A 144179-nucleotide genomic window follows, 5' to 3' on the forward strand; every position below is an offset into this window, starting at 1 on the left:
TATTATTGCAGATACAACCCTTATACAAGTGTACCATAGTAAAAGTAAGATAAAGTAAATCATATTAATAAATATGGCAGGATAAACTGTGGGAAAAGCATGGCAAACTTTTATAAAAGGAATCCTGTTCACAAAGTGATCTACTATGCTTTCCAATTTAAGTTTAGTTTACAAAAGTAGATTAGTCACATGCATCTCTCTAGTATCATATCTACAGAAGTTTAAACAAGCTATAAGAAGTTAAATGGTTCTTGCTGTGTTTCCGATCTTCACATATAACCTGAAATAGCATCTTTCTTCTTTCTTCTTCCACAGGATAAAAATCAGTGGGTGCATCTACATATCTTTCTCACTCGAGAGTTCCCTAAAACCAAGTTATTGTATAAATCTTGTGTACAGGCTATTTATTTATTCATTCCCTCAGCGATGGTAATGCTACTGTAATAACTGAAATAACATTATAGAAACCAACTCTAACCCTAACCTAAAGGTATCTTTCTGTATATCATGGCAGTAAGAAATAAAACAGAACTGCATATCACTTACTTTTTTTATTAATACATTTATATTATAATTATTACTTTGGTTACAACATTATAGTAGGTGTCACTGGCGTAAGTGTAGACTATACATTCTTTTTTATATTTTATTTGACCTTTTTTTACTTTTAATCTCGACTGGTCTGGGCTACGGGTCTAACACAGACTCACATGTTTATAAAAGCCATGATTCAAAGAGGTTACAATCTCACTACTTATTTTAGAACACAGCTAGCCTGAATGGTTTTCTCCTGCACAGAAAGTATTTGAACGACTGGTTACATCTTTTGAGGAGAGCAGGTACAGTGCTGTGAAAAAGTATTTGCCCCATGTCTGATTTTCTGCATTTTTGCACATTGAATTTGGTCAGATCTTTTTGTGGGTTGTAGTAGTATATAAATGGAGTCTGAGAGACAAAATGACACCAAAGTTTGGTGCTTTTATTTGTTTGGTGTGCAAGGTAATCAAAAAAAGTTATTGCCCCACTAGTTAACTCAACCCAATTAAAGTTGTTGATACTTATCAGTCTGGAAAGGATTACAGATCCATTTATAAGACTCTGGAGCTCCACCAAACCACAGTCAGAGCCATATTGTCCAAATGGAGAAAGTTTGGGACAGTAACGAATCTTCCCAGGAGTGGCCGTCCTGCCAAAATCTATGCAACAGCAATGGGTAAAATCATCCAGGAAGTCACAAAGAACCCTAGAACAACATCCAGGGATCTGCAGGTCTCTCTTGCCTCAGCTAAGGTCTGTGTTCATGACTCCACCATCAGAAAGACACTGGGCAAAAATGGCAGAGTAGCAAGGTGAAAACCTTTGCTCACTAAGAAGAACATTAATGCTCGTCTCAAGTTTGCCAAAAAGCACCTGGATGATCCTCAAGAGTTCTGGAACAATGTTCTATGGACAGATGAGTCAAAAGTGGAACTTTTTGGCCAACATGGGCCCCGCTATGTCTGGCGAAAACCAAACACTGCATTCCACAGTAAGAACATACCAACAGTCAAGCATGGTGGTGATAGTGTCATGATTTGGGGATGCTTTGCTGCATCAGGACCTGGACGACTTGCCATCATTGAAGGAACCATGAATTCTGCTCTGTATCAGAGAATTCTACAGGAAAACGTCAGGCCATCCGTCCGTGAGCTGAAGCTGAAGCGCAGCTGGGTCATGCAGCAAGACAATGATCCGAAACACACAAGCAAGTCTACATCAGAATGGTTGAATAACAAGAAAATTAAAGTTTTGGAATGGCCTAATCAAAGTCCAGACCTAAAACCCACTGAGATGTCGTGGCAGGACCTGAAACGCACAATGTATGCTCGAAAACCCACAAATGTCACTGAGTTGAAGCAGTTCTGCATGAAGGAGTGGGCCAAAATTCCTCCATGGTGCTGTGAGAGACTGATCACTAAATACAGGAAGCGTTTGGTTGCAGTTAGCTGCTAAAGGGGGTGTAACCAGTTATTGAGTCTAAGGGGGTGATTACTTTTTAACATGGGGGCACTGGGTGTTGCATAACTTTCTTTAATAGATAAATGAAACAATTATCAAAACATTTTGATATTTGTTCACTCAGGGTCCCTTTTGTCTAATATTAGATATAAAAACATGCAAAAATGCAGAAAATCAGACAGGGGGAAAATACTTTTTCACGGTACTGTACGTTTTCATTCTTGCATTCCTTAGTTTTCCGGTGCAGGCCACTCTTGCAGCTCATTTTGAAATCAAGTCAGTCTTATTACCAATCTAACTTCAACCTTGGAAATGTTCTATCTTTTTTAAAATTGAATAAGTATGAAAAATCGAATATGTATGAAATTATTGCTAAGGTCACCCTACAGATGGAGGCTCTCTCTGAAATGGAAAAAACACAAGAACACCAAGACACAACACCTTTTCAGTGATGTTAGTTGTTCATCATTTAAAAAGAATAGCATAATAACCCGAAGCTTCAACTATGACACTGGCTCGAAGTTCTTTCTATTTTCTTTCTTGAAGCAAACTGATAGGGTGTAATAGAGAGAAAAGTCTTTCTGCTATACAAAAAGGTATTTATCGGAGTGATTTATTTAAACCAACATTTCATGCTTGCTTCAAGTGGATTTACTTGTATATCTTGTTGATATACAAATGTTTCTAAATTAAATTAATTTCCGTTATTGTTTACCTGTTTCACCACTTCTTGGTGCTTTTTCTCAAAATTTAATTATCTCCATTTCAAAGCCCAAACCACTCTGTTACCCCTCCTCGTCTGGGATCAGCCTTCTGTCTCTGTTGTTCATCTTGCATGAACTGGTCCTGCATTTCCTCCACGGAGCCTGGCTCAAGAGCTGTGTCTTTCTGCGGAAATATTTCCGGGAACTGGAACGTCTGTTGTTGAACCTAAAAAACATATATACCATTAGGGCTCGAAATCAATGTTGGCATTAGCCGACAGCTAGAAGAAAATTACCGTTGGTATAGACTGCCCTCTAGGGGGGTAACAATCCACTAACACCACGCACGATTCAGTACAGATCGTGATATGCAGGTATCTCACATTACACATGATGGTTCCGATGGGTTACTTATATGATGCGTAATAGGATCAATGATCATATAAATGTTGGCTGTTTTGCTAAAAGACACAAATAAAATCTGTGATAGGGAGAGTATTTATTCATACCAACTATAAAACACTTCATTAAACAACTATTTTGCAAACTACAACAAGCTATGTCATACTTTTGGGCTTAACCCTCAATACAAATGATACATACTTCTATTGCAATACAATATATGATGGAAGCAAAGTATACACAATTAATTGTTATACCCTTACTCCCCACTTATTTTTGTAAGTCTAATGTGCAACAGTAATCAACAGGCAATAAAATGTCCATGCATACACGCTAAATTGTGTAAAGTCAACATCAACAAGACAATAGCACAGAGTGGCATGATTGTCAAGATAATGCTGTTTAGCCAATTCAAAAACTACTGGGGGGACGGGTACTGGGGGGACAGGACTTAAGACCGTTTTTAGTTGAGTCTCCATAACTGCTACTACGTATTGACCAATGGTAGACCACAGTTATGAAAATGAATCATCTAGTGTACTTCTGGCCTTTCAAATTATTGACAGCCTTATTTAGCAGTAAAGTTGTAGTGTTACAGAAACCAGATGACTCCATTCTAAGATCCAGTTTTGATCACATTTCACAACTGCAGGTGATCTGAAACTTAGGTCGAACCAACTTGTTCAGTCTAGTTTGACATCGTTCTTGAAACTGGATGGTCTCAGGTTAGGGTACTGATTATATTATGCACATATTTACAGATCAACTCTTGACTGCATATGTCATCATTTTCCAGTAGGATTCTGGGAAGGAGAATTAACCTGCTCTTACTCATGGCAGCAAGCAAGGACCCAAGAAAAAAGTGCAGTTAATTAGGGAAGCAGAATTCAGGTAGGATCAATATGATTTTAATGAATCTCCTCTAACTGTCACTTCTAGGAGATTCTTCAATGCACATGTTTCCCATGTACCCTGTTTACTTTACTCACTGTGCAACAATGGCCCTCAGCGAGGCACAGCTGTCTTTTTGGAACTATGTGTATCTAGTTGTTTCATAACCACGTTTCTTTGGTTAACAGTTGCAAACTATTTAATGTGCTTAGGCATTTAAACTACACCTTTAGGATGCTGGAATTTGTATGTGGTATCTACTGCTTTTTCCATTTTTCCATATTAAAAGTAATTGTACACACTGAAGAGTTCTCTGGTACCAAGGTAAGACTGAGGTAACTCGAGTCAATCTCTACTGCGGTTATCTACGTTGCAGCATGAAGTGTAAATGCAAAGCTTTCTTTCTGCAGCAGTGTGCGCCAAAGAGATTTTAGGAATTTACTTGGTTGTATATCGTTATTGATTAAGAAGATGACTTCTGCTTAAGATGTTTTTAATATCCCCTCCCTCTCTTATGGACTGTGTTAACAAGCATCCTGTATTTTTTACAATATTTTTGGATTGACAACAAGGCTATCCTATGTGTAGGACAGACTGTATCATTTAAAACTGTTATAACATGTATTTACAAAACATTCCTACTTGTACTACATTATGTTTAACAAACATTTAACTTGTTATTTAGTTGTCTGTGGTAAAATTTGAAGACATAAATAACACTAAATAAAAAATGAATTCTGACATTTTTCTTGGTTACCCCCTTCCTTCATTAAACAAAACAATACCGTTGTCACAGGAAATAAAAGTTAGCTGGGAAATAAGTTAGCGTTTGTCTTTTTTCAGCCTTTCTACGCATGCGCGAATCTTAGAACTTAAAGGCAAAGTTCTCTGTTGAGATTCATCCAAAGTGACAGGACGCCATTTGTATTTTTTTGAGAAATGAAAACAGGTATTGCATTGCAGACAGTATTTTCTGTTTAAAAAGGTGACATTTAACAATGTATATTTACAATTAATTTGTGTTATAAACACATTTTATCTTCAGGAAATTGCTCGCTGTATTTTAGTTTTTTTTAATATAAAAACATTATAAAAACATTATTTTGTCAGTATAATTGATGTCTATGCATAGCTAAAATCTCTACTTGCCAAATGTGTATTTCCTTTCAAAAATGTCATTTGTGAACAATTCATATACTGTCCAGCAAATAAGTGTTTAAGTAGGCTCACTTTAACAAAGCTATTTTATTTTCATGGTAAATTGCTCGGTGACTGAATCTTTTCCATAAATTGAATGGGAAAGTGGGTACAACACTTTTCTTCATGTACAGAATAATGTTTTTGACATTGTAAACAAGTCTACGTGGGGTATCTCTGAACCTGTTAATATAGAAAACGTACATGTTTTTAGTGGAAGATGGTGTTTTTAAGGTGTATATATAATTTGAGAAAACACAAAACGATTGGCTTCCTATATATATATATATATATATATATATATATATATATATATATATATATGTCCTAAAATGCAGTTACATTATTTATATGAACATCTGTAATCCTAGTTGACATGGTGGGTGTACTCGCACAGCACCAAATACTGTAATAATTCTGTATTCACCCCCTTTGGACATTTTCACAGTTTCTTGTGTTACAGCCTGGAATCTTGATGCATTTAAATGGGATTTTTTTTTCTCCCTTTGATTTTACACAACCTACTCAACACTTTAAAGAGGCAAGATAATTCAAGTCTTGCCACAGATTCTCAATCGGATTCAAGTCCAGGCTTTTTCTGGGCCACTCTAGGGCATTCACTTTCTTGTTTTTAAGACACTCCAGTGTCGTGGGGTGAATAAACAAATCAATTAAAAATAAAAACCTGAAAAGTCTTCAAAAGATAAGTATTCACCCCCTTTGCTATGACACTGCCAAATAAGCTCCGGTGCAACCAATTGCCTTCAGAATTCACACAAGTAGTTAAATTGAGTCCATCTGTGTGCAATAAAAGTGGTTCACATGACTTTAGATTAAATACACCTGTCTGGTCAGAGTTTGCCACAACTTTGTAAATTGGGAATTAAACTTAATACCTATTATTAAATAATAGAAATTATGTCGTACTAGAAACTATTATTACATTTTAAACACAAACATAATTGCACATAAAAATAAATCGGACGACAAATGATAAATTATTTCTGCTTATGTCATAACCCATATACAAAATAACACGTGTATTGTATTTATTTTTCTTTTGCTAATACTTGCAAATATATTGCAAGTACATGTATGAGGAAAACCTATAATATAAAGTAGCCAGCGATTAAATGTAATCTTCGTAAACTACATAGCGTAAAGTTAACCTATTATTAAATAATAATATGAAAAACATGTTATTAATATTACAACAACGTGTTTTTGATTTTTACAACATATACAGTAGCTTTTAATCCGGACAACATTTTTAAGAGTAAAACAATTAATTAGACACATTGGAAAGATCGCAATAACAGTCTTGTTAATTATAGTTCAGACAGAAAAACTGGATGGATCAAAAAAGCAAACGCTAACTTACTTCCAAGCTAACTTATTTCCTGTGACACCGGCATGTAATTGTCTGAAATACAGCATTTTATTAAACTGTTAATTTTCCAATTTATGCTAAGCATTGAAATCAAAAATTTAACTCTTGACCCATATTAATGCTACTCGTTGGTGGGGGGAAAGAATCACTACGGTCTGTGAAGTTTATCTTAGCTGTGTGCTGTACATTTGTACATTCAAGCAGAGACATTTTGCTTGGAGAGTTACCTATACATCTATTTGTTGTTACACATCCTAATTAATCTTTTTTTCCCGATGAATGTGTACGTAGTCATCCATATTGTAAATTACTACCATGCCTTTCCACTGTGTTAACTGCAGTATAACATGTCACAAAAATGTGCACATTTCTCACATGCCAACCACTTTTATAACACAAACAACAAAGCTAACACCATCACTGTATGTATAATAATACTGATGATGGACCAGACAGGCCCATTGTTTGGATCACACTTCCTTAAGGCATACCAGACCTCTACTGGACCAGGTTCACAACCCTCTATATAACTAATGAAAGTGCTGAAGTTCTGAAAATAGCTCTGGTAACCCATCACATTGCGAACCATGCTTTTCTACCCTCCTGCCTTAATGAATAAGCTAACCAGTACTCTTGTATAATAGAACAGTACTATTAAATATTTAAAAAGCGGTATTCTGACCAAATCCATTTTATAAACACCCCCTGGTCCTGATTAGTGCATTTACTTCTGAAGGAAGGGGTCAAAAGATACTGGTCACAGTCTTAACTGGTGTAAGTCAGACAGCTAATCAGATGGCACTCGTCAGAATAATGGATTGCTTTAAAGTAACATTTCAGCAAAAGTAGCTCAAGCAATTGAAAACCGCCTTTTGTAATGCAAGTTATTGTATCTGTTTTTATTTGTATTATGTACTGGTTGCCTACATATATTCATTCACTACAGGGTATAACAGAAAACTCACAACCCAAAAAATGTAAACCACACATAAAAATGTCAAGCACTCCAGTTTTATTACACAGTACCTTGTTGCTTTTAAAAATCTGATTCATAAATATTAATGGAAAACTCTGACATTCATGTTCGAGATACATTAATAAGTAAAAACAAAAAAAGAAGTTACTTTAATGAAGTAATTTAATGAAGTTCATGCATGGGCACTTCGGCTTGCTAATGGGGAAAGCACTATCCAGGATGCTCACTCTACTCTTTAAAGGGCTATTCATATAGCAGTGCACTGATCTGGGTGCTATTTTAATATTCACAAAGCTTTACGATTACTGAGCTTATTCACCAGCTTCCTGAAGCACAGCTAAAGGGTAAGTTTGAATTTTTTCAAAGGTTGAAGATACTATCCATTAGTCCCCAACACAGAGGCAGGGGCAACTTAATGCTTGGTTAACAGCATAAAGCCGGTAATGCATTTGAAGAGTTCTCCTCACAGATTTAGCAAACAACCCAGCTGTTAAATGCATGCAAAGAACAAACTAGAAATGGGAGTTTTTGTGAACAAAAACTGAGCCCCACAGGGGGCATCATCAATAGGGAATGCCAAGTGGTTTGTAAACCTAAAGTAAAATGTGTGAAAAAGAGATTGAAACAAAGTGGCAGTGAAATGGTAAACTGACTGGATAGCACATGTTATTGGAACTTTACTGAGTGGACCATTGACACGACTTGCAAATTGACTGACTGACCAACAAATTAGAGAAGTGAAATTAAGAAATCTTCTTGTCTGTATCTCATAGTCTAGAATGATATGCCATGTGATCCACTAGATCTATAGAAGCTATGAGCCACTGTTACAATCATAGGAAAGCAAAAGGATCTCCACTCTCCGTGCCTGTGCAATTGAATCCTCCATCAATGATGTGGCTGCATTGACCCATGTCCACCAATACACTGGGATGTTCCTGGAACAGAACGTTTGCAGAAAAACACTAGAAAAGAACAGCTTCCAAGCAGGTCATAATGGATCTAGTGGGCAGATATGTGCCACCTATTATGACAAGCAGCTGAGATGCCACAGTGGCCCAAATCATAGAAATCACTGTATAATGCTATCAATGCAGAAGGACTAGGTCATTTCCTTTATTTTACTTCAGAAAATTGATTTCTGTAGTGGCCTGTCAGTCTTGGCAGTCCCAATTAAAAACCATTCATCATTAAACAATCATAGAAGCTCACAGCTTACTAAAACTGTATAAAGCTGTCACAGTAAAGGATACGTTTAACCAAATGGGAGCCACAACCATGCCATCCTATACAACTGGTTCAGCTAGATAAAGGGCTGCCTTATAAAGGGGTGGGGGCAACACAAAGTATACCAGTAAGATACATTATACTGATTTTAAAAAGTTTGGCACAGACAGATGTTTTCATATATCCCCAGATACTGTACTGTAAGAAATAATACCCTTCTTTTTTGTGAACTAATACCTTTCTTTTTTGTGTACAGAATGTGTTCGAGAAGAATCTACTGTGACACCTGACAATTAAGCACACAGCACTTTTTTTTTGCATAACTGCTTTACCAGAACAGGAGGATTCAAATCCAAATCACAGATAATGAGAAGCACAGTGTTTTCCCCAGATACACAAGTCTTCCAAGAATCCTCGAGGCATGCCGTACAAGCTGCACCTCTTTTTGTTCTCTCTTCTCTACTGGAAGAAGCTCCTAAATCAATAAGAGAGCCTCAGAGTTCTGACGATGTTGGTTTAATTCCAGTTTTGGGAAAACAAAATCCACACTTCAAACAAAAACTCATCCAAGTGTATCAAGAATCTGAACAATAAGAGAAAAGAGTCCTTAGAAAAATATATTTCCAGGGCAAGAAGCACGGATGAAATGTTAACCTGCATTAAAGTAACAACTCAGATGAGAATAATTTAAAGTAGTAATACCACACTAAAGACAGGAATTCTACCTACAATGAACAACCACAATGAAATGCTTACTATGGAATTTTGCCTACAAGCAGCACCATCTTTAAACAACTTCAATCTTCAGTATGTTGTTCAGCATTAGAGAAAAAAAAAAAGATGTCCTTGTTTCAAATAAAAAATTGAAGTGGGCCTATATAGAATTTGATACAGATTTAAAAAATAAGACTGTAGCAATTGAAAAGTAAATTTATGCAAGTATACTGCACGGTAGTTCCATTAAAGGGTGAAGCAATCTCCACAGTAAATATTTTATTCACCAGTTGTGATATGGTATTGATTTAATGAAGTATTAATTATGTTTTTAGAATTAATAATGTACTAGGTACACTGTTGCTTCTATACTGTTGGTAAATGACATATTATCCAAACTCCTGTCATATTTTGTGTTTTATTAAAACAGCAACATCCAACTGCAACAATTTCATTCCAACTGGTTATCAAAGTTTAAACAAATTCATTTTTAAGATGCTGATATACTGAACCTGTGATTGTTTATGTCAATAATTTACTTTCATAGACCTGCACCTAGAAACAAACACTAACCAAATAAACTAGACAGGTTTAGTTTATGCCTTGTGTTCGTTGTTTCTGTACAAGTCATTTATATTTAACTGGTCTTCAACAGGAACCAATTTAACGGACAGTGTGTATGGTATTACTACTTAAACAGAACATTATATATTCACATTTTAAAGTTGTTAATAAATGTATTCAGTTGTTATTTAGTTAGACCACAAGCCAAAGGTCAAAGTCAAAGGACCCTTTCAATTTGCCTGAAAAGATTCCACATAACTAAATCATGAGCTACCAAAGAGGTGACAGGAGCAGAATTACAAAAACAATGGATTACTGTTATCGATGATTATTATTATTATTATTATTATTATTATTATTATTATTAAGCACTGAAAAAGCATACAGTGGTATTACTGGCCCAACTTAAATTATTCCTATGCAGAGCTCTAGTCATGCCTGTAGACTGATACAACTGGCAAAATTCACTATAAATAATTTGTAACAAGGAGACACAAACCATAGTTCTATACTGACAGTGGCTTTCCATCAAGGACTTGAGTTTTACAACATATTCCCAACGCCTTCTCCCTCAGTACTGTGGAGTTAACCCATTCAATGGCACCCTTCCTCCTGTGGTGTGAAGAAAGGACTTCTCTGCTCAAATCTGACAAATACAGCTTAAATATCTTCAGTGTCAATTATGTCATGTACCTAAAGGATACCCACTCCAAAATTTGAAAGTAATTACATTAGTGGCACTAACAAAGACAGCACATCTATTAATTTAAGATCTGGTCATACTGCACATGAGTCATTCCATATCAAAACATCCATGCCACCCACCGACCTGCTTGTATTTAGGATTAATTAGTGAAGAATCCAATCCCTGAGAGTCACTTTACTCAATATACATGAAAATGTAAAACCTAAATCAAAACCACACAACAAGAACCTACCAACTTCAACTAATGTATCTATAAGGTGGAGATAAAGATACCTCCACCTGTTTAAATGTAAAGGGCAGCTACAATGTATCATGCAGTGTTAATAAAACCCTACAATTATGAAACCACCCCACGGTCTCTGTGATGCAAAGCTTTGAAAAGCGTTTGTAAAATAATAAACAAAATCGTTCATTTATCTTGCACGATACCCACAACAGAACTTGAACTTGGAAATCATAAAAAAGAAAGAAGAATGAAGCAAATATTGTGTTTCAAAAGCTTTAGAACTTTGTTATCTAGAAACTTACAATGCTGTCAATTAGGCAGCCATATTTGGTCACAGGGGAAGTGTAAAGCACTCCTCTTACTATTACAAACATATTATACAGATCTGTTTGGTTTATAATTTGCACTCGCATTGTGCTGCATACAGGAACCTTTGTTGGGTGCAGGTGAGCTCCTATTACATGCAACTCAACAAGCTGGCACGGAGTAACCCAATTACCATGCTCAAGTATGCGGTGTCGTGACAGTAAAATTGGACTTCATCCGAGGTAATAAAATCTGCCTTTGCTTTCTAAATTAATTCAGTGATAGACGAAATGGTAGTTGTATCAGTTCAGTGATGATAGACAAAAGAAGGAGATGCGATACCTTTCATTGGACTAACTAAATCAGCTTTCAAGACCTCCAAGTTCTCTTCTTCAGACGAAAGTAGGAAAGAGAGATTGAAGTTTACATTCATTTGGTTTAAATGTAAAGGGCAGCTACAATTTATCATGCAGTATAAATAAAACCATACAATTATGAAATCGTCCCAGTCTCTGTGCTATGAAGCTTTGAAAGGATTTGTAAAATTACTGAAATGAAATGGGTACTGCCACGACACCACGTGCTTGAGTATGGTAATTGAGTTACTCCATGCCAGCTTGTTGAGTTGCATGTAATAGGAGCTCACCTGCTCCCAACAAAGGTTCCTGTATGCAGCACAATGTGAGTGCAAATTATAAACCAAACAAATCTGTATAGTAGGGTTATAATTGCACCCCGGGGAATTACGCAATTAGGTGTCAGTGTAATTTTACACATAAAACATATCACCACGCATAGGCGCGTAACATTAAATTATATTTTTGCTGTGAGAAGGATAGAGAAAAATACTGGATCACACTGAGGATCAAAGGAACATTGATCGACTTTGCCAGAAAATTCCACAACAAAGGTCCCACGTTGCAAAAATATCAGCAGAAGACAAAGTGAAAGATGTTCTTTGCTTTGCACACACTAAATGTGGCACCCGATGTGATCTAGAGAGCTCTACCACCAGGGAAAATTGACATAGACTTGGTCATCGACAGCTGACCGTCTTTCCAATTTGAAAACATCATATATGGTACTACACTTGGACATTTGTGCCTGTAAGCCATGATTTCAGATAGTGTTGCACTTGCTTGGTTATTTCACCCTGAGGTTAAAATTGTCCCCACTCTTTCAATGGCTTCTTTCCTGTCAACAACCAATTAGCTGCTTTCCTACTGACTGACATGCTTTCAACCAGTAACATGCTATGACCTAGAAGACACAGAGAAGAAATGACCCAGGAAGTGCAACCATAACATATTTCCTATGAGAAAGGTGCACATTAGAACTTCCTTTAAACTAAAGTAGCAACAGGTATCATGTTTTAAAAAGAAAATACTATTTTTTTTCAAAACTGCATATTTGAGACATAATGAGAAGATTTATGGGAGTTATTTCGTTAGGCCAAACCTAACAGATATACAGAATCACTGCTCCCAAAACCTTATTTTTTCACTATTTTCAAATGATTAAAGTGAAGAATGAGTGTATTCCAAAAACTGTTCATCTGTGTGGACTCCAATCATTGCTATGACAGCACCGTCACAACCTCACTGACACTGCATTGTATGTCTCTTTCAGGTAGCTGGTTCAACAAGGCCAGTAATAGAAGGCTACTAACTTTTTCAGTCATATCAAATAACAATAAATTAAGTAAATATGCAGAAGTGTATTTAAACAAGGTTTGGTTCATTTTCTCATATACTAAGGAGGATGTACAATGAAGGGTTTTTATGTGTGTGTGTGTGCTATATCCAATACCTTTAGATTATACAAGTCCATGGGATAAATCACTGCTATGGGACAAATGCAGCTAAGAAAAATAACACTACTTAATTTTCAAATTAGGCTCTTTTGAACCTCTTGGAATTAACATTATATTCTGAAGTCATTATGTCATCAAGCATTGAGAGAAGATGGTCGAGAAATTCACGAGCTATCAATTCAACGACACCTTAACAAGATGAATGTCCATGGGCGAAATCCTAGATGTAAACTTTTGTTAAAAACAATACACAAAAGAAAGCGATTGGCATTTTCCATTGAATACTTGCCTGACGATTTCTTCAACCAAATTTTATGGTCAGATGAATCCAAAATAGAACTTTTTTCACCAAGAAAGCAACAATAGTTTTGGAGGTAAAATTTAAAGAAAAGTTAATCAGACCCAGTGTTAAACATGGTGGAGGTTGGTGAGGGTATGGGTTTGTTTTTCTTCCTCAGGCACTGGCAACATTGTAGAAGGATCAATGAATGCTGCAAAATATAGAGATAGTTTGTACTCTTATTTGTTACCCAGTGCTAGAAAGCTTATTAGACGGAAGTTTGTATTCCAGCAGGATAATGACACTAAGCATTCAGCAAAGTCTACAAAGGAATTTCTGAAAAAAGGAAGACAGTTATGGATTGGCCATCTCAGTCCCCAGACTTAAATCACATCAAGATGTAGTGGATTGACTTGAAGGCTGCTGTTGCAAAAAGAAAACCAAACTCAACTGCAGAAGTCAAAACTGTATGTGCTGAAGAATGGGCAAAAATACCTCCAGAAAGATGCCAGAAACTGGTTTCAAAACAGAAAAAAAGAATAAGATATAAAGCAAGGAAAGGGTGGGGTATACACACAGTGGCTCTGAAAGTATTCACCCACCCTTGGACTTTTCCACATTTTATTGTGTTACAACATGGAATCAAAATGGATTTAATTAGGAGTTTTTGCCACTGATCAACACAAAAAAGTCCATAACGTGAAAGTGAAAAATAAAATCTACAAATTGTTCTAAATTAATTACAAATATAAAACAGAAAATAATTGATTGCATAAGTATTCACCCCCTTTGCTATGACACACCTAAATAAGCTCTGGTGCAACCAATTGTCTTTAGAAGTCACATAATTAGCTGAATGGAGTCCACCTGTGTGCAATTAAGGTGTTTCACATGATTTCAGGTTAAATACACCTGTCTCTAGGAGGTCCTACAGTTGGTTAGTACATTTCCTAACAAAAACTAAAACATGAAGACGAAGGAACATTCAAAGCAAATCCGTAATAAGGTTCTTCAAAAACACCAATCAAAGGTAGGATATAAGAACATTCCCAAGGCACTGAATATCCCCCGGAGCACAGTAAAGTCCATTATTAAGAAATGGCACAACTGTGAATCTGTCTAGAACAGGCAGTCCTCAAAAACTGAGTATCCGGGCGAAAAGGCCACTACTCAGGGAGGCCACCAAGAGGCCTATGGAAACTCTAAAAGAGTTACAGTCTTCCACGGCTGAGCTGGGAGTCTGTGCATATTGCAACAATAGCCCGGGTGTTTCACAAAACTGGACTTTGAGTGGCAAAAAGAAAGCCACTGTTGAAAAAAACCCACATCAAATCTCAGCTAGAGTTTGCCAGAAGGCATGTGGGAGACTCCGAGACCAAGTGGAAGAAGATTCTATGGTCTGATGAGACCAAAACAGAGCTTTTTGGCCTCAAGCGCTATGTTTGGTGCAAGCATAACACCGCTCATCATGCTGAGAACACCATCCCTACCATGAAGCATGGTGGTGGCAGAATCATGCTATGAGGATGCTTCTCTGTGTCAGGGCCTGGAAGATAGATCATGAAGATAGAGGCCAAAATGGATGCAGCAAAGTACAGAGAAATCCTGGAGGATCTAGCAAGACAATGACCCTAAACATACAGCCAAAGCCACACTGGAGTGGCTTAAAAACAAAAAGGTCAAAGCCCGGACCTCAATCCAATTGAGAATATGTGGAAAGAGTTGAACATTGCTGTTCACCAAAGGTCCCCATCCAACTTAACGGAGCTTGAGCAATTTTGCAAAGAAGAATGGGCAAAAATTGCAGTGTCCAGATGTGCAAAGCTGGTAAAGACTTATCCAAATAGACTCATGGCTGTAATTGCTGCCAAAGGTGTCTCTACCAAATATTGACTCAAAGGGGTGAATCCTTATGCAATCAATATTTTCTGTTTTGTATTTGTAATTAATTTAGAACAATTTGTAGACTGTATTTTTCACTTTGACATTATGGACTTTTTTGTGTTGATCAGTGGCAAAAACGCCTAATTAAATCCATTCTGATTTTCTGTTGTAACATAATAAAATGTGGAAAAGGGGGGTGAATACTTTTGAGAGCCACTGAGATATATATAAAGTAGCAGAGAGAGGGGCAGATTACTCCCTGCCTAAAACCGGTGGAAAAACACGTTTTGTTTAATTTCTTGGTGCTGTTTAATTGTTCATTGTTTTATTACTAATAATCCCCTGCACCTGGTGATTATTGTAAATTAAAGCCAGGTGCGGGGTATTTAAAGAAAGCAGCCAGTCTTGTTCAGGGCTGCTGCTGTGTGGAATGCCCGGTTGATGGTGCTTTTATTAAAAAAAACAAAACAGGTACTGTGTGAATGCTTTTTTGTGTTTTATTTTTTTAACAGGTAAACACCTTAGCTGTCCTGTTTTATAGTGTAGGCTTCTGTTGTTTAGTTAGTGCTCAAAAGAGCTAGGTGTTTTGTTTATTTTGTTATTGTGTTATTAAAAATAGCGTGCAAGAGCTTTAACTGCAACTCTTGTGTCCTGGGTCTACGTCTTAAAAGGGGCAACGAACCATGTGAGTTGCAGAATCTTTCACATTAATATATATATATATATATATATATATATATATGGACTATATATATATTATATAATCTATATATTATATATATATATATGGATAAAATTCACTGGATGTGATCAAAAAATGATAAACTCTGTTTTATAACATTGTGCTGATTAACAAGTGACATTACGAAGATGCTGCAAAATGATCTGTTCTTGGATAGATGTTGCGACTCTTGGAATCCCAGTTCACAGCCTGTCATGGCCTGTCATTGGCGGGGAGCCACGGTATGCTGCCCTAGTCCAGCCTCCAACATACCAATTGCATGAAGGCGCTGCTCTCTTTGCGGCCTTGAAGTTCTTTCCAACTGTGTAGATTTCATGGATCAGGTCTTCAGTACAAATGACACCATTTCAGTTGATCTTTCAGTAAGCACATTTGTAGATCAGCTTGCGCACAGACAGACTGGGATAATAGTCTTACAGTACAATAACTGAGCATTGACGACCAAAAATGAACTTTGATAATAAGTCATTTCTGTAATTTAAGAGTCAGTCAGTTAACCCTGACTAGAAGACAGGAGGCACTTCTTAACACAAAGAGTGGTGAGGGTATGAAATTGGAGTTTGGGGATGGCATTACCAAGTCATGTTGTTAATAACCTGTTCTTTAACCCTTTAGGCTGTGATCCTGTAAACACAATCATACTGAAGTGTATGATCTGGGCCCATGACTGGATAAACACGATACAAAATGTGCTTAATTGTATTGACATACTGGGCCACCGTACTTTGCCGTACAGACTGGAAATGCATATCACTGTATAGGGGAGCGACTGAATTTCACTCCCAGTATTACCCCCTCCCCTGTGTGACATCATTGAGAGAAAACACTGTAAAATTGATGTATCTGATTTATAATTATATTCAAGCATGTATTCTTTCTCATGTGTTCTCTATGGTTTTTCACCATTTATAAATATCAAGAAAAGAGTGGATATAATCATATGATGTTTCTTGAATACAACTTAAACTGATCATAATAGAATGAAGAACATATTTTATATATAAATATTTTTGAGAGAAAAAGGAGTAGTGTCCATTATTGCTTATAAAAGATCCTGAGAATCAATTATGGCATTGCAATTTTATTACATTTGCTTATAATAGTTTACGTTTGATGTATATGTTTACTGCTTATGTACAGAAATCGATATGCACACAATAATATAAATGTTTCCAGATTAAATTATTTAATTTCAGGACGGCAAGACAATTAGATGAATCACTCTTGGCAGAAATACTGGTGTATGATTGTAGTGAATCAGATTTTTTTAACAGTGATTCAGTTTATGTAATGTGTGTGTGTGTGTGTGTTTTGTGTGTGTGTGTGTATATATATATATTATATATATATATATATATATATATATATATATATATATATATTTTTTTTTTTTTTTTTTTTTTTTTCAACTAAATAGTGTTAAAAAAAAAAAAAAAAAAAAAAAGAAATTATGGCAAACGACTGCATGTTTGCGACGTACTTTATATACTGTTCCCCAAAGTGTTCTGAAAAGTTAATTCTTATAGGAAGACTCATACAGTAAAAAACAATGCGGTCCCGGGCGAGCACCCCATTGAAAAACTTTTGGTATATATTAAACATGTATTTTTGTAAGGATTGGGGGGGCCTTTAACCCCATTCTCTGTGATAAATATGTATACTCTCTGAGAACAAATAATCACCCTACAAGTAAGAAACATACAGCACTGCCTGTCTTCAGTAATGCTTGTTGGGGATGGTCCAGCTGTCACAACCAAATGCCTGCAACATGTGAGGACTTGCATTACAGGGCACTCCAACTGAAGCTCTATTAGGGGAGGTAAGACAAGAAGAAAAAAATAAAAGGTAAGCTCCTAGCTCTTTAAAAATCATGTAACCCAAACAGATACTGCGACAGACACTATACAGATAGTACAAAAGACAGCCCAGATAGCACTCAATATGCTCTATCTACCCCCACTCATATAATCGCCTGGCACTGTAACCTTTAGGCTAACAGCATGTATGAACTAAACTAGTTCTTAACATCTCCTGGTCTGGTTTTCCTCCTCCTCAGTCACCAAAGGACTTGACATCAGAGCAAGCAATGCCACAGAAGCTTGCTGTCATGCATTATGAGTTTAAGGACCTTGTCGTATGCAAAGCTACTGTGGAAAAACATAATATATGTTATTTAAAAGACACAGGCCCAGAGGCTAGTGTCCAACAACAAAACCGTTCATAGAATAATGCTGCCCCCTGGTGGTATCTACTATGGAACCTTATATTTTATTTTCAAAGTTACATAAAGAATTGTGGTAATTAGCTAAACAGCCACTGACGGGGGAAACAAATAGAGTAACAAGGGTATAATTTAGGCTTCTGTTTTTCAGAGTTCATGTTTCACTGTCTAGCTTTTTGTAGATGTCCCCCATAAATTACAGTTTATCTGGGCTTTTAGTTTTTGTTGAAAACCAAATTGATCTTTTCAGGAGCTGATGTATTTAGACATCAGAACAACCAAAATCAAAGCACAGCACCTGTACTGCAACAAAAGACAGTAAACAGCACCATGAGCCCGTAAGTAGTAATACTTCAGTTATTCCTTATTCCTTCAGTTATTTTTGAAATTTTTTTGATTAGAAACCCTAATTAAAATGAACACCCCTCATTAATGTCGTTTTAAAAAGAAATATCTCCACAGCTAGACAGTGAATTTATATAACTCTGTGAAAGTGGTGAAGAGGTTTTATAGAACCCTGTACTTGGTAACAGCGGCAGTACTACAAGCCCACAGAAGCACTGGATCTCCAATCTGAGGAGTCCAAGGTTTTTTCACCATTATGCCCCCAAGTTTTTTTTTCATTTTTTTTTATTGCTTTTTAAACCCAGGGTACAGAAAACTTGTCCCCATGTTCAACTGACACATTTCCTAAGGAACATAGCTGTCCACTCACTAATTCTATGTGATAAACACTAGTAAATATACTTTTGGTTCTCCAATATATTACAATGTGAAACGAGCTGTCCTAGACAGTAAACTACACGACTTTGTACTTTATTTCCTCTAAGAAGTCTAGGATGTAATTGAATACTGCCTGCTTTCCCAGACCTCTGTCCCGGGAGAGCAGTAAGAGTTTGTGAGAGAGACAGAAAATAAATAAATAACAGAGGGGTGTTGAGAGTAGTTGACAACAAAGCAGGGAGTTCTATCACAGGACACATACGCCGATTGCCCTGTATCTAATTCTCATAAGATACATTTATAAGCATGCAAATCTCTACATGGTTTCTTCAGTGTGTTCCTCATAATAATCTTCCCTGAATTCTGCTCCCCTGGTTAACTATCTTGGTACGTCCCTCAGTTTGTGTGAGCGTATAGACAAATGCTAATGAGTCCTTGCTGGCTGCAATGAGAAGGTTCCGTTTGCTCCTTTTCCCCAGAATGTCCCATGCAAAGTGACGTAGTGCAGACGAGAGTTCAGCTCTAAATATGTGAATAATGCAATCAGTCCCTGTGACAGAGATCGAATGACGCTTGATTGTAAATGTCCCTCCCGACCTATGAGAGCGCAAAGCGAGAACAGAGGTCTTTGGACGGGCTGGCCTGACAGTTCTTTCCCCTGGTCGGGAAGTCGGTCAGTCTGGAAAGAAGCGAGACTCCGTTGCAAGAACGCATTGACCCAGACGAGAAACAATATAGCAGTCGCAGTTTGTAAAGGCAGCTGCAATCATTTACCAAGGGGTTATGCGTGACAGCATATATGGGGGACAAAGAATCGTAATCTGTTCCTTCGCAATGGTTTGTAGTGAGTAAGAACAAGAAGGACAGTGAAAGTGTATTGTTACAGAATATGTTTGATTGCATTTGTTAGTAATTGTCTGTGTTTGTAAACCACTAGACGGCTAACACGTATCCAGAGCTGTCACCCTGGGCCAGCACAAAGCCGGATCAACACTTCACCAGTCACTATAAATAATTGTTATCACCCACCACAAGCACTACTGCACACAGCCGGACTGGTGACCGTGGCAAGTATTATTGTGGGGCGGATAATGTGTGTTTATTATTTGGGCTGCAGTCCCTGTCTTTTTGTTCTCCGTGCTTTACACATTGATGTTTATAGCTGGAGCCTATTGTTTGGTCGCCAGACAGGGAATTACAAAAACAAAACGTCCCTTTTCCAAAACCAGATTACAATTGTCTGTCTGTGATTATTCCTCCACTGCATTACCTCTGCACCTGTCCACAATAAACCACTTTGTCACAGTTCCCCAAACCAGGTGCAGACACCTGTCAAATTTGAGAGAGGGGTGTTAAATTGGATGAAATCAGATCTTGGTTTTAAGCCCCAACTGTACTATGGCCCACTGAAAGCAGTGGAAGCCCACGCAGTGAAAACCAAAAAGAAAAAAACAGGGGTTGTCATTGGCTGAATTAATGAGAAAGGGACTAAATTAGATAGAACAAGACAGTCTGGTCACAGTTAAAGAGCACACACACTCACACACACACACACACAGGTTTAAGGAAATAAAGTAAAATCACATTGTTTGCTTTTCTAGGCAGCCTGTGGAGCAGGTGGGTCAGCAGTGTTGAAAGGTACCATTGAACGAAATGAGAAAATCTTGTCTAGTGCAGGGCAGTTAGGCAGAAAACTCAGAGCCAGGTATAGACAGGCAAAAATTATGAAATGCAAGGAATTAATTAAAATGACATTTGAAGCTACTTACTCAAACATCATGACGGTGAATATCTGCAGTCCACTTTGTATGGCTTAATTTATACTCACCAGTTGTACGTATGCTACTTTGTAATCAGGACGCTTCACCCTCTGGTTTAGGTGATTTCTTTTCTTGTTTGTACCTACAAAAGATCAGAAAGTGGACATATAACACACATCTCTTTCATTCATTAGTGAAAATGCTCCATTCGTGGGTATGTGTCAGAGTTAAGGGGGCTTGCTTATGGAAGAAACACTGTTCCAGAATATGGGTCAACCGAGATGGAACTTTATCATGACTAATTAAAAAATCCATTCAGCCAAATAATGCTTCTCCGGTTCCCTGAGCTGATGCTGTCAAACTGGGTCCCAATAATTTAGAATCAACAACACAGCCTGGTACCCATCCCATGCTCTCACCACCAAGTAAAGCAGTGTCTCCTACCCTCTGTCCTGTATGTCACCACTTCATTTTCTCTGGTCCAGTTTCCTGTGCTTAATTTAATAATATTTTTTCTTTGTATTTTCTCTTTCAAAACTTCAAAATCAAGCCCTCCCCTAATTCTTCTTTGTTGTACACTCAAACAATCGGTTCCCAAACTGGGCATAAATGACATTGCTTGATTACTATTGCTTTTCCTTTGTGTCCTCACCGAATCACTGAACTTCTAGTGTGATTGAGCTTTGCTGAAAATAAATCAAAACAGATGGCTTTTGATTTGTTGCATACTGGATGGAAAGCAAACATCCAACTCTGTCCCCTGCTGTGTATGTGTTGTAGGGATTTGTGCATAATCATTTTAATAAATGTAGTAGCTTTCAGTCATTTACTAGCTCAATTTACAACTGTATTATCCAGATCTCCAAATGTACCATTATTACTACTGTTAATTTTGATAAAATGTTTGTCAATGTTATCACCAAAGCCCTAACTCATTTGTTTCAAAATGTCCCTTTCTGTTTTGCCGGGACAAGAATCGAACATAGGAAAAAGAAAACTTCTTGTTATTCCACTCAGACTGCGGGGAACAAAGACACGTGTAGTTGACTGCAGTATAAAGAACTCCACAAGTGTTGATCTTCTCTTCCATCATGACCTATGTTTCCAGTCAATCACTGGTGAGGTAAAGGGCTAACCACACAACTGTAATTTTCTTCTCAGTATTATAGAATCATCTCAACCAGCTGTCCTTTTTGTATTCTTATGTTCCCTCAACTATTAGCTTGTGCTTAAGAATGTAGCTGTCAACACTGAGATCAAGTAAAATTTCCCAGATATTAGTAACATCCTCCAAAATACCCAGTGTTGACGAAGAAAGGGTTTTGTTATTGTATATACTTTCCATACCAATCTTTACTGTCTCCTACAGCGTAACCATTTGCCACTCATGAAACATTTGTTCAAAATCAATACAGAAGGGTGCTTCAAGTGCCAAATCACACTGGATTGTAGCTCTCAATCACTCAAATTCAAGATATGAGGTTATACTGTTTTGGTCAAAAATGCAACCTTACCTATTTTATTTTATATTACAGATGAATAGCTTTTATTCTAATTGAGCTAGAGAGTTCACTACAGGCTCGTTTCAGATTCCAAACACTACTGGAGTCCACTCCCTGTTGAGTTTTTGTGTTACACTGTTTTCAGAAAAGACTTTGAATGTTGGCCTCAGATGGGGTCCCCATTACCTGTAAAACACGAAGCGAACTCAAGGCTTTGGGGAAGCGAATAGTAAGATAAAAAGTAAGCATTGCACTATCCGTTTTAACTGCAGAAAGGTAACTTACTGAGTCAGTTTCTCAAAATGCTCTGTCCCCTCTTGCCAGTACTTTGCTTTGTTTGTTTTTGAGGTCTTCCTGAGGGATTGTATTGGTATTTTTTGTAACAATACTACTGGACATTCTTAGCACGGTGCTGCAAATCTAGCAGAGGGATTCGCTCACTTTTAAATGCTTTTAAATTTCAAATGATAAAAAAAAAAAAACTTCGTTTGGGTCACTGCAAATTGTTTCTTCAAGGTTTCATTCAGCTGTATCAATCGTGTCGCACACAAGTATCAAGTCATTTTTTGATGTGGATAGGCATATCCAGCAGGTGATAATAATACAACCATACATTTATACAACAATAATTTATACTTACAGTACTGGATTCTAGTTCTGACTGCTCCTACTGGAACACTGTATATCTTCTCAAGGTAGTTCTTTATGTCACACTTGGTCATCCTACAGAAAACACAATGAAATAAAACTGTTGGCAAATTCCCTTGTCAAAGGGAATAGTGCATGTAAATGGCAGTTGTCCCTCATGGTACAGTAGCTAATCATTGTAGTACTTTAACTTTCCAAAAGTACACAAAATAGCCAATAAAAGAATTACAGGCATACTCTAATCTTAAAATACAGTTTCAGGCATGTTGTGTTACATTAGATCAAAACATCTCGCCAGTGTGGCAACGCAATTAAAAGACAATAGAATGGTAGATTACACTGCCATTGTCAAAACAAGGGAAGTTATCCTACGACTACTGTAATAATGCTCACGTTACACCCCACCTAGAATCCTATATCCATGCTCAGTTGCCTCACTACAGAAAATACAGTATTGCACTTGAGAAGGTTTACAGAAGGGTGTACAGACTGATATTAGGTCCGAATTGCATGATCTAGGAGGTTAAAAGAATGAAACAATCCTAGAAAAAACAGGAGAGGTAACTGAGTTCAAATTTAGCACAGCAAGTAGGTCACTAATCGCAGCTGCATCAGTTTAGAACATAAGCATTTAAAAAAAGACTGCCATAAATGCATGGGATGACCAAACAGGTGGCACAGTTCAACCTAAAACATTGGGAACAACAAAAAAACAGATCCGATTATCCAACACTAATGAAACAGACTGAAGTGCATTAATTTGTTCCCAAAATTGCCACTGTCTTCTGTATCCTGCACAAACTCTTGTCAACAACAAAATTTGGTGTTCAGGAATCAGTGGCTACCTGTGAGACAGAAGGGGAAAGTTACATTCTCACGAAAAAAAAAAAAGTGGCATTGCCTTTCACAACAAGACCAAAACAAGGACAACCCATGTTAGAGTGGGTGTTTATGCAAATTACAACCAGCAACTCTCAAAAACATGCCCAATTCCGCTTGTTATAAACATACTTGGCATCTGTGAAGGTTACCTCAGCCGCCAGTTTCAATTGGACAGCAGCAATCTGAGGAGGCTCGTGCTGTCAGAGATTCTTTCCTTTCTTTAAAATTGTGTTAGACTTACCATTGTGTTACATGTTAATGATGCAAACAAATAAAACACAATAAATATGTTAATTTGCAGTTTTAGTAGGTCAGTTCTGAGAGGGCATCAACAACTTGTTGGATGTTTGTTGCGCTGTACTGGGCGATCGAGCTGGCTCATGACATCCAGTTCACCAACTATATTTATTAACATGGACGGCAGACACGCGTTGTCTTTGGACATAGCTGGGATAAAAAAAAAACAAACAAAAAATAAATAAAAACCTCCCTCCTGGGTCGATGATTTAGTGTACTGTAGCTCCGCCCCCTTTCTAGATGGCCGACTTCCATCTAACCTTCCCTTTACACAGCGCCCTCACAGGTCGGGAGGGAGATTTATCACCAAGAACCATTCTGTCTCTGTCACAAGCTGTCACACAGTAACCATAAACTTACAGACATTTTAACCCTTTGCAGACCTACGTCGGACCAGGTCTGACATTACAACTTTCCCTTTCCGGTCTGATATCATCAAAAAGACGTAAAAGCACAGGTTTCTAATTGTTTTTTCTCTGGAAAAAGCAGAGAAACCCTTTCAATTGCCGAGTGAAACCGATAGGAGATAACTGCTTCTGCATCCAGCGCTCAAAGAATACCACAGACATTTGCAGAGCTTTTTGAGATATTACAGTAATAAAATAATGACTTTGATCGCATTATTGAGGAGTTTGATGATGAAATAGAGTGATCAGGAGAAGATTTATCAGTATGCACGTCTATAAAGAGGTATGTGAAAAATACAGCGAACAAGCGGTGGGGCTTGACTGGAGATACAGTACTGAGTGTCCTTTTGCAATTCAATGCATTTTAAACCAACCACTGACCATTGTGTGACCCTAAGCAAGTCACTTAACCTCCTTGTGATCCGTCTTTCGGGTGAGACGTTGTGGAAGGGACTCTGCAGCTGATGCACAGTTCACACACTCTAGTCTCTTATCTTGTAAAGCGCTTTGAGATGGTGATCCACTATGAAAGGTGCTATATAAAAATAAAGATTATTATTATTATTATTATTATTATTATTATTATTATTATTATTATTAAAAAGGACATTAAAACCTGCGAGAGGCACATGTAAACTATGCAAATATATCTGTAAAGATAAAATTGAAATTGCAAATAGAGAAACTAGATATTCAGTCATAAGAAACTTGTCATGCAAAACTAGCAACCTTGTTTATGGTATAATGCCAAAATTTAACCAAATAAAATATGTAGGAGAGACAGATACAACATTACATAAAATACAGAATCAGCTATGAAACACATGAAATAAAATCAATGAACAGTGCAACAATTTACAAATTGTAGGTCATCATGTTATGTTTTTTGTAGTTTACGAATAAGTAAAATTAGATAATGTACAAGAATAAAGGAACACAGACGGATAAATACACTCAATACCATGATGCCTGAAGGTTTAAATAGAAAGGAATAGTAGATTGTTACATCATTAACTGTGCAGTAAATGACATCACAAACAAATTAATGGATTATAATAGAAGTGTGTAGCTGTCATGTCATCAAACGCCTAGAAGTACCTCCACTGTTCTTTTTCAAACACACTTTCAAGACACACCTGCTCTCTCTTGCTTTCCATGCTCTTTAAGCCTGATGTCTGCTATTAGCTGCTGTCTATATCATGTATTATGCATTTCTCTGTATTTAAAGTAATATGTATTTTCTTGTTACTGCATCTTGTAAAGCATTTTGTGATGGTGGTCCATGAAAGGCACTATATAAAATAACGATTGATTGATTGACAAAGGTATGTTAAACATACCAAAATGTTGGGAAGTTGATATGAAACAGAGGGTTCCTTAACAAAGTGTAGGACCCAATATATTGTTATAAAATAATGTTCACTATAACTTGCGTTTCTTTCAAAACTGGACACATAAAATGAATGGGGGGGGGGGGGGGGGGGGGGAAATCTCAGTTTTTAATTAAAGTAGATTTGAACCAATTGTTGATAGATTAATTTAGTAAAAGGTTCTGAGGTGTTCTCACAATCCATTAGAGCACAGGGAGATCACATACATTTTTTTTTTTTAATTTCTTAGTATTATTGTTTTAAATAGAGTTACTGTTGAAAACATGGATCCCCACCCCCTAAGCAAAACCTTAATAGATTTCATTTTTAATTCTGAGCCTGTAAAGGAAACTAAGAAAACCTTTGGGGGAAGTTCAATCAAGAGAATGTTTTCATCTGGCTGAATTCACCAACTGTTTCAAACTCTTAAGCTGGTATCCTTAGAGACTTGAAAACAAATGTAACCTTGAGTTAGCTTAGTTTGCCTCCAAGCCATCTGCGTCTGTGATGTAATTGCCATGGAGCACTGCAGAAAGCGTTAGCCTCTGTGTTTTTGTTTAAACGAAGGATTCCTTGAAAGCAGAGTTGTGGGCTGCCGGATATGTGGGTGTAGAGCTAAAGAGGCATGCTTTGCCAAATCACTGGAGAGTAGACCTTGATTAGAGACCTGGAAATCTTTAAAGAGACAGTAAGCTAAAACAGTTTTACAGTACAATATTATCCCTAGATGCCTGTTTACTCTATTCGTCCACTGGCTAACCATCTGTGTATCATACCATATTAAACAGAAATCCTTTTTGACAATCCAGTATGTTTGCAGTACCCAAAGACAGATGTACTTGTAGGGAAAAAAAAACAAACTTGTTTTTGGTTTCAATGTGTTTTTACAAGAGCTTTTACCAGCTGTAAACAGCGCAGCAGACTCTGTAAACACTGTGGAAATGTGTACGACTACCGCCATCAAACAGATGTTTTTACAAACGTTATGTTTCCATTCAGAAATGTAACCTTTAAAGATTTTTATTTATTTAGTTTTTTGCTGTATGTGCCTCCATTTCAAACCGTATCAAGTCCTGCTGACATTCTAACACAAAACAAAGATTTATCACAGAAGCATATCTATTTACATATTCAGGACAACTATTCAGTGTTAAACTGGTTGATTTGTTGTAGGGACACACATGACCTCCCTTGTAACTAGATGCACACCAAGTCACTCTGCAAGACAAAGGCATGGTCATTCTACTATTTACAGCAGACAGACATTGCACATGCCACCTGTAAGAAACACAAGGCACAACCCGTAACAGCAGTACAAACCAACTGGCAAAATTAGCACCTCTACAAGAGGTCCAGATGTCAAATAGGTATATATTTTCTATATTTGTATGCTGGAAGAAAAAAAAAATGCTATATCAAGAAAAAGCTGCAACAATTAAAAAAAGAATAGAAATTGAATATTCATATAAGAAACCGGCGACAAGAGCAATTTAAGAAATCCTTTCGAACTAAAAAACAAAAAGCATTGTGACCTGTATATACAACATTTATTCATTAGATCTCAGGCCTGGGAGCTACTAATGAACCATTGACTGGCACCCCTGGGGAATAGCGCTGCTGCGTGAATTGTTTGTAAGCATGAAGAATGTGAAGTATATATGAAGAATACATCTGAAGGTTTCTGAAATATGACATGGCCACAGAACGGTGAATTATTGACAATTTTAATAATCAACGGTATCTGAGAAAACACAGCTGTTTATCGAGTTTAAATGTAATAGTCCATCATCACTAGGTTAAAGTACATGTTCCCAAAGAATGGTTTCAAACTTCACTGTAAGAATCAAATTCAGCTGTGAATTCACTTGGAAAGCAAAATTTCAAAAGGGGTTTTTGTTCATCATCTGGCAGCCACATTAAGTATGAGTTCCAGTTTTGGCCACTGTCATGTTTTGCATAACATATAATGTAATAAATATAAAATCTGACATGAAACTGACTTCTGAGATATGACAATGTTACAACACCAAGAATTACAGCAATCATACCTAATTTGAAAAATATTTCAAAACACTGATAATTGGTCTAAACATTGGCAAATCCAAATACTTGGGATGCACCGAATCCAAGTTGTTGGGATTTGGCTGAATAGCAAAACCATTTCAAAAGATTTGGCAGCTAGTAACAAGGGACGCGCACAATCTATAGTTTTGAGCTTTTTAGTTAACGGTAGTTTTCTTACCGAATGGAACCTCTGGGCGTGCAGTCGCATTCCTGGTACCTCTAGTTAAAAATCTCATAAAATGCTTTCTTTTTAAATTCTCAACACAACTGTACCAAGTCTGTAAGTTCTTGCATGTGCGCTAATGAGAGATAGTCCACTGCCACGTTTGTAGCCTACTTTACGATTTCGGCTTGAGTGCCTTTTAAGTAAGATGACACTGGCTGAAACTCCATTGTCGTTTTTTATACACAAATAAGCTTAATTGATTTGAAAAACGTCAAGAATGATACAAGCACCTATTGGTTTGATTAAATGAGTAGTACACAACAAAACACAGGCTTTTAATTATTTTTTTATTATTATTATTTGTCCTGCAGTTGCCTTTAATTTGTTTTTCTGCACGTACGACTACTTTTGTTTATGATGCAGAATACGTGAATGTTAACATCTAACACTAGTACAAATTAAGCACTGCCGAATTGAAATATATTCTTGAATAAGATTTCCGTCTGAAACTTACAGTTTACCCCTAGCCCCCTCCCCCACAACAGAACCGTCAAAATCCAGAATCGTTTACTTTACCTTTACAGCACATTGACAAAGCACAAAAGTCTACAATAGTTTGCCGTTACTATATATTACAGGTTTACTGCAATATATAGCTTTACAGCAGCAGCTGCGTGACGTGTTTTGTGAGTGCGCCACCAGTAGCAGGGAGTTGAGAGTTGTGACGGAGTTCATCAAACATGTTCTTATTATTAAATACAACAGCTACATTCAGTACCGAATTTGTTTGAATCCTAAGTATTCGGCCAAATCCAAACCCTGCTCAAAAAGTGGGTATTCGAGCCAAATCCGAAACCTGTATTCAGTGCATCCCTACCAAATCCCCACTATTTTAATATTGAAATATTACTCGATTTGAATTAGAGATACAAATTAAGTCGATCCTGCAATGTGATCCCTGCTTAGCATAGTTACAGATCAAGTCCACCCAACAATTGTGCCCTTGTACCCGAATGGCAATGGCTACTTAAGACAACAATGCACCCAGGAATCCATTTACTAGGAATCCATTCAAAGCAATGTTACTTAAACATGCAATCGCACAACATCATCATTCAGGAAATCGTTATGCAGTCAGTAATACACAAAAACATTACCATAGAACCAAGGTGTTAGGCAATGCTTCATAACCTCAACTTTTCAAGTTAATTTAGACTAAGTTGATGTGGTGTTACAACATAGCAAGACAAACATCACACCAACCCCGCAATTTCTTATTCAGAGACTTTGCAAGCTTTGATTCTGACAATGCGACAGATTTGTAGCTTTCAATTCTGTTTTTTTTTTTTTTTTTTTTATATACAATTCTACACAAAGGATGGCTTTGATTTTCATACAGAGCGTCCTTACTGGTTTGGCCATGTTTGAAGGCTTAGCCAAGAGATGGGGTGTTCTACCCCCTCATGTCCTTTGAAGTTCTCACTTAATATCAAGAAGATGAAAAACTTAAAAGTATGCAGCTAAATATGTTCTACTTTATCCTAAATTGTACTCACGTTCCACAAAAGAAATTGCCTTTCTTTTTTAACTAAATATGGCAGGGTAAGTTTTTGGTTGGTGATTTTAAATAATTGTTCTTATCTAGATGGATTTATATACTGCACTTTGTTGGGGATTTGAGAGTTAAGATCTAATATTTTATGCTTGTAATATATATATATATTAATTGAGATAATGCAAAACTATTCCTAAATACAGTAGTAATTTTCTTTGTCACTGTTTATAACATTTTGTATCCTGTTATTCATGTGAATCTAATAAAACAAATTGCTGCTATAATCTTTCAACTTTTTCCCTACCATTTGACAAAAACTGAAATACTGAATTTGTCTTCAATAATGACTGTGTCGTCTGCTTTATAAAAAATGTATGACTGAGAACTAAGAAACATGTATATTTTGTTAAAACAGTCATGAAATAGCTACTTAAAACATAATGAGACTTCTGAACACATTTTGATATCCTGCGTCCTGTAATGTATAGACATCTGTTATATTTCCACTGCCAGGGAATTGTACCCCCAGCATGGACAAAAAAAGCTTTCAGTATCAAATATAAACTACATCCAGTGTAAAACTCAACCTTACAAATTGTTCATGTTTGACATCGCTAAACATCCAATCATGTTAGCCTGATTAAAAAAAGAATTATAAAGATGTTTTTACAAAACACTTAAACACCAACTTCATACAAGTCTGAAATATCACAGCTTTTCTTGTTATTAAAATCACTTTGCACATCATATGTTTAAAAGCACCTCTGTGGCCTAAAAAGGGTTCCCAAAGATGTCTTCTGTCTAAGTTCGGCAGGTACACTAGAGTGTAACCAACAACCTGTCGCCCCCGTCCCCATCCCCCGAAACAAGATGGCAACATTACTAACTGTGATAAAATATATCCACACCACAGTGTTATGTAGGATCTCGAAAGGGTTAAAGCAATCCAGTGGTAAGCCTGGGCATCAATCTGTTTGTTGTTACAATGCACAAACTAACTCAATAAAAAAAATTAAAAAAACATTGTTACTTTTATTTTACAAAACAAGCACACTTAAAATAAGCTGGAACTCTAAATTTAATATATTAAACATGCAAATCTTTTTTTGTTAATGTTCTACATTTCAGACCTTATATTGAATTAAATGGTAGACGAGTGAATATTTCACATAAAAAAAAAAGTAAAAGAAAAAGTGATTTGGTATAATTTAATTATAATGCCATTAATAAGTTAATCATGATTATTGCAGCAGTTTTTAAGTATTATGTAAATATATGCAATGCTTATGGGGGCTGCCAGGTCTTGTTCTCAAAAGAAGTCGGCACGGACATTGCACACAAACCAATGGAATACCTTGTGTGTATGTAGGCGTGTGTGTGCATGTGTGTAATATTACCAAGCATCGTGGTCACTTTGAAGCCAGCATGTTGATTCAGTAATTTCATTTCGAAATCCATGAGCTGCGGCTCTATTCGCATGTGATTTACCATTTACAACCGACCACAACAAGAAGAAGGGGGGTACCAGGGAAATGAAAAGTATGTAACGGTATGTCTCTTATTACATTATTTTATTATTTCTACATTGTGTCTAATTGTATAATACACTGGTAAGAGTGCTGCAATATGCATAAAAAAGTGTACTGATGGTATGTTTGTCCCTTTGGCTGCATAAATGCAATTCAATTTTTCTGTTTTAAACTTTGAAAACCAATTGGACATCATAAACAGCCGAAAGAGTTTGATTAACCTGAGCATTATTTCCCCTTAGGTGCTGTTCATGTGAACAGTTATGTGAGCGTCCTTTCACTGGTTAGGATGAAGGCTACTATGACCGCCTTCAAGTCCAGTGTTGCTAACAACGAACACTAACGTGACAAACAAACAACCAATCACAGAACACACACACAAACAGAACATGCAGTCCAGTGGTCACGCCCCCCTGCTCGCGCTGCAGTTATGAATGAGCCCTCAGCTGTCAGTCTCACGTGGAGCAAAACAACACAGATGCTCACAGTTAAAATATCTTGTCTTTAACCCAGGATTTGCATATCACAGGAAAGTAGAAATGAGTAAACTCTGTATCCCTTATATGAGAAGTGGGTAAACGCTATATTGCCCAAATTAAAAGTGGGTAAACGCAGTTTACCTGCGTTTTCCCAAAACTACACCACAGCATCCATGTAATTGTAACAAAATTAGAGTTATCAGTATCATGAAAAATCACGATTACAGACATCAACAGTACAATGAATGTAAGTAAGACATACTATAGGAATATACTCCTCTGTATAGTCCAGATTCTGAAAAAAAAACTTATTGTTCATGGGACAAAATGCAAGAAAAATCTATTTCACTGTCTCACAAATAAACACACACACAAATACACTTAAAATTTTGTGTTTATTAAACAATCAATTAGTTAGTTAATAATTAATTCTTGCTTCATGAAATCAAATAAAGGAAACTTAATTCAAAATATATGCCCAAACTGAGCACATCTAATTTGTATGCATTATACATGGCAAGTTAAAATCCACGCACCAGGCCAATAGAGATACCTTTTAATAGGAGATGCAGCATTTCAGTATCTCAGGTTTCAGTTTTGATTACCTTAAATACCATGATTTTAAAGCACAACATTACCGGAGAGCATACTACATTGCTTTACATAACCAAGAACACTTACCGACTCGAAAGAAAAAGTATCTTTTTTTTACAGATGTTGATGAGTGACAGATCTACCTGATGGGGAACTTCTTCACATTACGCAATCGTCAAACAATTTGGTGTAAAATGAAAACCAGACACAGTATTTATCAAATTATTTTTCATTTATATTTACCCAAGAGTTGTGGCTACCAATGACATGTTTACAGTTTTCAGATAGGAGATCACTAAATTACACTTATGGTGACATTTTTAAAGAAAAATGAATTTCACAGTACAGTACCTGTCAAAAGTCTGAGTACAAAACTAGTTTTTTTTTTCATAATTGACAATGTTTTATGTCTTATACGTTTCTGTAAATATTTGAAAATGAAAACACGTTACAATATACAAAACAAAACATAAGGAGTATCAAAGCAATGTTCAAGAAAATTGAAAATTGTCTCTAAATCTTGGATTTGCCTTAATAACAGCCTCACAAACACGAGGCATTCGGTTAACAAATTTCAGCAGGAAATCACCAGACATGTCTTCCCAGAGCAGCAATTCCCAGAGATGTAGGGCACTTGTGAGTAGCTTTGCTTTGACTCTTATGTCCAGTTCATCCCATACAAGTTCTATGAGATTGAGGTCTGGAGACTGGGCAGGCCAGGTCATTAGATTGAGTTGTCCTTCACTTTCCTTCTTCGACAGATAGTTCTTGCACAACTTTGAGGTGTGTTTCGGGTCATTATCTTGCTGAAGAATGAAAGAGTGCCCAACTAGCCGTAATCCTGATGGAATGGCATGGTTACCAACAGGAGTGCTGGTAATTTTGTTGCTCATGGTGTGTCTGTGTAGATTTATTCTTGTCCAAAGATGTTGTTTGGTTTCTCCTATGCAAGTACCATCGGAGCATTTGCTACATTTAATCATGCAGATTACGTTTTTGGATCTGCAGGTGAATGATCCTTTTATCTCCAGTTTCCCTTGTGCTGTGAGGATAGTATTCTGCGTAGAGATATGGGGACAGGTTTTGCATCTGTTGGTATTGCAGGGTTTAGTTCCATTGTGTGCATTTTTTAGGTCAGTTGTTAGTTTGCTCCGGATGATAAACTTGGACAGGTTTGGTGGTTGTCTGTAGGATAGGAGAGGTGTTTCCAAGAAAATGTTGGCGAGGGTGAAATCTTCAGCTAAAATTGGGTGTAATTCTCGGATGATTTTGCGGAGGGGTTGTAGGGATGGATTGCACGTAACAGCTAAGGGTACTCTATTAGACGCAGGTTTTACTTTGTATTCCAACAATTTTTCCCTTGGTATTCGGATGGCACGTTCCATTTCTCTGTCAATCTGTTTTGGAGAATATCCTTGTTGAACGAAAGCATCACGAAGACTGCAAAGATGTTTGTTTCAGTCAGTAGTTTTGAGCAGTTTCAACGGTAACGAATAGCTTGACTGTAAATGACAGATTCATGTGTATGATGTGGATGAAAACTAGAGATGTGTAGGTATTTTTGGCTGTCGTGGGTTTTCTGTAGATGGATGAAGTAATATTGAAGTGTCTAAGAATTGTATCATTTCTTTCGAATAATTCATTGTCAGTTCAATACAGCCACCATTTAATCTATCTACTCATAGTACATTTTAAAACTTTTTTTTTTATTTTACATTCAGTGAAGACATTATTCTCTTACTAATCTTCAGATTTACAGCTGTTTAGAAAGGTATACTGTTGGATATTTGTCCTGCTATTGGTTTCTAAACTACATTTCCCAGAAGAACTGTGGTGTTGCTTGTTTAATACATTTTGGTTTCCTAAATGGTCATTAGATAAAGATAAATCATCATAAAGCTTTAATAAAAATAATTAAGTCAATCTATAGCTTTACAAACCTGCCGTCAACCACCCAATTAAGTAGTTTTTGTAGTATGTTTGTTACTATGTGAGACTGAGGGTTTGCAAATTAAAAAGAGGTTTGTATTTCTGTACTTTGTACATATTATTGCTTTGAGATTCAGAGGTTTGTTTTTTGTTTTTTTTGTTTTTTCATTTGTATGTGCAAGACTGCTGCAGTTTGCTGGACCTTGTGTGACTCCATAGAAATCTACTGGAGTTTTTCTTGCAACAGAAGAAGAAAAAATAAGACAAAAGAAGAAAAAAGTACTTGTCCGATGGGCAAAGTATAATGGTAAAACTTCTTGTCCTGGGCGTCGGGCGATATGAATTGCACACCCCTGTACTCTTAATAATGTAAAGAATATGGTTCCGAAGTTGTACCACAATTGGATAAGCATATGTATATAGGCCTAAATGAAACTGGAGTGTGGTATGCATGTAAGAACAGCTAGGGATAAAGCTCACTCATTAGTGAGCCCCAGTAGTTGGTTTCCATCCATTTTAACTTGGCTGGTTTCTTCATCAGCACAAATGCTCTGACAGCTTTCTTTTAGCCTTGCTGTCATACTGGGAGCATAAAGGTGTCTTTCTAGGGAAATGGTCAATGCTTTTACATTAGTCATCAAATATCATTCTCAATTAACGTTATACAATTTCACTGGACTAATAAGGGAAAGCACTACAAGAGCCCCTCAGATTTAGAAAAGCTCATTCCAGGAACTTTCATGCCCTCTAGAGGTTTACAATAAAAAATACAAACCTTTTAAAAAAGTTTACAATTAAAAAAATAAACAAATAAATTATTGTAGTTGTGGCAAATATCCAAATATCAAAACACACATCACCTTGAAATGAATTTTGTTTGCAAAAACGGCCATATTCATATTCTTTATAAAAAGATATTGTGCAGAAAAAGCATAAATGACAGCTGAAAGCACACGTTACAATACATAAGAGTTTCGCTTCTTTCTTTAATAGGTTTTTACAAGGTATCTGGGTTATTTTCCACTGCAAAATGGTACAAAATATACCTAATTCAAAACTGAACAATATTCAAATATTCGTTTACAGTTTGAAAGAATATTTAATGTGAAAAACCCTTGTTCGTACCAATTATGATGATGATGTTATTGTTGTTTGAAGTCGATCGTATCTCACAATGTGGCACTGCATAATACTGTGTGGTATCCATTCAGCAACTACAACCTCTTCCCTTCCCTCTCAAACCAGTGAAGTGAAAAATCCACAAAACATTGTACACTATGAGAAGCACTATTGGCTTATTCAGCTTGACCTTCATTATTACTTTTTATTACACATATGCACAATACAGTATGAAATAATAATAAAAAAAACAAAACAACTTCAGACTACTCACAAGCCCCTAAATGAATTGTCAGAGTTGCTTATTACTGATTAGGTAACTTCACTGGGCATATTTTTAGCTGAAAAAGTCGTGCTAAGGACATTTTGGAGTAAATAGCTTTAAGAATCGAGTCCATACGGTTTAACTGACCAGATGCCTAGAATGTAAACCAATAGCCCCCTCCAACATCTACTGTCAACTTCTCACAGCAGTGTGAAGGTGTTCCAGAATCCCCTGCAGTGTTCACAGGAAACATTTACTTTATTTGTGCTGGACTCTGTTGTCAGTGACACCACAGCCACACTCTCTAGTATCTTGACAGTGTCCTATGAAGATATGCTCACTGAGCTCTGCAGTTATTACTTGCCTGTTGGTCCTGTGTTATGCTAGAGGCAAGACTGCTACCTTTAAACGTGTAAACATTAGAAAATCCACAAACTGTAACCTAGTGTTAAGCAGCAGTCAAGTCTGTATCATTTTATCCCTGCTGTATTTCTGAATTTTGCAATAGCATACTGACTCAGTGGCATTCCAGTTCATTCTTAAAGACTGGCTTTAATTTTTTACATACTTGCCTGCCAGTACTGCAAATGCACTCTAGTCTGTTTGAAATGAACATATTTTATAACTCTTTCAAGATCGCAGGATATCCTTTCATGTGATTAAACAGCGTTATTTCCTAAATAATATTCGAGTTTACTTTGTAAGAGTCTTTTGTAAGTTACCTGTAGTTTATTGCAGGTAGTTTATATGTTTACAAAAAAATTATGTAAATGCGGCTGCCTTAACTAGAGCTATAAAAATGTGTTTGCTAATTGCTACACAGTGGCAAAGTGTGTACAGTATTAAGCACTCACTCCATGGGTATCCGAAACTGCACGGTGTCAGGCGGCTGTTCTTTGCCCGGTTTCACCAGGGTCATGAAGAAGTTGGTTCGGAAAATCCTCAACTGGGGGTTCCCGAGCTGATAGAGCGGGTATCTAGAGAGGTACAGACAAGCACATTTCAAATCAATCACCATGTCAGGGTTCACACTACATCATGGGCAGCCTGAAGTGTAGGGGAGTTATAATAAAAGTGGTCTACTGGTTTTATTAATAGAGCAAGTCCCCAAATGCTGGGCAACACAGAAATCCTATTATTGGGGCAGAATAATCTGCATTTTCATAGAGACAAGGCCTTTTTACTACAGTATGGCACACTCCTAATCCAACAGTTGAAACAAATGTCACTAACAAACTGTATATCCCCAATAAGCCTCTAAATACAAAATTAAAGCTGTCAACTACAGTGTAACATGCATACCTACATTAAATGGAACAACAGCCCCCACCTCACAGTCTCAAATTCTTTTGATATCGCATATTGAAATACCTGGAAGTGTTTTATGAAGAATCCCAAAATGTTAGCTCTAAGCTCAACTATTATTTTTAAAGTTATGGGGTGCTGAAGAGTTGCCATGCCTGGCCTGCCATCCACTTTTGGGGCTCACACCTCAGTAACCATTCACACTATAATACAGACAATGCATCTAGTCTTTGTTGTGGTTATATAACCTGGACAAATTACAAAGAAGGCAGTAACTACAGTGATTCAGGGGTTCTCACAAGTACAATATGGCATACTTTGTGCCATCATTGCACTTTTTTCTAAATTGCACTGATATTTGTGGTCACCAATACAGTAGGTGATATGTTGGCACATTGTTAAACTACAAGAGCAGTCACGTGTGTGTAGCAAGCATCAGGATGATAGTGTATACAGACAGCTTCCAGATACACTCAGATGCTAACACTCTTACAAACCTGTGCTAAAGAATGTCTTTGACATGTTTTATTTCAATTGGATTAGCAGTTAGCCTTGAATGTAAAATTGTGACACTACAAACAGACTCCTTATAGACTCAAAATATTTGACACTGTTAAACTTCTAAATTACGTACTGTACTTAACAAGTCAACGATAAGCTGTTCTCATAACAATGTGTGGCATGCCCCCTGGATGCCATACGGTGTATGAACCTTGGGCAATGAGACTAGAGACGTGTAAACTGCTCTGGATACGGGACCACCTGTGATTGTGCATTCGGAGAAACTGCAGAGGTCTGCGCTTCAGGAAGACCGCTGTACTCCAATAACGGAAAATCAATTGCCAATTGATCATCCGACCTCAAAAGCAGTCTGCTAGAACACCATTACATCATTGTCAACAGAAAGTGAAAAGAAAAACAACCAACGATTCAGCTGCTTTCCAACGTGTCATTTAAATAAAAAAAAAAAGTAGCTTAATATTATTAAGAGTACACAGTTATACTATATATTCAGAGAACTTATACTCTAATGTTATCATATATTTACTACTGGAACTACTATCACACGTTGCCTAAATCTAAACCCTTACCAGTATTTTAGAATAACAATCATTTCTTTGGGTCGGTCCTTTCTGTACTGAGAATTCAGTGAAATGGGTACACCCTCAGGAGTTTACAATAGGAAATTCGCATGGTAACTTTGCAGTTTTATCATTGTTATAGCACTTCAAAGCTTGCCTTACCTTTACCATGCTTTATAACAGTTTTCTATGATTTATTGTTATTAATAAAAACAACATACATGCATGTCCTTTTTCTTTATATATTGCAACACTGTACCATTATCTGTTTACACAGCATCTGCAAATAGACATGGATCTACAGTACGGTACGCATCACGAAGAACTAACAAAATAATATAACAGTGCATTTGACTTTCACACACTGAGGAGCTCTGCGTCTCTCCAGATCAAATTTGAAACGTAGATTCACTTACACTACTCTTCTTGCCATAATGTGTTTTGTTAACGCCTGACGATGAATGAATAAATTGACATTCAGAACATGCTCATAACATTCACGTGGGTGAAACACAAGTTTCCTGCTCCAGGCAGAAGATCATGTGAAGGACAGGAAGAGAAATGGCAAGAGAAGCACATGTAGTCACTCTACTTGCGTTTATAAACTACAGTGCCCTCTGGTGTAAGTTAAACATACTGACAGAGCATTGACATGACCATATTATTCCAATCAGACGCCATGCTTGCGATGTGTAGCCATGAATACAGTTATTAATTGCAATAATATACTGTAGTAAATCAGTTTTTTTCCCTTTTTGTAAATTGTACGCACTGACATTAAAATGGAGGAGGGAGTTAGTCCCAGTTATTTTCCCTTTATTTATTTATTTTTTTATGAGACTGGACGTTTTTGTAACTAGTACTGTTTTAGTACCATATACCAAGTTTTAAAATTAAAGTAAATGTGTGCTATAACATGTGTTTCTTTCAAAACTGAACATTTGAGACGTATGTAGCTAATCTTGTAAGATTTATGGAGCTATTTCATGGTTTTTCAACCCACTCCTTAATGTACAGTTGTTAGGATAGCTGATAGAGGCTTATACAGCACAGTAATACTAAGGATGAGGTATCAAATGATTGACTTCCATTGTGGAGATAATATTAATAAACATTTTCACAGCACAATACACAGATAGTGTCTTTCTTTTTAATTAGCTCCAAGGTCGTCCATCTATATCAGATTTTTAGATTCTGATTTTAGGAACAAGGCCCCTTTTGATGTCTTTTTGTCCTTGTGTGAGCACTCTGTTATATTGTGAACTTCAACAATAGAGTGCTGGTGTTCATGTGCGCTGCCAGGTGTAAACATTAAAAAAAAAAAAAAATGGAGACAATTTGAGTGACAATGTATAAATACTTTTAATGTATACATGCAATACATTTATTAATACAAAATAAGCCTTAAAAATAACTGATCAAATATAACCAATTCAAGAAGCTGAAAATACTAGCTTTGTACCCTATGCATGTATTGCTCCGGTACTGTACTATTTAGTTAAACCTTAAATGCAGGATTCTTCCCAGGTCTTTTCATCCAGATGTGTGGCCCGGCTAAAGCCTAGGGCACACATGAGCGCCGTGGAAAAAACAACATTTTGCAACACATATTGCTCACCATTTATTTCTATGAGACTGAGCTCACATTTATGAAAAAATATCACAGCAAAAAAGTATCGCAGCGGCAGAATTTTAAAATAGCAAAATAATGCTAGGGAGTGATATTATGTGGCTGAGACATTTTCCCGCAGCGGCAGCTCTAGTTCTAATCAATCAGATGGGTGGTTTGGGAATGCATGATACGTCATATCTGGATGTAAACTGCAGAATATCCACATGATTTGTGTAATTAATATTTTAAACTACTTCATCAACACAAGTAACGAGAAGACATGTTAATCCCAAATTACATTCCAAACATTTTGGCCTGTTTTTATTTGGTGCCTTTAGGGGTAATACAGTTCTTGATATTTAATTCTATAAGAACAGAAAGTTAAGGGGGGAAAATGAAGCTTTCAGAAATGTAAAAGATAAATTTTTTTAAAGCATAATGAAGGGCTGCCCTACTAAACATATTTCATTGCCATTTATTTAAAATGGAACTAAGAAGTCTCAAACACAGTGAAGCAATACGTGTACATTTTGTACATTTTAAATAAGCTCACTATTCATGAATGACAAGGTAGTGTTGAGATGATGGAAAACATATTGTTGCACAGTACAATTCCTACCATTTTCTTTCCTGATCTGTAAACAACAATACGTTCTTTAATAAATTAACTGCATATGTTGGACTTATACTGCTAAACAGCATAGAATTTCGTTTAAAATTCTTCGTCTGTTGTCTCATCATCACTCAAACTCCAGTCCATAATTTGTGGCCAGTTTGGCTGTATTGGTAGGGGCACGATTTACTTTGGAAACCGCCGCCACATATGCTGTTGTGTGTCCACCAGTTTTGCTGTATCACTCCTCAACGCTCCCCGCTAGTGATGCCTGCGCTGCTCATGTGTGTGCCGCTATGGTATTTTTTTTGTCAATGTGAGTTCCGCCTAAACGGTCATAAATGGTGAGCGGTATGGCAACGACGGTGCAGGCTATAGGCCTACTGAGTGAAATTATCAAACGGGATGCTGACAATGGTAAAACAAAATTGGGCATTATATCAGAACTCTCAGATACACATATATGGCGGATATTTAGCATTCTTGTTTTAGTTTGTTTCTCTCGTTTCTCACATTGAACACAAGTATGACTGTGAGGATTATATCAGAATGTGTTTTTTTCTTGTATTTTCATTTTCTAAATTCTTTTGCTATTGATCGGAACCTCATTGTTTCCAAGTTCACGTCATTGTTTGGCTGAATATGCATGTATATTTTTTTTAATGTATTATTCTCTGTTGTTTTGTGCTTGTTGTAGTGAGAGTGACAATGGCAGCAGTTTGTTTTTAAATGAAGCTACCGACCAGGGAGATCCACTTATGACCGTAGAACATGGGTAGGCAATTCTGATCCTGGATGGCTGGTGTCCCTCCTAGTTTTTGTTCCAACTGTGCTCTAAATTACTTAATTGCACCAGTGCTTATTATAAGCATAATTGGTCTGTTGGAACAAACATTTGTTCGTTTGGTGAAAAAAGCTGTATTTTGGATTCATCTGATTATAAAATTTGGTTGAAGAAATCATCAGGCATCTTCAAGTATTCAATGGAAAAGCAATGGCTTTCTTTTGTGTATTGATTTCAACAAAGGTTTGCATCTTTGTTTCTGCCCATGGACATTCATCTTGTTAAGGTGTTGTTGAATTGTTCGCTCGTGAATTTCTTAACCATCTTTTCTCAGATATAACAAATCTTTTGCAGTAATCAGAGGATTTTGCCAGGCTGCTGGAATAATTCTTCTTCTAGATTTTGCAGAAATCTTTCTTGGTCTTCCACACATGGAGCTAGTTGCAGTAGTTCTTGTTCCCATATGTTTGCCAATAATAGCCCCGTGGCAGGTTGGCTGTGTGGTGTGACGTCACAGACCCGGAAGATACACAGACAACAGACAGCACTGGAGTAATGAATGAATGCACTGGTGTGCAGATTTATTGTAAAATAAAAGGCTTAAACAAAACACTTATACAAAACAAAAAGCACGATGGCCCAAAACAGACAAACACAACAAATACACACAGAACACGCCAACAAGTATTGTGCTGGAGTATAACCAGCACGTGTAGCAATTGTTATGTTTTAAGTTTTTTGTTTCTATTTCATTCACATCTCGTTCTGACCCCGAATACACTCTACTTTCAGACAAAGTTGTGGGTTTTTATATTATGGCAGGGGGATTAACTGGCTAGAATTACCTAGTTTATCCCTCGCCCACAATTGGCATGGGGGTTCTTGTATACATGGTCAACACCCAGTTTGTCAATAATCATCTGCTGTTGACCACACATTCCCACGATTTTATCTGGATGGGGCATTTGAAGCCCATCCAGGTTGTCAACCAATAACAATAAAACAGTGTTTCGTTTTTTTTTTTTTTTTTTTTTAATAAACACAAAAGAGTACATTTTAATAATAATAATACAACACATACAAAATAACATGAAATACACACAGGGGCAGGTGATTCCAATTGTCACAAGCCCACACAGTGCTTTTCAGTAAACTGAGTCTTTCTGCTATTTTTCTTGTAGTTTCTCCTTTTTCATTCAGTTGTATCATTTTCATTTTGAGATCATTGCTGTACTCTTTAGTTTTAACTTTTTCTGTTGCTTTTTTGAAAGACAAATTTCCGATTTATTTTTCAGCACTTGATGATTATGTATTTATTTATTCTATAATTATCATCAGGTGTTGGTCACGCATGATCATTATCAATAATTAGTAACAAATGGGTTTTATACTAAAAATGTTGATTGCTCAAGTTCTTTTGTCAAAGTATGAAATTCGTTTTTGCATGTTATTTTTCATTTTAGGCATGTTATGTAGTAATTTGTTGTTTTATTATAAAGCTAAATCTCTGCTTTAATTGATGTCTTTCAATAGAACAATTAGAAATTATAGAAAACACTTTCTTTGTGGATTTTATATATATATATATATATATATATATATATATATATATATATATATATATATATATATATATATATATATTACTGCCTAATACTTTTGTCTCCGACTGTATATATCTGGCCATCCTCATTGGTGGAATAGCTATGGTACACCATTAACATGAATGGTGTATACTCTTCGCTGACACCAAAATGCTATACACCCCTGGCTTGTGATTCTCCTTATGCAACAATGGGATATTGTTTTCCCATATGTGATTACATTCATGAGAATTTCCAATTACATATATATACAGTGCCTATAGAAAGTCTACACTCCCTTGAACTTTGTTCACATTTTGTTGTGTCAGTAACTCAGAGTTTCATGCATTTAAATTTGTTTTTTTTTTCCCACATATCTACACACCATGCTCCACACTGTTCAGGGGAAAAAAATTATAAAATTATAAAAATACAAAACTGATAGATCATAATTGGATAAGCCTCCACCTGAGTTAATACTTGGTGGAAGCACCTTTGGCAGCAATTACAGCTGTGAGTCTGTTGGGATAGGCCTTTGTACACCTAGATTTGGCAATATTTGACCATTCTTCTTTACAAAACTGTTCAAGCTCAGTCAAGTTCCTTGGGGAGCATTGATGGACAGCAATCTTCAAGTCATGCCACAAATTTTCGATTGGATTTAGGTCGGGGCTCTGAGTAAGCCACTCAAGGACATTTACCTTTTTGTTCCTTAGCCTCTCCAGTGTAGCTTTGGCTGTGTGCTTTGGGTCATTGTCATGCTGAAAGGTGAACTTCCATCCCAGTTTCAGCTTTCTTGCAGATGGCAGCAGGCTTTCCTCAAGGACTTCTCTGTACTTTGCTCCATTAATTTTCCCTTCTATCCTGGGAAGTGCCCCAGTCCCCCCTGATGAGAAGCATCCCCATAACATGAGGCTGCCACCACCATGCTTCACAGTAGGGATGGCGTTCTTTGGGTGATGCGCTGTGTTGGGTTTGCGCCAAACACTTTGCATTTAGGCCAAAAGGTGCCATTTTAGTTTTGTCAAACCACAAAACTTTTTGCCACATGGCTACAGAATCTCCCGAGTGTATACTTCAAACTGGATTGAAGGTGGGCTTTCTTGAGTAATGGCTTCCTTTTTGCCACCCTACCATACAGGCCAGATTTGTGGAGTGCTTGGGATGTTGTTGTCACATGCACACTTTGACCAGTCTTGGCCATAAAAGCCTGTAGCTCTTGCAAAGTTGCCATTGGCCCCTTGGTAGCCTCTCTGATCAGTCTCCTTCTTGATTGATCATCCAGTTTGGAGGGACTGCCTGATCTAGGCAGGGTCTTGGTTGGCACATACACCTTCCACTTCTTAATAATCGTCTTGACTGTGCTCCAAGGGATATTCAAGGCCTTTGACATTTTTTCATATCCATCCCCTGATCTGTGACTTTCAACAACTTTGTTTCCCAGAGTTCTTTTGAAAGCGCCTTGGTGCTCATGGTTGAGTCTTTGCTTTGAAATGCACTACCCAGCAGAGGGAACCTACAGGAACTGCTGAATTTATCCTGAAATCATGTGAATCACTACAATTTAACACAGGTGGAGGCCACTTAAATTGGTGTGTAATTTTAAAGGCGATTGGTTTACACCTGAGCTAATTTAGGATTGCTATTACAAGGAGGGTGGACACTTATCCAAACAAGCTATTTCAGTTTTAATTTTTTTAATTAATTTTCTACAATTTTCTAGAATATTTTTTCACTTGGAAGTTGTGGTGTAGGATGTGCAGATAAATGAAAAAAAAAACAAAAAACTTTTCATTCCAGGCTATAAGGCAACAAAAGGTAAAATTTTTGAAAGGGGGTGTAGACTTTCTATAGGCACTGTGTATGTGTGTGTATATATATATATATATATATATATATATATATATATATATATATATAGTCAGTGCTTGGAAATTCTGGCCTGTGATTGGTTAAAATCATAGGAACAAACAAAAACAGTTTTAACTACTACCCTCACAGTCTTACACCACCTGGCAATAGTCTCCATCTGTTATGTGTTTGGTTCACATCAATGTCAGTCCTGCCCCTTTTCAAAGGAACACCCTCCACTTAAAGTTTATACTGCAAAAACATGTTCTGTTATGTATGCATGTTATTTAGTTATTTACTTAAGCTGTATCAACTATATTTAAACAAAATACTGTAAAGACATAAATATTTGTTACCAAAATATTCAGAGAATCACACCGATAAAACCTATTTTGCTCCAGAAATACTGGTGACCTGTTGCACTGGTAGTAGTAAATTACTTCATGATATGTAGAGCACTAACATATTCGTGCCAAAAATATTAACTTTTTTTTTTTTCCCCCATATACAAAAAACGTATATAAAAGACTTGCAAATATTTCTGTCTTTACAGTACATATAATGATATTTACTATCCAACCTTGCCTCTTTTTATTATTTTGACTGCAGCTTCAGGCAATATATCCCCATCATTAACAATAGTCTTCCTGAGGGGGATTTAATTTTCCTCTATGGCTGAGGCTGCAGGACATATTTAATATATGAGTTGGTCAAGGAAGTAAGTGAGGCAAGGTTGGATAGTAAATACAACATTATATATTTTGTTTAAATATAGCTGATACAGCAGACATCAATAAATAGTAGAAATAAATGACAGAAAATGTTTTTGAAGTTCATACTGCTTACTATAGTTAAAGGTTTTTTTGGTGTCCAGGTCGCTGTGTGGCTTGCTGACTGCTGCATAATCCAGTTTATATCCCAGCCATCACATCTGTTGACATTGTCGAGTCAGAACAGTGATGTTTTAATCACCATTTTAATGTCTGGAGCATCTTTCTTTTGTAATTCATGTTTTGTTAAATCACAGAATTGATGTCAGCCATTTTCTCTTGTTGTGAGTGAAGGGGAGAAGGGCATTCCTTTGAAAGGGGCAGGGGTCACAGTGATGTGAACCAATCACATAACAGACAGAGACTATTACCCGGTGGTGTAAGGATGTCGGGCCCGATATGAGGTTTTAGCCAGGATTTCCAACCATACAAATTATATATATATATATATATATATATATATATATATATATATATATATATATATATATATATATATATATATATATATATATACATACACACACACACACACACACACACACACACACACATATACTGGTTTGCAGAGGCATTCACTCCCCTGCAATGTTTTCACATTTTGGTGGCACCTGAGCGTACTCCACAACGCTTTTAAATTAGACTTTATGTAGAATCTGGACAAACTACTCCACATTAATAAAGTTAAGAAACGCATATAGAATATAAATACAGGAAGAGTTACTGAGAAAAACAGATTAATCTCAGTTGCATAAGTATTCAACCAGTTTGCAACTGCAGCCCTAAATCAGCTTAGGTGCAAATGATTTGTTTGAAAGGTCACAAAATTCATGAAATGGTTTCAGCCTGTATGTACTCAAAGTGGTTTAACTTGTAGAAAATTTCCCTCAGGTATATAAAGACTTTTCACTGACATAGTGATCCAACAAAGCAACCATGAAGACAAAGGAGCTTTCGAAACAAGTCAGGGATAAAGTGGTAGAGAGGCACAGAGCAGGAGAACGGTACAAGAAAATTTCAAAAGGCACAGATTATCCCTCTCAGCACAGTGAAGTCCATCATTAAGAAGTGGAAGATGCATTATACCACCCAGACACTACCCAGATCAGGTCGCCCTTCTAAACTGAGCAGCCGGGAAAGCAGGAAACTGGTTCGGGATGTCACTCTGAAACCAACAATGACCTTGAGAGATCTGCAAAGTTCTGTGCCTGAGATGGGAATCAGTGTTCACACAATCAACAATAAGCCAGTCCTTACACTAAACTGGCCTGTATGGACGGGTGGCAAGAAAGACGCCAAAAGCACGTATGGAGTTTGCGTAAAAGTATGTAGATAATACTGCAGACAGATGAGACAAAAATTAAACTTCGGTATAAATTCCAAGTGTTCCAACACTGCACATCACCCCGTCAACACCACCCCAACTATGAAGCATGGTGGTGGCAGCATCATGTTATGAGGATGCTTTTTTTTCAGCAGGGACTGGCAAACTTGTCAGGAAAGAGGGGAGAAAGGATGGTGCAAAGTACAGGCGAATCCTTGAGGAAAGCCTGTTTGAGTCAGCCAAGACTCAAAAACTGGGGAGGAAATTCACATTTCAGCAGGACACTGACCCAAAGCACAAAGCCAAAGCCACACTGGTGTGGTTGAACAAGAAAAGAATTAATGTTCCTGAGTGGCCCAGCCAAAGTCCCATCTTGAATCCAATCAAATGTATGGCGAGACTTGAAGATTGCAGCCCATCCCCAACAAACATCAGAACTGGAGCAATTTTCCCATGAAGAATGGGCAAAAATGTCACCATGCTACTGCGTAAAGCTAGTAGAGACCTATCCAAAAAGACTCATAGCAGTAATTCCTGCAAAAGGTGCTTCTACCAAGTACTGCAGAGCACTAATATATTATATATATAAACCTGAAAATAAAATCAAAAACTACTTGAATCCAAATAGCATCATGTGCACATAAAAACAGACATGAAATTTAAACCCAATCCAGTGCCTTATATTTCAATATAGCTTATTTATTTATTTATTTATTTTTTTAAGCTAGCCTATCCAACCCCACAGTGCAACAGCAATACACAGAAGCAAATGCATGTCAGAAGAAAACCAGCACATTCGGTACAGTGGTTTGCACATTGTTAACCGACAAAGTTCAGAGCATCAGTAAGAACCCTTAATTCCTCTTTTAAAACTTCCAAGCCAGTTTTGATCTTCTGAGGATTGTCCAAGACTTCCATGCTGTTAGTGTAAGGGTCAAATCGCACTGAAAAAGGTTTCTTGATATTGGCAGCGTAGGCTCTACAAGAGAAATATATATTTAATATGCAGATCACGTACTTGAAGCCATTTTCGAAAGACACTAACTGGCGGACAGTGTAACAGAACAACCTGCGGTATTTACAAGAAATATATTACATTCCCTTTGCTGTGTCCTGTGTTGTTTGTATCACAGCATTATATTTGTAAACTTATTGCTGACTTAGTCACCAGGATCTGAAACAGATTTACAAAGTAATCTAAACAAGACAACTATGCAAGTTAAAATGACTGAGATTCATACCAAGTTGCTCTTTAATAAAACAGTGTTTTTAATTAAGTCAGTTCATACCGGAGCTTTTCCTTGGCATCAGTGAAGCTCTCCGACACAAAGTACACTGACTGGTAGTTCAGGTCCTGGTACGGTTGAACAGCAGCAGCATCAGGATGGAACTCCCTCAGCTCCGGCTCACCTGACAGACAATGCTGGGAAGCAACATCACAATAAGATCACAGGAAGAATGGTATTCCAACCACAACAGCAGTATAAATTAGGTGTTCAAGTACATATACAGTACAATGTGCTTTTACAAACATACATGACTAAAATTCAAACTTATTCTTCTCAGTCCCTCTTGAGTCATAACATGGTGCTGCCACTCTCCCCCACTGTCTTTCATGTCAACTGAACAGCTGGGAGAGACCCCCTTTCCCACTGCCTAGTCAATTCTCTTCTCAGCTGCCATACCTAGGCAGGATGCTACCAAGATACTGACGGGGGGGGGGGGGGGGGGGGGGGGGGTAGCATACTGGCCTCTGCCTGGTCTCCTCTGCTGCCCCTAATCATTAGGGGTTAGAATGATGGAAAACACAAAGCCCAATGCAGCATCACCAGCCAAGATCAGTAGCTCCCCCTGCACCATGAGCCAGTGATTTTATCATGGGAGCCACCGGGGCTGTCAGATTGTCACATTAAACAACATGAGAAACAAAACAGTGATTGGAAATGTCTTATGCACAATTAAACTAAGAACCTTGATGTTTCCACGCCAGTGTTAACACATTTAACATAAAATACTTGCAAGTTCCACTGTACGCAATAACTTTCATTAAAATAAGTTATTAGAAAATAGGTCACTTACTATAAGCTCTCCATATGATGACAGCAATCCGGCCCCATAGGCTTTAATAGCGCCACCCTGTTTACAGAGTCCAAACTCCACCGTAAACCAGTAAAGCTGAAATCACAAAGAGAGGCAAAATACAATCACTACAGTTACATTTCACTGGTCAAAATAAACAGTGCACCTTTACAGCACTGGACTTTAATCTTATTCAAGAGAAGATTTTTATTTTGGAATTGAGATAAATAAGGCATATAATTTATGTTTATAGTAACATTAAACCCCTCTGTAAGGGAATTTTTTTCATTTGTGGATATTGCTAATGGGAAAATGCCACTTTGGAGTGGATACAGTTTAAAAAAAAAAAAAAAAAAAAAAAAAAGTACAAATCACCCTTGTCACAGTATTTTATTTTATGGTGCTGTTCGACCAACATGAAGATATAGGAAGGAGGTAGCATGGAGTGTTTCTGGAGCGGGGCGCTCCTTCAGTGGAGGTATCTGGAGCGGGCCCTCCTTCAGTGGAGGTAGTGCGGAGTGTTTCTGGAGCGGGGCCCTCCTTCAGTGGAGGTAGCGCGGAGGGTTTCTGGAGCTGGGCGGTAGCGCTTGGTAGCTTTCTGGAGTGGAGGTAGCAATTGGCCGCCTGTAGGCCAGCTTATGTTTTGGTGATGTTTTCATTGCTTTGTACCTTTTAGTACAGTCTCGTTTGTGTTTGTGTGCCTGGGTCTATATCATTGTTGACAGTCTTGTGGCTCCCTACTTGCCTCAGTCCACCCTAGTTGCACCTTGATACTACATCAGAAAAAGAACTGCAACAAATGAATCAATCCGCACGCCTGAGTGACGTGTTCAAGCGCAACAACTGTGTCTCTGGTCTGTCATCAGATAACAAACACCCCCCTATAACAGGGTTATACAATCAAATAGGCAACCTCTTGTGGTAGCATTTGATAATCCCTTGTTGAAAACACACATCTGGTAAAGTTGATTGGGTTTTACTATTGACAGGAAAATATTAGGCTGGGAATACATTTGAATTACAGCACTGCTATCCTTTAGCAGAATTAAATAATTACTAAAAAAAACAGAAACTAAAGAGAATTGTCTTCATCACAGTTAGTTGTGTTTTGTCATCTGGTACTTCTTTAAAAGGTACGATAAGAATAGCAGCACCTGAGTTATAATGTAAAACCAATTGGCTACAGGACAGCAGTTGGCCCAATCTGTTTAATCTGTACAATACTTACTGTTGATAATTTTTCAATTTCTTCATCAGTTGCTCCCATGGAAGCCAGACCAATGTTCTTAAAATAGAAAAACAAATGTTATTAATCGACATTGCTATTTTATAGAACCAGATTTGTGTTTTTTGTTGGTAACTTTTAATAGGATCAATTGAATATGTGCAGTTAAAGACTATTGGACTATCCAGTTAAATATATTATTATTATACCATAATTCAAGGTAACGGAAAGGACAAGCATTAAGTAAACTTTAACCACCTTCTAACAAAACAAAGTAAAAGCACCCCTGCTTTAGTATTTAATGTGTTCTGCCTTTGCTTTTATTATGGTTTTAAGATGTTTATGACAATTCTTAACCAGTACTGTGTGTTACATCTTGTTGGTGAAATCTGGACCCATTCTGTTTTACATATTCCTTCAGATCAGACAGATTGGATACATAATGCTTGGCTACATCTTTTTTTCAGATCAGTCCAAAGCATTTCTATTGGATTGGGATATGTTGATTGTGAAGGCCATTCCAGAACTTTAACCTTTGTTTTCTTCAACTACAGAGTTGACTTAGCCATGTGCTTTACATCGTTGTGTTGGAAGATAAACTGTCGGCCAATTAGCCTATGAGGGAATGGTATCATTGTACTTTGTAGAATGTTTTGATACCTGCCTGTATTCACTTGATCTTCAAATCACATGAATGTCTCCAGTCAAACTGCTAAAAACACCCTCATAACATGATCAAAACACCTCCAAGTTTAACTGGAAGAACAAGGTTTACTTCATTGAAGGCTTTCCCTTTTTTCTCCAAACATACTATGGTTCATTTTGGGGGAAGTGTTATATTTTAGACTCCCTGGATCAGAGAATTTTGTTGAAGAATGCGTTAGATTCCTGTTCATATTTCTTGGCAAATTTTAGATGGTTTGTTTTATGAACTTTCTTTAAAGGTGGTTTGCAGCGAGGTCTACATGCATACAACTCCTTTGTGTCTTGGTGCCTTTGTACAGTTTTTATGCTCCGTTACACCTGACGCTTCTAGTCTTTGGCTGTTAATCTTGGATTTTTTTTTAGCTACTCGGATGACTCTCCTACCTGCTGTACTTGTAATTTTATTTGGATGTCCACTTTTCTTTGGATGGGATGTCCAAGCATTTTAGTAGAATTTGTTCTGTGGTACTTCTTTATTATTGCTCAGATTGTGGATTTTGGTGTTCCTTATTTCTTTGGTTATTACATGTTTAATGAAAAGTAGCATTGTAGAGTATAAAAGGAGAAGAACAAATAAAACAGCATTACCTGAGAGAACTGTGCAAAGGTTTTGTCAGCCAGGATGGGGACGTGGCCTAGAAGCTCATGAATGCAGTCTCTAAAGAACAAACAGAAATACCAGGTAAGTTAAAGTTGTCTTACCAGGGTGGAGGGAAGCATAAATATGTCTGCTGTGTTACATATGGAATAAGAAGCGGAAGTTCCCGATTACTGAGGTGATATTTACACGTTGCAAACGCAAGTTGAAGGACCAGTGCCACGGTGGGTATCAAATGTACTAATAAAGTGGTGATGTTCTGTGTTTGAACTGAACCATGGCATATGCGTCGAATTCATCTGTAATGCAAGACTCAGTCTGGGCTGCAATAGAACTGCATGACTATGATTACACCTTTGCAGTTTAACTGCATGGTTGAGGGTATATTTACATGGTTTGGGTTGGATTTGTGCTTTTGCTGAGTAATTAATGAATGGCTATCTATGCTCTGATTGGACCAACCTTGAGAGTTTTATAACGATCTTCGTTGACATTGCTTCGGTATAACAAAGCAATGGTACTGCTATTATTGTATGAACTATTGGTACAATGGTACTGCAGTGATGGCATTTTCATATTATGATACCAATTCTATTGTAATAGTAGGAACCAATGCAAGCTGGTAACCCATTGCAGTAGCTTCATATCATAGCAGTATCACTATGTATTCAAAAGCCATTGTGTTTTTGTTGGTAGTGAACATAAGAAATGTTTGGGAATGAGAAGAGGCCGCTCAGCCCAAGAAGCACACCATGCATCGCTACCAAGAGGACCTAATTTAATATGACAGAACCACATTGTTTTCTGAACATTCCCTGTGCAATGCTGTGGCCTGCTCATGGTTCTGCTACAGTTTCTTCAGTTTAATAAACTAGTATTTTAATTGAAGACTTGCCGTAATTCTAGGGACGAGATTCAGCCTGCTATGTTATTCCAATTGGCTCACCAATCCTATAAAGACCAAGCTTACAAAATGCTGAAAGTCTTTTTCCCCTGACTCCTTGGCAACTGCATCTCCCTTGTAGGGGGTCAGTGGTCCTCCATCTTCTGGTCCTGGCTGGCCAATGTTGAAGGTCACAGCTCAATTGAAGGCAGCTCCTGCCACACCAGAAGATTCTGGGCCATGCAGTCATGCCATACCGCAGTCATGCCATACCACATTTTAAACATCAACTATCAGTGTGTAACTAGACAGAGGCTGGGTGTGAGCCAGCAGCCCTGCACACTGCAAGCGAGCATCTTAACCACTATACAAAAAAAAAAAAAAAGAGTCAGGCTCATCTGCATTCATGGTTATAGACATTTTAGCCTCATCTCATCTCACTGACAGGGAACAGAAACTCTAACGGGAGTGCATCATACACTGCCAGTTACAAATGCTGTGCTTTGATCTGTGAATAGTGTTCTAAACACAATAATAGTATTCCTACAAAATAGGAATTAGAAAAGTACTTTGGCTTAAGTGTCTTACAGTGTAACAGCTTGGAGGAGAGTGAATGTCTGTACTCACGGCTCAGGGGAGTGTATGAGCGATTGGAGGAGAGTTAATGTCTGTACTTACGGCTCAGGGGAGTGCATGGGTGAGGAGGCGTGGCGCACGTACTGTGTGCACTGGAACACACGGAATGCCAGACTCGCCAGGAAATCTCGGGCCGACAGGAGGCCGGCAACGGGGCGCAACTGGAACCCAGTTCTTTCTGCAGGACACAAGTATTCAATCAAGACAATCCTAGCGATTTAATGAGCAGCTGATAAAACATTTAATGTGTAGTGCTTATAAAACATTCAACAACCATTCTTATTGGTCAGCTGTATTGAATGTAAGCTTTTTCGCGACCACAATAAAGCAGGAAACAAAGGGCCATATTCTCAACCCTCTTTCTGTGAAGGGCTTTGAGAATAGTCTCATATTTTCAAAGTGTTTACTCCAGTCTTTAACTTCTAATTTTTTAAAGATGAAAAAGCAAAAAGTAATATACAAAATTAGAAACAAACAACTTGAGAGTGCTCGAGACCGCCAATTGCATTACTTACATCATTGACGTAGTTTTGTAAAGTCAATAGGTGTTGTTCTCCTGTCAGAAAATAAGTTAAAGACTGGAGAAAACTTAGGAAATATGGCCTATGGATTTTCCAGTGCCATGGTAAAATGTCATCATTTGCTACTCATGAATTCAATTTGCAGTTCATAGTACCCCCCCATTTATTTTCATAAATCTTTGCTAGCTAGATGAGTCTTTATTAAATTGATTAGATACTGTAGTACTGTACATCCTGCTCAGACTAGTGGAGTAGTGAAATATTAGTGTCATAAGTCTGGCACGAATCACATTACATTCCCATTAAGCTTCTGAAAGATATGGCAGGGAATCTGTAAGGCAATGTAAGAACACTCACTGTGCAATTCCTATCCTTCATTTTCCAAGCGGGGAACTATCTTGATACTTTTCCTAGGACCATTACCAGAATTGGACCAAAAGTATACACATACTGGTAGTATCAAACAAATATCATCTTCAAACCTGCAACCAACTTTTCTTGTAAGCAGCATGTGAATACATCTTAGCAGTCATGGATTAATTCTAGCTTGACAAATATTTGATACTCAAAGAAATACCCGCTAACATGTCAGGAAGAAAAATGTTTATTGGTATCTGTAGCATGTGCACTTCCTAGGTCATTTCACCTAAGCAGAATCATCAGGGTCCCTTGATCTACCCCTCCTACTATGCACTGGAATTGCCTGACCTACACACCACTTTACTGGATCTACTAATATCACTCTAGATACAACATATTGTAATCCTGACTTGTTGCATCCTACTTAATATTGTATTTCAGTAGTATTATTTGCACTTGCTGTAAACTATATTGTATTTAAATATGAATCTTGCATTGTAACCTTATACTGCCCTGTAACACCTATAAGTCATCTTGGATTTGTTGAAGCCCACTGTATTGCCAGATATCATGTTTTAAATTGAATTATTTTGTTAGAAGACACGGACAAAGATTACACAATGGTTTCACCTTCGAAATAAACATAACCAGAAAACCTGATTAACTGGCACAATTCACCTTTGAGAAACCGTGACACGTCTTCCAACTGGGGAATGTTGTTCTCACTGTAGCCACAGTGTCTTTCCAAAAGCCTGAAGGCCTCTAAATGTTCACTGCAGGCGTGCGTGGGGTAGAGGCCCTTCAGAGTTGAGTATACTTTGTGCCTATAGAAATACACAGGAAGGTGTTGAAAAAAAAAACATGGTGTAAATACATATCTTAATCCTGGGTTGCATGTCACACCAGATATACACTAAAACCTCACTGTAAGGCTACCTTTAGTATAAAGAGCTCCTCACAATTACTGACAGCAAGGAAAAGCCAACTTCAGTGCTAAAAAAAACAAAGTCAAACATTTTCAAAACAGTTTTCCATTCTAAAAATAAATGCTGTTTATTTTGAAATAGGTACATTATTCTGTAAATAGTAAAACAGTGTGGTGTATTTGATATACTTAGACATCCCTTATAAATATTTATTACATTTGCATGGTAATTTTGCAGTATTACCATACTTTTCCCAAGGTTAAACTATGTTTAAGTACACAGTAATGTTTTTAAATACCAGCTCTCTGCTCTAACATGCTTACATATGATTTCACTATGCTTCATGACACTTCTCTATGCTTTTACTGTGGTATACTTTTATAGGAGATAGTTTTAAAAATTTGCCAGAACGTGATAACTAAAAACTAAGAATCCATCAAAGTGAATCTAAACCACACCAAGTTGTCTTTCATTCATATAGAAACACACTGACCATGTGCCGATTTCTTCTTCTGTGTATTCTACTTGTGGTATGGGGTCACCGCTGTAAGAAAAACAAAAGTAAAACCCTTATATTGCAATGAAAGTAGCTTGTGCTGTTGCCCACAAAAGTGATCAATATCTTTAAAAAATTTGGCCCTCCAGATCAATGTGGCAGCCTAGTATCTTAGCTGTTGAGTTTTTCAAATATGAAAAATAAAAACGCAAAAACTGAGCAGAATTTCACTTCTTTGGCACTACAGTTTCAGGGTTATAAAATATCTTGCAGCGTTTACTATACATTACTTTGTCTTAGTGTGGTAGAGTAGGTGTTCCCACCCCTAATTGAGGCTTTAGGACCCTGGGCGTTGGGAGACATCTCCACATTGGTGAGGGTGGCTGCAAAAGACAGCCATCTTGGAAATGTAATTGGGGTAACTGTTGAGTTAGCTAAGGGGTAATTAGCCAATTGAAACACCCGTGCACACTTAGTCACTTCATTCAAGGAAGGGAAACCCTGTATATGCGGGTTGCTGTTTGAGTGCTGTGTTGAGGTTAAGGACTGGGTGCGTACAGACTTGAAAGCAAAGGTATTTACACTGAACAAAAATAGAAATGCAACATGTAAAGTGTTGTTCCCATGTTTCACGAGCTGAAATGATCCCAGAAATTTTCCATATGCACAAAAAGCTTATTTCTCTCAAATTCTGTGCACAAATTTGTTTACATCCCTGTTTGTGAGCATTTCGCCAAGATAATCCATCCACCTGACAGGTGTGGCATATCAAGAAGCTGATTAAACAGCATGATCATTACACAGGTGCAACTTGTGCTGGGGACAATAAAAGGCCACTCTAAAATGTGCAGTTTTGTCACACAACACAATGTCACAGACGTCTCAAGTTTTGAGGGAGCGTGCAATTGGCACGCTGACTGCAGGAATGTCCACCAAAGCTGTTGCTAGAGAATTGAATGTTCATTTCTCTACCATAAGCCACCTCCAACGTAGTTTTAGAAAATTTGGCAGTACATCCAACCGGCGTCACAACTGCTTACCACGTGTAACCACGCCAGCCAAGAACCACATCCGGCTTCTTCACCTGCAGGATCGTCTGAGACCAGCCACCCAGACATCTGATGAAACTGTGGGCTTGCACAACTGAAGAATTTCTGCACAAACTGTCAGAAACCGTCTCAGGGAAGCTCATCTGCGTGCTCGTCATTCTCACCAGGGTCTTGACCTGACTGCATTTTGGCGTCATAACCGACATCAGTGGGCAAATGCTCACCTTCTATGGCCACTGGCATGCTGGAGAAGTGTGCTCTTCACGGATGAATCCCGGTTTCAACTGTACTGGGCAGATGGCAGACAGCATGTATGGCGTCGTGTGGGCGAGCGGTTTGCTGAAGTCAATGTTGTGAACAGAGTGCCCCACGATGGCAGAGGGGTTATGGTATGGGCAGGCATAAGCTACGGACAACGAACACAACTGCATTTTAATCGAAGGCAATTTGAAGGCACAGAGATACAGTGATGAGATCCTGAGGCCCATTGTCATGCCATTCATCCGCCACCATCACCTCCCGTTTCAGCATGATAATGCACGGCCCCATGTCGCAAGGATCTGTACACAATTCCTGGAAGCCGAAAATCCCAGTTCTTCCATGGCCTGCATACTCACCAGACAGGTCACCCATTCAGCATGTTTGGGATGCTCTGGATCGACATGTACGACAGAGTGTTCCAGTTTCCGCCAATATCCAGCAATATCCAGAGTGGGACAACATTCCACAGGCCAAAATAAACAGCCTGATCAACTTTATGCGAAGGCGATGTGTCGCATTGCATGAGGCAAATGGTGGTCATACCAGATCCATGCCCCTATCTTTTAAGGTATTTGTGACCAACAGATGCATATCTGTATTCCCAGTCATGTGAAATACATAGATTAGGGCCTAATGAATTTAGTTCAACTGACTGATTTCCTTATATGAACTGTAACTCAGTAAAATCTTTAAAATTGTTGCATGTTGTGTTTATTTTTGTACAGTGTAATAGTTATGCTTGTTGAATTTTGTTACCGGAAAACCACTTAGCTGTCTGGTATAGTTAGAACTGAAGAAAAGTTTAGTTTAGCACTCCTGGAAGGAGGTAGGCTTTTTGTTTAGTTTGTTTTATAAAAAGTGCACTTGTGCTTAAAACATACTTGGGGACTAGGACTTGTTTATTGGTGCACCCACATAAAAACAGTGGTAAAGTCCCGGACCAAACCTGATATGAAGGGGCTTTGCCACGCCATTATCTTGTGTTGTATATATTGCAGACATTTGTTTTTCATAATTAAGATTTGTTGTTTTCTCATACACCTGGCTTGGGGAAATATCCACTGAGAAATAAAACTTAACAAAAAAAACATGTTTCACTTCGCCAGGAGGATCTGTGGGGACAGCATTGCTGTGGCAGGAGAGAGCAGTAATAACGAGACAAATCCTCTTCCACATGGGGTGCTGCTGAGCAAATATTAAGAACCGCTTTTGGTTGTATTTGCCACTTAATTTATGTCCCATGACTTGAGAATAAACAAAAAAAATGCTGTCCAATATATTTGCATAGAGTAATATGTTTTATGTTCAGTATATTTGACAGCATTTTTTTTGCATGTTATTAAACAGCATATGTTTAATATTTTATATATTTCTATACAGTAGTACATTTAATCTTGTTCATATATTTGTATATAGCAATGCGCTTCGCTGAAGTTTTGTAACCCTTCAGTGGTTGTGTTTGTTTGCTCACACTGTGCAAAATGAAGTTTGCAAAGCAAGGCTGGCTGGCAATTACTTAAACAATGGAGAGAAAAACTTAAATTAGAAATGGGATTTTTACTGGCAAAAAGAAAGTATGAATCCAACTAGTAAACAGCTCAGGTCACTTTGTTTTTTAAAAGATTCTACAAAAATCTTTTAGCAACAGCGTTTCAATTGAACCCTCATCCATAGTTGCCAAAAGCAACCCTGACCAATACAAACATAAGATTCATGCAAAGAGGCAGCTAGACATGCAACACTGGTAATGTATGTTTGAAACAAGAACTCAGTTGTGACTCCAGGATAAGGAAGGATTCCATGCATGCCTTGAACATTAATAAAAGGGTTTTGCATGGATGATGCATGAGATGAATAAATCACCCAATGAGTTTAAGAACTAAGAAAAAATGACTCCAAGGATCATGGAAGTTTTGCACAAAATTGTGTGTGAAATCCATCCTTATCCTTACATAATTCTTGCTTTAAACTTGCACTTTAGAAACCAAGACCCTATGGTGTCTGCTAGGAAAGAAAAGCAGGCGTCAGGCCACTTACTGTTTGTAGTTGAACGCTATATCACCTATAGCTTTTCTACGCTGTCTGTAAACGGGATCAGAGAATCCCTGTATAAATTAATGGAAAAACATAATTATAAACATTGAAAACATATTCATGACCAACAGGTTGTTCACAACTTACCATATGTGTTATTATCTGTTATAGCTATCTGAGTTTTAAAAATTTCAACAATGTGTACGTTTCTTCTGCATCTTGGTACAAAATTATTACGCAGCTTCATCCTTTCATCTACAGCAGCCCCTAAGCTATATAAGTCTCTGATCGCTCTCAAATTTATCAGGCAATTGTCGCACTAAGCAGACAAGGGGTCAAATGCATCTACTCATCAAATCGTGTTCTGCTTGATATCCTGAATTCCATCTTGTACAGGCTAGCTTAGAGACTGTCTTTAGTAAAATTTAATACATCGTGGTATAATAACCCAAAAAATATTAACATTACACAAATTCAGAGGGTACTCGGTTAGGCACTCACAATCATTGAAAAAAAGACATCCTCAGCTATTCACTTACTGGGTGGTCTTGGTCAAGATCTGGGTCAAACTTCATTACCAGGTGGTGACATCTATCTAGCTCTGCAATTTTTTTGGGAAACCAGTGAACTGGAAGAAATAATTTATAGGTTATGAATGCAGCAATTTATATTAGGGGACCCAAGTATAAAGCAGTTATTGAAAGTGATGAAAAAATTAGCAGCTCATCTAATGCCCTTTGTGTACCAAGGTATGTAAACAAGTCAAAAGTTTCAGGAAGTGCCTTTAACTGTGTACTGCATATAGGTCAAAATATATTTGTCTGTAAAAATAAATAAATCCTATGGAGGATCCCATATTCTTTAATTATTTACATTATGGGAGCATTGAGATCTGCAATTCATCATTCATCATTTGAGTCTCCCATGGGCCACAGTAGCAATATGTGGATGCACACACACACACACACACATATATAATAGTTATATATATTATATTTATATTATATAATATATATATATAGATATATATATATATTAGTTCAACGAACGAATTGTGTCCTTTTTTCAGCACTCTGGGGAACATTATAAAGTACTTCAGAAACCATAAAAACTTTGTTTTTCTTAAAGCACAATAAACAGTGAAAGCATTGTAAACTATAGACAGAAATCACAGTAAAGTATGGTAAATAGTTGGAAAAAAAGTTTTCAAAGTTTGTACAGGAAACACATATTTGAATACGTGTACCTAAAGTGATTGTTCTTGTAATCGTATATACCCTGCACCTCCATTCGCTGCATAGGTCTCACATGTGCAGTTTTGAAATAACAGGTATCTTCTCTTTAAACCTGGATATATGGTACTATACAAGGTAAAAGAAGTTTCATGTCTGTCTCAGAAAGTCTATTACTGCTTCACTTCCTATGTCGTTTCACCACAGTAGGGTCTTCTGGGTCAAAGCAGGATATTGGCTGAAATGATGTCAGTCAATAGGGGAACAGCTAGTTGGAAAGAAGGAGTTGCATGGGCCCAGCTTACTCTCCCTGTGAAATGACCAAGGATGTGTAAGAATAGCCTAACAGCAAGGCCTGCAAACAGAGACTTCTTTACCCAGCGTAGTTTTGAAATACAATTCATGTTTACTATAACATGTGTTTCTTTCAAAACTGCACATTTGAGACCAATTAAGACCATGGCAGTACACAACAGGCAAGACATATGAAATGTACGAAGGGTACAAAACAGGAAGGGTAAAGCATGTTATTTTGTAAATAGGTGCAGGTAGCTGTAAATAGTACAATGTTCACTAACATTTACAGCATGACACAGAGGAATGTGTAATGCTGTCAGATCTTACATTTCTCCTCTTTGGTTGTGCGCACGTCGTCAGAGATTCGCTTGACTGAGCTGATGAGAGTGTTGACATCAGACACGTGAACTTCACACCGGACAAAATACTCAAGATCTTCCAAGCTGTCTTTGGTTTTTCTGCTGGGTCTAGTCTCAAGATGATGGATTTTTGCTTCGAAAGTCTAACAGAAGAAAATATGTATTAAATCCATCCATAGATCTACATAGCCAAAAAGTGTAGAGTACAAATAACTGCAATTTGAATACTGTGTTCAATTTGGGTCACCACATTACCAAAACACACAGTCCTTAGAGAGAGATCAATGAAGAGCAATCAGGCTGAATCAATGAGCGATGAAGAAAGTGAATAGAATATACGTATTTATCGCAGATTTATTTGTCACTTGTGTTACAAATCTCACAGAGAAACAGAAATGTAATGATTTTTTTTTTATTTCTTTCCATTGTTTATTTTAGTAATGAAATTCATAAATTGATTAAATTATGTATATTTTCTTAATTTGTTTTTATGGCTGGTTAAATTGATTAAATTATGTATATTTTGACCACCAACCAATACTTTTGGGAAATGCCTGCCACAGGTCAGGTTTTACTGAGCATTTTATGGCTGAGCTTGATTTTGACGTCCTTTTTATTTGGCACTTCCTCTTTTGAGACAGTTTATTAGTGTAAACTGAAAGGGACTGCAATCGTTTGCCAAGGGGTCATTTGTAATCTTTTCCTTTGCATTCCTGGAAGGACTTTTACCTCTTTCAATTATGAAGATGAGTGACTGTTTGTTGTACTTGTTGTTAGTAATTGTCTTGTTTTAAAGGTGTCAACATCATCCAATCAGTACAAGACACTTAGTGGTCTGTCGACATGTATAAGACGACGCCTCGAGTAAAGACCCGGTCGTGCAATCGGAAGTACTTGAACAGTGTTTTATCGGACATCTAGGGGTAGTGTTTCGTGATTCTGTGTTTGGACGCTGACCACTACACGAACTAGCATAACACCACCACCCTATGAATAACAAAACCCTGAGATTTGTACAAATAAACCTAGGGCGCGTAATTTTGTAACACATAAGTGAAGCCTCGTAAAAGAACAACCAGTGGTCTGGGCGCCATGTTATTTTTGGGAAACGTTTGCCTGGACGGTTACAGACCGTTAAACTCCTACATTGCAACAAATACTTTTACTTTTATGCAGTGCCACAAGGTCAGGTCTAAATTAGCCTATAGGAGTTATCTGCGCTATTCAGTCTGGAATCCAAGAAGTCGAGTCAGCAAACTAAAACCTGTATTATATTGCGGATTGTGCTTTGATCTGATCAGCTTGTGATGGCTACAACATTTAGGGAATCCAAGAATCTATTTAAGCAAACAATCTTATTTTCAACAATTATTTTCAGAACTAAAACAGGCATGTATTGTTAGTGGAATTTGGTATTCGTGCAAAAAAATTTTGCATTTTTTTTTTTCATGAGCGAAAACACACACAATAAAAGGTTAGCAAATATTTATGGCTTCACAGTATGTGAATGGTTTACCAAACATTTCGTCAACAAAAACTGGCTTAAGATTTCTTCTTTTAGTTTTGTCTGGAATTCAAGTACTGTCTGGAACTAGCTAATCTTTCATCACTATGTCGTGGTGTTAGTTGAGCGATTGAGATTGCTATAATAACATTGAAGGAATCACATTACAAAATTTATTGATTATTCAATAAATAGATCTGAATACATTTCTGTATTTTGAACAGCTCTTTAGTTTAGTGTAGAGTTATTTTCATAATTCTATGCTCATAATAGATTTTATATATATATATATATATATATATATATATATATATATATATATATATATATATATACACACACACACACACACACACACACACACACACACACATATACATACATAATCAGTGCCGGGAAAAAGTTTGTGAACCCCAATAATTATGGAAATTCCATAGCTTTACCATGATAGCCTTGTTAAATCAAAATATTTTCTTAAATATCCAATAGGGTTTATTTTAACAAATTTCATGTCTTTTGAAACAATGTATGAATTAGACAAACAATTAGTAATTAAGATTCATGATATGTGAAAACAGTTGTTGATGCTCATCAGTCTAGAAAGGGTTACAAAACCATTTCTAAGGATTTGAGGCTCCAACAATCCACTGTCAGACAGTCTAGAAATTGAGAAAGTTCAAAATCAGTCACTCTACCCAGGAGCAGTCGTCCTACCAAAATCTCTCCAAGAACAAACCAAAAAATCATCAAGGAAGTCACAAAGAACCCCAGAGTAACACCCAAGGATCTGCAGGCCACTCTCGCCTTGGCTAATGTGAGTGTTCATGACAATTATCAGAAAAAGACCGAAGAATGGTGTTCATGGAAGGATAGCCAGGAGGAAACCACTGCTCTTTAAAAAGAACATTGCTGCCCGTGTGAAGTTTGCCAAAGAGCATAGATGATCCACAAGACTTCTGGAACAATGTCTTCTGGACAGACGAGTCAAAGGTAGAACTTTTTGGCCTCAATGAGAAACGTTATGTTTGGTCAAAAACCGTTCTAACAGAAGAACCTCATCCCAACCGTCAAGCATGGTGATGGGAGTGTGATGGTTTGGGGCTGCTTTGCTGCCTCAGGACCTGGACGGCTTGCCGTCATTGACACAAGCATGAATTCTGCATTGTATCAGAAGATTCTAGAGGAGAATGTCAGTTAGCTGAAGCTGAACCAAAAATGGGTCATGCAGCAAGACAATGATCCTAAACATACAAGCAGATCTACAAAAGAGTGGCTGCAGAAGAAGTTTCGCATTTTAGAATGGTCTAGTCAAAGTCTGGACCTAAACCCCATCGAAATATTGTGGCAGGACCTGAAGCAAGCTGTCCATACAAGGAATCCCTCAAATGTCACAGAGTTGAAGCAGTTCTGTAAGGAGGAATGGGCCACAATTCCTCAAAACCGATGCGAGAGACTGACCAACAGTTACAGGAAACGCTTAGTTGAAGTCATTGCTGCTCAAAGGGTTGCCACCAGTTACTGAATCTAAAGGTTCACGTACTTTTTCACACATGGATAGTAAATGTTGAATCATTTGTGGATAAATAAATGTTCAAAAAGTATCAATTTTGTGTCATTTGTTTAATCAGGTTATCTTTATCTACTATTAGGACTTAGATTAAGATCTAATAACATTTTAGGTTTGAAATATGTGAAAATCCTAAGGGGTTCACAAACTTTTTCGGCACTGCATATATATATATATATATATATATATATATATATATATATATATTTTTGGTGTGAAATGCTTGTGCCATAATATTTTTCGTATATTTGCCAACACTGTCACAGTCCCTTTCAGAACTTTGGTAGTTCTGTCAAAAATATTTACCGATCTACATTTAATTCCCTATATCACTTGTTCTAATACATTTCTCTTTCTTTTTAAGAACTGTTATTTGCCAACACTGTCGCAGTTAATCTCAGAATTTTTGTAGCTGGTAGATACATTTACAACTACATTTAATTCCCACTACTTGTTTAAATACATTTCTATCTTATTTTTAAAATAATTTTTATTTGTGAAATAACTTATTTGCCAATACTGCCACCACTCATTTCAGACTTTTTGTAGCTGGTAAATACATTTACAACTACCTTTAATTCCCACAACTAGTTTCTAATACTACTATCTTTTTTAAAATGTATTTGAAATAGTTGTTATATATTTGCCAACACTATTATTATATTAGAAGTTGTCACAAAATACACACATTAAATCACAATCCAGTGCGATATAGCTATGCTACTATTTCCTCATTTTTTAAGTGCTTATTCTAAGCTCCCTGTACAAATTAGTGACCATCGGGACTGATGCTAAACGAAACCCAGAGACTGTTGCATTTTACAAACGCAATGACGTATAGTGTGGATATACTGGATCAAATAGCACAGCTGTATTCTGACGAAGGTGGTACTAGTAGGTGGCCTATGGCTGTTTTTTATAATGTTTTTGGACCTGCCATCAACGCTTTGGTTTTGTACAAGGACTGCACCAGCAACACAATCACTTCATTTTGCAGCTAGCCCTAGGAGGTACGGCCGAACCATTTTGATGAGACACGAAAATCAGCTGGCAAATGCCCCTCACCCTTCAGCCAGTGCTGCGCCTACTGGCACACTGAATAAAAGACAATGCCAGGTTGCTAAATGCAATAAAAACAGAACCTTTGATGTCTGCGCCCGTTGTGAAAAGGCAGTCTGTGGCAAATGTACTGGTACAGTTGAAAAGTGTGTTTTCTGTATAGATTGTACTTAGAAAGCTGTAATAGAACCCCGTTTCACTCTAAGCGCTTTCACTATGGATTATGCCATTTTTATAACTAGTTATTTATGTTTTATAATTGTATATGTGCATACAGCTTTTTGACACTTGTTTACCATTTATTGCGTAAAGTTTATTTGATTAGTTTTTCATGTTTATGTGCTCTTTTTGATAGAAATAAGAAAGTTAAAATTTTCAATGTAAATACAGGGTTTCTGTTGAAAGTGTTATGTATGATGTTCATCAATAAAAATATGAAGTTGTAACAGATTGTTTTTTATTTGCATAGTGAAGCCATTTTAAAATGGAGCTGCACATTTTGCGTGTGCGCGGTTGTATGTAGTCCAAAATCTCGGCGGTTCTAGTGTTAAACCACTCAGTGGAACTAGAAGCTTTCCACCCCCCTCCTTTTTCTTCAGAGGAGGATCAGAGATTGTGGCAAAGTGGCTGTGTGGAAACAGGTACTGGAGTGATACAGTGCGGTAATGAAACAAACAGAGCCTTATATTCCGGTTTGGAAAGTGTTTTTTATTTTGTATCCAGGTCTGGCGACCAGTAACAATAATCCCCTGGCAATACACAGCAATGTGTACTGCACGGGGTAAACAAGAACAGGCTTGTAGATCCAAACAATAAATAAAACATGTATCCATTCTACAATACAGACATGGTCACCAGCCCTGGGTGAGTGCAGTAGTGCTCATGTTGGGCGATACAGTTTATTTGTGACAGTAGTGCAGTGCTGTTCCAGCTTCGTGCTGGCCCTTGGCGACAGCTTTGGAATCGTTATCTGTCTAGTGCGGTGTTACAAACAAGACGATTACACAAATACAAACAACTCACAATACTGTTTAATTGGTTTCGGGTCTCTCACAGTTCTTTTCAGTTTCTATACACAAAACCAATGTGAAGGAACAGATTACGATTCTCTGTCCTCTTATGCTGTCACACACGAACCCTTGGTAAACGAGTGCAACCGCCTCTCCAATCTGTGGCTGCCACGTCGTTTCCCTTCTGGGTCAATGCGTTATTACAACCGAGTCTCACCCCCTTCCTAGCTGGCCGATTGGAAAAAACTCAGGCCAGTCCGTCTAGGGAATTAGCGCCCTCACAGGTCAGGAAGGAGACTTACAACCAAGAATCACTGTATTTCTGTCACAGAGATTAAAGAACTCAGAGTGTTTATTTTTTTTTTTTTTTTTTACTGATAAGGTATCTGGTGAAATTCTCTCAGTTCTCCAACTGAATACAAATACAACATTGTGAGGTTTATGTCTGTTTTTCTTCATTCCTCTTAAAAACATTTGTTTAAAAGGATTTTGTTATTGGTGTAAACCTCGTTTTTTAAATTGTAAATAGCTTTGTTTTGAATGTAGGTTATTCTCTGCTTCACAGTGCTTGTTGCTTGAGAAGGAGATGAGTCTAATATGAAATAAATATTAGTCACGTTCTGAGGTATGAACGAAAATATCGGAATATATTTTTTCCAGTTCTGGGCCTGTTACCATGGCAACATGAGTGCGAGAGAGAGAAAGAAAGAGAGAGAGAGAGAGAGAGAATAATACATAGCGAGTTACAGGAAAATAATTCCACCGTAACGTCATAAACTATGAGACCGTTACGTTCAGTAATTTATAAAATGTCACAGAAACCTGACATGGAATTTCGAGTAATTTATAAAATGTCACAGAAACCTGACATGGAATTATTTGCCTTTAACTCAGTGAAGACAAACTTTTTATTATATATATAAAAAAATATATGAATATTAGCATCTAATAAAAAAGACAATAGATGGGTGTTAAGGTTCAAATTGCAATTGAATTTAATGAATAATAACATAAATTAAGTCAATATTAAAAAATCTTAAATATAATTTGATACTTCAGGAACAGCAAATTAAGCTGGTAGATAATGAACTGCAAAAAATAACATCAGTGTTTCAATGGGGTATGCTTTTTTCTTTTTTGCCGTCAAGAGTAGAAGATTATTTGTCTCGCTTGCTTGTTTGGTGCTCCTGCAACGTCAAGAATGCCATTCCTTTACTTCTATGTTATTACTTTTATAATACGATTTTATTGATTTGACTAGTGCACACTTTATGTTGTCTGACACTTTCTGATAATTAAGTTTATCATGTTATGTTGGCTTCTCCAGCCGCTTCCCTATATTTGCCCTGTTGAGCATCTAGTAATTGAATTATTGATCAATTTAAACACCCGACTATAAATAGTATGTTTGTACAAACGGGATGACCATCCTGGGGTTTGCATGTATGTGCAGGAGTGGGAACGCGGGGTTTGGAGCGTGAAACGATGAGTGAGAGAGACTGAAATGGACCAATAAATGGGGCATCCTAACAATAAGTCTTGGCCTGATTGTACGCCAGTGTTGAATGATGAGCATGAATGGCTCAAGTGTTTTTTAGCCCGTTTGGTAGTTGATTGGAGTTTAAGAAATGTACAGAATAGGCTATATTGCGATGCTGGTTTCTCTCTCGTTCTTTCTGTGTGTTCCCTCCCCTGCACAGACTCTGTGTGTGTGTGTGTGTATGGTGGGGGTATTTGTATTTTTGTACTGTGGTATTGTTTTTATTATGACAGTTTTACTGTGTCTTTGAATGTGTATCTCCACTTTATTGCTGGGTAGCAGCGTTGTTGCATTTGCACTTCAGTACATGACCTCATTAATGTAAACCTTGTTTAACTACTTGAAATCTTGCTACCTGTTCATAGATGAATGGCATTACTGTCTTATTATACAAGTACTGTTTTAAGCCATGTGTTGCTATTGGAAGTTTACAATAAACAAATGTCTGCTAAAATGTAGGTGCAATCTTTTTAGATCTGTTATCTGAATAAAAAGAACTTTATGATGTTCTATAATTTGTTCTGTGCCTTCTCACTGAACTGGCGTAGTCGCTCTACATGTTGTGATATTTCAGAATTAAAGGCAGGTGTGTGCTGCTTGTGCTGGGTCTGTACGCTCCCGTGATCAGGGAGGTCTTACACTCCCGTAGATGGAGGATGATTGCAGATCTTAACACAGACGGATTTGTTAAATGTGCCTAAAAATCATGAATTGTTGGTGTTGAGTGATTGAAAATAAGACATCTTCTAGATGCATATGCCATTTTGACGTCACAATTGTCTTTCTCAAATGACTCAGGATGCAAATACAGCCTTCATGGATGTATGTATGTGTGTGTATATATATATACACACAGTTGACAAGCTTTTGTTTTCCTGACAAATTATATGATTAATAAAACAAATAGTATGTTTACAAATGTTTCTTTTCCCTTTTGACTTTTTGCCAAGACATAAAACCAATATAATACAAAAATTCTCTTCTAATCCTCTTTGCAATAACACTCCATTTTGTGTATTACAAAATCAAACAATTAGTAATTTGAGGTATTTACACAGACTATTCAGCAATTGTACAATTTACTTATCTGGCAATGTCCAGATAAATTATAATAAGAAAGAGCAAGACCCCAATAAATAAATGTTGGCCAAATAGTAAAATTTAATAATACGTTTTTTCTACATGCATGTCATTTTTATAGTCTAATGTTAGGGACTATTTTCCTCTGCTGAATGTTTCCTGGGGAAATATCAAAATATAGGTTTTAAAGTAGTTTTATTTTTTTAAAGAGAAAATAAAGGAATAAATTGTTTTCTAACAGCAATAGAGTCCTCTCGATGAGGGCTCTACCGTGTGGTAGATGTAGATGACCTTCACTTTCCTTATTGCCCTCGCCTCCGGTTTGGGACGCATAACTCCAGTCGTGGTCATCTACCACATGGTAGAGCCTGCATCGACGGACTCAATCACTTAAAGATGGACTTCAGCAAGTTACAGGAAAATAATTCCATCTAGGGTTTCTGTGACGTCATAAATTAGGAGGTGAATTTATAAACTATCACAGAAGCCTGAGATGGCATTGCTTTCCTGTAAAACTCACTGAAGAGGCCCACCTTTTATTTTTTATAATACATGGATACCCAGTTGTGATGCCGATATTAAACAAGACAAGGTTTAGCAGTACATTTAGTTTTTTTTTTTTTTTTTTTTTTTTTTTTTTTTTTTAAAAAACGTAGTGTTTCAGTTTTGTACAGACGTTCTATATTGTTATCCTTTAGTGATTTAGCTTTATTTGGAGGATTGCCTTTACCTTGTTCTAATTTCCTGTTCCTCCTGTTTCTCCGAGATATGAATGTCCCAGCTTTACATAATTTTTTACATTTTTATGTATTCTCATTTTGTTGATCACTAATGAATATTTCTGTACTGTGGAGTGTCGAGTGATTGAAAACTAAACCTTTTGTGTTTGAATTGAAAGTAATGTCTCGGAGTGGAATATTGTGGTATTATACCTTTCTTTCGAATGCAAATATAGCATTCAGCCATGTATTATATAAACAAGTCAGTGATATTTACCAACCCCTACATCTGTAAATACAAAACTTTCATCACAATGGACAAGCGGTCCTCTCGACATATGCAAAACTCTCCACCATACCCGGGTATATGCACTTGACTTTACAGCATTAGGAATGCTTTGGTGACAACTTAAGTAATGTTTTTTACCAGCGCTGATCAGTTGTGTTCGCTCTCGGTGGTCCTGAAATCAAGCCACCACATACGCTTTAAAGCGAGCAGAAAAGAATATTAAATCAAATTAAGAGTGTTATTTAAATTAAGTTGAATTGTTGGTTGATGCCTAAATTATTTTAGTGGTAAAAAAAAAATAGTGTACCTAATGGATAACTGTAGAAAAAAAAAAAAAACACGCGAACTATCCACCTGCGAAACTTCCAAGGAAGTGAAACTGATGTGTTGACATACAATTCAATTCAGGAAATATTGTGATATTTTAATAAATAAAAAATCTGCAATGCAAACTGAACGCAGCAGCTATCAAATTAACTTGCATACGATTCCCTGTAATAGGTGGAGTTAGTCCTCTGGAACACATGCTTTTTTCACAAGTCAATTCAATTGAATTCCTCTTCTACGTTTACCTCACCACCTCTCTGTTGTTGTCTCAGCGCAATCGATTTATTTACTATAATCTGACAGCTATTGAATTAACTGAAAGGTGCCTCATATTGTAATGGTGTCTGCAAACCGTTCCCTGCAGCTTATATTTACAAACCCAATTGTATTTTACCCGTGTCTGGATAGTTGTTGTTTATCCTTAGTAACAAGGGGCTGGAAGTTTGTAACCTATCTTATCAACATTCACAAAACCAAAGCCATACAAAGTATTATGCTCATATTTTTCGCGCTTCTTACAGTAAGTAGGTGGTTTGTTTAAAAAAAAAAAAAAAAGTATATACACCTACAGTTATTGAAGATTCAAGAGCTAAAACTAACATTCAGTATGACTATTTTGTCATGTTTTATTGTAAAGTTAGTTCTCGTTCATAAATGTGCAGCATGTCACGGTTTTTAAAAGTTTAAATCCATGTAAAATTGGTTATGATAGGGAGCAAACTACTTTTTAAAGTTTGCAAGTGCCTCTCTCTCTCATTTTGTTTTGTTAATTATAATTACTGTCAGTAGTAAAAAATAAAACACTTAGTCTATATTAATCTGCAATGTATAAAAACACGCTGAAAAAGTCATGCAGCGTTTCAAGAGCTGGTCTTACCTCAAACACTTTGAAGGCGCGAGATAGAGATGGGTTTTTTGTGATTCGGAAATTAAAGAGGAGATTAACCATGGCTTTCCCATCCTCCTCCTCCTCGAAGACAATCTGATCACTCGGGTCTGCAGACTCAGCAGCCGTCGCAGCCGCAGCTTCTCTTTCCTTCCGGGCATCTTCGATTAAGCTTTGCCTCCTACCCACGAACCGGGGAGACTGCAGACATTGGCAGGAAAAATTTCACTCGCAAGTTATTAATTTATGCGGCGCATTCCAATAAGATGACATCGCTTAAATATGAAACCAAAATTAACAAAAAAAACTAAATAATTCTTCCGGTTTTTACCAACACCGATTTGGCACAAATTGCATTTCATTTCAGTGTATTATACTGACCCGGACGATGCTTTGAGTGTAATAATATGTCTACATGACAAAACTGTGTCTGAAGGACATGATCTTACGAAGGTTTAAATTATTCTTAACTGAGTCCCATTAGTGATTTACCCCGTATGAGGTACATAACTGATAGGACCTAAATTGCTTTAACAACTTAAATGGAATTTTGTCGTTGTCGTTGTCCCTTGTCTCTCCGAGTAACCTGTCTTTTACCCACTAAAAAGTTGTTAGTCGTTAAAGCATGACCCGACAGTCAATGTGCAAGGCTTTTAGGTGTACAATTAGGAGTTTTGCAAATTCTACAAAATAATCCAATATTCTCAAACGCTGTGTTTTAAAATGAGCACATACAACGCACAGTATGCCAATTGTGTATCTATAGAATGTACTGTAGAAAAAATTATCAATGACAACTTGCTCAAAATACAAAAACGGGACAATACATAATGTTTCACAATATAAGAAAGAAAAAATATTAATAATTTCACTTACAACACAGTGTACATTACACAGCACACAAACTTTAAAAAACAAATTATTGCTGTAGAGACATAAATTGAGTATTTGAAGAGAATAATGATAATAATGTGAAGGAGCAAACCCCTTTTAAACAGCCTAGTGTAAATCCGTGCAGTAAACAAATACATGTTTGTTTCACAAATTAAAGATGCAAGAGAAGTGTCAGAAAGTACCGGACCTAAGCTGAAATGCTTACCATAACCGACTCGACCTGTTTACAGTCTAGTTCGGAGGCTGCCCTGCGGAAGATTTTATCTGAAGAAGTGGAACTGTTGGAAGTTGGCATCATGACAGTCTGTCCTAGGTAAACCAGTCGCGTCTAGCTACCGAACCTTTATGTAATACCCAAAACCCTCCCTCCTGGCATATTTATACTGATCATTTCTTCTTCCTGACGTCACGCCCCTCAATTTGCTTATCAGACACCTCACAGCCTCTGTCACTTCTATTGCATTTAACTTAATTGCCTCAATATTGCATTGACAAACACAATTTCCTCCCAACCACCTGCCTACAGAAGCATTTAGCGTATTGCTAGAGCCATGCAATTGTATTTTCATTTATTTGCAGTTAAGGGTCTATAATAAAAAGAGAAACGTTTGTTTTGAGTACAGACATATGGCTGTCCATGAAATCGGAAAACAGACGGCGCTGGGAATAATTTAGAGCTTTTAGAAAGAAATGCCACATCGATGAAGCCTGTGTATTGTATAATCACTTGTGTTCATCACAAGAATAGGTTTGGTTAAATGCATCCGATTTGAAACTTAACGAAGAGAAGTTAGAATTCGAAAGTGTTTGACAAACAAAATAAAATATTTGGTATTGCGAGTTATCTATAGCAGATGCAATCAGTACAGGTGTGGTCTTATTTTGCGGTATGCGTTAAAACGTGTACCACGGTCATACTGCAAATAATTTTAGCTCAGAAAACAAGGAAACTCCTATCTGAACTGTATACGATGTACTGAGTTTGGACTCTGAAGATCTTTTTTAATATATATTTTTTCACTATTCATCAAATGTATGTTACTTTAAGTGATGAACAACAAATTGGCCTATCTAAAATGGTGATCTACAGTTTGTCTTGTTCGTAGTGATTTGTGGAGTCCTCATAACAGCCCTTCTGAATCAATGTACCCTTAATTAGAGCCTTGTATGGCTGGAGATCTAATATTAACAGGTATTAATGTAACCTTTTTTAAAATTGTTATTATAAGAGATGTGTATTTGACGTGCAATATGCTTTAAAGGTAAGGGGCTATACTAAGATCACAACGATAACAATCACCAGTATTTTTGTTTGTTTGTTTTTGCCCATGGCTTGAGGCCCTGTGTTAGTTAGTTAATAAATGCCTTGCATGCATTTTTTCTTGACTGCTCTACCCCAGCATGTCTTGGATGGTATCAACAAAGGTGTTTATTTTTTTATTGTTTATTTATTTTGGTTTTATATATATATATATATATAATATTATATATAATAATCTATATATATATTATATATATATATATATATATATATTATATATATTATATACATACACACAAATGCAATGTGCTCAGAGTGTTTGAACAGACCATTGTTTAAACAAAAGTCAAATCCAATGTAAATAAATAAATACATAAATAAAGATTGTCAGAAAATATTGCTATTTTGTGTTTATTTTTCATTTTAAATAACGGTATTTCCTATTATCTATTTGTGACATGCTGTTTTGATTCCAGTGAAGAGGCTTCCTAAGCCGATTTCTTGCAACACACACATAGTGATATAGTTCCCAGCAATTCTCCAAGTGGAGTCCACACAGGTTTTTATAATAAGGTCCAATAATAAACACTTTAATAACCCTTTATAGAAGATGAATACATAGTATATAAAATATGAACAAACAGGTTATCAATATTTGTAAAGCACTTTATTAGTGATGTTATTAATGCTTAATAAGGTCTACTAATAAATACTTTATTAATCATGTGTCAATGATTAATATATGCTTGTGGCAGGCTGGCGAGTGGATAGAGGCCCAGAGACAGTCTGTAGTTCAAAAAAAATAATTTTATTATAAAATACACAAAAAAAGGGCACAAGGGCCAAAACAAAGGGATTTAAACACAAAAAGAAAAACAAAAAGCAAAACTAACAAAAATAACAATTTCCAGGCTGGGCAATGCCTTCACTGGATTTATCAAAGTTCAAAAAAATCACACACAAAAAAACCAACCTGCTTCCTCAGGTCCCTCTTTTCAAATGAGAAGCAGAGGCCTCCTTTTATGTCAGGTGGCTAGGCACTGACTGATCGTTAAACTAATCAACTAATCAACCCCAGCCACCTGAACACAATGAACCCAGGCAGGTAGGGGAATTTAACCCCATCCCTGCCAATTTCTAAAGAGCAGAGCTGTGCTCTGCCACATACCTCCCCCCAAGTACAACGTACACCGGCCGCAATCGGCCAACTCCCCCCCCCCCCCCAGCCGATGCGGAGCAGCAGGCATCCTTGGGCCATAGCTCCTCCCCTCTCTGGCGCTGGGACCGACGGCAGCTCCTCACCGCTCTCTATTGGAGTGACCGGGGCATCTCCCATGTCTACCGCCAGGTAATTAACCACCATGAGGGCAACCTCTGGGAAGGACGCCGGGTGGTGTTGTTCCTCCCATTGTTCCCACCTCTCCCCATCTCGACGCCACAGCGTGTTGATAACTATGGGGAGATCATGGACGAGGTCTGCCTCAGGGTGCATCAACCAGTCCCAGATCTCCTGGGACGCTGGTGAAGGTGGTGGTGCTGGTGGTGGTGCTGGAGGTAGTGGGGTGGCCCCTGATGCCCGGGGTGAACACTGCACCTCCTCCTGGGCCTGGCTGTAGGGGCATCCTGCCCAGTTGTGGCCATCCTCCTCACACCGGCCACACCAGTTTGCCGGTGGCACATCTGGGCAGGACCGCCAACGATGGTCCTCCTTCCCGCACCAGGAACACCAGGGGAAGAGGCTGGCCGGGTCTTTCAGTGGTGGCTGCAGTAGCTTACATTTCTTCAGCAGCTGCTTGTCCTGCCTTTGCCGCTGTCTGCTCTTCCTTCCCATGTTAAAAAAAAAAAAAAAAAATCTCAAATTCCAAAAAATAAAATAAAAATACTGCTCTGAGCCTCTAGGTGGCGCTAGCCCACTTCTGACACCAAATGTGGCAGGCTGGCGAGTGGATAGAGGCCCAGAGACAGTCTGTAGTTCAAAAAAATAATTTTATTATAAATACACAAAAAAAAAGGGCACAAGGGCCAAAACAAAGCAATTTAAACACAAAAAGAAAGACAAAAAGCAAAACTAACAAAAATAATAATTTCCAGGCTGGGCAATGCCTTCACTGGATTCATCAAAGTTAAAAAAAAAAAAAAATCACACACAAAAAAATCACACACCAAAAAACCACCAACCTGCTTCCTCAGCTCCACACAATGAACCCAGGCAGGTAGGGGAATTTAACCCCATCCCTGCCAATTTCTAAAGAGCAGAGCTGTGCTCTGTCACAATGCTACATAAATATGAAAGAGCAAGCTATACATATCTATAAAGCCATTTATAAATGAGGTTATTAAGGACAAATCAGCATAGGTAACTGAGATTATTCAAGTGCATTATTAGTGTAATTATTAATGCTTTATAAGGTTTACTAATAAACACTTTATTAACCCTCATTTATAAATTCAGGGTTTGTTTTTTTATCATAAGTATGCAGTACAGTATACTTTAGTTGTACAAACATTTCAATATTTTGTATATTTTGTTTTTGTTACATATTTCATGCATCAACATTAGCACTATACTCTTGCACAATTACAATAATTCTCAGAACTGATACTCTTTAGCTTTATGGTTTATATTCTGAATATATGGAATGGAAATTTTATACAGGTGTTTTCATAGTGTTCTGGTATTTTGGACTGCAGTGAAGATCAATGGCCGTTCAACATGTTGATTAGGCTCCATAAAATGAAGGATCCTGAAACGGTCAAAAAAGAGGTAATTAAAAGACAGCTAAAAACTTGAAATACAAATACACCATTATTTGACAGTGTACCATTTTCTGACCTTACATGGGTCACGTTTTGGTATGTGTACCACATTTTGACAATGTAGCAATTTCTGGCCATACACTGGTAAATGATATGTTTCCTTTTTCATTCACAATCATATACTCCAGCCAAGTGAAAATACAACCATGGTTTTACAGGACCTCTTTAAAAAAAAAAGTGTTTGTGTTTGTTACTGAAGAAGAAAAGCACAATAAAAGAAGACAGATCTTCATGAAACCCGGCATACTTGTATGGAATGCATACGTAGTTCACACTTTTTTTTTTTTAAATTCCTATTGCTACAGGGTTGCTCCTCTGCAGATATTGCATCTTTGTATGGCTGGTCCTTTTTCTTGGTTGTTTTTGTTCATGTGATATTGGACAGATAGCGCATACAGTGCCACATATGAAAATACATATTGATTTGCCTTTTGTGCCGTTTATTTTTTTTTCAACCAATTACTTAAAACCCCTTTAAAGGAATGCTAACCAATGATTTTAAAAATAATTGACTAAGTCCTATTCATTTTAATTAACACCATAATGGTTCCCCCCTTCTATTGTTAATCTTTTTGTTCTTCACTTTACTATTTAAAATACAACACTATAACTAATCTGCAGCACCCTGGTGCATTTGCTGGAAGTGGCATTGTCTGATTACAGTGTGGAGTGAGTCTGAACTACAGTGATTAGGTACCAGAAAGTGGCAACAACTTCATATTTTTGCATTGGAATAGTTTGACAAAAAAGTGAATTACCATGATATAAACCAAAAGAATGTATAGTATAGAATAAGAATTATTGTTGCAACATGGAAACAGAAATAATAGCAGATATTATTCTGTTTGATTTAAATTATGTGTCTGTTTACAGCGCACATTTTGTGCACTTGAGTGACTAAATTCACAAATCTCCTATGTGCTGTTAGTTCATAAGGATTAGCAGAGGAAGTGGGAGCAAGTGGTAATGTCATCTGAAGTTGCTTATTCTTGAGAAGATGGTTAAATTAACCAAAGTCACCTTCTCCAACGAACAATCGCTGGCAGCTGGAAAAAACTGATACACCCAATATAACAAACACAACAAGAGCTGGTTAACATAAGTGGTAATTCCTTGCAGACAAGTCATTTACAAGGCTACCTCAAACACATATCATCGCATCTTTTGAACACGTCTTAATTGCGGTACACGCACACTACTTTAATTTCTGTGTATGTGTGTGCATTAAGAAACTTGAACTTTTCGGTTCCTTCATGTTTAAGTATCTCACTCAGATCATGCAACAACATGGGCAGACATTCTTAACCATTTTACAATTCTCTTGTTATAGTAAGAAGGAATAAATCCTTAAATATCTCTCCCCCTGTAATCTCACACACCTCAAACACCCTGTTTGTCTGGGGAAACAGGTTAAGATCTTGTTACTTTGAATTCCAAAGGACCCCTTGAAACTCAAGCTTTACCAATGTAAATGTTGAGAAATGCATTGACCAGTTGATTTATGAGAGTAAAAAGAGTTCAATATGTTTCAAAATATAAGGCTGTGATACAGACAACATGGGACGAAGGTAATGTAATGTGTTTCTTGTAATCATTGCAATATGTTCTGTAACACATTAAAGGGGAAGCAGTAGTAAATGAATTAATTACTTTTGGTTAGCAATTGCATTATCATCAGTCAACTATGCTTTAAATCCTCATTCTGATTATAGTCCTTACATCAAGTTACTCTTAAGCCTCTGCAGAAAACATGCTGATAGATAATACGATTATGAATTACTACACACACCCCTAGGCATTGGGACTAAAAGGATTACAGCTAGACTAATGTCTTGGACCTGAATTCTGTTTGTGCTATTTCTTCAGTGAATACGATGAAAATGTTAAAGATCACTACAATAGCCAGGGGCTGCCAAATTAGAAGGTTCCCTTTATAAGCAAAGACAAGGAAATAGAAGAGAGATACAAAGTTGGCATTTAAAAACTAACATAAGATACACAGCATGTCGTTCTAATCAGCTGCTTTCCGATTTCAACATATTTTATCATGCTTATCAAAAGGGTAAGTAAAACACAATTCTGGTAACAGTAAGGTCATAAGGTTTTCTTTATATCGACGCAAATGCAACGTCTAAGTTTCTAGAAGTGATCTTTTTCATTCTGGCCATAGTAGTAAAAAAAAACAAAAACAAAAAAAACATCAGTAACATTTATACCCCACTACGTAATTATTAAGATATCAGTACATGAGAAAACAATCACCTTGAGCAACTATATTAAAAAAAAACGTTTTACAGAGCTTCTATGTTATGATCCTTTTCAACAATGTGGGATAAAGAATGTTTCTAACAAGTGTCACTATAATTGGAGACGTAGTTCTCTAAATATATGTAATACTGTAAGTGTGAAACCCAGACACAGAGACCAGCAACCTTCATCCATATACCTCAGATTCTGGAAACCAGTCACGGCTGGTTTCATAAACCCTGATTAGCACACATCCTGCATCCTGTTAGATCTGTCTGGGGTGAAATAATGCCCTCAGCAAGTTTAATCAAAATGCCAGTGTTCTCGTGTTGGTGTAACAGTAACATTTCAGGTGAATGCAGACTCCACTGTAAGTGCAACACACAACAATTTGCCAATGTTTGTATGTCACTGTGAACAGGCTGGTTGTAGGGGTGATGTTAATACAGAAAATTAAACCAAAACACACAGCAACTGTGGGCGAAACTGAGATGCTGTGGCGCTCAGTGTTTTATTAACACTCAGAAAATAAAATGTTAAACAAAACAGAACACAGCACTTTGTGCCAAAATAAATAGATAAACAAAACGAACAGACAAAAACAAACAGGGGATGAACACTAAACAAACAAGTACCATGCTGGTCCTCCACCATGACCATGTACTATTATTATTATTATTATTATTATTATTATTATTATTATTATTATTATTATTATTATTATTATTTTCGCCTCACTTTCTCCCTTTCTCCCTGAACACACAATCCCAAGTGAGTAAATCATGCATCTATATATACTCATAGGTCTTTTTCGTAGATTTCTTCTTCAATTTCAGTATCTTCCATATGGTATTTATAATGCACATTTTTATTGCCTGCGTGCAGTACCTTACACTTTTCTCTAATAAATGTCATTTGCCATGTGTCTGCTCAGTTCTGAATCTTGTCTAGATCATTTTGAATGACCTTTGCTGCTGCAACAGTGTTTGCCACTCCTCCTATTTTTGTGTCATTCGCAAATTTAACAAGTTTGCTTATTATACCAGAATCTAAGTCATTAATGTAGATTAGGAATAGTAGAGGACCTAATAATGATCCCTGTGGTACATCACTGGTTACCTTGCTCCATTTTGAGGTTGCTCCTCTAACCAGTACTTTCTGTTTTCTACATGTCAACCACTCCCTAATCTATGTGCACAAATTTCCTTGAATCCCTACTGTGTTCAGTATGAGAATTCATCTTTTATGTGGGACTTTGTCAAAAGCTTTCTGGAAATCAAAATAAACCAGGTCATATGCTTTGCAATTATCCACTATCGATGTTGCATCCTTAAGAAAATCAAGCAGGTTAGTCAGACACGATCTCCCTTTCCTAAAACCATGCTGCCTGTCTCCCAGGATACTGTTACCATATAGGTAATTTTCCATTGTGGATCTCATTATAGTTTCCATAAGTTTAGGAGTGGGCTATATTGACTACTTCTTAGAAATCTGCTGTAGATGCAAGTAAGGAAGATGTTGGTAGCAAAGGGAATTTAAGCATCGTTTTTGCTACAAAATCTAAAACAGCCTGCACCATTTAAAAGTATTATACCTATTTTTAGCAATAAAACAGTGTTTTCAAGCCGACCGGTTTCACGTTATCCCTGGTTATACTGCGACTATACAACTATATATTTTAAATGACTCATGCTACACAGACCCATTTATATCCCATGTACCAATACCTGTACATCAACAGTTAACACACCACACGCAACACATAACACAAAATCCACACATTGGCGGGGCACACTGTCACAGTCACACTTACAGTTTCGCATTATCTGAAGAACTGCGTATCCAGTTGTCAGAAAACTTGGTATTATCGTTATTTAGCATAAATTACTGAGACTAGGCATAGAGGAGGGTGTCTGTGCATCCAGATGTCTGTATCACATTAGATCTGGAACATCACTTACTAAAATTGCCATTAAACATTTGAATGCTTATTTTATACTATTCTGTACACACAGTGTATATATTTCATCAACATTGTCATTATAATGATAACTCTAATTTTAAATTTCCAGCCATGTGGGGGATGTACGTTACCTGTTTTGTAAAGGTTAGGGTAAATGTGTGCTTAAAATATTTATCCTGAAAGAAACAGTTCCATCAAATTTTTTAAAAAAGTTATTTAGTAATACAGACTAGAATTACAATATCAGTTATCACAATTATAAATTGATTTCTATACTTCCTATATATATAGCACACTATGTTGGCCGTGTAATGATTTGATTTCAGCTGAGATAATTACAATGTGTCTTAATGACCAATTATGTATGATTCCCCCCCCCCCCCCCCCCCCCCCCTTTGTTATTGAATGTTGCCTTTTTATTTTGTAGCTTTGATGAAACTCGCTGGGAGGTACAAAAAGAGTTTAATAGCACATAATAATACCTCCCTCCCTCCAGAGTTTGGAAAGCACAGATTGTATTCAGGTTTTAAAACCAGCACATTTATAATCTGTAATTATTGTAAAAAATAACAGGAGCATGAAAGACAGTTTGTTCCTTGCAGGTGTACTGTATTTTTAAACCTGTGGATGATTTTGTTTGAGTAAAGCTGTTAAAAAAACTACAACAACAACAGAATATTATTTTATTGCACAGAGTTGAGGGTTATGAGATTCACACTTTACTATGGTTTACTATGTACTTTGAGAGTTATGAGAATCACACTCTGCTATGGTTTACTACAGTGTGTATTTTGTGTGCATATATACAACTCCTTGAGTAAGAGTCATGTGCTTCTCCGAAACCTATTGGAAAATGACACTGTGGTCATGAGTTTATTATTATAATAATAATAATAATAAATAATAATAATAATAAGCCACTTAGAAGATGTTATTATCCACAGTGACTTACAAAGACTAAGGGGTGAAGTAAGCACAAACTGCTGCAGAGTCACTTACAATAGGATCTGTTTTATGTCTTATCCGAAGGATGGAGATGCATTATATAATCTGTAGCCTAAACTGGAAACAATCACCTGTCAAATTCAAGAGGATGTGGAACTAGACAAAATGAGTCAGCTTGACGTACATTGAAGCTGCAAGAGCAGTCTGGCCAATAGGGTTTGAAAAGTTTTGGAACCAAATTTTAAGTGGTTTTGATCACAATGTAGATACAGGTTTTATGAATGAAAGACATATCTTGCCACTGACTTTTCAATGAAGCCTTCCAGTCTCCGTGCCAGGCTTAATGTTTTTGCAACATAAGAGCTCAATAATGGCAACTGGTGGGTACCTGCAGCACCTGCGCCCAGAGCTGAATAACTTTATTAAACAAATAACTGTTTTACTTGTCAAGCTGCTTAATAGTTTTTCTGGACAGCGCCAGATATCTGAGTGGAGAAATATTAAAGAGCTGGTAGTATTACTGCAACGATCCAGTATCATCAGCCAATCGGCTTCCAGTTCTAGTAGGCTTCTAACAGGCAACAGATGCCCACTGGAATGTCACAGCATCAGCTGTGAATCAAACTTGCTGTATTGCAAGCTCAGTTTACATCTAGTGGACAGTAAATACTACAACAAGACAACATTTCTCCAAATGTATTGTATTATCCGCCAAAACCAGCTACGAAACTTTGCACCAATGAAAGCAACCAGGCCTGTACCCGCAACAGCCGAGTCGGCCAATCACAGGCTGTCAGCTCTTACTTAATTGGTAAACTTTCAATAAATATGAAATAGGGAAATGTAACAATATAAAAATGACAAGATACCCAGTGTTAACAAACATAATAACCATTGTTTTGTAGCTGTCTCTATCTATGTCTTATTTGATTGAGCAGGAAACTACAAATATAAGATAACATACTCAACTTACTATGGACTGTGAGTAGCACATTGTAATGGCAGTCCATGCAACTTAATTTTAATAAATAATTGCAAATCAATTAAAATAATAAATCATAATAAAGCATAATCAGAAAACTCCTTTATTCCAAATTCTGCTTTTCCAAGCTGATATTTTTAACATGGGTTAAAACAACCTTGTTAAAAATGTTGATATTAAAAATTAAGTCTGACAGGCACTGATTCTCATTACTAGGTGCAAATCAAGTGCTATGTGATTTTTATTTCCTCAGAGAAATGCTTGTTTTGAGGGAATTCATCTTTGAAATAAAAAGTTGCTCTACAAAGAGAATTTCACATTCCATCTCACTCGTAGACCCACCAGGCCTCTTCTTTCAATAAGTTTTAAGTTTTTATCTTGTTTTATTTAAGCTGGTTCTTGTATAGTTATGGTTTTAAATGTTAAACTCGGTTTTAAATCATTAATAATTCTGTATTGGTAGGGACTAGGATCATGCCTTTTGGAACATAAACACTTTGTAGTATTGTCTCTGTACGTTTTAAAATGGTGTTCAATAGGATTACTATTTTAAAATCTAAAATGGTGGTCAAAGCATATAAATGGTCCCCTGTGTACAGTACGAATTATAATGCAATTGTTCAGCAGACCTGGAGAAAAAACTGTAATGGCTACAGCTATAGCACTCAGTGCTGAGGTACTTTTTAGGTTATTGCTATTTTTAATGTTGGTTTTTATTGCATGTACATTCAAGTGTTTGAGAGGTTGTGGTTTTCCATCAGTTCAGAAAGACGCACCCTATAAAAACAAGACTCTGTGTAAGAAGGCTGTTTGTTCAGTTGGGGTATTGGCTGTCTACAGCCAGCCAGTCTGGAATTGGAATATTTAAACACTGTCTTCACTTGTTTCTTGATTTTTGTGGCATCTAGCTGCACCATCTTTTTTTTTTTTTTTTTTTTTGTATTTTCTATGATGTTTTTTGTAATTAATTAATTGTTATTCTACAAAGGTGATATAGTGGAGGCGTACATGTGTGCGTAAGTATATTTCACTTTGTCATATAGGAGAACTGCTTATTCAGTCATCATGAAGCTTGATATTAATATTATGCTGCTTTTTTTTTTTTTTTTTTTGCAATATCTGCTTTTCACAAGAAGAAACAATACACTGAAAAAGGCACTAGCCAAAACATCTATATCTACTTCTATTTGACTTTGTTCTAGTTTTACTATAGTATTGGGAGTAGTATTGTGATGTCATTGCTGGAGCCTGCTTGTGTTAGTTCTTGTTTTCTGGTAAAACACTGGTCTAATGGGATCTTTTCTAAAGCTTTGCTCCTCCGTGAACCAAAACAAAATATCCACTCTGTTTTGGTTCGGAATCAAAGCAAAGCTATTAAGGTGAAAGTTGGGTCTATCAGAATGACACACTTAGTGCTCTGCCAAAGAACCAGCTGTACAACAAAACAGAGAATCCATTGGAGTCCATCTCACAGAAAGTCTCTAAATGGTTCCATATGTATTACAGATCAAAGCTTTGTTGTTGTTATTTGCGGTCAGCTCTTAAGAGAAGACACTGGTTGTTGTATTTTCTTTTCTTTTCTCTTTTTCTTGTCATTTTTAGGGGATTTAGGCTCCACAATTACCAATGATTACTTTTAGAATATGTCAAAATACAGCTGCCAGCCTGAATGAGTAATAGGGTGGAGTGGTACTTTATTGCTTTCACACATGTAATTTGTCAAAAATGGCAGGTTTGTAAGGCTCGCTTAGGGTGATCGCTGTAGCGAGATGTGTTATCAGCAGTGAATAAATGGCAGCTACAGACAAGGGAGGGGAAGTGACATTGCAAGCAAAGACTTCTTCTGATAATGACAACTTTAGCCTGGCTTGATAACTCTGCTTCAAGAGGAATACCATTTAGCTATTGATCTGAAGGCGGTATGCACTGTGCTATTGATATCACATATTACCTCCTAATCACCATTTCCCCCACTCCCTTTCTCTTTAATTTTGTGTGGCATTTCTTAAATAGTTAACAAAATTTCAATAGCCCTGTATTGCCAGACAAATTGGCTAGATGTCAGTCATAAGATACACCTTGATCCTTTACTTGTCATATAGATTTACTAGAAAGATAATCTGTCTGACATGGGCCTATAACTTCAGTTGGTCTTCAGCAGGGTAACAATTCTATACAAATCATGACACATAGGTCACAGATGATAGAATACCATATACTGTAGGGTGATCTACTATACAAGCTGATATCCACTCCCTTAAGTGGGTGAAAATCAAGTTGCATCTCACACAGTAAATGATAAATTTCAGTATTACATCAATATCAGACTTTGCTATACTGTTTGGCAGGGAACAGCGTTGTTTACATTCTTATCACCTGTTGCCTTGGTGATTTGTCATTTTCTAACCAAACAGGAACTGTGGGATACTGGAGGACTTAATGTTTCTGTTTTCACTTCGCAGAATTTGTACTTTTTAAATTTTTGCTTAAAAGAGATACTCACATCTACTCATGATTGAGCAATTACCGAAATAGCTTATTGTTCATAACAGCACGTACTTGAACAAACACAAAAATCATAACTGGACAACAAATAAAGGATGGCTGCCAGTAATTTTTGATATCGAAAAATCCCCTTTTCTGAGCTCTTTGTGACAAAACACAGGATTGCTTTAACATTTGATTTGAAAAATTGCCTTTTAGAAAAGTGGTCAGTGTTCTATACATGCATTACAATTTTCCATCAAAACAAATCTAGGACTAATAGCACATACAGTACATGTAATTATTATTGGATTATGGGGATCAATTATTGATATTGTTATTCTGTGTAGTAAGAGAATGTCTGGGAATTTCTCTTTTATTGACCAAGTAGCAGTTCTACTTTATGTTTCACTTTTAAAAGCTTTTGAAATTTGTGACATGGGTGTCTGGTGGTGACGTCAGACCCGGAAGACAGTGGACACAGACAGCAGTACTGGGATAAATGCGCTGATGTGCCGGTTTAATGTAAGATAAAAAGGTTTGAACAGATACAAAAACTCTTCACAAAACAAAAGAACACAGAACCAGACAAGTATCGTGTAAGTCTAAACTAGCACGCATAGCAATTGTTATTTATGTTTTAGTTCTCTGTAACTCATGACTCACGTTCCACCTCTGAACACACACTCTCTGATCAGCCAAAGGCTTTGCAGGCTCACAGCTCTAGGTGGTGCAGGCTTTGCAGGTTTGGGCAGGAGTTGATCCTCTGGTGGTAGAGGTGAGAGCAGCAAGTGGTATCTCTCTGGTGGTGGAGGTGGAAGCTGCAGGTAGTCTCCCTCTAGTGGTGGAGGCGGGAGCAGCAGGTAGGAAACACAGAAAAGCCCAAATTATATTCACTACCTGTATTTCTAAAAGAACAAGATACGTTTTAGAACCAAGGTAAGGGCCAACACCACTCCCAAATAAATACATTTGGCTAACACACTCAGAAAGACATTGACACAGTCTCTTCATCAAATGTTTGCCTATGTTTATTTGTACTTTCTTGTCAATCCTGTACAAGCCTAAGAGGTACATTTGACGTTACATGGTTTGCTGACTCCAGAGAGCTGGCATTTTAACATGTTTAAATCCTGTTACTTACTGTATAGTTTATTTTTGGGCAATCTGCAGAGTTTATGATATCCATTAAAGTGATTGTACCTAATAAAATAATTCCACTGTTACAGGTTGTGTTAATTCTAATAATTATACAAGTCTCAAACCCCCCATTTTATAAGAAAAACATTAAACTGGTATTTTTTATTCTAAAACCAGATATACAGTATAACATGGTATACACTTGGTAAATAAATCTCAGTTTGCAAGCCATGCTTTCAGTTAGTGTTGCACTTTCTTGGTCATTTCACCTATAGGGTGAAATTGTACCCTCCCCTTCAATGGCTCCTTTCCTATCATTTACCAACCAGCTGCTTCCCCTAGACTGACATGCTTTCAACCAGTAACGTGATCTAGACAGGACACTGCAAAAGTGAAATGACCCAGAAGGTACAAGTGTAAATAACCCAATATAAGGCATATGCAAGTGAGCTTCCTTTTAACCTAATGAAAACACACATGTTATAACATGTATTTCTTTCAAAACTATGCATTTGAGACCTATTTAGCCAATGGAAATGCAAGATAGGTAAGAATTACAAAATAATTTACTTAGCTACAATTACTTTAAGTCAGTAGTAGTTATTTTGCACTAGGTATGCTTTTTTTTGCAGTTGGCAATCTGTCTTGCTTGATGGATTGACTTTGGTGGGGTGAATTTCTTCCAAATTCCCTGTGAATTTCCAAATTCACATTTTGTGGAGTACAGTATTTGCATCTGTCACAAAGACGGCTGGAGTGGGTGGCGTCAGACCAGAGACAGGAAATAAACAACAGAGAGGTGGAGTTTGGTGGAGCTGGGCGAAAGGTTTCGCTCAGCATTTAATAAATAAACAGAACAGACAGAAATTAAACGGTTGTAACAATACAAAAACAGGACACAGCACATTCGCCAAAATAAATAGACAAACAAAACGGACTAAACAAAACACAGTGAGCAGATATTTTACTATTATTATTATTATTATTATTATTATTATTATTATTATTATTATTATTATTACCTCCATCTCCAATCCTGTTCTCCACTCACCGAACACACAACCAGAGTATGTGAAAACATGCTGCTTTTATGCAGCTGTACCGAGACTCGATTGCTAATCAATCATTCAATTGGAGTTGCGGTACAACTGCACGTGAATTAATAAAGTGCAATTCCCCAGGCTCACATATTACATTGTACTTGCACGTGAAGTGCTGTGCAATCCTCGTGCCTAAATACAAATATAAATTTTAAACACTTGTGTTACACAGACCCGTTTATATCCCGTGTACCAATGACTATACACCAACATTAAACACACAACACGCAACATATAACAGAAAATACACACAGGGGCGGGCACTTCGTCACAGCATCCCACAACCCAACACTATAAGGCCCCTAGTGAAAGAGATGAAAGAGCTAGCTTTTAGTACACACCTACACACAAGACATGCAAAACACCAATCTAAGCTACTTCTTTTCTCCCAGAAAACAAACATAAAATAAAGCCATCTACATTGTTACAATAGCCTGGTTTTACCTGAGGCTTTTGGTGCCGAATGACACTGTTCCTTTAGCATTATAGAGGGCCTTTTTTGTGAGTAGGATGAACTGTTATTAGTTTTACCAGGCATAATGGAGCCATGTGTCAATTCTGAAGCTCCCTACGCTGCCTGCCCTCAGGGAATTTAAAACCACATGTGATAATTGTGGGCCTGCCATTGATTAAATCAAAATTAAACCTCGACATTTTCACTTCACAGTGCGTACAGACTAGCATGCTTTGTGATATTTAGATAGGGATATGCAAGCCTTACAACTGCACAGAAAACATTTAACCCTTCAGCCATTTCTGGAAAAACCTATTGATTTTACTGTGTCTAACATGAAGCCCTAGGACTGCCACAAGTACTTATGCTGCCATTACCTTTCCATATACACTTTTGTATTTGTGTATATGTGTCACCTGGCAGCTGTTTATTGGGCTTTGGAATAAATACAATGATAAGCAAAACAATATAAATAACCAGCATAAATGCATAGGCTTTGTTAAAAGTTGTTGTTGTGGTGTCGACTTGGATAGAACCGTTGTTTTTATGGAAGAGAATTTGTTTTGAAAACCTGATGTCAGAAAATTGCACTTAGCAGTCTTATTACCTCCAGTGGTGAAGTGAAATGTAATTATTAGAGTGACAAACCTAGAGAATCTTAATAAAACTGTTAAACTCAGCAATCTACCACTGATTATATTATTAACAATATGAATACTGTACATGGGACCATGACGGACAAACACTCTCCTAGGTTGGGACTCTATTACACATTCATTGTGTTTTGGAATAAATAAAACATCAGACATTATATTATTCTGTCTGCCTTTTGTATTATGATTGTGGAACACCCCAAATGTACACATGGGTGAATAACAGTGATGGTAGCAATTAGTTAAGTGTCTGACAAGTGTGCACCAAAATTTGCCTATACCTATGAGTAGATGAACCCTTACCCAATATAAAAATTTAAAAATAAAAAAATGTTTAAATAATATTATGGGTTCAGTTCAAAGCCACAAAATTCAACAATTCCTCAGACAGCTCAGGAGAACTGAACGTTCAGCGGGTGTCCTTCGATCCCACAACTGAGCCAGCTTCCTCTTTTACTCCCAGAAACTCAAGACCGGATGTCAGCAAGCTATTGGCCTCTGGATGGCAAAGGCCAGTCCTACAGATGTCCACATTTGTGATTGTTTGGCACCTGGCCAGCAGGGTTCACTGTATTGCGATGAGGAAAAGCAGTCTGTGACGGTTTTGCTTCTCTAACCCAATAAGTCGCATTTTCTCCACCGAAATAAAAGTTCAAATTTGGGGGAGCAACAAATTCATAATTTTATAGTTAGGGGTCCAATTTACACTTGCGCATGTCGATTATTCTGGCGAGTTTGAAAGAGAGCTACTGTACACAGTAGTACGCTCCACTAAAGTAATTACTCTTGATACAGTGCTGGTATGTTAGAATTTGTAGCATCTGAGATGTAAGGCTGTTTTTGCTTGTGAACGTGACAAAGTCACAATGGCCAAATTAAACAAAGGAGTACAGTATAGGCCTCTACACACCGGACACAATGTGACAAGCGAAACTGTACAGCAATGCGAACAATGAATAGAGCCTATACTTCTGAAAAGTATCTTTCACACCACAGGTGAAAATGACAGGCATGCGGGAGCAACACCAGGGGGACACTAAACAACAAATGTGACTTGCACTCAGTGTTATTTTTTTTGTGTTTATTTTCTTTTGTCTTGGAATCTGGGGGTGCGACTTGAATTCAGGAGCGACTTAAATTTGAGTAAATACGGTATATGTTAAACCTGAGCCCACAAAAGCCAGGAATTTCCCAAATAAGTCAGCTTTACGCAGGTAAGGCTTCTACGATTGCTGAGATAATAATGAAAATCTGAGTTTAACATTTAAGAGATTTCCTCCATAACTAAACAGACACAAGTTTCCCAACAGCATCCTCCTATGCTATAGTACTTTACAAGAATCATAACATACGTATTGCCAGTAATCAACGTTGACTATAATTTACTTTAGTGTTTTTCAATCCCATAAGAAAATGTATTTTCTTCAATATAGAACAATAAAGCTGCTTTCAAATATAGTAAAACTTGTCTAATCCCAAATAGCTTTGGATCAGAAAATTGTGTTGATTATAGGTATAAATGACAAACTATTAAACTATATTACAGTGCAAGAATTGCAATTCATTTTATTTTCCCTCTCAAACATTAGAGAGTAATTGTAAAAGTGAAATCTCTAGCTGGGGCCATGTGCTCAGTGGAATGCCACAGGCCTCCTTATATACATCAACAAGACCTAGATCATAGGATAATTAGCCAGCGGGTCAAATTGCAAATGACACAAAGCTTGGGGTAGTGGCAGTTTTGTTGTTTTGTTACGTGTGTTTCTGTGTTGCAGAGGAGCATTCAGCACCCCAGAGCTGTTGCTACAAAACCAGCAGTCACACCAGAGCACTTCCCTGCACAGCACCACGTTTACTTGCATCACGATCACCGGAACTGAGCACGCACCCTTTTGTGCACGGAGGATGCAGGACAGATCAAGTCCATCGAACTATTATTATAATTGTTATTATTATTTTTGGGTCTGCAAGCCGGCCGTGTACCCAACTATACCATTGCTGGTGGAGCAGCCTCTTTTCTGTTTTGTGTTTTAATAAACACTGATTATTTTGGGAGAAGTACTGTCTGGACAATTACTCTGTTCCACCGCACCACTTGCACCTAACGACAATATCCAAGGTTGGAGCTGCATTAACTGCCTGAGGAAGAGGGAGTTAGTTTTGAGATAGTAGATCTCACCCAGTATAGCAGACAGGTGTGGAACTGGCACCTTTTGTTTGATAGTTTTTTGTAGTGTTTATTTTGGCTTTTGTACGCCAGGTCATATGTCCTGCCATGAGCTACCATTGCTGGTAGTGTCACATGGGGTTCGTCTGTACTATGTAACTAAACCAGCATGCCTGCAGGGGGTGTCAGTCCCAATATAGGCTGAAATCTATATAGCCTTGTGGCAATGTGCTCCGCCCCTCTGTGTGTTTTGTGTTGTGTTGCGTGTGGTGTGTTAATGTTGGTGTTTAGATGTTTTTTTTACTTACTTGGGGTTGTGTGTTTGGTGAGTGGAGAATGGGTGTGGAGAGGAGAAAATAATGAGTAAGCATAAGAATTGCTACAACGTGCTGGAAGCACCAGCATGGTATTTGTTTAGTGTCCACTGTCTGTTTTGTTTGTCTATTTGTTTTAGCCTCAAGTGCCTTGTTCTGTTTTGTTCAACCTTTTATTTTCTGTATGTTAATAAAACACTGAGCATGTACTTCTTTCTGGCCTGACATCACCCCACAGCCAGCCTTTTCACAAGCCTATAATAAAGACGAATTAGGAGAAACATAGCTGAAGTCTTTACAATCTTAAAAGGAGTCGACCATTCATGTATCAGGTTACTTTACACTGTCCTAGAGCAGTTGTATCCATAAGTACCAAGGAAGGTTATACAGGACATCCAAACACATTATAAATCTCCAGAACCTGAGTTACTGGTGTGCTTTCACTAACTTAATAAAAGTCACACAATGACTACAATATACTGTTCTTATAAGGCTTCTAATAAGTAAAGTGCATTTGTATCCCTCTGGAAGATAAATGAATAGATCTTTCCACAGCTAAACATATTTAATCATTCAATAAAGCTTACCAAGGGTGAAGTAGCAACAATCTTTTCTTCTGATAAGGGAGTACTATACAGATCAGATTTAGCCAATATTCATTTTGCAGAAGTTACTTCATGGCAGTGATGTAGTCAAGACCAAACATACCGAGACCAAGACCAAAACTGAGACCAAACGTACTGAGACCGAGACCAAAACTGAGACCAAACGTACCGAGACCGAGACCGAGACCAAACGGACCAAGACCAAGACTGAGACCAAACGTACCGAGACCAAGACCAAGACCACGACCGAAACCAAGACTGAGACCAAATGTACCGAGACAGAGACCGAGACCGAGACCAAACGTACCAAGACCAAGAACAAGACTGAGACCAAATGTACCGAGACCGAGACCAAACGTACCAAGACCAAGACCAAGACTGAGACCAAACGTACCAAGACCAAGACCAAGACCGAGACCAAACATACCGAGACCAAGACCAAGATAGAGACCAAACGTACCGAGACCAAGACCAAGACAGAGACCAAACGTACCGAGACCAAGACCAAGACAGAGACCAAACGTACCGAGACCAAGACCAAGACAGAGACCAAACGTACCGAGACCAAGACTGAGACCAAACGTACCGAGACCAAGACCGAGACCAAACGTACCGAGACCAAGACCAAGACTGAGACCAAACGTACCGAGATCAAGACCAAGACCAAGACTGAAACCAAGACTGAGACCAAATGTACCGAGACCGAGACCAAGACCGAGACCAAACGTACCGAGACCAAGACCAAGACCGAGACCAAACGTACCAAGACCAAGACCGAGACCAAACGTACCAAGACCAAGACCAAGACCGAGACCAAACGTACCGAGATCAAGACCAAGACAGAGACCAAACGTACTGAGACCAAGACCAAGACTGAGACCAAATGTACCGAGACCGAGACCGAGACTGAGACCAAACGTAATGAGACCAAGACCAAGACTGAGACCAAACATACCAAGACCAAGACCAAGACCAAACGTACAGAGACCGAGACCGATACATTTTTGTTGTGACGAACCTTATAAACTAAATTAATTTTTGCTAGAGGAAGAACAACAACAATGACAATAATAACTATTTATTTTTTTAAAGCTATTTTTCTTTTAATAAACAAAATAAACACAACAAATGTAACAATTGAAAAATTTACTGCAACAGATGGCTGTGGGCTAGAAGCGGAAGCTGCACTTAGCTTCGGGAACTTGCCATACTCAGGATGAATAGAAGGATGTTTTCATGTTTGATGCCTAGAAAACAAAAAGATGGTCACTGACTGAGGGCGATGATGCCGACACAACCCAGGGGCAAACCCAGCAACCGAAAACACATGAGGGTTATGATACGGGGAGCCACCCCTCGGAAGGAAGTCGGTCTCAGTAGACCGGGACACAAAAGGAGATAGAGAGAGGTACCCAGCATCTGAGACTTCTGCAAAGGGGCGCTTGTTAGACCCCCAATTGGTCAAGACTTCACGTTGCCTGGGACCTGAAATAAGGACAATGCCGATGCAAAGGCATGTATGAAAAGGTGGAGGAGGGGAGGAGGAAATCAAAACATTAGACAGCGAAGGTGCAAGTGATCCGGGCTTACGTAGAAAATAGGTACTAATTGACAGGAAATTGGAAGCCCCCAGCTCCACGCCCCCTGAACTACACTAACACACACACACACACACACATATATATATAATCTAAATGGGTGGTTTTCATCTACTTGCAATCTACATAGAAACTTAAGTAATATTCAATGACTCATAGGCCTCACAATTCTTCTCATTTTGTATTGCACATATATGCATACGTGCTTCAAAAATTCATCTTTCATATTATTATTATTACTATTATTATTATTATTATTATTATTATTATTATTATAATAAGCAATAAGCATGATATAGAATTAAGTATAAGTTGCCATTGAGATGTAAAGTTATGGAGTCCAGGAGACGTGGTTGAAAGGAAAAAAAAAAAAAAAAAAAGTTGGTCGAATCTCCCAAGAATGTATGTCTGCAGACCCCGGCTAGCTTGTTGTGTAGCCTGTAGCATCGTTTCATGCTAGCTACTAGTGTAATCAGAAACTTCTTGCTCAGACACTATAATGTAGGCCAGCCCTTCCCAACCTCTTTCTCCAAATGACCCCGTTCCAAAAAAGAAAATATTTGGTGACCCCATAATGTTGCGGACAAGATAAACCTTTGAGCACGAATACAGCCTTACAAATACAACTTTAAATAATATCCATATACTTTATATTTTAAATATGAAAATGTTTTATACTGTTCAATTAAAATAATTATGACCAACACAACATGCTAATATATGTACATGTTCTACAATAATCTTTTTGTAAATTGAGTGTATATGGCATAGGGTCCCAACCTCAGGGTTGGGAACCACTGATGTAGGCTAACTGCATGTTCTCTTTACATTGTTATGCATAAGTGAATTGTTAAGCATGAGGAAGCATAAAACAATGCCATAGTGTTTAGATGCACTCCAGTGACCCTTTTAAAGCTAGCTATATTTTGACTGAGAGCCTCAGCAAGAGTGCTCTATATATGCATGTGAAGGGATAGCCCGTGATTGAGGCCCAGAGACAACAACGCGGGTAAACAAAGGGGTTTTATTAAGGAAAAAAAAGGTTCCTAATTGAGGGAGTGCTGCTTTTATAGCAGATGGCTGGGGTTGATTGTTCAATTAACTTCAATCAACACCCAGCCACCTGCAGGCTATTGCTAGGTAGGGAATGGATGTTAACCCCTTCCCTGCCAAATATATACACCCTACTACATTGTTACAGTGAGCAGTAAATCACTAGTCCTCTAACATCTCTCAGTTCCTTAAGGAATATGTCAATGTCCTTTTGTATTTTTAAAATAAAAAAAACAGGGCTGGAATTTTCCTCAGGTCCCCCCCCCCCCGATATATATATATATATATATATATATATATATATATATATATATATATATATATATACATACTAACTTAGTATATCAATACAGAGTTAATCATTATTTATGAAAATAACAAAAGGTAACATAATCTTACACCTACCTTCCAAGGGAGAAGCTTTATAATAATAAATAACTTTTACTTTATATGGCGCCTAAATGCAAAGCATCTCAAAGCGCTGTACAGTTTCAAACACGGTAGCAAAAAACGTAGCAAAGCACAAACTGCAGGTGCACAGACATTTTATTTTTGGCTCGACAAAAACAGTGATACATAATTCCGAAATTATAAAGCCTAACCATGCCAATAAGTCAAGATGTTTTTTTGGTTGTTACATGTTTTAAATAAATAAGAGAAAAATAATATACTTAGCCTACCATACAAACGAGGAAATTCCCAGATTAAACGGGTCCCAAGCGGGAGATTGTTTCTGACCAGATTGGTCTTGAAAATGGGAGGATCCTGATCAAGACTTGACAGATATGTACAGATAATACTATTTCTAGGCATTTGTGTTGCTGACACAATTTTGTTAAAGTAACTCATATATTACAGTAAATTTATTTGGTGACAGGAGGAAAGTTTGCTTCATGGGAGAGGCTCTGTAGCAACACGAAGTCTGATGCGTTAAATTTAGTATTTCTGAATGTTGCTCTAGAGCAGGGGTAGGCAAGTGGGGGATCGGCGGGACAATGACGGCCCCTCTGAGTTTCTTTATCAATGTATTACATTAAAAAACAAAAAAAAAACCATTAATTCGATCTGGCGCCTTGGCACTTCCGCAGCCAGCTTCCGTGTTGTTGTTGCTTGATTAATTTTCTCACACCGCGCATTCTCAGTGGTTGTTAGGCAACAGTTATAAGGCACGCAGCAACGTGGACTGTCGTAATCAATGCCTATTGATTACTAACTATTGATTAGTAACTGTGTGCGAAGTCCTGAGTCAGCGGAACGACAAAGGTGACGTTAACCAAAATTAAATAATTATTTTTTGTTTTAAGATGTTTGTTTCCATTGGTGGGAGCAAAATGTACAATGTAATAACCACATGTAATGTTAAATGGGAATAGATTAAACCTGCATTTGTGTATTATGGCTGCTTTTGGTGGGAATCCACGTATCTTCAAAATACTATTTGCGCACTTATTTTTCGTTGGAGTTTTGTTTTTTCTTTGAGAAACACAGAAGTAACGGGCAGCTAGTGAATGTAAATGAAAACCCTTTAAAATAGGTATTTATCTTTGCTGTTGCATAGATAAGCACTGTTTTGAATTCTGTGTGGTTTATATTGTGAATTCTGTGTGGTTTAAGATTGTTGACTGAAAAGACGAGAGCAGCGGTATAGTCTCCATCTGTGCTTCTTGGGGTGGGTGCAATACACAGAATCCGTTTTTACAGCCGGCCGATTATCTACAATGAGCAGAGTATCACGACAGAACAACTCGGCTAATCACCTATCTTTTATACTACTCACGTAAACTGACTCATCTTTGGGCCAACGTGTGCTAAATAAAACAGCACTGTCCATTTCTTTCGTTTAACCAAATATAAAATCAAACACCCTTAACAAAACAAACCAAAAAAACACCTTGTAAGTATTTTGCAATGTTTATTTAGCTATCTCTGTGGTGAACACAGCAATTTGGGTGTCTAAAAAACAGCCTGCAGGAAAGCAAAGGAGCCGTTTTTCCTGGGGTGATAGCAAAGATTCCTCCAGTCAGGTCAAGGCATCCAGGGCAGAACCCAGCACAGACAGGGGAACTACACCAATGGCTGTGCAAACTGATCACAAAACAAACTACTTAAGTCACTCAGACTGTAACAACAACAGATCATTTCAAACACAAGTGACGTGATCACAAAAGTGTAATGAAACAAAATGTAAGAAAATTCAAATGTGTCTTAAAGTGGTCACGCTACTCCACGAAAATTGCCTATGACAAATGTACATTTTTACAGAGATGTTATTCTGTGGCTCAGCTCTCTGTTCCAACAATAGCTACAGAGGCTATAGTATCTTCAAGCAGGGTCTCATTTGGGGGAACTGATCATGATCAATCATGATCATGGGCTAGATTCTTAAAGCAAGTTACTCCAATCAACATCAACATTATTGTTTTTTTTTTTTTTTTTTTTTTTTTTTTTAGAAAGGTCAAAACACACCATATAAAGATGGCAAATTTGATGTAAACAATCCAGAGTTGTCTCTGATTCTGAATTGGTGTTTTTTTCTTCGTGCTAATGAAGATTGGGAGTAAATAATACTTAAAATCTACCAAAATATAATGCAGGGTTAGACATTAACCATGACCCGGTGGCCCGGTGCCGGTAGAGAGCGCAGTTTGGGCGGTAGTTATGAAGCACCAAAGGCCCCACTGGGCTGGTTACATTTAACTAGTATAATATATATGTGTGTGTGTGTGTAGTGCATATGGCTTCCGTTTCATGGATCCAGGAAAACGGGCCAGTGTGTCAAAAAGCTGAAAATTAATTTACAAACCATTTAAAAAAAAAACATAACTACGAACTAACTCTAACTTTCCCGCCACGCAAATCTTTTACAAATGGAGTTTTCTACAACTAAGCAACCAATAAGCCAAAAGGAAAGCGCTGAAATCAATAAATCATAAAGAATGTAATTATGAAAAAGACGAACATTTAGAGTGGAGGCTTCATTATGACTGAAACAAAGTAACGTTTTGCCATGTTTAGCATCAGTTTCAGAATTCAGCGTCAGAATTAAACATTTCGTTTATATCCTATCCAGTCTCACAGTAAGATATCCCGATGGATTCCCAGATAAGCAATCGAATTGTCTAACTTTTTGATTTGGGGTCTGATGTGTTCAGGTTAAAAATGCCATTCAGAATCTTTCCAGGACTCGCTGGTATCACGCAGCAAGATTGGCGCTGACTTGGGAGAGGCTACACAAGCGACAACGCTCTGAGAAGAATTATTATTATTTTGTATTATGAATATTTTTTCAATAGTGCTTATTATCAGGATTAAGAATGGGAATTTCGAATAGTTTCCTAGTTTTAATACACATGGTGCAAAGTTTTTATGTATTCGATTAACCGAACTCCGGTCCCTTAAGCTACCAGGAGTCAACTGCCTGTGCACAAGCAGACAGCATAACAGTGTAAGCTGGTAAACTTTAGCCGGGTTCACAAAGTGTATAATGTCCAAGACGAGATTTCTTCACTCTGTATCCTGTTTCCTTAGGCTACATCTTTAACTGTAAACAAGGAGAGCTGTGCTACATCTTTAACTGGCCTTCAGTTTATAGGTACTTTTGATTTCAGTACCCTTTTACCCTCTTTCAAAAGCTGTAGTCATCCTTTAAAGTTTTCAAATGTTTCCTTCTTTGTTTTCTATTTCATAAGATTAACTTATACTCTTTTAAAGATAATTGATTCCAATTAAATTGTTTTTTTTTTTCTTTTTCAAGATTTGGTGAGTCATACGCTGTCTCCAGTGCTGACTGTTTTACCTATTTCAATAAAGGTTCAATTGCTTTTCACAATTATTCCTTTAATGGTTCCTTTTATATGCAACTATGTTAAGACAGGGAAAGATGATGTAGTTCATTTTAGTGTACCACATTTTCAGGTCGACTGGTCCACTGAAAAAGACAAGAACATGCGCAACTCCAGGAGTATCTACACACAAACTGGACACATAAACTGATAAATATAACTACACTTTCTTTAAATGTAAGGCCAGTAGAAGATCTCATATTTCAGTTTTTTTTCAACCTTGATGTTAATCAGTGAAACCCAATTTAAACTAATCGCATTTTTAAAAAGTTCTGACTGAGGACACTGCCGTCTGTGCTATTCAGAGGCTTACAGCAGTAGTGAAATAGCAACCCAAAGCTTAAAGGTTGGAGTGTGACCCCTGAGTGGAGTTGCAGATGTTCAATATCAATAACCTGCACCACATTACACTCTTTGGGGTCTATTCATAGAGAGTTAATGGCTGCCATAAGGGGAAAACAGGAGTACATGATCAGATTTCAACCATAGCCGCTTATTTAACGACCATTGTCATTCACAAGGGACAACTGATATGTGTCGTTAAGCTACAAGGTCATTCGTACCTGAAGGAATATTTTAAACGATTGTGGAAGGTTAACCTCATTAGCATAACATTATCATCAGTCAACCTGCTAATCATAAACCTGAACAACAACAATGCTGTTGTTTACTAACAACAGTCTAAACTTAATTCCTAAATGTACAGCGATCACCATTGTCAAAATAAGCAATCTGAACATTTACAATAACGGCAATGTAATTACAGTGTAGCTGTATCTTGTGTAATATATATTATATATATATATATATATATATATATATATATATATATACACGGTGTGACTTCTGAACTGATAGAAATTCTATGTCTTATAGTGGAATACAGAAAAGAAATGATTGCAGGCCTTGGAAAGGTATTTTGAAGCCTGGGTGGTGCATTCAAATGAAATAGTTATTTGTATGGTCCATGTCAAAAGCCACATAGACCATAAATAAAATCAAAGCAATGCATACTCTTCTGAGCTAAAGAATGAATCAATATTTTTTACATCAATAGCTAGTACAGGTGTTTCAAATGTAACCGTCTGAAGGTTTACACTCAAGCATATCTCAAATGTGTTTTCTTCTCATAAAACCACACAGACAGCTCTTACAAAGTGTTCACAAAGAAAAGCCCTAATGAGTGGTTGGTGATTCTCCAGCTGGCTGCCCATCTAAAGTGGTTCTGGAAGGGCTTGACTGTGTCAATACACTGATTATTTGAAGTGCCATTTAATATAACATGTGGCAAAGGAATCATCTGTTTCAGCGTCACAGAATGGCTTTGATACCGAGACACTGACCAGGTAATTGCGCTCCAATCCATAGCCAACATCCTCATTGGCATATAGATCTGAACTGTCATTTTGAAGGAAATGGAATTCAAAGTTTAAATTTGGTTGGGTGGAAGCAGTGGGGGTGGGTGGAGGGAAATTATGGAATTAGAATTCAAGCTGGTCTGCTGCTTTTTAAAGCTACATCATGTTTTACAATATTACTTATATCTACTAGCGGCAGATTGCTGCAGGGGACAGGTTAATGGTTAAACTCTGGCATACCAGATATAGTTAGACATTATTTTGAGTGCTCTATTGAGGCCATAGGGGTGCTTTAAATATATGAGTTTAAAAATTCACCAAATTAGAATACAGTATAAATAATTCAGATATTTCATACAAATAACAAGTTACTGTTAAACCTACTCCTTATAAAAAAAAATGATGTGAGCACTACAGCATACTAAAAGTATAGCAAAGTACAGTATAGCACAGAAAAATTACACACAACATAGTTTAAAAAAACAAGGTATAGTCAAAGCATGCAAAAAGTATGGGCAACTACACAATTAGAGTGCTAATTTTACTGTATATTATATTTTTATAGGGGACCAACCATTGGATCACTGTCAGCCAAATAAGCATGCTCCTAGGGTTATAAATGAAATCTTCAACCATTGCTGCAGTTAACAAAAGCTTAGCATTTATTTAACACTTGGGCAGCACAGACTATCTCTTAACAGGTGCCCTTTTTAGAATCATTGCTTTGTTGTAATTGTTGTCAATGATCATTTCCGTTGAATGGTCATCCTAGAGATAGTCGCCTGATCAAAATGTCACTGTTAAGAATGAGATAGTATAAGATGCAGATTGTTTCTTATCAGAGTCTCAAGTGGATAACATGGTATAGGCTTGTCTAAGAGAGCTTAGAAGGCATAAACTGTACAGCAGAAGTAGAACGATTAATAATATGACAGAATAGTTCATGTATGCATTTGGTAATGTCTGGTGCTCTATTTGTGAATCTACAGTTTTGTAACACTTTCTGTTTGTACACTATATTTTAAAACTGTATTTATTCATGTTCTAAAATGTCATTCATATGTTAGTGGATTTCAACCACAACTGTACATTTTATTTATTTATTTTTTTCTAATTTAGAGTGACCAAGTATTATTTTATTTTATTTTTTTCCCCTAATTTGGAATGTCCAATTATGTTTTTTTCTCCTCATCACAGCGGGACCCCACACAGCACAGACGTTTCGAGGGCGTGTGAGCGTCTTCCAGTCTCACAAGTCTAAAGCCAGAATCGGTTTTACATTGAGCAATCCAGAGCAGAGGTGGGTAGGCTACCGATCCCGGAGAATAGAGATCAGGCCTGCTTTTAATCCACTCTGAATGTGCTTGGTGTCTGTTCAGTAGGGTTCTAGCCCTCTGAAACCGTACACTTCACAATTAATTCATGTGATGTGTGAGTAGTCGGCTACCAGTTTTTGAGGCTGACTAGAGCTATTCTATTCGACTAGTTGACTGTGCTACTGTACAGTAACTAAAACCGTATTTCACATAAATGTGTGAGGTAAGGGTTTTCACGTTAAAGAGAGATAAATAAAGACAAATATTAAATTTGGTAAAATGCTGCGACATTGAAAAATTCTTTGAGCAGTATATAAAAATGTAATACAGTAATAGTGCTTAGAAACTGAAGAGGCTAGTTAGTCAGTCACTGCTCTGCTGTTTTTTTGTTAGGATGGGGAAATGCTTCCCAGAAATCTGTGCTCAGATTGTCCGATGCCTTGTTTGTTATGAGCAGTTTTTTTAACCCTACTAATCCCCCTAAATTTAGGTCTGTTAACCCCTTGATAATCTCTTTAAGGCACAAATAAAACATGGAAGTAAAGTAATCATGGATTCAAACCACCCAGTAATTCCCTTAAACACCCCTTGAACCCACAGTTAGGGGAGGAATTAAGGGGTAAACACCACTTAAAAAGGTGCACCTTTAGTAAGGGGCTTACAGGAGGTAAATTAAGTGGAAAACTTCTCACTTTTGCCTTAATTTTATTATTATGGTCAGAAATTAATGACAAAATTAAGGCAATTTTAGGAAAAATTTGAGGAATTTGGTTTCATAATGCCATGAAATTTTTCAAACAAAATCACTATGATTTCTAGTTGAAATCTGCCTTACCCTTATAGAAGAGTACCCTGGTAAATTTGTCATTTTGCAGTTTTCCTATGCTTTTTCCATGGTTATACTATCCATTCACCATGGTTGTCATGGTTTTTAATATGCTTTACCATACCTCTCTGCTCTTTACAATACTTACTATGCTTTGACTTTGCTATATTGCACTTTGCAATGCAATTACTATGGGAAACTTATATAAGGGTTGTGTCTGATTACTGAAAGTGCCAGTATGGAACTCCGTGCTTCACATTTTATGCTATTTCATCAATGTTTGAACCAAAGAACTCACAAGTAAGAAGAGCTTTATCCGGCACTTGCAGATGTGAATTGCAAACAGATGAGCCTGCAAGGATGATCTCCGATGTCCCTGCTTGATAAAGGACTATGTAGGAGGGGCAGTCAGCGACTCTTTCACTGGCCTTAGTGATGCATTCAGCAAATATTTAAACAGAATCACTGTTATTTTAATTGCATTTCTCACACTGGAAAGGCTCATAAGAAGTCGGCAGATATACAGTTTTGCTGCAAATGTTTGTCGTTTACGTATGTTTTACATTGTCACTGTGTCATTCAGTAAATTACACCCTTATAGTACCCCGAACAATGGCTGTCATGGGTGCATGTATGAATATGCATGATATACAATGTATCTGGCCCATAATTTGCACTTGCATCAGGCTTTTTAAAATATTGTATTAGAATTTAAAAAGGCAATGCAATTACACCAAAGGTTCCAGGTTGGTACTCATCATTTAAATAGTTAGTAGTTATTACTACAAGCTGGTGTTAGAGGCAGGCAAGACAAGGTTAAAAGCTCTGTTACTTCTCTAGAAAAGAAGCCTTGCTCCTTGGACGCTCACTTGTGAATTGTGATGGAGTGTAGGTTACCTGGGAGATAAATATACTCACACTGTACACTAGACAACATTTTTTGTATTATAAACCTGTATTTTCTTTTTTGTATAGTTTGTATATGCCGGGCCATGTGAGGTGTCAATCAGCAACAATTACTAAATTACCTGCCACTGCATGACGCTCATTAGACTTGCTGCAGGTATAAACACAGAGACAGCAACACCTAGAGATGGCTGTAGCGAGTCTGTTTGCTTATTCACCTGAACTAAGAGGTCAAAAGGTTACAAAATAAAAGTAAGCAGGAGCGGTGAAAAACGCTTGTGTTTGAACTTTTATGATGCACACTATCCTGACCATTCAGGGAGTGTGTGATCGCAAATAACCTCTACTCTGTTACACTAGGAATGATTACACCGTGTAACAATTTTTTTTTTTTTTTATTTTTTTTTTGGTTCCTGGGTAGTAAGTGCTATTTCCTAATTGCTTATGCCTCAAAAGTATAGAAAATGGCTATTATTCCCCACAAACTTTGCTTTTGTGACCAGGACAGTGATATTTTGAAATTTACCTATTTTCCAGAACATTCCAGATAGATTCAATGCTGAGTAAACTTGGAGTAACTTCTAGAACTTTCTAGAACTTTCTAGAACTTTCCAGTAATATAAATAGTAGTATAAATACAGGGGCCTTAAGCCCACCAGTTCAGTTTAGTTCCAGCTGCCTAAGTGGATACATATCTGCATTTTTCTGAGATGGCATCAAGAGGCTGCAAGCATCCGGCAGACGCATGGTCTCCAAGGTGGTTTTACCAAGTTTCCCTGCTATCTTTGCCTCTGGGACAGCAGGGACACCAAGGCGCACTACCACAGGTGGGACTGGCCACAGCAGACCGAATTCTCTTTGGGGAGAAACAACATCAAGTGGGAGCCACTGGTGGACCCCCGGAAGGTGCTGATGCCACCACTGCACATCAAATTGGGCCTTACGAAACAATTTGTCAGAGCTCTAGATAAGGAGTCGGCAGCCTTCAAGTACCTTCAAGACTTCTTCCCTAAGCTGTCTGAGGTGAAGGTCAAAGCCGGTGTCTTCATTGGACCACAGATAAAGAAGATCCTGGAGTGCAATGAATTCCCCAAGAAGCTCACTAGTAAGGAGAAAACGGCTTGGAACAGCTTTGTCACAGTGGTTTGGGGCTTCCTGGGCAATCACAAGGCCGAAAACTATGTGGAGCTGGTTGAGACTCTGGTGAAGAACTACGGCGCAATGGGCTGTAGGATGTCCCTCAAAGTCCATATCCTTGATGCTCATCTTGATAAATTCAAGGAGAACATGGGAGCGTACTCGGAGGAGCAAGGCGAGCGCTTCCACCAGGATATACTGGACTTTGAATGCCGCTACCAAGGACAGTATAACGAAAACATGACGGGAGACTACATTTGGGGGCTGATTCGTGAAAGTGATTTACAGTATAATCGTAAATCTCGAAAAACTACTCACTTCTAAATCTTTTGTAGTCATTTTTGTATTACTTTAGTATAAATACATGTTAATTTGGATTCATATGTTGTTTTTTTCTGACTTTATGTGAACGAAAGGACCGTTTTCTCACTGGAAATAGGTAAATTTCAAAATATCACTGTCCTGGTCACAAAAGCAAAGTTTGTGGGGAATAATAGCCATTTTCTATACTTTTGAGGCATAAGCAATTAGGAAATAACACTTACTACCCAGGAACAAAAATTGTGTTACATAGTGTTATTTTCCCTTTACATGTATTAATACATGTTTCTTGTAGTAAGTGCACAGATTTTCCTCAGCTGTTTAAGTCTCTTAGTTCCTTTGTCATGCTGTGCTTTTGGAGGTTTTAGTGAACTTTGCATATCCAGTCATAAGCACTGGCGGCAGAATCGCGGGGGGCAGGGGGTGCTCGCCCCCACAATCAAAACAGTGGGGGGGATATATTATCATCCACCCCCCCCCCCCCCCCCCCCTTCTTCCTCAACTGAGTACCTCTTTATGGCATGTAAGAGGTATATCTGTACATTAAAAACATTGATCAGAGATTTCTTTTAACCTGAAAAATACATGAATACAATATTCTTTTATGAAAATCTCCGTTCTAGCAACCCTCTGAATGTTGTCTGTCACTGTCAGCGACAATAAAGTAAGCACAGCAGGAGTAGTAACTAGATTTCGGTTTGAATGACAACTTGTAGAACTCAAACAATTGGATACAGACCGATTACTTTGAATGAACTTTATGAACGCTGTGAACAAGTTACAGAAGAAACAGCACGATCAGCAGTAACACATGCAGTCCTACTAGATATTTTTAATTGCTCAATTATTTATTTTTAACTTTCTCCTAATACATTTGAACACCTTCCTGAATGTTCACTCAGCTCCTAAACAAGAAATAAAAAAGTTATAGCTACTTTGTATATTTTTTTAAGATGTAGATACCTGAAGTGAAAAGGGGTTTCCGGTAAAGCCTTGGGGAATGCTCACTTGATCACACGTGATCCTGTACGGACAGTACAGCAGAAATTCAAACAAAAAGAAAGTCTGCAACAGTTCAAAAAAAAAAAAAAAAAAAGGTATGTTTGTCAGGCTATAGACCATGCTTGGCAGTATCTGAAAAATGTATTTTTGTTTGAAATTGAACTGCTTTAAAGTGTAAATATACATACAAAGGTATATCTGGGCTTGGTTTAATGTAACGGTCAGGCTACAAAGACTATTTGTAAGCAATTTACTATAAAACATTTATAGTTATACATGAATATAAAATTGCCATTAAAAAAGAAGGCTAGTTGTTTCTGCTATTTCAGATTGGTATTTTTATGAAATAAGAAAATGAAACACTATAAGGCTTTTATAATTACATTCAGAATTAAGGCACTAGAGCGACATTCCAAAATTTTTCATGCTTTGATGGCAATTGAGCTGCATTTTTTGAAGATCTTGGTGCTATTTATGTAGGGCCTTAATTATTTTCAATTAACTCACAAACTGTGTTTCGGTTGGTACACTAAAATTAGCACCAGGGAAGTTTCACCCCACCAATCGTAAAATGCAAGTATTCGTATCCCAGTATGCTGATAAAGAAGATCCTGGTTATATATATATATATATATATATATATATATATATATATATATATATATAGTGACAAACCAAGAGGCAGGGTGATCAATGGGAGGTGCGTAAGGGCAGAGGTTTTAATGGGGTTGTGTCCTCTTGCAAAGTGGTGTCAGCAAGAAGGACTACAACAGACAAAATGTCCACCCAAAATGACTACAGTTACCAGAACCCAGGATAAGCACACAGGGTGTGATCAGCACACCTTCACAGGGTGTGGATGGCCTAAAATAAAAGGGGCTGGCTCACAACAAAATGGCGATAGAGGAGAAGGAGAAAAAAGGTTGCTGTTGACTTGTAGGAAATTGCAAGAAAACAGTTTTGACTGCCCTTGCCAGCTGTAAAACCTGTTTGTGTATGAGAACCTGATTTGTGGACCCAGAAATGGCTTTGTCACAATATATACAATACACACACACACATATATATGTATAGATTGAACTATTGCCTACCATTCTTACCCCACCAGGAAATAGTCTCCCTCTGACATGATTGGTTCACATCACTGTCAGTCAGTGCTTAATTTGTGCCGGGGATAGCCGGGGCTCAGCCCCGCCACCTCTAGACTTAGCAGGTCATAGCCCTGACACCTGACACAATCTCTCAATTTTTTCTTAAAATTATCAACACAGTATCTATTCTGAAAGTCCTTTCATGCAAGCAGCAGCAATGCAGCGATCCGCCTCCACATGCACATCACATGACTCACTCAGCTGCTAACTCGCCTTGATGGGTTTTTTTTTAATGGCAGTGAAACAATTTAATCTACCGGCCCAGATTTTATATGTAGTACAAAAGGTTTGTATTGCTATCATATAACACAGGATATTAAACGTTATACGTGTTTAAAATGTATATTTGTATTTAGGCATGAGGATTGCACAGCACTTCACGTTGTAAAAGTAAAATGTAGTAATATGTGATAATGATTATTGCTGCAGTATCGTCACTTGTTTAGGTGACAACACAGATCAAAACATCAGAAAATATCTATCAACACAACACCCATCACCACAAGACGAGAATAGGAGACGTGCGATAGAAGAAGAGAAATAAAAACTGGAATTTATGTAACAAAGTTAAAATTAAAAGAGTGTGGTGCTGCATAAGTAATGTTCGTTAAAATAATAATAATAATAATAATAATAATAATAATAATAATAATAATAATATAAACGGCAAAATTAATCAAGCACCAAGAAAATGTTTTTAAATAACTAAAAAGCCTGTTACAGTACAATTCTGAATGTTTTATCTGTGCTGTTGAAGAAAGAAATCACCTGGGAACAAATTAAGAGGGACATATAAAGCAGTTTACTCTGAAAACATTACTAAGGTAAGAAACCTTATATTGTTACCGATATCTTTCTATTTACCATACCTGTCTCACTCAACTGTATATATTGTGTACGACAGACTGAGCTAATATAAAAGTCTTTGTGTAGTAATAGCGGGGCTCCTGAGTGGCACATCCAGCAAAAGCGATCCTCGTGGAGTGCAGGATGCGTCCTATAGCCTGGAGATTGGAAGTTCGAATCCAGGATATGTCATTGCCGACCGTGACCAGGGGGTTCCTAGGGGGAGGTGCACAATTGGCTGCACCGTCGGGTAGGGAGGGCTTAGGTCAGCAGGAAAATCCATGGTTCACCGCACACCAGCGACCACTGCACCTGTGGTTCTGCAGTAGAGCCATTCAGATCTGTGTTGTCCTCAGGTAAAATAGGTCTGGTGGCTTTGCTGTGGATCTGTGGTGCGAAAAATGACAGATTGGCAGGAACACGTTTCGGAGGACGTAGGGTTTCTGAGGATGGGGGTTTCAGCCGAGTCGCCGGGGGGTTGCAGCGGTGAACCGGGATTAAAATAATAATTGGGCATTCCAAATTGGGGAGAAAACCAGGATAAAAACCATTGGAGATGACTAAAAAAGAAATAAAATTGCCATAATGCCTACTACTTTGTATATGATATAGAACGTGGTTGTAAACACTAATAGTAGTAGCACTTAGAGTGTATGAAGACAATAATACCAATGCACGTTCAAAGTCATAGGTTTCAAAATTTAAATTAAATCTTTGCTTGAGCCCTGGCACCTCTTTCATTACAAATTAAGGACTGCTGTCAGTCCCGCCCCTTTTCATAGGAACCCACTCCACCTCCACTCCTAACAACAAGAGAAAATGGCTGAATGAAAAAACAGATTCTGTGACTTAACAAAAAATGAATTACAAAACATACAAAATTTTATTTATTTACTTCTGCTGTATCAGCTATATTTAAACAACATACTGTAAAGTCATAAATATTTGCGACCAAAGCGAATCACACCCATAAAACCTATTTTCCTCCAGAAATATTGGCGACCTGTTGCACTGATAGTTGTATATTACTTCATTATATGTACAGCACAAAGATATTCATGCCAAAAATGTTTACGTTCTTTTTTTTATACTTGAAAAAATGCATAATAAAAGGCTTGCAAATTTTTATAGCTTTATAGTACTGGAATATAGTCATATTTACTATCCAACCTTACCTCTCATTATTTTGACTGACTCATATGTTAAATATGTACAGCAGATTAAGGCTAAATTTTACTCGTGAAGAGAATAAGGTTTTGTGAAAGAAATTGTGTAATATAGTTCTGTACAAAAACTGTATTTTCCACTTTAATTGCACTAAAGATGCATGCTAGCTCTTGTTTGCTCATCACCCTAGTGTGACTTTGATTCATTCACCTATTGAACGTGTAGCAACCTGGGAAATGTCAGTGACACTGACAGGTTTGGATACCACATGCTTGCCCTCAGGATACAAACTCATCTGTGCACCCCATACATGCGGCAACATCCACGTCTGACAGAGATCACCTCTAATTATCGCTGCTCTGTAAAATCAGATACAGCCTGAATGCATATGACAAGGACGATTTCAGTACTGTCTTCCTGACATTCAATGCACTTTCAACCTTCCCTACCTCTTACAAACGCACTGCATTATCAGAGTTTCTTTGTTTCTTGCAATATACAGAATTGCTGTAGATAGTGCTGGTGCTTACTAATTTAAAGACAGTTTTGATCTAGCCTACAGTTAACATGTCTAGAGCAGGCAACTAGAATTGAACAGCAACCCCTGAACTGGAGTGGGACCATTTTGATAGGAAGTGGAGTGGAGTGGGTAAAGTACCTGAGCGGAGAATGAGCACAAAAAAGCCTCTGGCATCGCTCCCACTTCAAAAGATGTTTAGCAAAGGAAAAATATTTGACACTGTACATATAAGATATGATCCATAAATGATGCAGCTTTTGAGATTCTCAGACAATATTGTGTAATCTATGAAATTGCCTTGTATAATTAAAGTTAACAAAATAATCAATAATCCAATTTGCACAGTAAGAGTTTTATTACAACAGCGAAAGCCATTGTGTGCTTGTATACTGTATGAACCATATTAATTGCAAATTTCACAAAGGTTACACAATTTTAAAAAATCTTTAATCACATGGTTTGTGCAAAAGGGTTAGTGTATGTTAGGATCCCAAGCCGAAATACGACCGCGTCGGCTTGGGGTTAAATAACTTTTTTAGATAGCTGAAATCATGTTTTGTTCAGCTTGGAGTTGTCTTGCGAATTATAGAAGATTCACTTTATCCAAAGCATTTTAAAAATTATATTGAATTATTCTCCAGGGAAATAAATATTTTAAAACAAAATATAAAAAAATCAAAACAAAAAAAAAACTTTAAAAAACCTGTTATTGCTGTAATAAATAATTGCAAACATTTTATTCGTAAGTGTGAACATGTCGATTATAGTTATCAAATGTATTTTTTGACAGAAATGAATGCTGTAACAGTCAGTTTTGGTCAGATTCTGCGCTGAATGATCTCTTTGAAAGCACCCAATAGTATTCACTGGAACCGGATCCCTGATATTTGTATCCAGTTTGTCGGTACCAAAGCAAGAACCAGGTACCTGATTTCAAAGGAACCGGTTCACACATCTTTACATTTTGGAAGTGATTTACACTAGCAGTGAAGTGGATCTGGCTGCAGAATTAGAAGCACCGGAGCGGAGTGGACTTGGGAAATAAAATCCTTGGAGCGAGCAGTTTCAAAAAGGAAGACAGTGAGGAGCGACGTTTACGAGCGCTCCACTCTGCTCATGTGCTCTATCCTGAACTCATAGGCCCAGATATTCGACTCAATGTGCAAACCCCTTGACAAATTTGTGCCTTGTAAAAATTTGTGCTTTTGCACAAAAATTGATATTTCCAACATGGAAACAGTTATATGAAGTTGGAAAATATATATATTTTTTTCTCAATTTGCAAATGTGTTTGTGCCTGGCAAAACCACCTGCGCATTCATTATCAATATAGCAGAAATTCACAAGAGCTATACATGAATGTGCAGAACCAGAATACTACACGACAATGGACTGTTAACAATACCCTGCCAAGCAGCTGTCACAGGTGTACAGTACATAGCAATATTCCTCAGACGAATCTACACTCAAATGTAACCTGCACATGGAATGCAGAATCAAAGCTCAACACACATCGGTAGCGTTGGCATCTCTGAAGTTACCCACCCCTACAAATATAAGTGTCAACATGAAGGAGATGGACAAAATATATCTGTAGCATCAAACTCCACTCTTTATTTTACAAAAACGCGCCTGTCAGTCGGTGTTTTGAGTGGCTCCGAACCGTGTTCCTTACACTATACATAAACACATTTACAGGTTATGGACTGTAAAACAAACCCTCAATGCTGAAAACACTACTCTATTTGTAAGCCCCAAAGACAGGAATCTCAGCATGGAGCCAGCCAAGAACGCTGCCTGTGGATGCAGTCTGCACATGTGTATCCCTTACTCATATTCCTGCTGAAAGCCCCTTCCAACTGCCCCCCACTCACCACGCCCCCTGCTCCTACCACACCTGTATGGCATAGTCAGTAGCATAGAATGTAGGTCATGGGTGTAGCACGATAGTAGGAAGCCCTGCTCAAATGTATTTGTTTATTTCCAGAACAGGGTTTCCCCCTCCGCCTCGTGTTATTTTGGATTTGTTTGTTTTATGATTTATTGTATTGTATTTATTTGTTTATATATATATATATATATATATATATATATATATATATATATATATATATATATATTATATATGAACCGTTGTGTGTTTTGTTTATTGTTTTATATTTGTATATATGACGGCGAGCCCCATCCACATTAAAAACTCGTGCAGAAGGAGGCCATCTCCCGAATTAGCTAAGTGATTAATTTGTTGCTAATAGGGAGATGATCACCTGCATAAATACCTAAAGCTCTCCGCACTCCGGGTGGGTGTTTGGAAGTGGAGAACGGGAGAGAGGAGAGAGGAGAGAGGAGAGAGAGAGAGAGAGAGAGAGGAGAGGAGAGAGGAGAGGAGAGGAGAGGAGAGGAGAGAGAGAGGAGAGGAGACGATCGCCCAGGCTGACCTATATTTGTATTTTGTGTTCGTTAATTATTTTATTTTATTATTTTGCTCTGTGTGCAGTGTTTATTTATTTTTTAATATATTTAATTTATTTTTGTATTTAAAATAAAAACAGCGCGCGCTGTCCCTTTGGACTGCAGATACCTTTGTTGTTTTTCCTTCTTCTGGTCTGACGTGACCACAACGCCATTTCCTGCCACAGTGGGTGTCAAAGTATGCTTCTGATATCAATGAGAAATAAATAACAATACTTTAAAAATGCAAATAGAGAATGCAAATACAGGGATATTTTACGAATTGAGTCCTTGGGCACTGTGGCCCTTTGCCAGCATTGTTGAGGTTAGGGCACTTAGCTAAACAGGTGTAATGAAATCATTCTGCGCAATTCAAATAATTTTGTGTTTAAGCATATGAAATTTGAGTACAAGCATACATTTGTATCTAATATTTATCATTATCACAGGCATTACCATGGCTAATAAGCTACATATTTAAAGGGCCATCACAGATTCTACAGAATTCAAACAGATATCTATTAACAGATGATAGTGTCTGTGGTAAATGGAGGCACTGTCTCCTGACACCACGGTCGGATTGGTGTGTAAAATCTGGTTCGATCGTAAACTTAATCTGGCACGACTTGGACGCGAGGGTGTTCAACAGCTAATAAAAAGATCTTTTGAGATCCAAAAGGATGAAAACCTACTAGAATATGTGTGCCTCACCATAGCAAATTGGTGAGTGGATATAGGTGAATGCAGTGCAGAGCTGGTATAAATCACACAGATGTTACATTCAAGTGCAAGGGTGTCTATTGAAAATGAATTAACAATGTCCAGAGCCTTATGGCAAATACCTGTAAATAATAAATAATGTAGGTGATACAGCGGCGTGTATCACTTCGCTTTGTAAATCCTTCGAATTTGACCTAAAACTAAAAAGTCCAGTCTTTCTTTCACCTACACAAAACATAAACACAGTTCCTACAGTGAGTGAATTAAGAGCTTGTGCTGAAAAGACTGTTCTCTGTGCTCTTATTATGTCACCAGAACCTCCATGCAAATATTGTAACTCACTGCAGGCCATTATTCTATAGACAATCCTGCCTACAGGAGTTCTGCCATCTTATTATGAGTGGGGTCAATAATATTTAAATTAGTCATGTGCGAACGTGGCTTTACATAACATCAAGGCATATTACTCAGTGGAATGTCAATGCTAAGAAAGAATTTGTGCGAAAACGTCTTCTCTTGTATGCATTCGTTAATTTTGTTTCTTCTACGCCCCAGTTCACCAGCCACCACTGGAGGTTGGTTCACTGAAGTGAGATGAAAGACTCCCACGATTTAACCTGAAATAAATAGGCATGATATATAGACCCTAATACTGATGTGATACAGACTGCTGAAATATTATATTATTTTGTACCAGACTGAAATTGTCACATTAAAATAAGACAAACTGTTAAATTGTTTTTTTAACTATGTATTCTGAAAAATAGTAGGGGAGACCAGGCTAGTTGAGACAAGGGGTAACTTGAGACACCACCTATAACTTCCTGTCACACGCTGCCATGCTCCCTTGATAACAGTTGCAGGAGCACAGCCACATGATTAACCCATCCCCTGTGTGGAAGCTTTCAAGGTATGTCATTTCAAGCTGTCAAAGTTGTATTGTTTTTCACATCCTTTCACACCCTAAAGTAATTTTTGAGGAATTAGATATTTTGACACGTAGCCAGAGAAATAAAGCACGTGCTGAACTGCTGTGTTTCTGTACAGTGCCATTTGTTTATAAAAAAAAAAAAAAAAAAAAAAGGTAACACCTGTTTTTGCCTTCAAAGGGGTTTTGTTTGCCCTAAAAAATAACTAAAATTGTGAGGGAGGGGTATCCGGGGCAAGCTGAGACATTGTCAGCGGGGTAATCTTGTTTTTGTTAGTATTTTACTTGTCTTTCATAAAATTAATGAATTTTTACCACACCTGAAAAATTATTACTATGATATTTAAACAGTATTTAGTACATTTTAATGGCTGGCATCAGCTGGCTTCATTATTATTTTTTTCTTCTTAAATGTATTTTGATTGCACACTAATATAATTTGCAGCATTGTACATTAATAAATATGTTTTTAATGGAATCATGTTGCCCATTTCATATTTATTCTATACTGTCTCAACTTACCCCACACTGTGTCTCAGCATGCCCCGTGCTTGGGGTAAGTTAAGACACTTTTTAAATGTATTTTTAACAGATTTGTTTAACTTTGACTGCCAATCCACACTGTTTGTAAAACAAGCACAAACCAAAGTTATGTATGGTGCAAAGTTTCAGCCTGCTGTAGACCTCATTTATCCTATATGCAATGTTTTCCAAAAATTGTCTCAACTTGCTTATATGCATACATGCCAACATTTGGAAACTGTTCAGTGGGACACACCACTTGCACGGTCGTATTTTTTCATAATTTAATAAATAAATAACTTTATTTTAAAAAATTAATTTTTTCGGATTTCAGTTGCACTTGACTAATTGGTCAAGTTTCATAATATTACCGTGTTTTCAAATAACCGATCGGTGGCTACCGATTAATAAATAACATTGTGTAGTTATCGGTTACCCCAAAATAGTTTTATTTGACTTTTTAAACTTCGGCCCTATTATATAATAGACCCCCCCCCCCCCCCCCCCCCCCCCCCCCCAAAAACAACACGACATGACCATCATGACAGTAAAAATAGACATAATGAAGCGTTCTTGCCTTTGTATAAATTAGTGATCAGCAGGTGTGCCAGTCGCATGAATAGCACAGCGTGTGGTTTTCACTAACTACTATGCAGAACAAATTATTGTTTTTTTTCTATGGGTAAATATCTGGACTTTCTTCCTATATATCGGGATACTGGACATTTGCTACGAAATTGGGACTGTTGGCATATATATATATCTCTCTTAGGGTTTGAGGAAGCAGCTCAGTCGCTATCTCAACCCTGTCCTGGAGTAGCTGTGCTTGAGTTCAGGAGCGTCTCTTCAGTTCTAGGTATCTGTCAGAATGGATCTGCCTTCATACAAGTATGAGCCACAGCCATACAGCTGCTGCTTACTAATATAAAGACACTTTTAATCTAGCCTAAGTAACAGAGTCTATGGAAGGCAAGTGGAACAGAAGAGCAGCTCCTGTTTTATATTTAAAATGTGGAGCAATTGCAGTAACTTAGGCTAAGTGCAAACATCATAACAATGTGAGGGCATAAAAAACCTAAGAAAATGGGATTTGAAGTGACAGTATTTGAGTCATTGCAATAGCAACCACACAGAATCACTCCAAACACCATGCAAGGTAAGGGCCAAAAAAATAAATAAATAAATGCATTAAAAAATAATAATAATTTAAAGCTACTTCAATTTAACCATCTTCTTAAAGCACAGTCAATACTGAGGCCACCAAACTGTTGTGCAGAACCAATAGAAGGAGTTTGCAAAGCACACTCCTAGACACAGCAGTATTTTAACATTTTGGCACAAACTTCATTACTACACCATTGAACGTCAGCTATTGTTTCATCAGGCCTGTGCTGTCAGCCAGCTTTACCTTGCAGACGGGGCATGTTTCTTTACCTAGTCCTCTGTTTGAACATCACCTACAATTCACTCTAGTGTGGGCTGGGAGAGTGAGTGGCCCTTTAAACTCAAGGTAGGTGCACAGCAGTTTTTATTTGAGGGCTGTGTTTACCAAGCAAGATGTAAACATATACATGGCAGGTATATTTGGTTTTAAGGCTGAATAGCCACACTTAAAGCAAATGTAAAAATGACTTAGTTGGTTCAACCACATAAGTAGTCACACATGTTCATTACCCAATGATTAATACATTGTGGGTTCACTGTAATTGAATACAAACTATACCTATTGGAAGCTCCACCATGTCCTCATTGCTGGATTGGTGCAAATATAAACAGCAGGGCTATTTTGAATCTATTCACTTTTTAAATATAATAAACTAGCCATCAAAGGCATTGTGACGTTACTTGAAAATGCTGGTTGTATTTACTGTGCATTTTTAATGGCATTGCAACTATAGATTTACTTTAACGATTGACAGTGACTAACTGTAAACGTAATATTTAGCCACTAGATGGCAGACTGTGCACATGTTTTTGTTGCAAAGGAAGCAAAGGCATTTACACAGGTGCTTCAACATTATGCACTTGTATTTGAGAAGGCAGTTTACCACATTGTGTTTAAACTTCTGCTCACTATAGTTGTGACCATGTTGGCTGTCAAATTTGTATACATTATCAGTACAGTACACAAGCTTTGAACTTCCATTATGTCCCAGAATGAAAGAACAGACTTCTGCCACTACCAGCAATAGAATGTGGTGTATGGATGTGTGCTGTATCCCAAGGAAGCAAATAATAATAATAATAATAATAATACATACAATAGCGTACCAATTTCATTTATTCAGCATCATTCATGCACAAGCATCCCAGGGAGCTTAGACTTCAAAAATACTGATTGAAAAAAATGGTGGGCTGTTTTTATTATGATAAGAAATCACTGGAAACTCTTATAATCTGATAATAATGGGCTTATAAAGAAATAATCTTCTTAATATGTAGCGCGAAACATATTAACAAAAACATTGCTAATGTAATAAACTTCAGCACTCAGAAACATTAAGTACACACCCATTTTTCTACCAAATATGTGTGTACTTGAAGTAGCTCCTTGTAGTTATGTTTATTTTTATCCATATTGTTATATTTAACATTGCTTTGAAAAATGACAATAAACTACATTTCTCTAAAACAGTTGAAAATAAGATGTCTCAAAAATACAACCTTGCTTTCCAAGCTTTTATAATGCAATTTAAACATTCTGTTACATTACCAACTATATATATACAGTGCCTTGCAAAAGTATTCAGACCCCTGACCAATTCTCTCATATTACTGAATTACAAATGGTACATTGAAATTTCATTCTGTTCAATATTTTATTTTAAAACACTTAAACTCAAAATAAATTATTGTAAGGTGACATTGGTTTTATGTTGTGAAATATTTTTAAGAAAAATAAAAAACTGAAATATCTTGCTTGCATAAGTATTCAGCCCCCACACATTACTATTTGGTAGAGCCACCTTTTGCTGCAATAACAGCTTTAAGACTTTTGGGGTAAGTATGTACCAGCTTTGCACACAGTGTTGGAGTGATTTTGGCCCATTCTTCTTGGCAGATTTGCTCCAGGTTGTTCATGTTGGTTGGACGACGCTTGTGGACCGCAATTTTCAAATAGTGCTACAGATTCTCAATGGGACTGAGATCAGAACTTTGACTGGGCCACTGTAGGACATTCACCTTTTTGTTCTTGAGCCACTCCAATGTTGCTTTGGCCTTGTGCTCGGGATCATTGTCCTGCTGAAAGGTAAATTTCCTCCCAAGCTTCAGTTTTTTAGCGGACTGAAGCAGATTCTCTTGCAGTATTTTCCTGTATTTTGCTCCATCCATTCTTCCTTCAATTGTAACAAGATGCCCAGTCCCTGCTGATGAGAAGCATCCCCACAGCATGATGCTGCCACCACCATACTTCACTGTAGGGATGGTGTGTCTTGAGGCATGGGCAGTGTTAGGTTTGCACCACACATAGCGCTTTGAGTTTTGGCCAAAAAGCTCTATCTTGGTTTCATCTGACCACAAAACCTTTTCCCACATCGCAGCTGGGTCACTCTCATGCTTTCTGGCAAACTCCAGACGCGCTTTCAGATGGTACTTTTTGAGTAACGGCTTCTTTCTTGCCACCCTCCCATACAGGCCAGTGTTATGCAGAGCTCTTGATATGGTTGACTGGTGCACCATTACTCCACCCCCAGCCACTGAACTCTGTAGCTCCTTCAAAGTGATTGTTGGCCTCTCTGTGGCTTCTCTCACAAGTCTCCTTCTTGTTTGAGCATTGAGTTTTGAGGGACGGCCTTTACTTGGCAGTGCCTGGGTGGTGTGATACAGCTTCCACTTCCTGATTATTGATCCAACTGTGCTCACTGAGATATCCAAACACTTGGATATTATTTTGTACCCTTTCCCTAATCTATGCATTTGTATTACTTTATCTCTAACTTCTGTAGAATGCTCTTTGGTCTTCATTTTCCTTCAGATTCATAGCCTTACCAATGATCCTTCAACAGTGGGGTTTTTATCCAGAAAATGTGACAGCAACTTTAATGGTTCACAGGTGGAGGCCAATGGTAAGGTAATTGTGTCCTTGTTAGGGCAATTTCTTTCATCGGTGCAAACTGGGAGCTTCCACAGCACAGGGGTTGAATACTTATGCAAGCAAGATATTTCAGTTTTTTATTTTTCTTAAAAATATTTCCCAACATAAAACCAATGTCACCTTACAATAATTGATTCTGAGTTTCAGTGTCTAAAAATAAAATATCAAACAACAAAATTTCAGTGTACCATTTGTAATTCAGTAATATCAGATAATTGGTCAGGGGTCTGAATGCTTTTGCAAGCCACTATATATATATATATATATATATATATATATATATTATATAATATATATATATATATATATATATATATATATGTGTGTGTGTGTGTGTGTTTTTTTTTAATTTAAAAAAACAAGTTGGAATTGGGCTAAGGACCTTGATAGATCAGTATGATCCATGAGTCTATTCATTTGATCTAAACATGTTAGATCCCATTTTTAATATTTAAAGAATAGATACATTTTGAAAACATTTTTAGTATACCTTTTTTTACTGTCCCGTTCCCTTTTTACAATGTTTGCCATATAAATATGATCAGTGCCTTTATACAAGTACAAGCCAGTGTCACCTTGTGATTTACCACTTTGGTTCAAGTTACATTTGATTCTTCTTTACCCTAGGTGGTGCCTGGGTAACTGGATGCGAACCAGTGACACTGCACACCAGATGAGCATCTTAACCACTATGCAAAAGAGCCAGGCTCATCTGCATTCGTAGTTATAGAGCTTTTAAACTGATCTCATCTCACTGACAGGGGACAGAATTCATAACAGCAGTGCATGCTTCAGATGAGAGGTAAAACCCAAGTCTTATTGTAAGTAACACTGCAGCAGCAGTTGTGATGCATAGTTCACCCCCAAGTCTGCTAAATGACTAAATAATGATAATCACACAATGCTGCCTGTTGCACTATTCCCCCATTAACCTTGCGATCGGCTGCAGCCAATCTATACCACCAAGTCACGGCGGCAATGTAATTACGGAGGCTGGGTGCACAATTGTGGCCATTTATTATGATTCATAATAATTTTTCAGTACAATAAATAATCAAGACTAAATAAATTGTCAGTAGTATCTTGAGAATCAGTTATTGTCATAATATCCACTGCAAAAGTACTCATACTAACTTTATGGATAGCTAAAAGTTTGGTCCAAAAACTGATGTATAGGAACAGGGTCTGTAAAAGACAAATCCAACTTTATGCATCTCTATTCAGATGACATTTGTCTCCATATTTTGCTCTTGATTGCTACTAATACAGTCAGCGATAACATCTTCACAACTGACCTACTCACAGCATTTCAGCTGTGGCTGTCACATGTGAATGAGGCTTTCAGGACTGTAGTATTACAATGCAAGATATTCATTAAGACAAAATCAAATCTCTTCACTGCCATTTTGTAATTCATGATCCTTTATCAAGATGAGCTTCTGAACCTGACATCTGGCAGCAGAAACTAATGACAGTGAATAGAATTAAGCTGTGATTGTCAGGATACCACTAGTTAGATAACACTGAGTATACTGTATGGCCATTGTGTCTATTCTGGCCAGGGATATAAAAACACTCTCGAGTCTTCAAGAATCATTCCTGTCACACGTCAAACTTGGAGTGCTAACCAATGCTGTAAAATCCACATTTTTACTGGTTCCCCTTGTATTATGTTGGAATATATCGGTTCATCACTTTTTTTTCTATCCAAATATTTCAAATACAATGCTATAGAAAACCCTGTTACATTTGTTCTTGTTAGCATGGTCTGCAGGTAGACCACTGGCAGGAGTTTGAACTACATGAATTAGGTACAGGGAGCAACCTGTCATCTTTTGGGGTCTATTGAATTGATTTAAATGCTGACGGATCTTAATACCACTATTAAAATCATTCAAAGAAGGGGGCTTTGTGAAAACCGAAATCACTAGCAGTGTGTGCTTCTTTAGTTTGCTTTCCTCTTTGAAAGGTAGTGCAATGATTTCGTTTTCCACTTACATGTTTATAACCAAGGCTTAAAACACATCTTACCTGCTTTACGATTCTCAAACATTTCTCAAATAAATCAAAGAGACAGAGATACACTTTCCCTGTGGGATCCCATAAAGAATCTAGTTTTCTTACTGTACAACGTTATATATCTTTTTTAAGTGGCTGCTAGTCAACCTATTCCACTATGTTTCCTTCAGCTATTCGACTGGTCAAGTTAGTATTCGTTCTAACTCTAGTAGACATTGTAAGAGAGAACTGCAAGTTGAAAATTGTACCCAGGGGTTTAATTTAACATTTTAACAAAATCTTCCCAAATTGAATATCAACTGGATTAAAACAGTACGTATATTTATTTGAAAATAAATATTAGGTATATTATATTAACAAAAAACTTTAAACATAGTGTCAAGTTTCTGATTGTTAAAACACGGCATACACCTTGCACAAAGCACTGCGTACACCATGTGGCTAGCATGCTAATTCACACACTGGGTTGTGTGTGTTTCTGCGCGTCCAGTGAGCTGGTGATAAGAAAGCTATTTAAAATGTAAACTAGGACTTTTAGGGTGAGCTTTGGGGGAGGTCAGCATTGTGAGTTTTTAGTGAACTTTACAATGGTAAACCATGGTGGATCTTATCGATAACATGCAGGCTTTGGGGATCACTCTACACCTTTCAATAGACTTGCTGAACTTGCCAGCATCTGTCCAGCCCACTATACACTGTTATTACGCCAGAAGAATAACACCCAACTTTATTTTTATAACTGAAATAAATTTAAAGTCCTAAAAAGTCTGTATGTTACTGACAGTTAAACTAGTTTAACAAGCTGTGGATGCCAGAACATTCATGCAGAACTGCAGCCAAATAAACAACAAGCCTCTGAAATGAATCTTCCTGGAGTATCTGCTTATGTAACCAGAACAGAGTATGGAAATTAAAGTATGCTTTCTGTCTGCTAAATCTGAATGAATGCAAAATAGATTTCAAAATGAGCTCTGCTAAATAATAATAATAATAATAATAAAACCAGTAGCATTTTAAACAAAAACAATTTCTACCCTAGGGGAACAGTGTTTGTTTGGGGTAAACAGGCTTAGCCTGTCTCCATTTAAACAGCAACTATATTCTGTTTAAGTAGGACCCAAAAGTTTTGAATTGTTTTCCTGATGTGAAAAATAAACACATGCAGCAGGGTTTTGGATTCATGATACACAAATAAGGGGTGGATTAATCACATTATATACAATATATTTTCTACCATGCTATCTGATGTTGTTGCTAATTATTAAAATAGTGTTATCAGTTTATCATTATTTTTCTTCTTAAATATATAGTCTGAATCATACTGACAAAAGGTTTTGGGTGTAGAAAAAAATCACTAGATTTTAAAATTTGACAGCAAGGAACTTGATGGAGCAATAACTGTCTCTCAATCAATCTATTTGCTGCCATTGTCCTGCAACTGTTTACCCAGCAAGGGCACCATCTGCTGAGTGTCAAGCCATCAAACCCGACAAGCTCTGCTGGGGCAGTCCTGGCAAGGCTTCACCAAGGGGACGAGAACCAGGGCTGCCACTGTTCTTGAAGGCTTCATGAACATCTTGCTGTATAATTTCCTGGCACCTGTCAGGCTCATGCCTTGACATGGCTATGTGTGGAATTTGTCCCCAGGCCCCCCTCACTCCCACTGGGATGTGCTGTGCTGTATTGGTAGTGCTGGTGTAGCAATCGAAAGTGCACCCCATGAAATAGGCATCCTCTGCCAGTCAAGTGATCAAGTACGTCCCACGCACAGGAGCCTGAGAGATTATCCACCCCTTAGTTTCGAGAAACTGCTGACATTTTTTTGTTTCCTTGTTTGCAGTACTATTAAAACCTAATGGATCAAAGAGATGGTTACATGCAGATTTTTCGCCTATTTTTTTTTTTTTTGTCTTGCATAAGGTAACGAATGTTTTTAAAGCAATGTAATATCTATCTGAATGGTATGTATAATCAAATAATATTTACCTTCCCTGTCTCAATATTATTTTGTACAAATTAGGTGAGAGCAGTTTATTTCAACGTTATGTCATGGTGCATAAATAACTATTAATTTGTTGCTTTTAATTTTTGAAGTAATTCACTCTTAGATGTTGTAGTTAATTAATTACAATTACAAAGACAACCAATTTCTTTTTTGCATCTTTAAAATGTTTTTGCATCTTTAAAATTAGTATATATGTACTGTGTTAGATCTACAATGACATATTAGTAGTGCAAGGAGCGTGCATCAGCTGTGGATCCAGTAACGTGTTGTTTAGATCAAGCAAATCCAGCGCATAGTGGGGTAGATCAAGAGATATACAAGTGCAGTCAAAAATGAAACACATTCTATTGTCTTAATTTACTAAACTTAAATAACCAACAAAATAAGTACAGCATATACTGTACATGCGAAAAGTCAGTGAATGAGTTTACTAGCACTGGGGAAAATAAACAAATACTGCTGGGGAGGGGCTAAAATAATATAATACAACTTCCAACAAACACTAACAGAGAAAAAATCTAAAACAACAAAACCAACAACAGGCACAGTGTCTTCTGGAAATAATATCTATCTATCTATCTATCTATCTATCTATCTATCTATCTATCTATCTATCTATCTATCTATCTATCTATCTATCTATCTATCCACACAGTTGCTTGCAAAAGTATTCAGACCCCTGACCAATTATCTCATATTACTGAATTACAAATGGTACATTGAAATTTCGTTCTGTTTGATATTTTATTTTTAAACACTGAAACTCAGAATCAATTATTGTAAGGTGACATTGGTTTTATGTTGGGAAATATTTTTAAGAAAAATAAAAAACTGAAATATCTTGCTTGCATAAGTATTCAACCCCTGTGCTGTGGAAGCTCCCAGTTTGCACCGATGAAAGAAATTGCCCTAACAAGGACACAATTACCTTACCATTGGCCTCCACCTGTGAACCATTAAAGTTGCTGTCACATTTTCTGGATAAAACCCACTGCTGAAGGATCATTGGTAAGGCTATGAATCTGAAGGAAAATGAAGACCAAAGAGCATTCTACAGAAGTTAGAGATAAAGTAATACAAATGCATAGATTAGGGAAAGGGTACAAAATAATATCCAAGTGTTTGGATATCTCAGTGAGCACAGTTGGATCAATAATCAGGAAGTGGAAGCTGCATCACACCACCCAGGCACTGCCAAGAAAAGGCCTTTCCTCAAAACTCAGCGCTCAAACAAGAAGGAGACTTGTGAGAGAAGCCACAGAGAGGCCAACAATCACTTTGAAGGAGCTACAGAGTTCAGTGGCTGGGAGTGGAGTAATAGTGCACCAGTCAACCATATCAAGAGCTCTGCATAACACTGGCCTGTATGGGAGGGTGGCAAGAAAGAAGCCGTTACTCAAAAAGTACCATCTGAAAGCACGTCTGGAGTTTGCCAGAAAGCATGAGAGTGACCCAGCTGCGATGTGGGAAAAGGTTTTGTGGTCAGATGAGACCAAGATAGAGCTTTTTGGCCAAAACTCAAAGCACTATGTGTGGCGCAAACCTAACACTGCCCATGCCTCAAGACACACCATCCCTACAGTGAAGTATGGTGGTGGCAGCATCATGCTGTGGGGATGCTTCTCATCAGCAGGGACTGGGCATCTTGTTACAATTGAAGGAAGAATGGATGGAGCAAAATACAGGAAAATACTGCAAGAGAATCTGCTTCAGTCCACTAAAAAACTGAAGCTTGGGAGGAAATTCACCTTTCAGCAGGACAATGATCCCAAGCACAAGGCCAAAGCAATATTGGAGTGGCTCAAAAACAAAAAGGTGAATGTCCTACAGTGGCCCAGTGAAAGTCCTGACCTCAATCCCATTGAGAATCTGTGGCATTATTTGAAAATTGCGGTCCACAAGCGTCGTCCAACCAACATGAACAACCTGGAGCAAATCTGCCAAGAAGAATGGGCCAAAATCACTCCGACACTGTGTGCAAAGCTGGTACATACTTACCCCAAAAGACTTAAAGCTGTTATTGCAGCGAAAGGTGGCTCTACCAAATATTAATGTGTGGGGGTTGAATACTTATGCAAGCAAGATATTTCAGTTTTTTATTTTTCTTAAATATATTTCCCAATATAAAACCAATGTCACCTTACATAATTAATTTTGAGTTTAAGTGTTTTAAAAAAAAAAATATCGAACAGAATGAAATTTCAATGTACCATTTGTAATTCAGTAATATGAGAGAATTGGTCAGGGGTCTGAATACTGTTGCAAGCCACTGTATGTATATATATATATATATATATATATATATATATATATATATATATATATATATATATATATATATTATCATACTATGTATACATATTACGTAGTACCATATGTCATATATCGTACAATATTAATGTATTATATATATATATATATATATATATATATATATATATATATATATATATATATATATATATATATATATTATCGTAAATTGTAACATTGTTCGTTATGGTCATTTTTATGGGGGAAAGTCTATGTATGTCTTGTTTGATGTCTTGATGTCTACATAATAAATGCCTGTGAGCCAATACATCCCTCTTCAAAATCAGAAATAAAGCATATATTTTCATTCTACAGTATAATGGGTTGCACGAGCAGGCTTTATAATGTATGTATACGATGTAATGGCCATTAAGGGCTTATTAATGTATTGTATATATGAATAAAAGGGATCCTTGACGGAAATATATTAAGGAAATTAAGAACATATTACATTTTTGAAGCTGTTTTACTCCTAATATATATTTATTAATAAAATAATGTAAATAAATTAACAATTGATACATGTTCCTGCAAACAAATGTTACAATATCAAATTCAACAGAAAATAAATATAAACCCTATTCACGAAACTCTAAATTTACACACAATACAAAAATCTACAATAACATAGTTAAAGCACAGCATGAGCTGCAGTACCTATTGTTTGCAGTACCTATTGTTTGCAATATTATTTATATCACCCAATGTTTTCAACTGCAAATTATTATATATATATATATATATATATATATATATATATAATATATATAATATAATATATTTCTATAGAAACATAGTGTGCAATATATATAACATGTTATATATAGGTTATATACAGACGTCATGTTGCAATATATTCATAACATGTTACTCGTAGGTTGGAAAAAAGACAGTAAAACCAACTGCTGGATGGTCTACAATGACTGCAACATGGGTTTAAATTAAGCCACTGTTGGTAAGATGAAATTGAAAAAACCTTTTCACAGGTTTTAGTCTAAATTGGTACGTTACAATTGAGCTCATAGATGGGTATTTCTGAAGACTAATTTTCAAGTTTAAACCTCAACTAAACTAGTTTAACTAGAACGCTGCAATTTACCCATCAAGTGGACTAAATTTGGTACGCTGCAATTAACCCAAGGTTTTTTTTCATAAATAATTAAATATATTATATACTATTACTATGTTTATGTATATCGTTTGCTTTTAACAGTGATCTTTATTGTTTTTAAAATATAATCATTTGTTTTGTCAGTTTGCGTTACAATGCCGGCTGCAAAAAAGTAAATACACACACACACAAGGATACTCAGCTGTTAACTAGATCTTAAAAAAACAACAACAAAAAAAACACTTGTTATGGCATAGTTCCTACAAATACATTCACACGTGAACTTAGTTGCCTGCCATCAAAATTACTTACACAGTGTGAAAAAACAAAAAGCAGAACAACCTATTCATTAACAAAACAATAAATCTTATTGAAAAATAAACAGACAAATGTTAATATTAATATACTGTAAGTAGGGGTGCACTTTCTCGGTATAGCGATGCAAAAGTGAATCCCCTTTACGTCACATGACGTGCGCATGCGTGGTAAAGCCAATGGCGCTGAACGGATGCACCCACAGGTGCACTTTTGCATGCTACACAGGCCCCATAGCAAGACAGCTTAGTGCTAGTGGAGCTGCTGGTCTCCTGCGAGCTCTCTGGAATGCTCTAACCAGGTTAATACATTTACACACACACACACACACACACACACACACACACACACACACACAGAGGCAGGAGCGCACCGGGTGTCCACAGCTGTCCTGCTGAATCCAAATGCCCTTTTTGACAATTACTAAACCAACTGACACAAACTTTTTTATTATTATTCGGAAGCACACAAACCAGAGCTTTATTCTCCTAATCAAACAAGCACACATTTCAAAAACCTCATTGCCTCATTGTGAGCTAAACACCCTGCAGTGTCTCAGCTTCTGTGTGACGCACTTTTCAGCACAAAGGGTCTGGTTTTCAAATGGTGGTAAGGGGGGTTACTAATTAGAAAGGGAACAAACCATTTCCTTTAAGAATTTAAATATATATCTTTTGTTAGATATTTCGACTGTTTTCGATCAATTTTACCAGTTTTTTCTGCTAAATATAAACTCACAGTTCAAATGGTACTTTACCATTACACATTTCAAATGTTCCCACTGTCAAGCCAATTGCCTCTTGTCACCTGCCGTACCTCAGGAATAAATCAACCAAGCTACTGAATCCTGGAGATGAGGGACCACCTGACTAGCAGGGGTCGTTGAAGTATGCCACTGGGTAACAAATGCATTGCTTCTTGTCCCCAGCCAAAAACTGGAAACTCAATGCAAACAGAATTTGAACTACACTTGCCTGTCTTGCTGTACATGACAAGCAGCAGTGCTTTAACACTGGGGCTCAGCATTTGTTTTACAGCTAATTTACCTTTGCATATAAAGTCTGTACTTGAGAGTTGATTTATGTAGGCACTGTTTTCTATTGTGTTGCACATGGAAGCAGACTGCACATGCACTGTATTTAATCTATTCCAGAATACTCCATTTACGTGCTCATTCACTTGATGTAATTTGCATTGTCTCGTACATCTTAGATGTCCCATTTCATTCCTGCTTCATGAGCTGTGTGTGTCCTTCATTTTTCCCGGGTCACTAGACAGGCAGACTAGACCCAGAGCATTATCTGTGTAGCATCAGGACTACTTCTGATTGATTTATTTTATCATCGTCAACTTCGCAAAAAAAAAAAAAAAAAACCATCAGAAAATGATTGAACATCCCCTTAATTTAATATCCAAGTTTACTGAATATTCTTACAAAATCAGTGTAAAATACTGCAGTATTTTGGAAACAGTAACTGCAGAAGTATTACTGCAGAGTAGCCAAATTTCACCACCTAAATTACAGTGGGAATTCCTATTACATTATTACCTCATGTATTGTGTCCAAAATATGCAGTTTATTGCAGTTATACTGCATGAATAAGGCTGTACAATATATTTGAAAGGAGAGGTTCTGGTGGGCTAAACAAAACACGTGTGCTTCCGAATAATAAAAAAAAAAAGTTTGTATTAGTTGGTTTAGTAATTGTCAAAAAGGGCATTTGGATTCAGCAGCACAGCTTTGGACACCCGGTGCGCTCCTGCCTCTGTGTGTGTGTGTGGGTGTGGGTGGGTGTGGGTGGGTGTGTATGTGTGTAAATGTATTAACCTGGTTAGAGCATTCCAGAGAGCTCACAGGAGACCAGCAGCTCACTAGCACTAAGCTGTCTTGCTCTGAGGCCGGCACTACCAATACAGTACAACACATCCCAGTGGGAGTGAGGAGGGCCTGGGGACACATTCCACACATAGTCACTTCAAGGCAGCAGCCTGACAGGTGCCAGGCAGTTCCACAGCAAGATGTTAATGAAGCCTTCAAGAACAGTGGCAGCCCTGGTTCTCTTCCCCTTGGTGAAGCCTTACCAGGACTGCCCCAGCAGAGCTTGCCAGGTTGACGGCTTGACACCCAGCAGATGGTGCCCTTGCTGGGTAAACAGCAGCAGGACAATGGGAGGGGATTGTCACTGTTTTCTCTACATCAGTAACTTCAAGCATGAGTAGGACTCCCTCTTATCTGGAACCAATGCGTTGACCGTGGCTGTAAAATCAAAGGACAAAGAGGGAATGGAGTTGTTCTCTTTTTTTATTAAGGAAAAGCTTCACAATTGAGCAAGTATAAGACATATATTTACTGGAGAAATGTTCCGGAAGAAAACGTTCATTGTCATTGGGAGCGCACAGACTTTGTAATGGGGAAAGTGGAAGGCGTGTATGGGGGTATATTACAGAAATACAAAGAATTAAATCAATTTTTTAAATATACATTCTTCCTAAATAGCAATATTATTGTCATACTCACAGTGGAAAAAATTAAGACAATTACCAAGAGTTATAATATCATTATAATAGAAAAATGAAAGCTACATTAATAAATAAAAGAAATACAAAAATAAAATGTAAATGTAACTACAAATTATTTTCACCTTAAAATCATTTTGACATTGGCCAAGGACATATTGCAACAATTAGTGGAATTTGTATTAACTGAATAATCGGTCATGTTACTTATAATTAAAGCTTCTGATGTATCTGTATTCACAATGGCCAAGAGAAAGACGTTAAAAGTATGTACTGTTGGGTTTCTTTATATTATATATTGAATAAACAGGTAGGATCACTTGGGAGGGAATATTTACACATGACCAGCATTAGTAAACACAAGCCGAAGGTTTACTTCTGATGTGATGTGTCCCTGCATTCCACTTCAAGAGGCCATATGCAGATTACATTGACACTGAAAACATACGAGTCATTGGAAAAGCAGTGATTGGTTACCAATAAATTATTTCTGGGAGTTTTAATTGTATATTAATGAATTATGATCCTTTCTTTACATGATATATTGTATCGTAATAGAGATATGTATGATTTATATCATGTTACCCCCAAAAAATGGGACATAGTAATTTTTCCGGTAATGTTTTCATAGGAGAAACTAGTAACAAGTTAATCAAAATTTAAAGAAACAGTGAAGTTAACAGGATGACCCATTCTAAAGAAGGTACTGGTTAAGTGTGTTTTTTGTTTTGATGTTTTAACATTCAAATTGTGGTGTTCCATGCAAGGGGTGACAAAGGATAAGATGCACTGGAGATGCACTGGAACTTTGGCAAATACTTCAATGTGATTGGTTGATTTCAGGTGTATGATTTATAATTATGGCTTTTGTGGCTGGGGTGAGGGGGGGGGGGGGGGGGGGTGAGTTAATCTAAGTAAATACAATTGCTAAGGTGGGGTGTGGTTCAAAAAAAGGTTGAGAGCTCCTGCTGTAGAGTAGGTTCGTCATTTTGTTGAGCACCAGCAGTGAGAACGGGCACATTGTGTGTCTTTGTGTGCAGTTTGTTTGACACTAAGCCAATAAAAAACAATTAGATTAAGCATGATCCCTGGCTCAGGTCACCTGTTCTATTTCAATGTTTCAGCTACTAAATCCCTCTACTTGTTTTGCTATAGATTTCATAAAAAATGTTTCTAAAATGCACTGTTTGCAATTCAAATTCTTGAAAATGTCTTCAGGGGGACAAAAGCCACGAATGCCGCCCCATCCCCACACTTATAGAACTCTGCTGAGGCCCCTGCCACAAGCACAGTGCATTGTGAGATTCGTGTATTGCTACACTCCTACTCATGTAGAAGAATATTGCAAAGGTGCTGTCAGTAAATTTTGTTAATTAGTAGCTTTGAAAAAAATGAATTAAATAATCTAATACCCTACTATATGCATCTTTTATGCAAGAGAACTATGAAAAACAGTATATTAGATAAGATTTACTAGAACTGTTTTCTTTAGCACTATGTACTTTAATTGATCTAGTGTGCAATGTAGTCTATTTATCACAATGGCTGTGTCCTGTTCGTCAGCACAGAAATATGACCTATTGGAATGTCCTGCTGTGTACAGCAACTCAAGAGTTCTTAAGTCTAAAAGTACAGTATAGCCTACCAGGAGAAGTAGTAGGATATAAAAGACTGGGAGCATTCTTATTAAATTATATCCCCCCCCCCATAAGGGACAAATAGCATGATAAGATTGATGGGCGGAACGGCCTTTTCCTGTTCCCAATTTTTTATTATGTTCTTCTTATGCTCTATTGTGACATCAGTTTAGTCTGTGCATCGACTTTAACACGATAGCCTGATCATGCTCTATTTCTTTTTGGAGGGGTGCCAACCTAAACCCAAGCAAAAATTGGGATACATGCGCAAAAATATTGAAAACCGACATTTTAGGGGCTTTAAAGTAACGGTTGTCTGATGTTGTTTCCTAAGTTTTGGAATCTGTAAAAAAAAAAATAAAAGCTAATAATTTGGAGTAGACAGCTCTGAGAGAATTAGTATCCAGTGTCCTCTTCAAATATATGCAAACATCTTTGCTGAGCAATCTGTCTCACAAAATGGTAATAAAGAAATGATCCATTCAGTACCAACAAGGAATGACGTAACAATATGCAGAAACCAAGAGGAAATAACTACACTAAACATCTTCTGCTGTTTGTAGGTGCAACCTCTTACTGCATTTCACAACCTCAGGTGCCTCACTCTAACTTTCCACTGCTGGCTAATTGCTGGGACAAATCGAGTTAGCTGCAAGGGAAGGAAAGGCACAGGGAGGTGGGGGGAAAGGGTCAGCTACTGGCAGATGCTGGCATATTTGTTTAACAGACTCAGATGCTTAGGCACTGGCTGGGATGGGGCAAAGGAGGTCAGGCCTATTGTCTGCTGTCTCGTGCAAAACTCCTGCCCCTCTCACTTTCCCTTTTTTTGAAAAGTGTCAGCCTTTTTTTTTTTCGGCGAGCAGTGCCGTTTCCTCCCCTCTTGCTCAGCAGGAGAGGGGGAGTCTGTCGTTGAGGAAACGTGCAGCTGCAACAATAATCGCGCTGCCCATCCGTCATCTTGACACCAATCACACAAATCTCTTCAGCCCAGGCAGAGAAGGCGCAGGCAGGATGCCTTTGTCCAGCCTTTTTAGCTTGCCTCCTCCCCACAAAAAAGAGGACTGGTCTTTTATTTCCCACATTCAAAGGGAGGTGTGTCCTTATTCTTGTTCTAAGACATGTGTCCAAGCCCCTTCTCCCTATAGCACCAGCTAGAAGCAGTCCTTCAGGGCTCACCTGTCAAAGGGAGTACACGAATGTACAAAACCAAAAATGGTTTCTCAGCAAATATTTGATTTTCCTGTTTTTTTGCTCTAAAAGCAAAGTATTTTTGAGTTAGGTCACAGAAGGCAAATACGTTCAACTCCTTCCTTCGGTAGCATTACTCTTTGTCTGTTTGTGAGTGCTTTGGATAAGGAGGATTGCCTCTCTGTGCTTGAAGCCTCCAATATGCCTGCATTATAGCCCTCCTTTTAATCATTCTTTGAATAGCAACAGAAAGAGTAATACTGCTGGGTGTAGCTGTCCTGGTTTGTGGTACCCCACTTGCATATTTAGTATCCTGGTATCCCTGGTTTTCACAAATAGATAACCATGCAAATTATTTTAATGAACTGTCCTACAGGAGGACTGAAGAATGACAGGGGATAAGCCCCATGTTAAATAAATATCTTGATCCACAACAGTCAGTGTAATCACATCCTAGGCAGTCACCATTGTAGATGCACATTTTAGGGGGTATTGTCCTTATAAATGAATAGTAATTGTATAATATTTTGGCAAAGTTTTGCTTTTTGAAATTGTTTGCCCTTTTTTGAAGAGGGGATGGTTATCTAAATTTAGGCTAGTCACCAAAAGTGCAAAAGAGAGCACAATCTTGCCCCACTTTTGTACAAAGGCTGCATTATTTATTTGTTTTCCATTCATCATTAATTTAAAAGCCTGTTTACATTTTACACAAGAAATCAGCATGAGTATTCTGTTTCAAACTAAAATGCATTCTTGTGTTCCAAAGAAGAGGGAGTAGCTGAGCGCTGCTTATCCAGAAATAATTAATTCAAGTGGAAAAAACTAACCTTACACATTACAAATGACAATAGCCAATATTGAGCGCGTCCCATTGGCTGTGAGGGATATCCCGTTTGGGCTCTTTCACACCCTGCCTGTGTCCGCTCCATGATGGAAGCGATTAAGCTTTCTTGTGGATTTTCATGGTTGTCGCTTCCAGCTGCAGCTGTGGACAGAGTAAACGGTCCAGCCCCCTACAGATTAAAAACTAGCATTCATGAGACCAGGCTGATGATGGCAATCTGCATTATTCATCAGTACCAAGCATGACTCTACTGATTAACTAACATTATTAGTAGAAGGGCAGCATGGTTATCTGATCTTTTTCTTTTTTCATCCCTCAATGTTTGTTCTTGGTTTGGGGCTGGATTGAAATGCAGGTTCTATAGAGAAAGGTCGCTGCATTAAGATCCAGCTCCTCCCAGTTTCATTAACGTTATTATGTAGCTTCAAAACACAAGCAAGTCCTCTATTTATTCTTGTGCTGAAAATGGAGGTAACAATATATAATTACTCAAATGAGTGAAGCCTCTGGGAACTGTGGTAACTGTATAATTCAGAAGGTGAAATCGTCAAACCCTTTCAATATATACTTGAAAGGCAGGGGGCTTAATTATTGACATGTGTGGTGAATAAATATTCCTGATAAAACATGTTATTTTCAGACTTAACATTTTGGTGAGAGAACTTTCTCAGTAACATTTTTGGTATATATTTGAAGAAGAGACAATAATCTTTTTATAGTTACTGAAATAGGGTACTACATTAAAAAGCAAGGGGTCTGATAGGGATAAAAGGGTCTACTACAAATATAATGATCTGTAATACTACAATGCTTATGTGTAGTTTATATAGAGTATTGTTTGAGCTGCCATTCAAAACAAAAAAATAATCATGGTATTTGTGAGAGAACCCGAAGATTGAATTTGTATTTAGTGTAATCATATAGATTCAACAGGGCAGTTTAGATGTGTTAAGTCACAACCCAGTGGATTCAGGTACAGTATTGTAGTGTTTACAAACTGCATGCACCTGAACGCATTTAAATGTGAGATTTAAAAAAATATAAACTTTACTGAATTGTCACAAATTGTTCTGGTGAACCAGGAGCCATGTATCTTAATCCATTTGTAAAGACAACTATGATTGCAATGCATGCCTTTGATGAACTGGTTAGTATTCAAGGAACTGATGAAACTGTACACATTTCATCAATAACTTGTGCTGCCTCTACAGGATGAGCAGGGCATTGACAGGGAATGTGGTAATTCACTGTGTTGACTTTCGATCAATATCTGAGAGTATGATGGCAAAACTGTGAATAATGAATTGTGGGGCAAGGACACAATTCTGATAGCTGCAATATCATGATACATGAAGGTTTAAATAGAAAGAAAGGAATAGTAGATTGCTACATCATTAACTATGTACTACATGACATCACAAACACATTAATAGAGTACGGCTAGTTTCACAGATTATTTTACCACTAGTCTTGGACTGCCTTTAATGTAATATAGAAACTTGCTTCTTGTGACCAGCACTGTACAGTTTTAAGGCAAAACTAAGTCAAATAGACAAACTTTTCAGTATACTAGCCCCTTGAGAACTTTGAATTTTAAGGTTGCACAGTTTCTGAAATGTTTCACCTTTTGATCAGTCCAGATCTCTATTAAACTGGTTTTACTTTATCCTTTCTACTACAAAATCTTCAAGCAGACCTTGGAAATGCTCTTGTCTGTTTTCAGTGGTAACTGTTCTTATTTCCTGGGTCAAGCCCACAAGCAAACCAAGTCAATGTCTAAAAATATGGATCACTTTTTCAATGAACATTGGTGTTGAAAATATGCCATAGCTTTAGTGAATCTTAGTATGGAAGCAATATGGACTAACACGTACATTTCCGATTCAAATCTAATGTATTCAGACAATGGAAAGGACACCTTGTGAAAATGTTTGTCCAAAATGTTTATTTAGTTTTGTTCAGATTTTATGATTGAAAGTTTTATTGAAAGTTTGGGCAGGTTACTGTCTCATTTTTGTCAAAATAGTGCTACTGGATCTGTCACCAGTTCCATCATGTTGGCGAACTCAGTCAAACAAATAACCATTTAGACATGTTAACAATTACCCATTTAACCCCAATCAGAGTCCTTGTTCACTTAATAATATATACCATATAGACATTAAATACAGTTATTGTCACTGTACATACATGCAGTACAAACATACACTCCTAACATTTGTTGCCTATGGTACTGTCTCCACTTTTTTCCAGTAAAAAAAAAAATCTGACAATGAAAATGTATATTTCAAGGGTCAAAAGCAATACAGGGGCTCACTGAACTGGAAGGTAGCCAGTTGCTAGGCACATTTTAGTAGCTGTAATAACACAGTTGGAGCTGTGGATCACAATAGATCAAGGCCCATTGCCTCAAATGATAATAAATGACCATCTCCATAAGAGTCAAGCTGGGCCATCTGTGAACCTAATAGGACTCAAAGCATGGCTGGAACTCCAACCTTTGGTCAGCCCCTGCTTCCGGTCCCTGGTCCTGTAATCCGTAGTTGCCTTATACAGTGCCTTAATAAATGCCTGATGATGGACGCTTCCCTCTAGACATAATCTGCTAAACTAACACCAAACCATATTTAACCCTTTCCAGTCTGATGTCGGACCCTGTCCGGCATCATCAAAAAGACGTAAAACACAGGTCTCTAATAGTTTTTTTCTCAGGAAAAAGCAGAGAAAACCTTTCAATGACCGAGTGAGACCGGAGGAGACGAAAAAAGGCCATATCTGAGCAATACCGTAGCCCCCATGCACTACAGAGATAACACGGACATAAACAAAGGAGATAGCTGCTTCCGCATCCAGCGCTCAAAGAATACCACAGACATTTGCAGAGCTTTTTAAGATGTTGTAGTAATAAAATAATGACTTGGATTGCATTATTGAGGAGTTTGGTGATAAAATGAGTGATCAGGAGAGGATTTATCAGTATGCACGTCTATAAAGACACAACGAACAAGGGATGGGGCTTGGCTGGAGATGCAGTACTGATGTCCTTTTTCCATGCACTGCCTTTTAAACCTGTTTTACTCTGAAAAAAAACCAGGTGTAACATAAACAGCGCGTGTGAAAACAAATTGAACCTGATGCACCTGACAAGAGCTGAATAAATTGCCTGCAAAGGGTTAACATCTGAAAAGCAGCCCTTCAGTTAAAGTTTTGTTTATAGGTATTTCATTAGTACAGTAGTTGTCACGAATATTCCCTTATAAAAGCACTGTAAAAGTAAGATTGTCATTTTGTAGTTTTCCTATGCTTTTCCTAGAGTTATACTATGCATTTACCATACATAATGATATAATATTATGAATATAATAATTAAGTTATTTCATTTTATTGTTAATTGAGACCAGCAAAGTGTATACTTTCTGGCAACATGTAGATTAGTGTCCTTTCAGCTGTGAAGTACCTCCACACATGTTGAACATACCAAAACATTGGGAAGTTGGCTCCTTTGTGTGTGTGTGTGTGTGTGTGTGTGTGTGTGTGTGTGTGTGTGTGTGTATATATATATATATATATATATATATATATATATATATATATATATATATTATATCAGTAAATCCAATTCTTAACTATCACCTGGCCTCCAGATCACAAACAGTAGCTGGAATTTCTATCCTCTTTGTGTTTGTTTATGCACCTATTGTGCTGTGCAAGTAATACTGTCTCAAGCTCAATGGTCCATTTTGCAGTAGCTCAGAATCATCTGGAAGCAGACTCGAGCAGATGAGTTCATTTAAAAAAAAAAAAAAAAGGGCGGAATCAAGTTTATTAATGTTTTCCAGCGGTTTATTAATGGTGTAAGCAGACATTGACAGCTCATTCAAGAAATAATATCCCTACAGAAAGTGAAGTAGTCCACCTTTTGTAGAACATGACTGAAGTTCTGCTCGTGTCATGAGGAATAGCCTCAGTTTAATTGAAGTCGGGCCAGTAATGTGTGTGTGTGTGGGTGTGGGTGTGTATGGTTAAATATAATAATACAGTTGATTGCTCAAAATTAAAAACCTACTATACTTGTAAGCACCACCACAACATCCACAGTTATTTGTAGACCCAGCTAAAAAAAAAAAAAAAAAGTGATCCTACTGTTGAAGCTAATATTCACATTTATTTACAGCAGATGGGCACTTTCCTATTTCTTTTGTCCCTTGAAGAAAGTTCTTGTATTGAATGAAGCAGCAGGGACTGGTATAACTAACAAATAGTTCAGTACTGCTGTAACAGTGTCTTTATTAACTTTTTGCAGTTATGGAGTTTCATTATAAAGCATAAGTGGGTTCAACTGAAGAAGTTAGTGTGGTGGATATCTTGACTGTGTATTTTCTAAATCTTAAAATGTAGGAGTGGTAATAACTGGGTAATCACATATCCTTCCAGAACAATGAAAAATATGCCTTGAATACTTTTAACTTAGCCAGGTATATATAAAGTTAATTCTCTTTAAAACGAACCCAGATTAGACACATTTCCTTATGCTAGAAAATTTCTACATGGTTCCGGACAAACTTAGCAGTTGCATTTTGTAAATTAAAATGAATTTCCTGTTTGTGCTAATTTTAATAATATGAATTGCCCTTGTAATGAGCTGAGTGTAAAGGATATTGGAGAATGCATCCAGATTAGCATCTTTGTTCTGTATTTTAGTGCTGTCTTGGGACTACAGATCCTATGATAAATTAGGAAATATAAACACACATAGGTGAGTTTTTTTTAACAACAAAATAATAAAATATTATTATTTGTTTATTTAGCAGATGCCTTTATCCAAAGTGAGTTAGAGACTAGGGTGTGTGAACTATGCATCAGCTGCGCGGTTACTTACAACAATGCCTCACCCAAAAGACAGAGCACAGGGAGGCTAAGTGGCTTACTCAAGGTCAGACAGTGAGTCAGTGAGTGAGTCGGGGACCTCCTGGTTACAAGCCCTTTTCTTTAACCACCTGACCACACAGCCTCCTAAGGCAGGTTAGCCAACAGTAGTTGATAATGTCATTGCTTTAAAAACACTAATTAGTAATTACTACTCGTGGCAAAGTGGCTAGTGAGTGGGGAACAGGTGTTGCAGTGATGCGGTGCAGGAGTGAAAGGCAGACAATCGTATTCCTTTAAAAAAAAATGCTTTATTTGTATTCCAGGTCTGGTGACCGTTTAAATAATAAATCCCCGGCAATATACAACCAAGTGTAAAGCACAGGGATAACAAAACAGGGCACAGTCCTGAACAAAAACGAACACACGGTCACCAGTCCTGGGTGAATGCAGATGTGCTTGTGGTGAGTGACAACACGGGCATTTCGTGAAGGTTTTGTGCAGTGGTGATCCGAATCGTGCTGACCCTCAGCGACAGCTCCAGATTTGTGGGTTAGCTGTCTAGTGGTGCAAAACACAGACAATTACAAGACAGACAAAACACAATGCACAACACGTTTTTACTCTTTCTGCATGAGAGCGCCTCTCTTGGTCCTTCTCTCTCCTGAGCCTTTACTCAAACGAAGGAAAAGATCAGCGTTACCCTGACAACTATATGCTAATCCCCATGACATCTTGGTAAATGGTTGCAGCTGACTTATTGCTTGCAGCTGCCCCTCGTTTACCTTTCAGGTCAATACGGTCTTACAACAGAGTCTCGCTTATTTCCAGGCTGACCAACTTCCTGGCCCCGGAAAAGAACTGTCAGGCCAGCCCTTCCAGAAACTTCTCCTCTCGTTCTTTAGCACCCTCACAGATCAAGAGGGAGATTTACCACCAGAACTCATTATCTTTCTGTCACACTACTACACCCTGAAATTGAAGTGTTCCCAAAATTCTTTCACAGTCAAACTCCACCGAAGTCTCAAATACAAAGCAATGGAGTGGTCTCTTTTGCAACTGCTCACCTATTCAGTAGCCATTTTGCCTTCATCTCTGTGGCTGAAATGAATTTAGAATTTTACCCTGTAGATAATCAGCAGCACTGCAGTTGATTGTATACAGAAACTCATTGTATGCACTAGAATAAGGCCTCTAAAGGAATATATCCAAGGGCTTTATGCTGGTTGTCAAAACTAAAACCCTTGCATAAATGCTGAGCAATGGCATGAATGAGGTAGGGATTATTATCTATAACACCTCTTTAATAGTGTGCAATAATCCATTATTGAACGCAACACTAGGGGTTCTTCATTCTATTGTTTTATAATAAAGGTGCCAGCGTCTGAGCTACGCCTGGGCTGAAATGTTTTATGGCATGAACATAAACTAATGTGACAGGGTCTGACCGGATTTGGGAGAGGCGGGAGTACTAAAAAAAGGGAAAAAGATGTGGTACATATCAGACAAGAACCTACACGCAACCGTGTTTTTTTCAAAATATTTCTGATGCTCTATAATCAGGTCACACAGACAGAAGGTTGTAAACAAGCTGTTTGAGGCCCACAATGCAAGCAAGTTACTCGGGCCAATGGAGTGATGCTGGCATGTTTTGCAGAGTCCTCTGTGTGTAAGCAACATACATTTCTGGCAGGATCAGCAGTACTGGAGTTGGTTATGGGTGGAGAGATATTGGCAAATTTCAAAATAAAAAACAATAAAGTTCACTGTGATCAGGATCCCTGTTCCAGTGGTGTCCTGGATACAAAACAAAATACAGAGCTTTACAGCTATTACAAATACAAACTAGTGTACATTTTAAATGTGTCAGCTGTACAGATATTACTATAAGTGAGATAGTGTACCACAGTTTTTGAGCATGTGAAAAATATTTTTCTGCCAAAATAGATTTGGCAACAGGCGACAAACTACATTTGAAGGCCAGAGCAAGAATCACTTTGAAGGCCAGAGTAAGAATGACAGGAAGAAAAGTAATGCAATGTAGAAATATTGGGCCATTCACTTATTTGAATGCACCTGTTGCCTTTATCGACATCAATACTTCTTGACCTTATTTTTGCATTTCATAAAGCAAACTGATTAGATGGCAATTTGTTTACTCTTTTTTTCTGGATCGACTGTTGACATGACATCATCTAATGGTGGCTACATTAAGGGTGAGCAGAGACGGATGGACATTGAATCTTTTTTCTCCCTGTAACAGGGTAGGTCCGTGTGTGTGTGTATTCGCTGCTTTCTGACTTGCAGGAGATGAAGACGGAGGTTGGAGTGAATACGCCCCACAGGGTTATTTACACATACACACACTAAATAGCTCACGTGACACTACCAACACACAGTGTACAAAAAGCAAAATAAAACACTATACTATAAAAGGTGCCATGAAAACAGTGGTGCTACTCCTAAATGGAGGTCCTGCTTATACACCTCACTATACTTTAGGGAGGATCTACCATCTATGAACGTATCTTCACTCTTCAATAATAAACAAACCCAACTCCAGCTACATGCCTGGCTGTCAGCGCTTCGTTTCTTCTGAAGACTCCGATCCCACATTACCCTCACAGCGCTTGGAGATCTTCAGCAAGATGTTTCACTCTCTTTGTCCAGGTAGCGTGGATGATCTTCAGCCCATTGGCTATGGCTTTGCAGCAGCCCTGCGGTGTATAAATGGGACCTTCTTAAACCTGACGCCCTGCTGGGACACACCTACCTGGTGCATCAGTTACTTCATTCATTATTTACAATAATATCACACAGTAATATTTAAAATATATATACATGTACAAAACCCCTCTTCATGTGCAGGGCTCCGGCCCTGCCACACTTCCCTTATCCAGAGCACAGGCATCACAAAAGAGCATTCAAAAGGTGAACTAAGGCGTACCCAAACACGGGACGGACGCTGCTCCCACTAAAAGGGAGGTCCCGCTCCAGGAACCTTCTCCATAACACACTCTAAATACAATTGGGTGGTATTCAAATCCACTAAATGAATCCCTGTGCTTGAAGGTACTATTTACGATCCCAGTTCTACACACGGTGGTCGCATACTTGGTTCTCTCCCTGTGGTTAAGACACACAGCCTTCAGCCAATCCATCTCAAGCTTGCAAAAGAACAAAGAAACTGCCTTTTCAGACCCTTTTTAAAAGCACATGGCCAGGGTTAATTGATAATCAATTGATCAATTCAAACCTGGCCACTTGTTGCACATTACTCCTTTGTGGTCCTGTCGAACCAGGTCTGATATTACAATTTACCCTTTCCGGCCTGACATCATCAAAAAGACACAGGTCTCTAGTTATTTTTTCTCCAGAATAAAAGCCAAGAAAACCTTTCAATGGCCAAGTGAGACCAATAGGAGCCGAGAGACGCTTTAAAAATAAGGGGGCGGATCTGAGCAATACACACAGTCCCTGCACCACAGACCTAACACGGACATAAACAAAAAAGATAGTTGCTTCTGCATCCAGTGCTCAAAGAATATAACAGAATTGCCAAGCTTTTTGAGATGTTATAGTAATAAAACAATGACTTGGATCGCATTATTGAGGAGTTTGGTGATAAAACAAATAATCAGGAGATGATTTATCAGTATGCATGACTATGAAGAGGTATGTGATAAATACAGCGAACAAGGGGTGGAGCAAGGCTGGAGATGCAGTACTGAGTGTCCTGTTGATATGCAGTGCCTTTGAAACCTGTTTTACTTTGAAAAAAATTACTTTTAAACAGCATGTGTAAAATAAACAGAGCGTGTGAAAATAAATTTGACCTGACGCGCCTGACAGGCGCTGAATAAATAGACCTCTAAGGGTTAAGGTTCAATTAGACAAAGTGGTCTCACTCGTTCTCCACTCCCAGAATGAACACTGGTAAATACGTGGTCCACATGTCTTTACTAACTCCTACGCTGCCTGCTACAAACTTGAAAATCTCCTTTTTCAATTGTCGCTCTCTGGCTAACAAATCTCTGCTTCTCAGTGAATTTATAACTGATACCAATCTTCATTTTCTCTGTCTAGCTGAAACCTGGCACTCTGTAAATGATATGCACTCGCTGCATCTAGCCACCCCAAAGGGCTATTCCCTCTTTGACAAACCTCGCCTCACTGGCCAAGGTGGGGACCCTGCTGTTATTGAAAATTCTGTGCTCGCTTCCTCAGTTCTTTCTTTTGCCTGCCTTTTCTTCATTTGAGCATCTTGCCATCAAACTCCCCTCTCCCATGTCCCTCATCCTTACTGTAATCTATCGTCGCCCTAAGAGCAACTCTGCTTTAATTGCAGAGTTTTCAGAATTCCTCTGCCTCGTCTGCACTCCAAATGACAAAATCCTACTCCTAGGTGACTTCAACAGTCATGCTAATATTCATCTCCCTGCTCCTTCCTCCGCCACTGATACTGTTGTCTCCTGCCATCCCAAAAATCTGCTGAATTCTCTGAAACTCTCAGAATGTATCTCTGCATCTCCTCTAACTGGTACTCTCCTGTCCTCAGTTGATGATGCGGTGACCCTCTACAACGCCACCCTTACTCATATCATTGACACTGCTGTCAAGAAAGATAGAAACTGCCCATGGTACATCCTCAAACTTCGACTGCTTCAATCTGCCTGCCACAAGCTCAAGCGCAAGTGGAGGTCATTTGGACTAACGGTTCACGGAGAGATCTGGGTGAAATACATCTCTGAAATCATAACTATGGGACACGGTAAACCCAATGATCTCTTTAAGACCATTGATCAAATCCTATATCCAGCCATCAACAGATCCAACTATTGTCCTTCCTCCTCTCTTACCTGTCATGATTTCTCCTCTTTCTTTCAGAACAAAATTGACAATTTCTATGCTCGCCCACCACAAACACAGTTTACTACTTGACCACCTAGACGCTCCTCCATTTGCCCCTCCTACCCTCTCCTCCTTCTCTCCACATCATTGCTGATGTTTCCGGCTTACTGTTGAAATCAACTACTGCCACATGCCCCCTGGACCCATGGCCGACTAACCTTGTTAGTCGCTGTACTTCTGATCTTGATCCCTCCATTATGCACACTCTCAACCTGTCCCTGGACTCTGGCTCAGTTCCTGCTGCCCCCAAGCTTGCCCGAGTTACACCGGTACTCAAAAAACCCTCCCTTGACCCAGCTGACATATTTCATTTCCGTCCCATCTCCCATCTCCCTTTTCTCTCAAAAACTCTTGAAAGGGCTTTAGCCAGTCAACTGCTTGAAGCTCTACAGTCGCAGTACTGAAACTGCTCTGCTCCGGATTGTGAATGATCTCCTGTTCAATGCTGATACTGGTGCTCCCTCTGTGCTTGTCCTCCTTGACCTAACAGCTGCTTTTGACACCATAGCTCATAGTATTCTTCTTGACTGCCTTCAGAAGTATGTTGGAATCTCTGGAACCTGTCTCTCCTGCATGTCCTCTTACCTATCCGGAAGCATGCAGTCTGTTTTCTGTGCTGGGCACTGTGGTGTTGCAAACCCAGCCACTTGTGGTGTCCCCCAAGGATCTGTTCTTGGGTCCTTTCTCTTCAATATCTACATGCTTCCTTTGGGTTACCTCATCCGCCAACAAATGTTTCACTCCTATGTTGAAGACACTCAGCTCTACTTAACTCTTTCTAGTAGGATCTAAAACTCAAGTTAAAAATTTAAATATAGCTGACCTGAACCTTGGAAACTGTCTGCTGCTGCCTACACCCACAGTAAGAAGCCTTGGTGTTCTTCTTGACAGCAGCCTCTTCTTTGATGCCCACATCTCCTCCGTGGTCAAATCTTCCTTCTACCATGTTCGAAACATCTCCAAAGTCCATCCCTGCCTTTCCCTCCCAGATGTGGGATACTTTGTCATGCATTTGTTTCCTCTCGACTCGACTACTGTAATTCTGTATGGTGGTCTCCCAGCACACACCGTAAACCGACTGCACCTAGTCCAGAATGCCGCTGCCAGGATTCTTACCAGATGTAAAAAACATGATCACATCAACCCCCGTCTTGCCCAGCTGCACTGGCTACCTGTAAAGTTCAGGATTATTTTCAAAACTCTCCTGCTCATCTACAATGCCCTTCATCAGACAGGTCCTGAGTACCTCCTCAACCTGCTGACTGGCTATGTTCCTACCCACAAGCTGAGGTCCTCCTACTCTGGCCTGCTTGTTATCCCCAAGCTAAAGTGCACCCCACTTGGACAATGGTCATTTAGCTTCATGGCTTCAACTCTTAGGAACTCTCTTCCAGCTTTGTTGCGTGATGCTCCCACCATTGCTCTCTTTAAATCAACTCTCAGGACCCACCTGTTCTCTTTTGCTTTCCATGCTCTTTCAGCCTGATATCTGCTATTAGCTGTTGTGTTGTTACTATTTCACATATTATGTTACCATCATATATTATGCACTTTCCACTGTATTTACTGTACTATTTAATGTATTATGCACTTTCTAGTGTATTTAATGTATTTTTTTAATATACTGTATATCATGTATTATGCATTTCTCTGTATTTTACGTATTATGGATTTTCTTCTAAAGTGCTTTGTGATGGTTTGTAATTGATCGATTGATTAGGCAGGGAGGGAAGTCTAACCTCCTAGCCATGCCATATCTAGCACACACATTATGTTTACAAATTACATTTTTTTATTTTTTTTTATTTATAATCAAACAAAACCATATTATTACAGGGGCATGCCTCAGGACTGCCACAACCATGTAATCTTAAGGTGTACTTAAAGTTTTACACAACTGATTAAAACAGATCATATATTTGAAAGTATTATTTTAAAGTAGCCATTAAACCAAGACTATATTGTAATTGAAGGCTTCAAAATAAAACAGGGAAACTAACAGAGAACCAAGGAGGCCAAAGCGATAATCCTTAGTAAAGCTCTTTGGCAAACCTGTACTGTATATGCAATATGAGGACTGTCAAACATCAACACCCTGGCGTTCTGTACTGTATATGCAGTATGAGGACTGTCAAACATCAACACCCTGGCGTTCTGTACTGTATATGCAGTATGAGGACTGTCAAACATCAACACCCTGGCGTTCTGTACTGTATATGCAGTATGAGGACTGTCAAACATCAACACCCTGGCGTTCTGTACTGTATATGCAGTACGACCCTGGCGTTCTGTACTGTATATGCAGTACGAGGACTGTCAAACATCAACACCCTGGCGTTCTGTACTGTATATGCAGTATGAGGACTGTCAAACATCAACACCCTGGCGTTCTGTACTCTATATGCAGTATGAGGACTGTCAAACATCAACACCCTGGCGTTCTGTACTGTATATGCAGTATGAGGACTGTCAAACATCAACACCCTGGCGTTCTGTACTATATATGCAGTATGAGAACTGTCAAACATCAACACCCTGGTGTTCTGTACTGTTTTTGCAGCATGAGCTCTGTCAAACAACACCCTAGTGTTCAACTGTGGTACTTGAACTAATCTGAAAATAAAAAATGGAGCTTGTAGGACAAGTAAAACCTGCTCAATTGTGTCACTAACTGTTTACAAAATACTAAACTGTCGATAGCACTGAACTGATAATGTCATATCTGAGACTCTTCCAGCTAATGTGATGGTGGACTCAATGGAAGCCAGCACAACAGACACTACAATTCATCTTGAAACAGGTTTATTTACAGTTCGCACTGTTTTGTATACACTGGGGGGAGAAAACAAGAAGCTAGTATGTTGCATACTCTTCTCATATAAACAAACAGAAGAACATTTTAAAGCATAACTTGCACTAACAAAGCTCATGTTTATATACATTCAAGTTAGCTCTTATAAAGTGTATTGAAACAGAACACAAATCAAATAAAAAAATATAAACATAAAATACCATTAATAATATCACTAATTTAGTACTGATTCAAATAAATAGCTATGCTAAATAGCTGAGGTCCATGCGCCCATCTGAACAAAGAGAAACAAAGATATCTTGGAAAAATACGTTTTAACACACATACAGTAGAATTGCATACTTGTAGTTGCAATAATATATGCACAGTATGATGTAAACAGAAATCTGGCAATGGTACAAAACAAATAATACACAACCCAGAAGATTTAAAATATTTCAGGGCTTGAAATCGCATATAAGTTGTATGCTGATAGTTTTATTTCATAAAAAGTAATTTGCGTAATAATAATGGTGTAATAATAATTGATAAAATAGGCCCCATGTCATTTAGGTTTAATAGCTACACATGTTTTCTAGGCCGCTGGATAGGCACCTTGTTATTGATGTGAAATATTCTCATATCCTGGTGACTTTTTAAAACTCAGGTTTAAAGCACCCTTGTGGACTCAATGTCACTTTTTTAAAATACATTTTTCTTCTTTCAGAACTTCAAACTGCAAGTATGATTTAATTGGCTTGAACATCTTTAACTGCAGTGTCCAAGGCAGGCCCGCTTGTGGTTTAATTTGTTTCACAGTAGAATCTTTAAAAAGCTGGGTCTGCTGAGTCGGGATGCTGCTCATGGTAGGAAGTCAATGGCGAAGGCTTTACCTGGGAACGACAATTCAAGTAAGATAAATATGATCTATGTGAGACTTTATGCCACAAGAAAAAGTGTGTCACATTGTCTTCACCCAGTAGCTACTTTTCAGTGTGAATCTTTAATGTCAGACTTATCACATTTAGTTAGCAGTTTGTCAGTGAGCAGCCCACAAGCAATTTCATATTTCTTGGTTCTGCCTAAGCAAAACTGTCACTTCTCTACACCGCCACTCTTCACTATAAAAGGATAGAGGTAACTACTATCTTAGAGGATTTACTTTTGCAGAAAATGACTGAAATCTATTATCCTGGACAACATTAGCAAAACCATTAGCAGGTCACAGATTTACCAACAATGTTAAGGTAAATTTCCATAGTCATTTTGCTGTCTATATTGCTTTTACCATGTACTGTACCTATCATGGTTTTCATTGTTAGTCACAGAAAATTCCGTTACCATACATCTCTGTGATTTCCTTATCTTTGTTATCTGCTCTCTGGTTATACTTTTTCCTTTTTTAATTCTATTCATTGGCTTCAGGTGCGAGAAAGGGTTGATTTAATGTATCATTAAGGACGTACAAGGCCTTACATGGTCTTGCTCCTGCCTATATTTCAGAGCTGCTCAATCAGTGCTACAGTAGCCATGCCCTGCAGTCTAAAGGTCTTGGTTTATTGGTGCAGCACAGAGTTAGACTCTCGACACAGGGAGTGCATGATTTTTCAAACAATGCTCCTGTAATAGATCTCTTCCTAAAGGCAGGTGATTGAATAATACTGACACCTGCAAACTACAGACTACAGAGCTTGCTCTTTGAACTGCATGGTTAGCAATTCCCATCCAGTACAACCCAGTACATATCTAACATCTAGATCTCAATTCCAAAATGTACATG

General features: G+C 37.6%; 2 protein-coding genes across 3 annotated transcripts; both read right to left on the bottom strand.

Moving 5' to 3' along the window:
• Positions 1 to 2131: 2131 nt before the first annotated feature.
• On the bottom strand, positions 2132 to 38459 carry LOC121329496 (39S ribosomal protein L23, mitochondrial-like). 2 transcript variants are annotated; one of them, XM_041275079.1, is made up of 6 exons: positions 38334 to 38459; positions 36385 to 36507; positions 22867 to 22949; positions 20793 to 20866; positions 20235 to 20293; positions 2132 to 2928 (listed from the first exon to the last, which is right to left on the bottom strand). In XM_041275079.1, exons 1-6 carry the CDS (start codon positions 38348 to 38350, stop codon positions 2784 to 2786), a joined length of 501 nt encoding a protein of 166 aa, XP_041131013.1. In that variant the 5' UTR covers positions 38351 to 38459; the 3' UTR covers positions 2132 to 2783. The 2 variants fall into 2 exon arrangements, with proteins under 2 accessions (XP_041131013.1, XP_041131014.1); XM_041275080.1 differs by lacking the exon at positions 20235 to 20293.
• An 8681-nt stretch (positions 38460 to 47140) lies between these two features.
• Positions 47141 to 71285, bottom strand: LOC121330128 (tyrosine 3-monooxygenase-like). The gene is made up of 13 exons (XM_041276417.1): positions 71196 to 71285; positions 70088 to 70297; positions 60084 to 60258; positions 58767 to 58855; positions 58231 to 58298; positions 54881 to 54931; positions 54140 to 54285; positions 52623 to 52758; positions 51052 to 51121; positions 49762 to 49818; positions 48534 to 48629; positions 47744 to 47877; positions 47141 to 47433 (listed from the first exon to the last, which is right to left on the bottom strand). The coding sequence occupies exons 1-13, from the start codon at positions 71283 to 71285 to the stop codon at positions 47274 to 47276; spliced, it is 1482 nt and encodes a 493-aa protein (XP_041132351.1). The 3' UTR covers positions 47141 to 47273.
• Between the last annotated feature and the right edge of the window lie 72894 nt (positions 71286 to 144179).

Source organism: Polyodon spathula, chromosome 17, assembly GCF_017654505.1.
Source record: "Polyodon spathula isolate WHYD16114869_AA chromosome 17, ASM1765450v1, whole genome shotgun sequence".
NCBI classification, from domain to species: Eukaryota; Metazoa; Chordata; class Actinopteri; order Acipenseriformes; family Polyodontidae; genus Polyodon; species Polyodon spathula.

Excerpts from the sequence above, each read along its gene's own strand:
- LOC121330128 (XM_041276417.1), bottom strand. The coding sequence starts at position 71,285 with ATGCCAACTTCCAACAGTTCCACTTCTTCAGATAAAATCTTCCGCAGG. Across the intron at positions 58,856-60,083 it reads CACAACCAAAGAGGAGAAAT|TTCACTGGTTTCCCAAAAAA; the intron begins GTAAGATCTGAC and ends TATTTCTTCCAG. Across the intron at positions 49,819-51,051 it reads CCTTTGCACAGTTCTCTCAG|AACATTGGTCTGGCTTCCAT; the intron begins GTAATGCTGTTT and ends TTCTATTTTAAG.
- LOC121329496 (XM_041275079.1), bottom strand. Across the intron at positions 22,950-36,384 it reads CAGTTTCGGATACCCATGGA|GATGACCAAGTGTGACATAA; the intron begins GTGAGTGCTTAA and ends TGTTTTCTGTAG. Across the intron at positions 20,867-22,866 it reads CAGAACTAGAATCCAGTACT|GTACAAACAAGAAAAGAAAT; the intron begins GTAAGTATAAAT and ends GATCTTTTGTAG.